Source organism: Passer montanus, unplaced genomic scaffold, assembly GCF_014805655.1.
Source record: "Passer montanus isolate IOZ18808 unplaced genomic scaffold, ASM1480565v1 scaffold12, whole genome shotgun sequence".
Lineage (NCBI taxonomy): Eukaryota > Metazoa > Chordata > Aves > Passeriformes > Passeridae > Passer > Passer montanus.
This window is the reverse complement of record NW_024358722.1, coordinates 6,301,925-6,444,508: the sequence shown is the minus strand read 5'-3', so window position 1 is coordinate 6,444,508 and position 142,584 is coordinate 6,301,925. Positions and strand designations below refer to the sequence as shown.

Below are 142,584 nucleotides of genomic sequence, written 5' to 3'. Positions count from 1 at the left end.
ACAAGAAGAGCAACATTTTCTTTCTTTTTTTTTTTTTTTAGCTACATGGAACTGGGAGTGTTTCAGGCAATGACTTTATACAACAAATGATACACAGTCATCACTGAAGGAACTTTCTATCTCCCTGTGAATTACCAGATCAAGTAGTTTTTTCTAATCCTTGTTCTAGCCTTTAAAGTCAGGACACTTTAATTTTATTTTTTTTTTAATTCTCTGCCAAAATCTATTTTTGAAGCTGTTATTGCAGTAGTTGCCAGATACAAGAAGGCAAGTGCCTGCCCCCATTTGTCTAAGAGAATAAGTGAGTGGGATCACACAGGAATAGACTGAATCTCCCAGATGAGACTCCTGAAGTACTGTGCAATCATTAGTGAGTTAAACCTCACAAATCCTGGCTGAGTTAGTGCTAAGTCCCTTTCAGTGGTGGAAGGCAGAGAAAGACAGGTGTGGCAAGGGGCAAAAGACATCTGCAAAGAGGATTTTCCTCCTTGAAGAACAAAGGGTGAAGTGAAGGTGTGTCTTGTAGATAGTGCTTTACTGAGGTTGATGTTGTCACTAGGAATTTTTCCATTGATCTCCTCAGTCATTGCAAACATCATAATTAGAGCCTGCTGAATAACATTGACAAAATGATGTATCTGTCTGTTCAGCAGCTTACCTTCTTTGAGGTCTCTTCCAACCTATATCATGCAATGAGCCTACACACAATTCTGCTGTCAGTTTTGAGTAACTTGCTCGTTGGTTTAGAGATTGCAAAGTAGGAAGGGGCCAGTGGTATCATTAGTCTGAGCTCCTGCATACATAAGCTGTAGTATCATACTGAATTGCTTTTTCCTGGAAATACAGAGTAACTTTCAGGGTAATTGTTGGGGGGTTTTTTGTTTGGTTTTATTTTTTTTTTAATATTGCTAATGAATTGAGAAATCTACCAGAAGTTTTCTGTAAACTGATTAATTACTCTCACTTCTAAAATATCAGGGTTTTTCTCTAGTCAGAATTCATTCTGTTTCAATTATCAAACCTCGTTTTATGTCAGCATTGAGAGATTGTGATCAAGTCAACCCTTCACATGATCTCTGTTTGAGCACACTGAGCTCCTGGAGATTTTCATGCTAAGGCATGCTTTTTAGTTTCTTAATCAGCCCAGTATCACTTCTCTGTACTTTTTCCAATGTGTTATCATCCTTCTGGAATTATTCACAAATAACCTTTTCATTAGTCAAGCTGCTCTTCAGATGGTTGAATAATATTTGCCTGATGAATTTACATTAACCTTCCTATTGGTTGGTTGTATTATTTGTGAGTTGTTAACGTGGACAGCTGCAGAGGTCTCTTTTCCTACAGCTCCAGTGGCCATGGAAGGCATTTTCATGTGTTGTTAGTCATTGTTCTGGACAAGTCCCTGTCCATCTGCCATTGATCCCAGCTGTGCCACAGGGAGACACCAGCACTCTAACCTGTAAAATGTTCCCATCTCGGGATGGAAAGTGACATAAAAAACAGCTCTGCTCAGGTTAGCTCAGCTCTTTTACCTTTTTCCAGCACATTGCCAGAATCTTTTCATATGCAAGAAATTCTGAGGCATTATTATACATCAACTGTACCCCTGAACTGTGGACCTCTTGAAAGGAGGGGATGTGTAACATCCCCAGTTCAAATATCTGCTTCAACTGATGCTAGTTATTGTATCTAGTGCTTTCTAACCTCTCAGTCCCAGAGATTTGTCCTAATTACCAGGCTCTGTGGTTAATGAGTGACATGCTAGCATATTTGTGAACAAGCAGAAGGCTGGTGTGACTTCTGGGCAAAAGTTTCAACACTGCAGAAGGATGTCCTCTCTTCTGAGTATCCTCAGTAATTCTCATCCACATTTGAAAAAGGTAGATGCCCACAAGAAAACTGTATCTGTGTAACAAACACACAAATTTTAGCTCGGCAGAGTATCAAGTTCCTCTTGATTTCAAATTGTCTGGTTCCCTTCCCCTTGGCTTGCCATCATTTGCTGCAATGATGCAAATCTCCCCTTTAGCTTTTCATTAGAAAGCCACTTGTCCAATTTCATGTTCTAGGCTTCAGCTGAACTCTCCATTCTTGCCAGCTCATACTTCCACTGAACACACAGCTGGTGAAGAAATAGCCCCTTCCCTATCCTGCAGCCTGCTTCAAACAGATAGGCAATTGTGGCTGTGTTTGCTCTCAGTCTCCCTGAAGCCATTGAGGACTGCAGCTTCAACTCTCTTCCCTGCTACATGATACTCAACTACCACTAATCTTGTCCCCTCCAAATGAAAATCAGGCAATGGGAAAGCCCACATCCTTGTGTCTCTCTTCCTGAGGTTTTGGGCTTTTGCAAGCAGCTCTCAGTGCCATCAGTATTGCAAGAAAAAAAGCCTCTGCTACTTTCAGCTAGAAGATCAGAAAGCCACAGCGACCTTCAGGCTTTGATCTTTAGCCAAAGCCACCCTCCTTTGCACCCCAGACCTTTTAGTTTTGATTTGATAGACATAAGTGCTCTTCTGTGTTCTTTCCTTCTCTCTGTTCCCTGTTTTCACCCTCCTCACACTCCCCAGGCCTTGGCTGGAACCTTTTCATCCCTATAGGAAAAGGTGTGTATGAACTTCTGCTTCCCAGGTCACCAAGACAAGGCTGGACCAAGGGAGATTGTCCCCAGATATTAAGACAATAGGCTTTCCTGTCAATGTTTTCCACTACAGGAGGTGATGCACACTGTCCTGGTGACTGAAATGCCCAAGAGGGAAAGGGAAGGGCCATAGCAGATGTCTGCAGCCAAAGCAGAAGCAATTTGTTAACCAAGTATAGCTACAAATGAAGCTTGGAACGAGGGAATGGCAAATAGCAAACCATTTCCAGATTATCAAAGTCCATTCCAACATGCCACCTACTGGACCTGAGCTTGGAGCCTTGGGACAGATGGGGCAGATACACTGAAGAAACAGGGAAGATGAGCTTCCATGCTTCACAAGGATTTGCTGTAAAAAATGGTCCCTCCCTCACCTCTTCTTGTGTCTGGACTTTATGATCAGTGTCCTCAACTCTGCTCTGCCAAAATCCAAAGAGACCAAATAGAGGCCCTGCAGAATTTCTCGTGAAGCTCTGTGAGAACAGACTTTCTTGTTTTGCTTTGTAGAAGGAAAATACATCAAAGCAGCAAAAGTACAGGCTTTTTAATGTGGAAATCTTGAGTCTGTCCTCCTCTACCAGAGTCTCCTTCATGTGATGCTGAGCAAGTAGGGCACATGCTTAGATGTGCCCCCTAGTATCGGATGCTCCAGCTTCAAATGTAGTGGCCTGTGGTTAAGAAGTGCTGAGCAACCTTCAGAGTTTCAAAATATTGGATGGTCAGCACTTCTGTAGTTCTTCATGTGTCAGTTTCTTGACCTCTGGGGAAACCTTGAGAGTGATGACAGAGAGGATGGTGAGCCGTTTGCCCTGGGTAGGGAGGTGGAGAGGTCCATGACTCATGACCTTACTGTACATCTCAAGGTAGCACAAGTCACTGCTAGTGATCTGCCAGTGAGCTGTAAGCCTGAGGAACTTTATGTCCTCCAGATCTGATGGAACTGAAGAAGGTAGAATTGAGGGGCACATCTGATGTACTGCCATAAATCTCTCTGTGTCTCAGAGCTTTTTCAGTCTGCTCACTTTAAAAATAGGTAATTGAAACTAAAGGAAAAGAGAAACCTACACAATACCACAGCAGGTAAATGTTCTTTCATACTTCTTAAGCGCCACGGAGGGCAAAGTTTTATCATTGCAAAAACAGCTGCTATTTGTCTAATCCTTCCCTAACATTTATGGTAGATAACATTTACATTCCGGTTCTTCCCTAAAGCTTTGTCACAGGGATTTAGGCAGGAGTTCAAGTACCTGGCAGCTGGAACTATGCCTCTACTAAGCCACCTAAAGACTGACATTCCAGGCCTCCCCTCACGGAGAAGAGCCTTGCTCCCCTAACTGAGCTTCAGCATCCTGAGTACAAAGCCTGTCAGATTCCATTGTTAACGAGTGAAGAAATAAATTGGCTCTAATTATTCTATGAAGAGCTTAGATGGAATTTTACAGGAAAGAAGCTTTGTTTAGAGCTTATAAGAGGAGACTCTGAGCCAGGATTCCCAGGTTTTATTTCTGGTTCTGCCCCTCATTCACTGAGTAGCCCTGAATGAATATCTTGTTTTCTCCCCATCTGTAAAAAGGGGTGGTGATATCAAACTTCCTGGCATAAGTGTTTGTAGGCTTAATTAATTAACAGCAGTGAAGCAATCTGAGTTTTCTGTTGGAAGATGCCATAGTAATAATCTAAGAAATATTTCTAGCTGCTTTGATATTTGGCATTCTCATTCTTTTTCATATATAGAAGACAGCCTTCAAAGAGAAAACAGAGTTTTCAATCTCCTAGCTGGTTACTGGGCATTGAGGAAAGCTGGTGTTTAACTGGGTCATAAATTCACTGAAATTGCATTCCTTCTCCAGTTGTGAAGAACAGACAGACAGACTTTTGCTCAACTACTTGTTGGTCTAAAATTTTCAGTCAATTGTTTTATGCAAACAAAGCTTTTTGCAAATTCTATGACTTTTGTTTAAGTAGTTTGCAAATTAACTGTGGCTTTTGTTTGAATAGTTTCTGCTTGCAGACTGATTGGCCAAACAGCTCATATAGTATTGTGTCTGCTCCTTAAGTGATAATGCTCAGGCTCCCAAATACCTTACAAAACCTTACAAATACTCAGGTTCCTCTGGTTGGAAGGGACTTTGGGAGGTCTTCAGATTAACCTCTGGTTCAAAGAAGGAGAAGATCAAATAAAGGATGAGGAGAGGTTGCTCAGGGCTTTTGACAGTTGTCTTCAAGGGTGGTGGCTGCACAACCTCTTTGGGCAATATTTGGCTATTCTCATGGTGAAAATGCCTTTTCTTAAAGACAGACTAAACATCTTCCATTTTAGTTAGGGTCCATTGTCTCTCATCCCCCCACCACACCCTATGGTGAAAAGCCTAGCTCCATCTTCTTGATAATTCCCTTGGAGAAGCTGTCAGGCTCTGGTTGTCTCCTATGAAGCCATCTCTTCTGAGGCCAAACAGGCCAGTTCCCTCAGCCTCTCCTCAAAGGGCTCTTGCTCTCAAACCTCTTGGTGGTGTCTGCTGAACTGGCTCCAGTGTGTCCACGTTTTTCTTGCATTGGGGATCCAAAACTGGGTCTGGTACGCCAGTGCCATCCGAGTACCTAGGGAAGCTGGATAAACACATCTGTCACCCTGCTGACTGCTCAGCCTTTGGCTTCTTTTGCTGCCAAGGCACACTCCTGGCTCACACCCAGCCTGCTCTCTGCCTGGATACCCAGATCCTTTTCTGCAGAGCTGCTCCTCTCCCCATCAGTCCTAGCCTGTACTGCTGCAGGGGCTCTTCCTTCCCAGTGCAGGATTTTGCATTTATCCTTGTTGAATTTCGTAATGTCCCTCTCAGCCCATTCCTCCAGCCTGTCCAGGGCCCTCTGAATAGCAGCTCTGCACTCAAGCATATAAACTGCCCTCTAACATTTGATGTTGTCTCAAGCTTGATGAGCAAGCACTCCATGGTCTCATGTAGACAACTGCTAAAGATATTTAAACAGGGCAGGCCCCATGAGAGACCTACAGTACCCAGCTTGTTACCTGCCTCCAAGTGGGGCATGACATTTGCTCCTCTCCAAGTCTGACCATCTAAACCATTTTCTACTGTCTGTTAGTCCACCCACCCAGACCATAACATCCAAACTTGAATACAAGAATGTTGTGGTAGACAGCCTAAAGCCTTGCTAAATTCATGGTAAGATGCCTGCCAAGAAATCATGTATGAATAAGAGCTGCATCTATTATATTTACCTGTATGTGTGGCATGTGCTGTCCCTTTTTGAAAACAGGCTTGTGAACACTGTGTAGTCATAGTTTAAGAGTTAGTCAGCATGGTAGTGAATTGAATTTGTGTCTTAGAATTCAACTTCTTAAACATGTGCTCTGTTGTTTTCCACTTTATGGTTTTCTGTTTTATCTTTCACTGGGAATTTTTAAAGTAACCAACCTTGTCCTTACATCCAACTCCAGCTATGAGTCAAATGGGTCTCTGCATTTGAATGATGAGCTACTTCTAACCGTAAGTCATTCTCTAAAGTTTGTCCTTCCTGTAACTCCAAAAGGAGTTCCAATATTTTAACCTCTGCATTCCCCAGTAATGTCAAACACATGGTCTGCAGAAGATCTGGACCACCAATAAAACCATGGGAGGCTCATGGACTGAGAGAATGGATGTGAGTGAGACACTCTGTGTACTCCAAGTGTGTAGGCTTGTCAACCTAAGCAGCCTGGATCTCAGGCACTGTCCACTTTGTGTGTATCTAGGCTTTAAACCCAATCTTCAGCTTCAATCATCACATCCTTACTACTGATGTTCAGCTCTGTCCTGTGTTCATCATTTCATCTCCTGTTGTTTGGAGTTGTAGCACGGGGAATTTTCCCCCACAGCTGAGAAATGGAAGCTTTGTGTCCTCATCAACATCTCTTCTTCCTAGAAATATGCTTTTCTTAATGAAGTTAAGAATATGCTCTGAGAGTTTCTGGGTGCAAAGTGAGGCCATGCATTGAGGGAGATGTGGCCACTTTTTAACTGGGTTGGAGAGTTCAGTCCCTGTGAAAACCGTGAGCTGCTGAAAGAGGATGTTGCCTAAATGAGCTGCTCAGATGCAAAATTGGAGCCATCCTCTGCAGTCCCTCAGTGGGTGCTGCTGAACTCGAGTGCAGCCACACTCAAGACTCTTGTTCATAATGGACAGTGCAATGTTACTTATGCCACGTACTGACCTATCCCTAGCTGGAAAGGAGACTTTCTGAACCTCTGGTTCCTCTGTTGGAGATCTCCTATCCAGGTACTGAGTGGCAAAAAGGTTATACACAAAGGCTGGTGGCAGAGCAGCCAGGACTGGTGCCAAAAGGCCTCACCTCTCTGTGCAGTAGACAAATTTCCAAAATCCCATGTTTGGGCAATACTTCTAGCCTCCCCTCCCTGGACAATGCTAGGTATATAATGGTACCTTAGCCCAGGTAACTTACAGGGAATTGTTTTTCAGACCAGCCTGTCAGCTCATGCCATGTTGGACAGTATGGTGGAGATGCACAGGTCCACGAGTCACACAGCACTAGAGCAATTAAATAAAGCAGGGGAAAATTAGCATATGTGAAAAATGCAGGGGCTGCTGTTTGTGTCTGACACAGCCAGTGCAGCCTGGGTGAGCGTATGGCTGGATGTTTTTTCTGGATAATCTCCCACCCAAAGTGCACTGATGACCTTTGTTTGGGAGCTGCCTCCTTTCAACAATACTCATGTGCATCTTGTGGTAATCATTATTTCCATTTGCCAAGAGGTGCAATAACTAGCCAAGTAGCCTAACTGTGGTAAAGCCCAATCCAGTGACTCCTAGTCCCCTGAATTTTCGGTGCAATTCCTTTATCAGCTCTACAACACAGCATTGGAAACAATCAGGCAATTGTCAGAGTGGTGTAATGATCCCTCTAAAGCCCTGGATAGAATGGCTGAATTTACTGTTACACTTTTGCACCTTGTTTTCTAGCACACAGAAAATCCGTTCTCTTGTGATGATCATAGCTGTGGATGTAGGTGTAGTCCTGGTTTTTTATGCCAGGGTTATTTACCAAAATGGAGTCCTGTTGGAGTAGGAAGGGAGGCAATCTCTTTGTGCAGCCTTCCTACTCATGCAAGAATGTACTTGTGTGATGTAATCACTGTCTTGAACCAGCTAAACTTCCTTCCCTTCTAGGATGGCATCTGCACCTCTAGGTCAGAGACATTGTTTTGCCAACAGCTGAGGATGTTCCCTGCGTGTAGGGAAAGGTCCTGCTCTTTACATGGTGGGGCCTGCAAATGCTGCCCTTGCAACTGCTGTGAAGTACCTCTTGGACCTGGAGTAGTGACAGCCTGGAACTCCTGAGAAGCCACAGAGCCTTTGACATGCTGTAGACACCAGCATGCTTGGCCCAAGATGTGTCCCACACCAGGAGTGAGAAGAGCCCCTTTTCCCCTGGCTGTCAGCAGAGTGTCTGCAACACACTGCCCACCCAGGACCCGTGAATTCTGATCACTTCAATTAAAATAATTTGGTACAATCAGAGGGGAATGGAGGTGTGCAGCTACCACACCCACCTGCAACCATCTTTGTGCCTGGTTTGTGCCATGGTTTCAGTGAGTGAGCAGACAAGCCTGCTTGTAAGACACAGTGGCGTGTCAGCCAGCGGGGATGGCTACAAATGTGGCTTTCTCCAGCTCTGCTCAGCAAGACCTCCTCCTGCTGCTTGGAACAATATGTGGTTACCACAACATGACATCTAGTTAAGAAAACAAAGCCAAGCACAATCCACCCAAACTTCAAAACTTCCCCCTTTCCTTCAACAACAGATTTTTCTTGTCAGGTTCAAATTATTTGCCAATAAGTGCTGGAAAAAGCCGTTGCTCTGGTTTGGCCTGTATTTATTTGCTGCACCGAACCAACAGAAGGTGTTTCTGGGAAATGAACATAAGAGGGTGAAAGAAAATGACACTGGCCTGGCTTAATTTAGTAACTAAGGCTAGCTTCTTCAAGTGTTGGGCCACAGTGATGGGTATTTTGTACTACTCCATTGCATTCCTCTTCCTGAGTTGATGTGTTCAGCCTGCATGCTATGGTTTCTGGTTTTGGTGAATGGAGAGCAAAATCCCCAAAACCCACAGGCAGCATCACCCAGCCTTGGTGGGCAGCTGGCTGGGTCACCCCTCCACATACCAGCCCACAGGTGAGGTACACTGGGAGAGCAGAGAGACAGACACTTGGTGCTCGTGCTTGCTCTTACTGCTGTTTTTGAGGAAGTCTGCTACACGTTTGCAATGGAGCCAGGTAGTAGAGGGATGTTGTACAGAACTTCAGTCTCCCAGTCTGTCAAGCCTGAAAGTTTTTCCAGCTTTCAATTTTGTCTAGAGTTTCCTTCTTAAGACTCCCCCCTTCTTCAAACAGAGCCTCAACTCTGGCTGGGTCCCAGAGATAGATACCAAATGGTGCTTTTTTCCCTTTCTTTTGCTCTTTCTTCCTTCTCATGAAGCTGGCAGACTCTCCAAACACACATCCAACCAACGCACAGTGCATTCGAAAACAGGCCATCTGGCTGAGCACTCCTTGAGAATGAGAAGACAAGAAAAACAACCCTCTTGGAGCTGGCAGCCGAAAGGCAGGCAGCCCGTACGTGGACTTGATCTCGTGGTGCAATCCAAGAGCTGTCCAATCCAAGGGCATTGCAAAAAAGCTCTTTCCTAATGAGCAGAATACGGCTGTCTCCAGAAGCGGCTCCAAGTCAACAATTTGAGTGGGATGCTGTAACTCTCCTCGCTGCACATGTGCTCATTAATTAAAGCCACTTTGGAAGATGCCCCGGACACCCCCGCTAGGGCTGCCAGCCTACCCTCCCTGAAATCCTGCTTGCTGCTTTGCAGCCCCCTGCTGGGCCCGGAACTGCAGAGCCCCAGGAGAAGGACGGGGCCATCAGCATCCAGCTCTGAACCGCAAAGGGGACCTGTTGCGTCACCGGTGAGCAGCTGCGGGGGAGCACAGCCCGGCAGGAAGTTGCACTCCATTTGCTTTGCCATCATTTTTCTCCCCTGAGTTTGGTAATAGCCAGAGTGCTCCAGGCACAAAACCACTCTGTGCAGGTCAGCAAGTGTCAGGGGCTGAAGTGAGCTGAGCAACCAGTATTGCAATGCTTCCCCATTTTCTCTGGTGGCTAAGGACTGGATTCACTAAATCAAGGTGGCTGAGATGAACGCAGCCATTAACAGCCAAATCCATCAACAGCAGAACAAGGAGCACTCAATGAAACTAGTAGGTGATGAGTTTAGAACAATTTAAAGAAATTACATCATGTTAAAGGTAGAGAACTTGTGAAGGCTGCAGAAGCAGAGAGTATCAGTGGGCTCAAAATGGGATTAGACAAATTTGCAGGCAACAGGTCTATAAAATGCCACTAAAAGGAACAGGCAACGTGTAATGGAATATCCCAATCCAACAAAGGTGAATGCTGAGAAAACAGAAGGGAGAGGGAAATGTCCAGGTGTGTGTGCTCCCTGGACCTTGCCCTAGTTGAGAGAAGAGTGCTGGGTGGGGAGGACCACTGCTCTGCCCCAAAAGGCTATTCTTCAGTTTTTATTGTAGGATTCAGTCACTGTACCAGCCCGATCTGAAGGTCATATGAACAGATTGTTGCCTCTTTAAATTACCAGAAGGAAGCTAGAATCCAATTTTTCTCTGAAAGCAGAATTTGTGGAACATGTTTCTGTGAATGTTAACAGTCATGAGCCCTGGCTTAATCTGTCTGCTCTCCCAGTCATTGCATTTCACACAGTGACAGGGTGAATCATTTGACTCTTTATCTTCTTACTTGGGATCTCCTTGTTTCTGCATCTGCCCCTGCAGTACTGATGGGAGCAAGGACAGCTCATAGCTACAGCTCAGCTATGTGTGTATGGCTTTCCAAAGGCTAGTTACAGCTCTGCAGCTCCAGATGGCACTTCCTCAGGATTCTGCCATGGCTTCTTGCATGCAGTTGTGTTTCCAAGGCCAGGGGTTAAAACTCTTGATCTTTTGACTTTATTAATTCAAGAGTAAGGTTCTTTAAGTGAAAAGTTACCTACTTATCTTGAAAAATTATGACAAAGCATGTGCAGCACCAGTGCAGGTTCTCTGTATTTCTTGCCACTAAGTTATCAGAGACATTCAGTACTGGTTCCTTTTATCAACATGCAATTCAGTTGTCCCCAACCAACAAAGGCGAGGTCTGAAACAGATTTTGCATCATTATCTTTCTAAACCCACCACTTTATGAGCTTCAATAATTACAATGACATGTTCCTAAACTGAAAATAATAAAAACAGGGATTTGATGAAGTCAAATATGCCCCTTGTTTGGTGCTGACTGAATTCAAACACAGGTGGTTAGTTCAGAAAAACGTGGGAGTGACAGGGGACAGGGAGCTGTATTAAATCAGAACGAAGTTCAGCAGCGCAATTGCTAAATCATACCAGAGAGAATGTAAATAGTAACTGAAAAGCTTCATCATGGAAAATAATGGGGTAAGAGGCATGACAAATTAAAAGGATTGTCTGAGCGATTGAATATATTCCTTTGCTGTCATGATATCCCACAACTGATAAAAATCTCTCTTCAAACAGTTGAGCATTTTATTCCTATTGCTTTTCTTTGGAGGTTATCCTGAACTTCACTCTGCTGTTGTTTTGAGAGTTTCTGCAAGTCTGCAGCCTCAATTTATTTATGACCAGTGTGTGCCCATTTTAAGATCTTTCCTTTTATAAACTCTAACCTGCTATTAGCCACATTTAGTGAAGGTTGTAGGGCATAATTCATCTCCTACAAATATGTGTGTTCTGTTATGCTAACATTGTCCTTTTTATTTTTAACTTACAGGAAAGCAGAATAATATGCAAAACCAAGATGAAACATGTTTCAGGTCTACATTACAATTCAAGCAGAAATGTAAGTCAGCTGAAGACATCAGAACAAAACGCTTTGTAAGTGTTCTGTGCTATCAGTTACTCAAGGGATAGTTACAGGTAACACGCCTTTCAGTGCATGTTGCTTCCTTTGCAGCCTTTGATGTGACCTTGTGAAAGGTAGGTTCCCTTCAGGAATGTGCTCTGAGGTCTGAGGCAAGTCAGCTGAAACTCTGGGAGCGTGGGGTTTACAGAGACCAGGTTCCAAACTTGCTTGAGATGTTTGTGTGAACAGCACTCTTCAAAAAGAAAGAATATCAGGGTATAGTCTCATGATACTGAGAATACAAATTCTCAGTATCAATTGTGCTGTGGGAGTGTCATTTGTGCCTTATATTCCAATAAAATGAATTAAATTTTCTTCAGGTCCTTTCCAAAATTAGATGTAGAGAGTGTCCAAACCATCACCAGTGAAAATGATGCCAGATGGAACACTTCAAGTGAAAAATTTGGTTTTAAGAGAACAGATATTTTCATAAAAAGTGTTCACTGACCTCCAAATATGCCTCCCTTGCATAAACCCAAAAGCCTTAAAAGCAGAAGAGATTTGATTGTTGGCAGTTTGGGGATTATTCCTCTCCCTTTCCCCCAGCGTTTTCCAATGGAAAATATTCAGGGTTTGGGTTTTCAGCCCTTTGCTGAAATGTCAACATTTTCCAAAGGGTGAAGGAGGGGAAGAGAGAAGAAAAGAAAAACATGTTCTGACCAGCTCCAATCAGAGCCAAATGGCTCAGTCCTGGATTTGGTCAGGGAAGTATGCTGGAGGGGAGAAAACGGGAGTGTCTTGGTTCCACACACAGCCTGCCTGGGCTGAGGGCAGCGTATCAGATCCATTCCTGTGAGTCATTACGGTCTCCATTTCCCCAGGACAGTGTGTGGGATAGCTTTTAAGCGCTCCAGGTCAATATGTCACTGGCAAGCAGTGCCCTGTTGCTTGCCACAGCCACTTGGGCTCTCTGTGTGTGTGTGGGATGCACACAGGTACACTCTGCTCAAGTTCTCCAATATTTCCATGACGTCTTTAACTCCCCGAGATAGCAATAACACCTGGCACCTATCCAAACCTGAGAATTCAGCTCTCCTCCATTCATGAAAGAGGAGAGAGGAGAAAAATGGCATGTGCCTGTAACCATACATGATTGTCTTTGTCCTCTGCCCAGGTGACACCGTCTTGTGCTGTGCAATGCCTGGAATTAGCCTTTGAAAGCCCAGGCCATTTATGCACCAACTGGCTCTAGGTAGGGAGAAATGCTGGAAGAGCCAACATGAAGGCTGCTGACCTACTCATGCATGTGTGGGATGACCTACCATGTGGGATGACCTACCATGTTTGCTGACCTACTCATTCATGTGCCATCATGCTTCTGGGGGAAAAGGAGTGGCTTCATTTCCACAAAGCATTGCTCGTCACCCCCTGCATGCCCAGCCTCTACAAAACTGTTCCTGTGACTGGGTACCTTCAAACCTGAGAAGGACCAGGGCCATTTCTGCAGCTGTCTCTCCAAGGTGTCTCCCACAGATGCAGCTGGGGGAAGTGGTAGATGGATGCATACCCTGGCTAGGTCTTTGTCCCCCTCTAGTGACTCAATTGCAATTCCGAGTCCTACTCCCTCTGAGCCAGATGGTAATTTAGGCCAGGATGTTTCCTTTCTGAAGGCCAGTAGGACATCTAAGCACCACTGGCAGGTCATATATTTATACACACTCAGACATTATCCATTGCAAGTGTAAACAGTAATTTAGGAGCCTGACTTTCTGTTCTAATAGGCCACGTGTGCCTGCTTTCCTCCCTTGGAAGATGGCAGTCACAGGCTTCACACGACAGCCCATGCCTGATCCTCCCAGGAGGAGATCCAGCTAGGACCACTGTTACCAGTGCAAAAGCACATGCTCCCAGTCTCTTGTAACCAAACACTTGCTGAGTCACAGCCTAGTCACCCGTACACTTAGCAAGTCGCGTCAGCCATCTGTCACCAGCACATCCTCCTCACCGTGCTGTGACTCCATGGGGAAAACAACAGGAGGCAGATTACGTTTGACTAAGGAGCCAGGCTCTCGTGCATTTTGGCTCTGAGTAACCCCTGGATTGCCTTTTAACCAGTGGTGAGGGCTTTGGCTCCTCTTAATTTGGCCCTTTGTCAGGGAGGAAAGTGACATTCAGTTGGAGCACTGGAAGCTTTGCCTGACTAATAGTGACTCCAAGCAAAGCTGACTCAGACAGGACATGGATGGCATTGTACAAAATGTCCCTCCTACGGACAGATCATCTTCATGGGTTTCCACACTGGTGTTCTCCTCCAACCAGTGTTTAAAAAACAGCGCTGAAATAGAGGGTGCCCTGTTTCCTAAGGCCTTGTCCCACCCACTGTCAGCTAAAGGCTGCAAGAGCCTTTATGTCCCTTGTCCTAATGAACACCTATGCTTCCCTGCATTCAGCCATGTGCCAGAGGTGCAGCCCTGCCGAGCACAGCCCAAAAAAGCGGGATCACTTCCTGTCATGTGCCTGCGTTACCCACCAGATGAGGCACTGCCCGGGTGTGGGAGCCAGACTGGGGCTGTGTAAGCAGTTCTGAGTAGGGATTCACAGGGCATTTCACAAAGCCAGGTCCCTGCACTGCTTGCCACAAGCTCCCCAGGCAGAGCTCCCCAGCCTCCTCGCTCGTGCCTGAAAGTCTCATGCCCATCAGCTCCATGAGGGACAAATCACCCACACTAGCAATCTGACCATCCTACTTTTTCCTGAGGCAATGAAAGAGTACAGAGTAGATGTGGCCTTTTTGTTGTGGAGGAAAAAAAAGTGAACTCAATGCCAGGCACAGATCCCAGGCTGTGGAGTTCAAATCACGCTCCGAGCACATAATTCCCGTTTGTGTTTGTGTGCACGCAGGGCAAGGGTGGGAGCTGGCGGGGGTGTGTGTGTGTGAATATAAGAATGTAATTGTCATAATTTAATCCAAAACTACTTCTTGGAAGGAAAAAAAAAATCAGGCTGACACAAAACAGCATGTTCAGTTATAAACACCACATGAAAGAGCCGTATTATGTTCTGCTTGGTAACTGACATAGAGCGCTAACATTCTCAGCTGCCCACTACTGGGCAAAGGCCTTTCCAACTCTCCCCCTCACCCCAAAACAACCCCCCCCGGCCAAACTGCAGAGCAGATACCAATTTCTGAGGCCGCAGAGAAATTCCACATAGAAAGTTCATTATGGGCAGAGCAGGCTGGCTGGCAGGCAGAGTGGTGTGGAGCACAGAGATGGCCATCTGGGACTCGGGGCGCTCCCAGCTGTGCACGCACATCTGCAAGGCCACGGAGAAGTTGGCACACACACTGTGGGAGCTTCAGAGGGGCTCTTCCCCCCAGATTTCCCGTAACAGGACCGTGTATTCCTGGAGCAACATGCCTTGCTGGCATCGAGGCTGCTCCTCCCCAGCCAGCTCAGGGGTCTGCAGGCTCAAAGCAGTAGCAGCCATCAGCAATGGTCTCAGGGCTCCCTGTGCCCTTCCCTTCTCCTCCCAGGCCTGAGCTGGAGTGACTCATTCCATGTAAGGAAAGCACAGTCATTCCAGGGGTGCTTACCTACTTAACTCCGGATGGCACTGCGCCCCTCAAAAAGCAACCAGGAACACCGGAGATCTGATAATTCACTCAGTATTCTGCAATTCACCAGGCAGAATCGCCCTTCCTGCTTGTGGGGCCAGGAGATAATGTGAAATTGCCCTTCCAATCCTCGCTGTCCCCTGCGGTGGGGGTGGCTGGGGTCTTGTCCTAACTAGAGGCTCCACAAATCATCAACTGGAGAGTTGTTGCGACAGGATATCACAAAATAAATGCCTTCTGCTTGAAGAATATGTTTTTTAGCTTGACGCTAACCTTTATTTTTCATGGGGCTGGGTGACATTATTAGCACCCGTGCTTACTGCTGAAGTGAAGCATCTTTGTTGCAGCGTGGGTGGGAGATGGGTTATCGTCAATATGGAGCAGATCTAGAGAATGACTTCTGTTATTTACTTCTTTTCTGTTCTTGTAGGACATGTGACACACTTTAACAAAGATCTGCTTAACAGAAAAATCCAATTAAAACCTGAATTGTCCTTCGGCTGTGCCTGGCACGCTGCCACTTCAGCAGTCCGGTGCCGTAGGAATAAAGTGGAAAAATGGTAACGGAAACGTAGGAATAAAGCGGAAGAATGGTAAAGGAAACGTGCTGCTAGTGCGGTGACACTTGGGGACAGCACGGCGAGCGCCGCCTTTTACCCCTGAGCCGGTCGGGCTTGGCAGTGCCAAGGGGACAAAACGGATCAGCCGGGCAGGACCGGCCCCGCCCGAAAGGTGGAATTGAACCACTCTGTCGCTAGACAGCTACAGGTTTGAAGCCTGCACCCCAGACCACTGAGGGTCATCCGGGCAATTACAGAGCGCCATGTGACACCCTATATGAAGGCCCCCATCTCTTTCTCCCCTAGGTAACGGCGAGCGCTGTTTTCCCACAGCACGGTCCCCCCGCCTTTTCCCAAAGGGAGCGCGGCCCGCACGGAGCACGGGGCGCGCCGGGGCCCACAGGGGCCCCAGGAGCGGCCCCCGCCGCTCTCCCAGCGGCCCCCGGGCGCCGATGCAAATCGGCGGGCGGTGATTGGCTGTCCCCGCGGGGGCGGGGCCGGCGCGCGGGTGAGTCACGGCGCTTCCCAGAAGGAGCGGGCCCGGCCCGCGCCCTTCCCGGACCTCCGGGGACCCTTACAACATCGGACAGGGCGGCTTGTGCAACCGCGGGGGCGGCCCGGGCCCCGAGGTGTGCTGCGGGGAGACCAGGACACAGGCTCCGTTCTTTGGGTTTTTTTTTTTTCTTCTTCCCTTTCCTTTTCTTTTTTCTTTCCTTTCCTTTCCTTTCCTTTTTTTTTTTTATTTTTATTTATTTTTTATTTTTTTTTCTTGCAGTGGCTAATGCCAGATACTCTGGAGGATGTGAATCTCCCATGAGATACATCTCAGAACAATAATATCCTCTGGGAGGAAATTCCTCCCTGGCCCCCAGCTGAGGATCAACTTATGCCCCGAAGTATGAGGATTGAAAACACTTGTAATTTTATCCCAGCGAGTGTAACTATACAGGCTATTTTCATAAACCCTTGAAGAATTACTCACTTATTTGCCTCGAGAGATTTCTCTGAAGCAGAGCCATTTCTGCAAATGCATGTGGTTTCCAATGATTTTTAATTAGATAATTCTTTTTGGTGTAAGCAACAAAAAACCCCGTAGGCCCATTCCCCCTCTTGCTCGCCCTGGGGAAGCTTAGACTCAAAACTGGGACAGCAGCATCCCAGTAAAGGTGGTACAGAGCAGAACCAGAGCCACGGCCCGAAGCTGGGAGCAGTTTTGTCAATGTCAGCAAGAGAAAGCAGAAAGTGTATGGCGGTGCAGCGCCATTCCCACTCACACGCAGGAATGCTGCTGGGCACAGCTTTGCTTCCAGTGCGTGGCTCCAAGTCACGGCTCACCCTCCTGGAGCTGAACCCGCTCAGGTATGCCCTGGCCTGCTGACTCCCCAGACAGACACGAGCATATGTGAGGCCTTACTGTTTGTAGTGAGCAACTTCTTCAGCAAATTAAATGTGTTTTTCTAAGAGCACCCTAACTCAGAAGCGAGACTCTTATCAGGAGATGGTTTGAGAGCTGCTTCTGTGCCTGCCAGTGCAGGGCGGAATTGTTTCTTTGTTTCCTTGGTTTGTAGGAATCACGTTCCCCAGTACATTCCTATCTCTTTACCTGGTACTCATTCCAGTAGCAGGTGGCGCAATTTAACAAGTGCCTTTTGTGCATAGAAATGCACGGGGCGAGGATCTGGGGGTGTGCATGGGAGGAGGTGGAGGGGAATTAGTCATGGGGAGGAAGAGAGGAAGAGGTTAGCACGGGGGCTGAGGAAATCAGGTGTCCGCAGCTATCCCTCAGGCTTCCAGCCAAGCCCATCCTGACGTGTGCGGAAGAGGCACGTCAGCTCAGAGACATGCTCCTGTCAGCCCATCGGCATGTGGCCCTGCTGACCCCTCCGGCCGAACGGGAATGGCTGCCAGGGGTCGGAGCAGACATTCCCAGCTTCGAGCCGCGGCTTTGACACCACTTTCACTTTCTCTTTGTTTTCCTCTCCAGCATCAACCTTTTCTGGGTCTCTTTCCAGCAGCACTTCATGGGAGGGCTTCTTAGTGTGAGAATGCTGCTCTCGTCTTCTCTCTCTTGCAGCCTCCGGCATTTTTAAGCAGGGATGTCTTTCTCACATGTCTTATGAACAGTCTCCTTGTACTTTCCAGAAAAAGAGTATGCCAATCGCTTAAGTCCAAATTAAAAGTAATAGCCAGACAAAATAACTCCAACCCAATAAACAAAGGATCCATCAGAAATGCCAGTTCCTAATACTTCCCTTATTCTGCAGTGAAGGGAGATGCAGAGATAATGAAGACAGCAGTTGCTAAAGATCAAGGAGGAGAGGAAGGTGCCTGAGAGGGTCAGCAGCCACACAGGAAATGATGCTGGACCCCAGAGCTGATGGGGAAGCAGTAACAAAGCAGTTGTGGGGATTTTCTCCTTGACCGGATGTTGGTCTGTCTGGGTTCAGCTCTGCTCCTGGAGCGGAAGCTGCGCTAGCCACTGACTTCCCCAGCAGGGCTTGAAAACAGCATCTCAGGACCTCTGTGTGCCTGGTTTTGAGAGGCCTTTGTCACCCCTGCCCAGAAGGGACTGTGCATGACTTGCTGTGCCTGGCAGAGGTGCCATTCTCCTTCTGTGAGGAATGGGGGGCAGGTGCCTGTAGGCAATAATCGGTGCAGGTACTGCAGCTGCTGCTCACCGTGCCTGCGAGGGCCCAGGTCTGGCCAGCAACCGGTGAACAGACCTGGCTGCTGGCTGCAGGTAATGGGCATCTCAAAACTTCTGATTCAATTTATAAACCTACAAGAAAGGCCAGTTGGTAGCTCCTAGGACTTCTGAAAGTGTATAAATAAGTGTAGAGAGCTGTTGATTTGAAAGGCTTCTCGGCATCTGATTTGCCTTAAAACATTTTTTGGAAATCTGTAAGCATTCAGCTTTGTCTTTAGACCAAGTGTCTTTGAAAATTTGACCCTTTGCTATTAAAAGTAGAGAACAAATTCAGTTTATCAGCTTAATGATGGAAAAGCTTGCTCTCCTCAATAATGCTCCTAATTAAAGCATTTCTGAGTGTCTTTGGACCTGATTCTCTACCTTATGCAGAGAGCTGCACTGTGCCAAATGGGTGCAGAGCACTGCCAATTTAGGTTTGATTCAATGCCCATTCAAGTTAATAGAAATCCTCCCACAGAAATCGATGGGATTTGGTTCAGGCCCCAAAGTCAATGGGAAATTCTGATTTGGCAGTACTTTATGCTCGCACTGCACCAGTATAAGCAAATATTCAAGGTACAAAGCATTGGGAGAGCATTGTAAAGGAGAATTTGGAAGGAGCATGGTAAAGGATTTCTGGGGCTGACTGTAGTCTAGGCTATTTAAGCAATCCACAATGCCTAGGACTGTCTGACAAAGGAGCTTTAAAACAGATCACTCTGAACTTTTCCTGTTCATTTTTATAGCACTCCTACAACTTAGCAATACACTTTTTATTTTTGTGTTAGTTTTTTTTTCCTGTCCTAGGCTGACAGAACATAAAAGCATCTGCAATGCTTTGCTCTTACTACGTCTTTTAACCACCAGAACCTGATTTGTGTCAGAAAAGATAAGCCTAGATCCCTACAGTATTAAAATAATTATTTGGTGTAAGGTGGAGGATGAAGAGGGCTGTTATTCTTAGCAGCAGCAGTGAAATTTCAGCAGCTGATGACGTCAGTGCTAAAATGTCAGTGTGAAACAGGCTGGAACAAATTAAGAGTGTGGTGTCGTCACTGTGAGAGCCACGCTGCCCTCCAGAGGGATTGTTGTTGGATGCTGCAGATGCAGTTCAGGGGATGGGGGGACAGAGGCTTGTGGGAGCTTCTCAGAAACTTAGAAAAAAAAGCAACAACAAGCATCTCAGTACCAGAAAGGTCAAAGAAGATGCTATTTGAACATTTCTGCCCACCTCAAAGCGTGAGCTCACAGCAAAGGAAGGGCCACTTCTACAAACCAGATTCCAGGAACTAGAACAGAAAAAAAAAGACCAAAGCCAAAATAAAATTGTCCATCTTCTGCTCACTTACACTGAGCTAACTCCATCTCTGATGACACTCCTGTGACTCAAACTGAAGAGAAATTCGGCCTGAGATGACTTTTGCCATGATATACTGCTTAAAAGAGGGCAGCGTGCTTGGAGTAGAGGTGATTCTGAGGCATTTTATTGCTTAACTGTGCTATTGCTTTTGAAGAATGCCTTCAGGCGATCCAAAAATGCTGAACTCAAGGTGCAGAGAGCTTTAATCAAAACGGGGTAAAATTCCAAATGCATTCATGCTTGTCCTTAAAGAGCTCAGTCTTGCACATTTCTTGGCTAGTCTCAGGTGGTGGTGTTAGACCCGACCCTGTCAGCTCAGGGCATGGATCCTCATTTAGAGATGGTATCTCAGGAGGCCTGGTAACTTGGGGTCTTGAGGCCTGCATCTTCTTGGTCCAGCACTTGAACTGCCTTGTCTGCAGGCGTTGTTGGGCTGTGGGATGTCCTGCTTTGGGGGACTGATGGGGAGGTGTTGGCACCATCCTGGCCCCCTTCATGGAGACCTACAGTATTTTGTAGGAAATATGGGAAAAGTCAGTATTCCCTGGATTAGTGTCTATAGAAAACTAGTCCTGGTAACAAAACTGTTGTGTTTTGTTTCACTCGTTTTGAGAACTGCCTGTCTCGTAGTCGCAGGGATGGATGTGGTTAGAGCAGGCAGAGCCATCAAGACATGTGCTTATCTATCAATGGTACCAGCTGTTTCTGGCATGCAGCAACTGACTGACCACAGTAAGGAAACGAGGATGTAATCAGTTAGCAGAGCTCTCCTTTCTCAGCAAGGACGATAAGGATTGTTGGCAAACCCACAGAGAGTTACGGGAATAGAGGAATTGGTGTGCTGAAGTCACTTCCTATCACTTGGGAGTCCCTGTGCTCAGAGCATTGTGTTTGCTTTCCTAGTATGGGTCTCGTTGGTTGTCTGTCTGCATTCGTTCAGACATATAAGTGCACTCAGCCTGTCCCAGCACACAGAAGCCCACCTGGGGAGATTGCCAACACAGTCTTTTATGTACTTTTGTGGGAAGGATTCAGACTGGCTGTGAGCAAACAGAGCGATTCTTTACATATCTTTACACATCTTTACACCAGTAAAACACCTTGCTGCAGAGATTTTTGCAAAAACAGGCATGACTTAATCAATTCTGGGAAGAGGCATATGCCAACAGAAACACTCTTTTGCCAACACAAACTGTGCTGCCACTAGAGGAGTGTCGGCAATCCCACTCTTGTCAGTGTGGGGACTCCGCTTCACTGATTAGGTGCTGGACGGGTGGATAGCGCAGGAGGTTCCCAGCCGGTGAGGTCAGCGCTGAGGTGAGCCCCTGCTCCCTCATCTCAAGAGGAAGTGGTGGCCATTTCAGCTGCACCTGTGTCAACAGAGAATTTATAGAAACTGGAGGTGAGCTCTGGAATGTGCAGGTGGTTGGTGTTGCCGTCTGTAGATGAGAAAGTTGTCCCTGTGCCGTATGTGATCAACACAGATCTGATGATACCTTGGGGGTTTCTGGTGTCTTCTCTGAGGTCATGACAGCCAGCTCAGAGAGGGCTCACACTGCAGCCCTGTGTGCAACTAGTGCCTATCGCTAAGGTTAAGAGAATGCCATTAGATCAAAGCTCCCTTTCCAGGGATGCTGGAGAGCCTGGACAGGCAGATACAATGCCAAAAAGCATTGTGTCACCACAGTGCCAGAATTTCAGGTCTAAAAATGTGACTGGCAAAAGTAGGGGAAACAAAAGGTTGAGTGCTACCTGTACGGCATCCTGTTTAGCCCAGATTTGCTATAGCTTTGGGGATATAGGGATTAAATGTCCACAGAAGGAAAAAAAGACTTATACTTTTCCTAGATTTATTGGGTGGGATGTGTATGTGAAATTGAGCTTTACTACAAATCCCCTGTAGACAGTATTTGAGACAGGATGACTTTGTTCTGGATGTGTTTGTAAATATCTGTCTATATTTTTAAGACTTACCACTGTAAGAGACCCAAGATGATCTGTGATTTCTGCAATCTCATCAGAGAGCAAGTGAGTGATTCCATGCGGTGGAGACATACAGCCCCATGACTCACAGCCCTGAGTCACAGCATTGGGACACTTCAGCATTCAGAAACACTAGTAGTGACAGAAATCAGGATGATGAGCAAGCAGCTGTTACTCATTCTCAGCTGGACACTATAAGCATGTTTGTACCAGTCACTGTGGCTCTGGCTCTTCTTTGCTTCCTCCTGCAGACCTGCAGTCATCTGGATAGCAGAGTGACATGGCTCACTTAACATTTGCCTCTGGGCAAGGGATGATCAAGTGTAGTCTCTGGCTCCCAAAGTGTCCTGCTTGACTCTATTAGGCTCAGCACAGAGTTATCATGGCAATTTTCACTTTAGATTACTTCTTTCATCTCTGGAGATCAGCTCACGTTACAAACACAAACACATTGACCATCACACAGAGTTAAAAAGTCTATCCCTATTTTCAGCTAGGGGGGGCTGAGGCACTAAGCAGGTAGTCAACTTGCTCTTAGTGACAAAGGTGGTTTGTAGCAGAACCTGGACAAAACCGCAAGAGCCTTAAACTACCTCCTAATCTCTAACAACTGAACCATATGCTCCATTGCATTCATCACTTCCTCATGAGGTGGCAGTTTGGATGAGAACAAGTACCCAGGAAGTCACCCTGTTTATTCTCTCTCGGCCTCTTAATGCCTGTGGAACTTTTTTATTGAATTCTTTTAATGGCCATCAGCTTTGGTGTGGGAAATGATTCCAAGAGACAAAGACTCGGTTGTGTGTGCGCACGTGCGTGTGTGGCTGGGAGAGGGGAAGAATAAAAAATCCATTTCCAGATGGTTGAAAGGATGCATAGCACTTTGCTATTGGCAAAAACAACCCCTTTCATTTTCAGGATGTGCAAGTCACAGAATTGCAGCTGGAAAAAAATTAGTAGAGAGGGAGGCAGTGGGGTAAAAATAAGAATGCTTAATGAAAAGTAACCTAGCCCATATTTGAAAATCTTGAAAATCCAAGTGCTTCATTTTTATATAATTGGGTACGGGGTGGGGTGGGGGGGGAAGTGCGCTTGCTTAGGAGGATCTGTGTAGAGCAGGTCCAAATATGTATCATCTCATTTTCTTCTTAGCTTCTTTGCTTTGCATTCCCCACTGTAGCCTCACAGGAAATTCAGTCCCTGGCAAGCTTCAGCTCCAGACAGGAAACGTTCTGAGGAATTTCTTCCATGCAGGTACTATATTTGCTTGGAGGGATAACATGGTGGAGATATTTACCATGGCTGGATTTAACTAGCAGGATATTATTCATGTTGATGGAGTTGCTGGGAGTGATCTCTGTCTGCAGCCACCAGCATGCCATGTTTAAACAAATCGTGCTGCTGTGCTTGCCTGTGGGAAGATTTGCATTAGATCTGGGCCAGATTCTCCTTCCTCCAACAGCAGCAGGGCTCAGCTTATGTCAAAGATATTTGCTGATGTCAGGGAATATCAGGATCAGGCCCATGCAGCAGGTTTTTATCACACTACAAAGTTGTTCTTAAGCTATTTGCATGTTCAGATACTTGCAAGCGGGCATTTTGATAGAGGCGACTGGAGCGGTGGGAGGCTCGTGTGTGTGTGTGTGTGTGGAGATGAAGGAAGGCCTTTGCTCTTGCCTTTGCTCTCTGAGAGGACCAGACACTGAGAAAAGGAATTCTGGCAGCACGTGGCCTTTCAGATGAGTGGGAGGTGCTGAATGTGGCCAGCTGAGACACAAGCCTCCTGCACCCCTTGGGATGCTTTCTTACTTTTCACTGCAAATTCCATGCAGGCCTCTGCATTGCTTATTAGTCCAGAGGAGTCTAAAAAACAAGTGTGATACATCCGGCAGCCACTCATCACTGAACAGCGATGTGGTGGGTTGAACAGTTCTTGAGGCACCCGAGAACAACATCCCTTTCTTATCAAAATACATGAGTGCTTTCAAATCTTTAATGCAGTTCTCAGGATACAAAGCGTGAAGAGAAGAGTGATCAGTCTGAATCACTGTCTCCCAAGAGAAACGTGAGGGTTTTAAGTACGTGGCTGGGAACAATCCTGCGCTGGCAAGGAAATGGACTGCATGACCCATCTCTGAGATCTATGATTCACTGCAAATGCAGAGAACGAGCACGAAAATGTGTAGTAACATGTAGTGGTACCTTGCCTGCTATTACAGTGCAGCCTCCAGCCAGAGACAACCCAAACAAGTTCACAGGTGTTCTCTGGGAACAGGCTTTTTCTGTGGGGAGCCATGAAAGACAGCAGGAATGCCTTCAAAGCCTTAAAGGTCTCTGTGCCACCATGCCAAGCAGTGGAAATGTAACTGTGTGTACAGTGCTGAAGCATGGATGTTTTTAAGATTGTTTTTTTGGTTTCTGAGGCAGGAAGCAAAAGTGCATGTCCTCCCTTTTAATGCTATAGGGAGAAGAAAATATTCAGACTACCCTGCAGTGTTGGTGACAATGCAGCTTTGGCCTTTAGTGCCCTTTGTTACATAAATACAAGTAGAGTAGACATATTAATCACCCTGCCATTGAGGGAGGAACAGAGCAGCAACCTCAAATGCCACCCACTCCCCATTCTAGCTCCCATTTGATGTTGCTATTTTAAGCCACACATTATTTCCTGCTGTGATTTTATTTTTTTTACCCAGCTTCTAATTCTGGCTCTGAGGTAAGCTGTGACATACATACCCCTCCTCTCCCCCTCCCCGCCTTCCTCCTCCCCCTGCACCCACGTCCTCTTTATTGCTGTCTTTCAGAAATTTTCTCTCTCGTAAGCAGCCGGGTCCCAGAGGTTAGTTATTGACTGCCCACGAAAAAATATTATGAGGATGATCTTCTTCCTGCTTTTGGATTTCAGTACAAACAATACTGAGGTCATGATTTACAGGGCAGACTGCTTTTAGAGTGCTATTCCCCTGCTCCCTCCTTCTCGGGGAGTTTAGCATTGTTGAGAGGATACCTGGCTGGGAAGGAAAGCCGCTGCTCAGCAGCTGATGACGGGCCACGGCCAGTGTAGCCATCTAGTGAAGGGTTGTACACCAGTGGCATGTGCTCTGTGGAACAGAGGAGACTCAGACAGAGCTCAACTACTCGACAAGGGTTTGTCTCCTGAGCCTCGTCCTGTGTAAAGGCAGTCAGCAGATTTCTAACCCCTAAGTAGTTTCCCCCACTGACAACCGCCGCATCTTGCCTGTGCCAGAGTGCAACTTCTTTCTGTCTGGATCTCTTGCATCTACGTGTCTGCTGTGGCTTTCAGCTGCCACCACCTCAGTCCTGAGGAAGGCTGTAAGTGTGTCAGTCCCGGGCAGAGCAAGAATGGAGCCTCCAGTCCCAGGAAGGGCTTGGTGCACCAGGCAGCAGTGGCTCTTCCCCTGTGTGTGAGCGTGGCTGAGCAGATAAGAGCTCTGCCAAGGTAAGTTTGAGCCCTAGGAGGAAATCTGAGGCTGCTTCTGTACCGCAGTTGAGGAACATTACAGGTTTATCCTCTTCTATACCCACTCACCCCTTCCCTCCCTGCCATGCACCCCATCCTGAAAATCTTCTCTGACTGGATGTTTGCTGCTGCAGATGAATCCTGCTAGCATAAGAACAGGCTGGGTGGCAGCAGGCTGCTGGCAAAACCCCAGGCCTTGCTTCTACTTCCATGGAGACAGAGGTCTGGGCTGCCCTCAGCCAGTCCTGATGTATACATTTCACACAAACAATCTCACGCCTTTGCCTTCCTGTCAGTTGCTTTTGGAGCTGCTGCACGTGGCTCTTGTCTGCCTGGTGTGAGTAGTAGCTTCAGGAAATCCTAGGCTGGGCATCTACATGTTCTTTGTCCTCCCCTTTCCCAGACAGGGATTCCAGTTATGCCCCTTCTCAGGTTCCAGGAGAGTAGGAAAGGCAGAGAGTGAGAAGTGCTTTGCCAAGTGGTTTAATGTTAGTCATGGCCTCTGAAAGTCTTTGCCGTGCTCTCACCAGAACTGTTATTTTTATTTTCAGTTGTGTTTCCATGTGGGTCCACAGAAAAGGCTGGGGAGTCACATCCCTTCCCAAGAGCAGGCCATATGCTGGCTTTGCACGCTTTGCACACTGGCTTTGCATGCTTTGCTTTGGTTTAAAGCAGTGAGGAGCACTGGGCATCTGTCCTGTCGCAGGCCATACCACAGCCCTCTCATCCTTGCTGCAAAGAGCTTGCAACTGAATTGAGCAAGCTAATTTCCAGTGGATGGGAGGGTGGGAAGGAGGGAAAAAGCCAGGCTGGAGAACTGAAGTGATCACACCAGAATTAAATGACTGTTTTTCCAGCATACTATGTCCCCATGGGCAACTGTTTAAAAAGTTTTGGCAGAGTAACTTCTCCCACAACAGAACTGCTGGACAGTTTCCCCCTGAGAGGGGGAGAAAAAGGACCTCAAAAAGGACCAGAATAAATTTGCTTTACAGAAAATGACCCTGCTCTTGGGTGTGACACCCAGCACTGCTCAGCAGGAGCCAGCCAGCAGCTGACAGGCGTCCGGTGCCCTGTGCTGCATGAGGACAGCTCTCCAAGGACCGATGTCCCCATGGCAGCCAGGGCTGCCATCCTGGCTGGCACAGACTCGCAGCATCTTGTTGGGGGTCTGTGTGGGGCAGGGAAGAGCTGACTGGGCACAGGGCTCACAAAGAGAGAAGAATTCTGTTTATACAGGGTGTCGCCTGCTTGCCGGGCCCATTGGCCAGAGGCCAGTGCTGGTGTAGGCCCTGGTGGTCACTTGAACAATAGGAATACCGGGAAAGAGCTTGTGGTTTACAGATAAAATGGCTATGGGGTAGGGGCAGCTTAGGGACACTGGTGCAATAGGCCCTATGAGTTATGGCGTTCGAGGTATGTGATAAATAACCCATTTCTGAGTTTGGTCAGGCTGAGAATTGCATAAACAACAACAACACCACCACAGAAATCAAAAAACCTGAACAATCCTCAATATCCACAATTTGGCATCTGGGAATAGCACAAGATGGCAGAGATCTCATGCCCTGTGGACTAGCTGTTACCATCCATACAACCCCAAAATCTTCCTTCCTTGCAAAGCTGGTCTTTATGATCAGTGTTGCGCACAAGATGGCAGAGATCTCATGCCCTGTGGACTAGCTGTTACCATCCACACAACCCCAAAATCTTCCTTTCCTTGCAAAGCTTTTATGCTCTTTATGATCAGCGTTGATGTTTGCTTCATGGCATGGTAGCAACCTGAGAGGCCCAGCTCACAGGAGCTGCATCTGGCAGGAGCCCTGACTGCCTGGAGATCCCTCTTACTGCTGTCATTTTTCCCTGTCCTTGCAGCTCAGACAGAGCTGGGTGAAGAACTTTCTTCTAGGTGAAGAAAGGTGGCTCTGGAAGACATTCCGTGCAAGCTCTGATGAGATCTGCCCCTCCCAAGGCCATTCAGCTGGGCTTGCTCCTTTTTCTCATTCCACACACGGTTTAAAAGATTGTTTGTAAACACCAGTCTCTGACTCTGCCTCTGGGGCTCTGGGCAGAAGGCCAGGGAGGGATCTAAGAGACAGCAGACAGTTTTAAGAGGCAGTGGCGTCCGATTGCTGGGGTGGAGAGGATACGCCTTGCAGTTAATAGCCGTGGTGGCAGGAGTCACCTACAGTACCAGCAGGTCTCAACACTCTTTCATGGCTCCCCGAGGCTGAGCTTGGATTTCACTGAAATGACCTCTTCACATGCCAAGGTAAATTCTGCATCTCTCAAGCCAGCTCTGCTAGAATCAGTGGGGAGTTAAGCTCTGTTTCCTCAAGTGTACATACGAGATCAGGGCCCTGTGATGACAAACACCACAGTGGACATGTGTTTGCATTTGACACAGCACAGGTTAAATATTTACTCTGCTCAATCTCTCCTTCCCTTAGATTGCTCCAGAGAGCTTGGCCACATACACGGACTGGGGCACTCCCACCTGATCGGGCAGTCAAGGGCCTGCTGTGGCATAGCACCTGCTCGTGACCTACAGTCTGAGATGCTGGCAGGGGGTCTGCCCAAGCCTCCCTGTCTTCCCTGGCTTTAGTCCTTTTGAAAATTGGTCAACAAGTGCCATTGTTTGTCATTGTGACATCGTGGAGCAGTGACAAAAGCTCTGCTGCTGAAGGGACGCTAGAGCTGGTGAGAGTTAGAGTTGTGCTCGCCTCTTCCCGTCATCTGCAGCACTTGGTGGGCAAGGGAAACAAGGACACGTCTTCAGCCAAGCACAAGTCTGAGCCTGTTTGTATGTCCAGAATTGCTTCTGTCCACACACTTTACCAGCAGGCGTGCTTATGCACAGATTTAGATGGAGCTGCAAAGCTCCCAAAAAGGTGAGAGGCAGTTCTGGGCAGAGTGGGTAGCACTAGGAGCCTGAGCACACACAGATACAGAAAACAGAACTACAGCTGGGAAGCAGCCAGTGGTCCAGACAGGCCCAGCTGACTGCAGGGTTGTTCTGTCTGTACCTGAGCTCACACCTCACTGCACAGATGAAGCCTGTGCCCTGCATCCTGAAGGCCTGGAGCTGGGATGGCTCATTTTCCCCATGCAGGTACCTCTGCACTGGGCTCCCAGGGCTTCACACTGTGTGTGACAGCTTGTACCTAGGTCATGTGTTACACCTGTGCAGAGGACACCTGTGGCAACAATGTGGGAGGTCAGACCTGGATGGTGGGGCTGAGGGAGGAAGAGAAAAGCTGGTGGCTCCTTTAAGGAAGAAGCCAACAGGACTGCAGAGAAGGAGCTCTGGAAGCTGTGTTTTTCTTTCAGCGCCTCAGGGGCTGGTTACTAAATTTGGTTACTGGGCTTAAATAATGCAGCGTGGCAGAGCCCAGTGGGTTTGAACATTGTCATATCCACATAATCCTCTCCTAGGTGGCAGAGATCTCTTGTTCTCTGCTGCTGCTATCTGCACAGGAGCTTGAATGTGATGTGAAACATCATCTTAAATAATTATAACTAGCAGAGAAGAGCCAAAGCTGCAAAGTCCCATCTATTTCCACTGTGCTCTGTCTATCTATGTAATTTCTAAGGTGCCAATCACCAAAGCATCCAAGCACTGTCTAATCTGAATTCCCTTGGTGCTCATGGATGCTTGAATCTTAGCATTTTGTGTGAGCCCATCTCTAGTGAGCACAGGGACAGAGCTGCATACTGTGAGTGAAAAAGCCTCCTATTGTTTCATGATTTACTGACCAGAATCACATTTGGGTTGGAGGAGTCAGGACTTCATGGTCACCCCTGGTGCAGGAAGCGTTAAATCCTCTCTGTGATTTCAGCAGAAGGCAGGGCAGGATTACCAAGGGAGGGCAGGGAGCCGTGGTGTATTGCCTGTCTTCCCTGTCACACAGTGTGGAAGTAGGGGCAGATCTGTGCAGCCTGCACAGTCTGTACACCAAGGTTGCATCCAGCCTAGGGGCAAGAAGCTCCTCTGCCACCCCTCGCTGCAGATCCAAGCCTCCCCATGTAGGGACAAGGGATAAGCCTGAGACAGGAGCCAGTGACCTGCTTTGCAACACGTAGGAGGAGGGGGAAGAAAATGATGCACCCAGTTGCTCTCTCATCTGACCCACTGCCCCACATTTCCTACAGACTTTATGAAATAGATTAAAACCTGCCAGAAGACCACTCATGGCTAACACATGAGTGCTAACAGTGGCAAAGGGACTCACTGTACTGAACATACTCACCTGCAGTGAAATGAGATTAAACCTTTCCTTCATTACCAGGGAAGGGGTAGTTGTTCTTAGTGAGAACCTGTCAAGCTCAAACAATGCCAGTAGCAGTGGGCTACTCTTAGGAAAAAGATCTCTCTCAGTGTCTGCCTATAGTCTCCTTGATTTGACATGACACTTGGCAGCAGGTTTTCATGGCAGAGGATACTTAGCAGTTATTAGGAGAGAGTCTTTCTGCTTGTAAGCGTCACATTTCAGTTTTTACAAACATGCAGGTCCTCTCCACCCTCCCCCATTGATCAGCCCTATCCTCCTTATCCCACATCTGCTGGAGTATTGTTAGTGACATTGAATAAATACATGCTAAATCTTTTTCCATTGGTGACATGTCAGAAATTAAAATGGCATTAGCTGTAATGCCTACAGGAAATCTGCCTTCATCTAGGGCACTCGCACGTGGTTGCCCAAGAGGCCAGGAACAACAGCACCATCTTTGCTTTTCCTTCAATCCATCCATATTCTCTGCACACCCTTTGTACCCTTCTTCCTCTAGAAATACTAATGGCACCTTCTGCTGCTGTTGTACTAACAAACTATCCTCAAGTCTCCCAGACATTATGTGTAGGAGAAGTCTCCAGGTTACAGCATTTCATCCTTTCCAGTCACATTAAACATATCCTCTCCAGACATGTATCTGAGATTTCTCAAGCCCCATTGTAAAAAGCAGATTATTTTCTTTTCCCCTGCTATGGCCACTGTCTAACAACTCCAAAACTGCTTCCATAGCTAGGCCTTGGCTGGCAGGAATCTAAGTGTATCAATAACTTGATTTTCCACAGCCACAGCTGCCTTTGTCCACATGATCTCCACCTTCCGTATATATTGGCTTCTCAGCTAGACTTCACATTTGACTCTAGGCCATGCCCACTCTGCCAGTCATCCCACTCCTTCATTTCAAATCTTGTTTCTTCCTAGACATCCTGCCTTGCTTCTGCTTCCCCTGCCTTGTCTGCCCTTGCCCTTCTCCTGACTACTCATCCTATCCCCTTCCTTCCCTATTTGCTTTTTCAGTCTCCCTGCCTCCCCATCCAATGCATCTTCCTCAGTCAGAGCTGGACATCTCTGCAGTGCCCGGTGGTTCAGGAAAATGGCTTGCATCCTTGCATCTTCCTCAGTCAGAGCTGGACATCTCTGCAGTGCCTGGTGGTTCAGACAAATGGCTTGCATCCTCTGAGTTGCCCAAGGCAGGAACTTGCTCTCCTTTGCTGCTACTCCTTCAGGCATTTTTATGGATCAGCTTGAAATCCAGAGCATGAGGAAAAGTCTACACAGAGCTCACAGCATGTGTAGCTCAACCTCTACCACGAAGGACCTACGAATAATGGTTGACGGGAAACTTGAGTTGAAAGAAACTGAAATGCTACAGCTATCAAACAAGCCAAAATATTTATAGCTGTGATTTGCAGGGTGGCTGATTGTGCAGGGCAGGGAAAAGCCTACCACTGCCTACCATTAAGGAAGAGGGAAATTGCAAAACAAACATCCCCTTTGGATATTTAGTAGCACGCCCAGAAGATTAACATTGATTGTATCTCCCTATTAAGAGGCAAGATACTACCCTGTTTTAATTAACAAGGTGGGTTCTCAATCCTCAATTGCCTCTTTGCAAGTATCAGGTGAAACATCAGGGCTGGTGTTCCCAGTGGCATGAAGCTAGACTCTTCTGGTTAGCAGGCTAATCCTGAGGCCCTGCTCTTCAAAGGTATTTAGGTTTCAGGCCGCTGATGTTATTTAGATGCTTAAATCCTTTAAGGCTCCAGGCCTTAGGAGCTAAGAGGATGGCTACAAACTCCAGATTGCCTGGTTCAAGTCAAGTCTATGTAAGTCCTGATTGATAAATGTTACTGTTAGGTATCTGCATGTCAAATTTCTCCCTGAGGCTGGGTCATTTTGCAGTTGCCTGATGTAGCCTCTGTGTGCCTTTTTTTCTTTTCTGAACAAGGGGGCGATAGCCAGCATCAGTCCTCATAATGGCTTTGACAGACCTGTGTAGAACTCAGGTTGTTCTACAGCTATTAATTCATTCAGACAAGCAAGCCTGCTGCTTGATGGGTGCTTTGTTTCACTCGGGGGGTGGGGGAGAGAGCACAGGGAGAATTGGTGCCTTTCCCAGACTTGCACAATAGCAGGGCTGGAAATGGGCCCTGTGCAAATTCAATTACTCTGAGTTGCCAGCATTAACTGCTGGGCTGCCCACTTTATTGTAGCTAGGGAAGGAGGTGCAGAGAGCAAACTGGCTGCTGTGCTTTGGATGTGATGGAAATGCTGTCAGATTTTAGCAGTTCAGTGACCTTTTCTTAACAGTTCCTGAAGTCACAGCTTTCCCAAGACTTGGCAATAGGTAAGGGTTGTGCACAGGTAAAGACTTTTGTTTCATGGTGCAAGATGTCTATGGAGGCATGAGCAAGAGAGAGAGATTGAAGAGATTGCTTCCTCCACCAGCCTTCTGCTTAATTACCGCCTGAAGAATGACATTGAACTCAGATCCTTACTTCAGGTCAGAGGTTTCCCAGAGGGAACACAGATATCTTAATGATGGAGTATACTCCTTCCCCAGACTTGCAACCAGCCTTTTGTTAATGGTAGGATCCTTCCCTCCCTCCCATTTCAGCACCTTTCATCTCTCTGGAGTCAAACTAAGCTTCTCAGATCTAGGAAAGCAAAGGGACCAGTTTTTCCTAGTGAATCTTTGAGCCAGGAGAAATAACAGCTGTGATACTGGGGATTTTCCCATCATTTTACACCAAAGGCACACTGCCATCAACCCAGTGAGCTTCTGGGAGAAAGCAGGCTGTGTCCTTTCTGCCTCGTGCATCTCATTAAAGAACAGTGGGCTGTTTGGCTGGAGATTCTTCAAGCTGGATGGGGTCAGATCACACTCCTGCTGCCTGGAGGCATCAAAAAGCCTGAACTGCTGTCAGCTTTTCTTGTGTTTTATGGGTTGCTCTGCTTCTCCCAACCACTCAAGTGTGGAGTCTAGGGGCTCCCACTAGTCCAGCTCTCCACAGCTCACAAATACAGTTGAGAAAACTGAAACTACAGAGCCTGTTCTTAAATTGTGAGGTCTCAGACAAAGAGAGCCCAGAGGTTCCAAAAGTGCATGGAAGATGCCACAACTGGAACAGAATTGACTTAGGGGTGATGAGTGGGGCTGTGAGGATGACTTCTTGTGGAAAAGTTTTAGGTGGGGGTACAGGCTTTGAATTCACCTACATTGTGTGTGCTGTGCTACAGGGATGCAGAGGACTCTGAAATGCAGAGAAAGAACTGAATATTTTAAAAGCCATTAAAAAAGCATATCAGGGTATTCCCATGTGCGTATCTTAGCTGTAGTTAGAGACAGAAGTGAGATTTCCTAATTGCCTTTCCAGTTTGCACCACTACAGGTACTGGAGAGCTCTTTTGTGAGGATACAGTGCAGCTGGCCAGCATCACTTAATGATTTTCATGTGTTAGGTCAGGGCGGTAGACTGCCTGAGATGTGACTAAACACAGTGACTTTTGTCCTCAGAATGGCCAAACCCAGACAAATCTTGGTAGGTCTAGTGGGGCAGGCAATGGTGGGGGAAGGTGTGAGTGGTGGATGTTGTCTCTTGCTGCTGTTGTGGGCAGGGAAAAAGCAGCACTTGCCTTGAGGGTTCAGGTAAGGCTGCTGGGGAAAGCCATCCTGGGGGAAGATGCCAGCTCAATAAAGGGAGCTGGCACGAACAGAAATGCCTAAAGCTTTTTTATTATGTACAAAAAAACACCCAATCCCTTGCTCCTTGGGGAAGAGCTCCAAGATAGTTGTCAGTCTGGCTTGCCCCTGCCCTTTAATCTGAACATGCCCAAATGGGCCAGGGGCTTTATTTTTGTATTATTGCATTGTCTTCCTCCCACTCGTTTGTGCTTTCCTCTCAGATGCCTGTGGCTGCTTTTGATACTTCTCTTCCCTGTTTTGGCCTCTCTGTTGGGCAAACTTTGTGGTTTGCCACCTTTGTTGCCCCTTTTTCTACATCTTTGATGGTACAAGAAAGCTTCTGGTTGTTTCTCTGTTTGCATTTCACTCTCCATAGGGTTGTGTCTGATGTGCTGAGACAAAAACATGTGAGTCCTTCTGAGTTCTGTCTAGCAGGGAATGCTCAGCAAGAGACTGAAAAGCACAATTTGAAAAGGTTCTTCATTCCTTATATTTCTCAGCAACATAAAGACAAAAATGTTTCCTACTTGCTTCACGATAAAAGCACTGGCCCTATTTACTTTGTATGTGACATGCTTTATCTGGCAATTTCCAAGAACCTTGATAGTGTTATTTATATAAATAAATAAATCTCACGTTGCTTCTGTGCAATATGCATTTGCTTCCATTTTGCAGTTTGGGGAGCCAAGGCAGTTAAAAACTAATTGGCTTATGCAGAAGTACAGAATAATCTGTCCTTAAAGAGAATAAGAACTTCACAGTCCTGCCTTCCGTGCCTTCATTAATGGAATGTTCTCCACCTCTACTTAATAGGCAGTCTGGTTTTCCTTCAGGTCATGATCATAAAAAGATCCAATTGTCACTTTAAACATGTAATTAAAGTGCCTGCCTTTATAATGACCTTCACCAAATGCACCAGCCACTGTGCAGGTGGGTAAAATGGTGCTATATTGAGAACTATGAGGCTCAGGGAGATTAAGAAAAGCGACCAAGGATTTGGAAAATGAAAACTCTCCCTGTAATACAGAAATTGAGTCCTAGAGAATATTGTCTCCCCAGTTTTTTTGGGTTTTTTTCTTTAATTTGTGGGGAGTTTTTATTTTGGTGTGGTTTTTTTGTTTGTTTGTTTGGGTTTGGGTTTTTTTTTGTTTTGTTTTGGTTTTTTTTGTTGATGCTGTCCCATCCAGTTACGTGCATCCCCCAAATTTCCTAAAGTTTATGGGAAGAAGGACACATTGTCTAGGCAATCTACACACCTGCTGGCTGTCACCATGAAGTGACAGAGTTGGTGACCGGAGTGGATTTTTTATGGACTAGGTTGGTCAGCTTGGCTGTGTCCTAGAGCTTGAAGAACACAGATCCACCAAACTATTTTATTTTATTTTATTTTATTTTATTTTATTTTATTTTATTTTATTTTATTTTATTTTATTTACCACCTTTCTAGTAACTCGTGCTATTGAAATAGGTTACTACCCCTTTCAGGAATGGAAAAGAAGAAATTTCAAATGGCAAAGAAGTCGGGAATGGCTGTGATTGTGTTATGTGCCTTTCCTGGAAAAACCCCTTTATGTGATAGGTGGCCTGAAGACACTGGTACATTGGACTGCAGCTTTTCCAGTAACCCAGCAGGATTTGGTGGGTGGAGGAAGGGGAAGGAACTCGGCAAGCTGCGACAATGGGAAAATCTTGGCAGGGACTGCACACGCAGTCTTGCAATCGGCCTCAATGTCCCAACTGTTACCAGAAGGGATTGCGTCGGGATGAGGAAAGCTCAGAACAGGGTGTGTGAGGGCAGCCACAAACCCGAGCCCTGGATCCGTGCGTGGGGCGGCGGAGGCGGCCGAGGCCACGCTCCCCGCGGGCTCGGTGCCGCCGCCCGGCTGCGGCCGGCGGGGCCCGGCGCGGCCTTCCCTCCTCCCTCCCCTCCTTCCCCTCCCTGAGGGCCGCGGGCGGCTCGGGCCGCGCGGCGCGGCTGCCCCCTGCGGGCTGGGCCCGGCCCGGCCCGGCCCGCAGCGCTTCCTGCACCGACACCTCGCGCTCGCTCATTTCCTCTTGACTCAGCGGCAGCAGTCACGCTGCGCATTGCTCCGGCTCTTGGCTCAGGTCTCCAGCCGGGAGGATGTGCTGTCCCGCTCACACGGGCTGTGGGAGACAAAGCCCCGGGCTTTGCTCCCGCGGGTCCCTCAGAACCACCACCTGCGGCTGGAAGGGTGCTGTTCCCCAGCCTGAATACATCTCCCGCTATACATTCCCATGTGCCTGCTGGTACGGTCATATATCCATCATATATGTGCTGGTTGAAAGGCATTGGTGTGGCTGGTGGGCCTGACAAGTCATCTCCAGGGTCCTGCTGAGCAGGCTCTTTTTTTTATTATCTCCAGGGTCCTGCTGAGCAGGCTTTCCAAGCTCAGACTGCCATGCCAGCATGGCAGATCCACTGCACAGAGCGACAGCCTTCTCTGAGTGTCCCAGCAGTGCACACCATGGGCAGTCGGGTCTCAAGGCTGTGAGTTTTAGCTCATGCTGATTCAGACACCTCTGGCACAGTGAAACATAGCCTATGTCTGGATATTGTCCAAACTCTTCACAGGCTGTGCTCTGCACCTAAGATGTGTACAGTATATTGTTTTATATGAACAAGCACATGATTAAATTTAATGGACAAGTTGACATGAATGGAAGGTTTCCTTTTAAGCAGCATGAGCTTTTGACTATGTAGCTGAAGTTCTTTCCTGTAAAAGTCGAGATGGCTGCTGCTCATGTTGCATTGCTGAAGCAAAATCACTGCATGGACAGAGGATGCCGTCCTATCTACAGATAAGTGGAATGGTTTGAAAGCTAAGCCTGTAAATAAATACCCTATGCCTCCATATGACTTGGCTGGACCAGTTTTAGGGAAAACTAGCTATTAATGCCAGGGGAAATCAAAGTGTACTTTGTAATTTGGGACAGACTGAAGGACCTATATGTGCAACAGGAATAGTCCCACGATTGCTGTGCTAATCCTGTCATCCCTGGGTGTCCCACTTGTCTCTGCAAAAGGACATTGTGTGACTGACACAGGCAGGACAGAGCAAGGGCATTCAGGCTCTGGAGAGCTGCAGGGTTGTTTACCCCGAGGAGCAGGTAGAGCTGGTGGTTCAGGTTCCTGTCTGTCAAGGTGGACATAAGGTGCTCAGTCACAGCAGAGTCCTGGGCTTCAGAATGGGAATTGCCAAGTTATGTACAAGATAGACATGAAACAATGTTAGAGATTCACAGCCTCAGAAGCCTCAAGAAGCAAAGGTAATCTCCAGGCAAACACCTCTAAGCATGGACAAATAGACACTCCAGTTGTGAAAATCAGTATGAAAATTTCCTCCAAAGTTTTCCAATTATTCACAATAAAATTGCAGTGTTTGAGAAGCTAAAAATTCTCATTATCTGGAAGGGACACTTGGAATGGGGACGCTTGGAATGGAGACACTTGAAAGGAAAGACTGCTGATGGCTGGTCAACCATCAACATAAACACCTATCTGTCACACTCTTGACAAGAGGTGCTCCCTATGCAGACCAAACTTGATACCTGTAAATATACTATATGAATGAAAAGTATTCTACATAAATGTATATTATATAGACAGTATATAAATATATATAGATAATACACATGTGCACACAATAGGATTTTAGGGCCATGTCTGTATCAGTAAATCTGGGGCAGTACGACTCCATCATCTAGAAATTAATAGCTGATTCCATTTAATTTATTCTTTCCATGGGTTTGGCCTGTGCCAGTTAACACTTTTCCAGACAATTCCCAGGCACAACTGAGGGAGTTACTGTGGGCCAGGGGCCGTTCCCAACAACCACTTGGATCCAAATGCCTTGCTTGAAGGATAAAAGAGTTTAATGTTATTGGTGCAAGCCATCCTGTGCCAGGGCTCTCGGTGCCAGAGAACAGTCCTGGGCACGTTTAATTTACTGGTATAGACATAGTCTATGAGCCCAGGGGATTAGGCAGGGTTTTAAGGGTTGCATGCCTGGACTTAGGTAGTTGATTTCTCCCAAGATCCATTTTAGGGAGCCTTGGGTTTTTTTGTGGACATGGACCTTGAGCCTTTAAATCTTCTATTACCTTGGTTAAAAAGCCTTGCCTTCTGGTGTTCCTGACCTTTTGGTATTTTCCCTAAATAGCAAAAATCTGCTGGAAGTTAAACTGGGTTGTAATTATGCAGTTTTATTATCGCTGTCTTCATGACAGTGGCATATAACAATAGTGAGCTCTGTTTAATTAACACTTTTTAAATATTTTTAAGGAGAAAGTCACATAAAACCTAGGAGATAAAAATTAAACCATACAAAGCAGTAATATTTCAAAGCTTGGCTAATTTTCATCAGGCTTCATAGAAAATAACTTCCTTTGTCTTCGGGTAAAACGTGGAGATTTTAAGATTACACATATATTGCTGTATGAAATTATAGGGGGACTGATTACATTTTGAAAGGAACACCCCTGCAGGTGTATTCAGTTACTGATCCTTGGGGTACTGCATCTCTTGGGAATGGTGCTATTAAGTTTCTAGTACGTACTTGAGCTTTGAACTTTTCTATGTTCTCTGAAGAACAGCACAGAAAGGCGTCTGACTGACAGCAGCAAACCTGCACTGAAGCACAGGAACAAACCTCTGTTGGTCAGGATGCTAATTGCAGTGCTCCAAGTCACACACTTCTGCTGACCCATGTGTCTGGTCTAATCATAGCTCTTCCTCCTAACTCTTTCTGTCACCTCCTTAGCCTGACTCTTACTGTAACCTGAGTTTAATTTCTGTCAATGCAGGCACCACATTAGTGTCAGGACACACGGCCAGGGCTGAGATCAACTCTGACATAAGGAGTGTCCTTTCTTATCTGTGCAGCTCCAGTCCATCTGGTGGGACTGCTGCTCTCCTATGCAATACATGACCTGGGTATCCAACCATCCCAGCCACAGGCTGTGTTGGGACAGCTCTGATGTTGTGATGATGGTGCACCATGGTGATGTTAGCAGCAAGGAAATGGGCAAAAATATACTGAAATTCCATTTGTCTGTGGGTATGATGAGTGTCTGCCATATATAACCAAATTAATCTGGCTCTTCAGAAGTCACCCCTTGGGTTTACAAGGGAGAACAGAGGATGGCTGGGAACTGATGAGATGAACATCTGATCCTTTAGATGGAGTCTGTCTGTTCTGTTTTTCTTGCCATTTGCCATGCATGCCTCCCAGAGATGGAGTCCCACACACCTGCCACATGCGTGGCTTTGTGGTGCGTGAGCGGGTTTATTCTGGGGATTTGATGCTGTGTATCTGGGCCCATTTCCCATCTAGAGGGCAACCAGAATACATCGAAATAGATCTGGCTGAGAAAGAGGAGAGTTTTTTCAAAAACATGCTCCAGAAAATGACTCATTAATACTTCTAGGAATACTGTCTGTGGTGTGGAAACTAAGATGAAGAGTTTTTCTGTGCATTGTCTCCTCTGAGTGGAGTCAGGTGTGTGACCATACTTTGGCTTGCCTTTGAGGGCTAGGAGCCTGGTGTGGGCTGCAACTTGTGTCGGGCTCTGATGTCTACTTGTCATCCACTCAAGTGAAGAGAGGTCATCCTAGGCTGGGATTTGGAAACAGGCCTGATCCTTTCACTCTGGCCTTCTGTGCCAAGGGGGCTGGCAGAGCCTGGGAGCAGCAACCTGGCTGGCAGTGTGTGCAGACTTGGAGCAGCAACCTGGCCGGCTGCGTGAGGCACCCAGACCTTTGGTTACCGAAGTGCGATTTCCCGCCCGAGCGTGTGCTCACAGCTCGCTGCTGCTGCTGCTGCTACGCGGCAATGCCGCTTGCGCCCTCGGCCCAGCCGGGAGAACGCGCACGCCGGCAGAGCTGGAGAAGCTCTGCATCCCGTGCATCCCCTGCATCCCGTGCATCCCCTGCATCCCGTGCATTCCCTGCATCCCGCGGGTCCCGGCAGAGCGGCTGGGCGGGGACAGCGCCAAGCCGCGGTCTGCTGCGCCCCCTGGGGCCGCCCGGGCGGCACTGCAGGCACTGCAGGAGTCGGGGACGAGACAGGAGGGGCTCTTCCCGAGCGTGGAAACAAAGAGAAATGAGGGACTGATGGATGATAAGATCGCCATGAAAATATCTCACCCCCCACCCTTTATCAGCCCATCTTTTCTTGCCAGCTCCCCCCACTTTTTTGACCATTTGTAGTGTTAGCGTGACTGCATGCAGAGCTCATGGTTTCTGATGCCAAATCTCATTTCCTCCCTCCCAAGGCTGTTTTCATCCTTGTTTACACAGCCTAGAGAGCTGTTTCAAGTGGAATTTCTGGTGAGTTGCTTGCAAATAACTGTCCTTAGCTGTGGGAAAGTGATAAAGGTTTAATCGCTTGGTCTTGGCCTCTAGAAGAGTTGGGGAGGAGGTACAGGTGCAGTGTGCAATCACAGAGTTCAGAAAGCAAGGAGTGTTTTAAATAAGCATGCTTGTGATTTCTTCTCATTACAATATCTTCTAAGGCCCCTCCTTCCTTGGCCAGTCTAGCAATCTGAGCTTTTGAGGCAGAGGCTTGTGAAGACAAGTTATCTTTTTCTGTTCCTCACAGTTTTATTGGATGCTTGGACCCCTTCCGTTTGCTTCTGGCTGGTTTGTGGCCACAAATCCTCAGTCATTACCAGTTCTGCAGTTATTTTAAGGACCATATATTTTACCTGCAAGCCTTTCTGGGAGGATTCTGCTGTGTTGTCACTCCTGCAGAGGCCTCAGGAGGTGCTCCTGCTCCTCTCCCAGCCTTCCCTGCCATGCTGAGCCGCTCAGCAGCATAGGTTCACACACAGTGACTTCAGCAGACCCAAAACGATCTTTCCTACCCTGCAAGGAGCAGATGGGAGTCCTAACAGTTCTGTGAAATATCATCAGAGCTGTCTGGTGTTTGCTGCTCACTGATGGCAGTCTGAGAGGTCTGGCCAGGCTCAAAGTGGGGCGCTGTGGCCAGGAGTTGCCTGGGATGGCCCAGCCAGGGTACAGCATGGGTGTGGCCTGGCTGTTGCTCTCCTCATACGTGCATTGTGCCCGCGTTAAGGCATCAAGTTCAAACTTGCACGTCCTGAAAATTCTTCCTAGAATTTCTCTCCCTGGTGGTACTAACCTTTTTTCACTTCTCTTAGAAGCACTGACGCTGCTCACAAATGCATATCTAGATGGGGTACCCAACTAGAGGAACTGGGAAACCTCTTTGGTTTTGAAAGCTGTGTTTATTTATACTCTTGGGATAAGCCCAGAGGCTGTCTGGGCAGCCAGGAAGTTCCAGAAAGGAATTTCCCCCCATCAGACCAGGAACCACAATAATATTTCCCCCGTTCCTCTTCAGAGACTGTGTGTGCTCATTTCCTAGCATTTTTGCTTTAGAAGTTTCTCATTTTTGCAGGACCCTAGGACCTTTTTCTCTGTTGCTGCCCTTTTAAGCATTATAGTTTGAGGTTTCTTGTCTTTGACCTAAAGACCTCAGACCTGAGGCAGCTGATGAGCAGGTAAGCTCTTTTTGTAGGGGTAGACTGGATATTTCTTTCATCTTTGGACTGACTGCTCCTGACTACATGGCAGGGCTCAGAAGCACTGTGTGATCCCAGCTGAGGACTGCTATTGAGAAGGCATTCGAAAAGGAAGAGATGGGAGTGAGTTGCAGTGACTGCATTTGAGGGAAAGAAGATGAGGTGAGACAATTCCTCTTCTCCAGGGATTAGAAAGAAAGGACTGCTATTGAGAAGGCATTCGAAAAGGAAGAGATGGGAGTGAGTTGCAGTGACTGCATTTGAGGGAAAGATCAGGTGAGACAATTCCTCTTCTCCAGGGACTAGAAAGAGGGTACCCAAAGCAGAAATCATTGCTTCTCTTTGCTTGTGTTTCTGAGAAGCCAGGCTGTCCTGCTACCCTGGAGTTTCTGGCTGGCTGAGCTTAAACGGTGAGTGCTGTCCCAGCAGTCTGTTACCCAGTGGGAGCAGAAATCATTGCTTCTCTTTGCTTGTGTTTCTGAGAAGCCAGGCTGTCCTGCTACCCTGGAGTTTCTGGCTGGCTGAGCTAAACTGTGAGTGCTGTCCCAGCAGCCTGTTACTGAGTGGCTGTCAGGGGGCCCTTCCAGCCCCTCTTGCAGAGGAACACGTCTGCAGTACCATCAGGGGAAGCACAGTGTAAATGCCTGCTCTCTCAGGTTCTCCTTGTATCAGCCACATGCTGACTTTCCAATTGGCCCAAGCAATTTGCAGGGAGAGAATGGGCAGCAAGGGAATTATAACAGAGATGGGGCTGCCCAGCAGTGCTGTTGATAGGATTGTCTCTTCTTATTATGTATGTCATGTGACCTATGCTGGAACAGCCACTGTTTCTCTATCAAATAGCATCTCTTCAATTTCCGTTTTCCTTCTTTTCCTCTTTTATGGCAGTCAAAACCTGCGTATGCCAAAACATGTGTCCTAGGTACCTCATTGCTCAGATGAGGCTAAAGGATACATATGTAAAAGAGAACAAGTAGCTGTTACCCTCAGCCACCTTTAACCAGCCCTTCTTGATTCTCCTTGAATGTCCAAAGTGTTTGCATGACAGCAGCTGGCTCAGTTCTGGGATAGTTTGCAGTCTTTAAGATAATGGTGGGCAGTTCTCACCTTTCATTGCTTGTAGCTTTAGTGAAGGGTTCCTTCGTGTGTGGGGTCTGTTTCCCAAGTGCCTGTCCCATCCTCCTGGTATAAAGACTACACAGTCAGAGCTTGGAGGGCCCTTGTGTGTGCTGCAGCTTCAGCCCTGCAGCTGGGTCATGGGGTGTTAGTGCTTAGTTTGGCCTGTGTTAAGGCAGGCGTTGTGCAGAGGCCGAGCCAGAGGAGCCCACAGGCTCAGCAGCTCATACCAGGAGGAGGAATGCCCTGTGGTTCTTGATAGAAGTGATTGGTGGCTGGCTAGGGACAAGGCTTGGTGCCCTTTGTCTGTTTTGTCAGTCACACTATTCTGGGAACAATTCTCATTATTTTTTTGTGGATTGTCCTTGTCTTCTGCTTCTATCTACATACACTGGACTGTGTTTGAATCTGTTGGTGGATGGCCCTGCTCTGGAGCACCAATCAACATGTGCCTGGATTTGGGTCCCACACCTTGCTCTAAGCAAGCTCCAGGCTCAGCTTTCATTCTGCTCCTGCCCTCCTATTCTTTTTTAGCATTTTCCTTGGCAGATGCTCCTTCCCTGCCTGGCACTGGCAGTACCTCCAGTGTCTGTCTTGGACACCACCCGGTTAGGGTCATAAGCAAGGAGGAACGGATGGGGTATTTCCAGCTCAGCCTTGTCTCCCGGGGTGTAATGCGGGGAGATCCCCAACAGATGGCACTTGAAGCTCTTCCCTGGCTGGCTTTTCCCTGCAGCCCCGCGATGCTCAGACCCGTGTATGCACAGATGCAGCATGAGCCTGTCACGGCACGGTGTGTGGGAAAAGGAGACCAAAAAGCGGTTCACTGTGTAACAAGGGGCGAGCAAATCCGCAGGTGACTTCAAAGGGTGAAAAAAGCATCTCTTTCCTTTTGAGAAGGCTTGGCCAGGCCTGCCTAATGAGGCTTTCTGCACCCACACACATTCCTGTTCTTGCACCTGGCAGTGTAGTGGTACACCTTGGGCAGGATAAACTGCAGAAAGCATTAGCTTGTCCTCTGAGCACAACAGGAAACACAGCCCAGAGGGAATCTGTGCATTAAACTAATCCTCACTGCGTTGTCTTCACCCCTACTGCCTGTCTCCCCATTGCATTGTTTGGTGAGGCTTCCCACAGGGGAATATGTCCAAGGGAAAGTAAGATGAGGCACAGCAGACATCCAGTGGTGTATTCCCCATGGCAACAGTGGGCAGGAAAATGTGGAAGTGAACCAGTACCCTGCCTAAGCTCACAGTCCCCTGCCCTCTCCCTGTCACCTCAATGCCATGTGTTCTTGCAGGGAAAACTTGCCACTTGCCTCCTTTCTGCTCCTGGTCTGTCCATGAGGAACTTAAAGAGCTCTTCAAGAAATGCTGGAGCAGGCATGTGGGTTTACCCTCAATGTTGTGTGATGCATTTTTCATGCTTTTATCATGTGACCAGAGGAAACTTGGACTAGGTTTAAGATATGAGATTTGGTTTGAACCCAGTAGGCAGATCAAAACTCCAGGGGTGAGAAACCCACATGAACCAAAACCAGAGCAGAGTGATCACATGAGATGTTTGGGAACAGAAACCACTGAATTTTGCATAGCTCCAGCAGTGTGATCTAGTAACAGGCTAGATTACAGTCTGGGCACATACAGCTTAGGGGCCAGGAGGTACCACTTCTATTCTTGGATCTTCCACAGCTTTTCTCAGTGACCTTCAGAAAGTCAAGTAACCTTCTCTGACTTAGGTTTTAATTTGGGAGTAATACCATGACTTACCCCTGGAAAATATTCTGCTGTCCTCAGATAGAAGTTACTCGGTAGTGTTCTGCAACCTGTATGTGGAGGAGCAATGTCTCCAGCCCTCTCAGGAAGCTTTCTTTCCGCTATGTGATGCAGCAGTGTGACTTGTCATCTACTGGGAACCCATTCAGCATGTTGAGCCTCATCCTCAGGGCACAGATCACCTAAGACAAGGGTTGCAGCCGTAGGTTGTAGCTCTGCTTTCTGTGAGGGATTCTTTTCCTCTGGGGGGGGGGTCTGCTAAATTGCTTGTCGCTGGTTGCAGCAGTGTGTCACCATGCCTCATTCAGAGGAGATGCCATGGATTGATGATTCTGGTCATACGAAATACAAAGCAAGAAAGAAACAGCTGCTCTGCAGGTATTTGCTGAAACACATAGAGGTAAAGGTTGCAGAAGCAGGATTTGTAGAATTAGTTTCTCTCAAATTGCAAGTGCCCCAAAAAAGCTTCATCAGCACTTGGTTTTGCTGCTTACCCTGAGAAGGCCTGGCCCTGCAGCTGGTTAGGAGGCCTGGCACCAACCCTTCCCAGGCTGGGGTCCCCACTGCTGTCCTGTGCTGTGGTGGGATGGGGTGAGCTCAGGTAGAGCCTGTGGTGTGTTAGAATTGGGATGGCAGGTCCTTCTTTGTTTCAGGGAGCTTTTTCAGCTTCATGTGTTCTGAAACAAACAACTAGGCCCTGGCATGTGCCTGCCCCCAGTGCTTGATCTCTGAATGGGAAAGCAATCATACACAGTAGTTTAAGCTGATTGTGGATTATGGCTTATATCTTACAGACCATTACAAGGACAGTCAGTGTCTCCAGAGCTGAAATAAGGATTGAAGAAAGGCTTGGGGAATTTTGCTTTATATGGAAAAAAAAAAAAAGGAAAAAATTATAAGAGAGTCTCAGTTGTTGAACTTTGGGATATACATTGGTTATTGGTTAGGTCCCAGAAATAATTCTTATCTAACATGAAATATAATATTGCATATTTCTATGGCGGATTTCTGGTTTCAGTCATCATTTTACTCCCTGCTGTTGCATGCAGGATGCCAGACTAGTAATCTGCTCATGTGCACTATTCTCTGGTTTTTTAAATCTATGCAATAAGAGAAGCAGAAGTACCTATAGCAATATGTGGTTGCTTAGAGTCATAAGGTTGGATTGTGATTTCAGTTTGCTGTGAACTAGGGGAAAACTAGGTGAAAAAGTCCATGGTGTGAATGCAGAAGGCACAGAACAAGTATGGTTTAACAGATGGACAGTTTCCTACTGCAGACATCTTCCAAGAAGGCACTGTCTGAAAAGCAAAAAATTTGCTTTCCGGCTCAGACTCTGTGCTTGTTGTACTCCTTCAAGAAAAAATACTTTGCTAAGTGGAGCTGAACCGAGGCCCTTTCCCCTGCAGCAAAGATGTGCTCTCTCTTTTCCACAGTCAGCACTTTAGGAGTGCTCTTATCTTGTTACAGGCCTGCTGGCTGAGAACTGGGAACCCACAGCTAACCAGCCTGCGCTCCTCTGGAATTTGTACACAAGCAGAGACCTCTGCAATGCTTCCTAGCTTGTCCCAGGAGGAAGGTTGGGACAAAAGGCTCTGCTGGCCCTCAGGGACTGGTAATGGGCAAAAGGGACCTTTCACCTAGACACGGGGAGTTCATCGCCGGCACGGAGCTGGCAGTGGGTGAAAGCCCTTTGTTGTTACTGCTGGCAAACGTGTCGGCCGCTTCCTGTGGGCTCAAAGCGGCCGGGAGCCTATCAGTCAGCCCCGGATAACTTTCCTGACTGTTTTGCCAGGGAGGTGCTGGGGGACTGCCCATGGAAATGGGGCACCCTGTGCCCGAGGATGGCCCTGCAGCAGGAGCTGGTGCTGGCCTGGCCCTGCGCTTGCGTTTCTGTGGGGAAAGGCTGTGGCGAGCTTCCCTGCTGCTGCAGGCGCCGTGCAAGTTCCCGGGGTGGCTCAAGGGACTCGAGACAGGAGCCACGAGCCCTCCCTATAGACCTGTGCTCTGAATCGGAGGACAGGACAGACAGGTCACGGCATCCCGTTCTGGGATCCCTGGACTGAGCGGGCTGCGAGCCAGGATGCGGTGGCGCAGAGGCAGCTACCAGTCCCCTACACACCGAGCAAAGCCCGCCCAGCTCGGGGGACTCAAGGACCGCCGGCGGTCGGCAAGGGCCGGTGACCCTTTAAGCGGAGTCCCCGCCTCGTCCCGCCCCGTCCCGCCCCGTCGGGCCAATGTGCGCCGCGGCAGCCGCCGCTTGTTACAAGTTTCCCGTGGCGGCGGTGCCGGAGGGAGCCTGGGGTGGCGGCGGCGGCCCGCGATGCCCGGTGCCCGCCCGGGGCTGAGCGGGCGGGAGCGCTGCCATGAGCGGAGCCCGGCGCCACGGCCAGCGAGCTCCGCCGTCCCGCAGTGAGCGCTCTGCGCCCAGTGTCTCTTGTCCCCTGCAGCACGCTGCCAGCTGGTACCTCCCTCCTTTCTGAAGCGTAACTGAGGAGGGGGTGGACGGCAGAGGAAGTTTGGTGCTCAGTTTTTTTCCCCGCAGGCTTTGGAGAGGGGTTCCCTTTGCGTCCCAGCGCTGCGGGCTGCAGGACGGGGTGCGGAGGGGAAGGGGCCGAGCCGGGAGCGGCCGTGCGGAGGGAGCCGTGCCCCGCCGCCGCGTACCTGGCGTGCTGGATGCGAGCTCCGCGCAGCTCCGCCGGGCGTAGCGGCAGCGGCGCGGCAGATGCAGATGCGTGCGTGTGTGTGTGCTTAACCCTTTCTTGGCTCCTCGGATTTGTACCATGCTGAAGATCCTCACCAAAAAGCTCAGGAACCAGAGTTTGAACGAAATTCAACCTTTCCAGCTAAAGGTAAGAAAAGCCGGTTTTGTCTCGGTTGGTTTTTTTTTGTCCCCTTCAGGTAACTACTAAGAGGGCCTTGAGAAGCTGGAAACTTGCAGTGTTTATTATGCTGGGTCAGTTTCCTCTCAGCCAGTGTGCTCAGGAGGAACTGGCCTAGGCTGTATTCCTGTTACTTAAAGTCCCGTTCCTTTGCACTCGGAATTACCCTGCACAATTCAGATAATACAGAAAGGTGTATGAAGACAGATGCAGCTGGCTGCTCTTTAGAATGTTTTCCTTTTGATGGGATTCACATTATGTAGGTATTTGCCTAGATACCCATGTACGTGGGCAATCTGTAGCCTCTCAGCCCTTTCCAGGCTAGAACCCCACTGTGCTAGGTACTGTACAAACATGATTTACCTAAAATGCCTTTCAGCTCGTTATTTGCATTTCTCTCTCTTCTGGTCCTGAAGGCCAGAATCTGAGCTGAAGTTTGCAAGCTGGATCATTGTTTTGACCCATAGCTTTCCAGATTCTTCTTACATCCGTTTTTAATGTTTAAAATAAAACTGAGGACCACAGATTCAGGATAAGAACTGTCTAAGCCCTTCCTGCCAAATATAAAGAGGAATTTTTGAGCCATATACTGCGGGATAAAAATGGAGCCATGACGAATGAGAAAAAAATACCAGATCCTGATTTGGCAGAATTGTTGTGAACCAAGGGATATCCCTTGAAATCAGCAGAGTTACTCTGGATTTGCACCAGTACTGTGGGAAGTGCAGCACCTGGCCCCAAATGAAAGAAGGGATCTGGGAAAAGTAGCAGCCCTCGTTGCCTGAGTTGGGGGCTGGGGATCCGTATACCAGACTCTAGTGGAGTCTTTTGTATGTGTTACACAGAGGCTCATTGCCGTGTGGCTGCACTTCTGCGCAGTCACTCTGGACAGGCTGATGGCAACTTTGATGAAACATCAGCACTGTTTCTAACAAAGTTTGCTGTACTTTTTCCTCTGGGGATTGCACATTCTGTGGCTCTCAGGGGAGGCTGGGTTAGATTTTATTTTTGGAAGTAAAGTAAGGGCAATGCTTTAGGTTGTAGTGGATTGATTCAGTGCAGAGTATTTGCAGAGGCAGTGAGGGTTTTTTTAACACTGTGTTTCTGGGCCTTGGGCTGCAATCTCCTCCTTTAGCTTTATTGTTTGTCTCTTGGAGCCTCAGGTTGTGAAACCTTGAGACTCTTTGGAAGGAGCTCTCAGAGGCAGACACAGCCTTCAGGATGCTTGGAGGCATGCAGGAAAATGTGCATGAGTGGGCATCTGCAGCCATTTTGTTCATGTTAGTGCCAAGGTTTTGTGCTGCAGACAGGTGGTCTGCATTTTTGCAGGCTCAGTGGAGACAGTCAAGCTTGCACTGTGCCTTGCTTGCAAGGCTTTTGCATAGCCCATCAGAGCTGTCTTTGCAGCCTGCAGTGGGGAGTGCTACAATGACTGGTACACATGTGTATGGGCAGAAAGCCAGACTTGCAAACTCTGGGTTTAAATCTGTTTTGTAGGCCTTTGGGGACCATGTGCAGCTGCCTGGTCTTGGTTGAGCCTTGCAGCAGCATACTAATTGCTTAATGGAGTGGGCAGTGCTGTGTCTTAGGTGTTGGACCAGAGCTCCTTGCAGGTATGGACCCTGGGTAGGTGTCACAGGGGGTGAGCAGTGTGCAAGCTTCTGGTGGCTGTGCTGTGCATGGACCCTGTGTCAAGGCCAAATGTCCTGTACCATTTTGCTCTACTGCCCTCATGATGTGGGCTGCCAGGCACTGACCAGACTCAGCCGTCTTGGCCTTGCTCTGTGTCTGTGCAGGCCTGTACGTATTCTGGCTTGTATGGTCAATGCATTATTTAAAAGGTCCAGTGTGCTGTCACCGAAACCTAGTGAAAAGTTAGGTGAGAGCACAAAACCAGGTCTGTAGCCCTGTGTAGCGGTGAAAGTGGAGAATGAGCATCAAGTTTGGATAGAGTAAGAACTGATCTACATTCACCAAGTGCTTTCTGAGCTTTAACAACAGTGTGCTTAGCTGCTCATCTCCTTCACTGCCCACTTGCTTTAGCACTTTGAGTTTTTTGTGAAGTTCCCAAATTGAAGGAAAAGCAAGCTGCTGTTGTGCTTCTAGGTTACAACTGTACTGAAGTTAGCCAAAGTCCCAGGAGGCTGTCTTTGGGTAAACTGTCAACTCATTTTTACAAGTGTGGAAGATTTGACCAATCTTGGATTGTAATCCAAGCTTTGGAAATCTTTTCAGGATGAAATTTCTGCCCACTGTGAAGGTTTTATTTTTGTAAGAAGTGTCCCGAATTGGTTTAGTGTGGCTGTAATAGGTCCTCCTAGTTTTCCCCTGCTTGGAGAAGCTGAGAGGATGCCATGGCCTTCTGTAAGCGAAACCACAAAATATGCAATCTTTGGGTGTTGATGTAATGGACTTCTCTTTTTCCATTCTAAAGCTGGCCTTTAGGCAGTTGGCAGCTAGGGCTGCTCAGAGGACTTTGACTCAAGATGTGCTGGTGTCTCTCAGAAAGTGTCCTTCCATTTCCCTTTCACCATAAGTCACCATGGTGGAAGGGAAGGACTGACTGACACTTCACCTCATGTTGGGTTAGCCTGATCAGCCAGTAGTTTCTAATAAGGGTGGTTGGGCTGTCAAGTGTGATAGAGTTCAAATTTGAGTGCCTCGCCTTGGAAGACAGCTGACCTTGCTTCACAGAATCCCAGAATGGGTAAGGTTGGAAGGAATCACAGTTCCAGAATCATCTGTTCCAGGTTCCCTGCTCAAACAGGGTCATGGTAGAGCACATGGCACAGGATAGTGTCCAGACAGTTCTTGTATATCCCTGGTGAGGGAGACTCCACAACCTCTCTGGGCTTGGTCACCTATACAGTAAAGAAGTTTTTCCTCGTGTTCAGGTGAAACTTCCCGTGCATCTATTTGTTCCTGCCTGTTGCCCCTTGTCCTATTGCTCAGCACCACTGAGAAGAGCCTGGCTCCATCTTCTTGACACCCCCTTATCAGGTATTTATATACATTGATGAGATTCTTTCTGTTGCCTCTCTTTGAAACTGACCAGGCCCAGCTCCCTCAGCCTTTCCTGGTAAGAGGGATGTTCCAGTCCCTTAATCATTTTTGCTACCCCCTCCCCTAGACACACTCAGGAGCTCCACGTCTCTCTTGTACTGAGGAGCCCAGAACTGGACACAGCACTCCAGGTGTGGCCTCACCAGGGCTGAGTAGAGGGCAGGATCACCTCCTCGACCTGCTGGCAGTGCTCTTCCTGAGGCACCCCAGGACAGCACTGCTTTTCTTGGCAGCAGGACACACCGCTGGCTCATGGATGTCTTGTTGTCCACCAGGACCCCAAGGTCCTTGTCCACAGAGCTGCTTTCCAGCAGGTCAACCACAGCTGTCAGCTGTGTGCTGGTCCATGGGGTTGTTCTTCCTTAGGTGCAGGACTCTGCACTTAGCTTTGTTGAATTTCAGAAGGTTCCTCTGTGCCCATCTCTCCAACCTGTCCTTCTGAAGGGCTGCACAACCCTCTGGGGTATCAGCCACTCCTCCCAAATTTGTGACATCAGTGAACTCAATGAGGAGGCATCTGTCCCTTCATCCAAGTCATTGATGAATGAGTTAAACAACATTGAGCCCGGTCCTGAACTTTGGAGGATACCTCTAATGACAGGCCTTCAGCCAGACCATCTACCACTGATTATGACCATCAGCCTATTCACCTCACTGTCTACTCATCCAGTCCACGCTTCCTGAGTTTGCCTGTGAGGATGTTGTGAGAGCCTTGTGTTGAAAGTCTTGCTGAAGTCCATGTAGACAATATCCACTGCTCTCCCTTTATCCAGCTGTGTAGTTTTTTCCTTTTAGGAAGCAATTGGGTTTGTCAGGCATAGCATTGGTAAATTCATGCTGACAACTCCTTGTCATCCGTGTGGATAGACATGACCTCCAGAATGAGGCATTCCGTCACATTTCTAGGGATTAAGGTGAGGCGGACTGGCTGGTAGTTCTCTAACTCCTAATTCTTGCCTTTTTTGAAGACCGGGATAACATTTGCTTTTTTCCAGTTCTCAGGCACCTCTCCTGATCTCCATGACCTTCCAAAGATGATCATGAATGGCCTAGCCATGGTATTTGCCAGCTTTCTCAACATTTGTGGAAGCATCTCATCAGAGCCTGTGGATTTGTGGATGTCAAGTTTTCTGAGGTGTCTTTCCCTTGGGTACTTGTGCCCCTGGAGCAGGGGCAGCATGTCTGCTCCTGAGCTCATAGCACAGCCTGTTAGCTTAAGAGCTTCAGCTCTTCAACCTTCAGCTTCTGTGGCTCAATCCAAGAAAGGAGAGGGCATTGCCTGGTGCCTCAGTCTTTGGTCTACCACTTGCTTCAATGGTCTGGTGTTATTGGCTAGATATTAGGCCAAATTCAGGAACCTTTTTGGCTGCTTTTGAGCCAGAAGTGGGTCTGACTTTACAGGTTAGGGATCATCTTTGATAATGGCTGGCAGCTGGGTCTGTTTCAGAACAGAAATGCTTCAAAACCAGGAAAGTGAGAGGCACCTGTAACTCAATGCCTGATTTTTTTTTTTGTGTTAGTTGTCCAGTATTACAGTCTAGTGTAGTTTTTTATGATTTTCTTTCCTAGTTTTAGACTTGTAGCCCTGAGAAGCACTTCGTGAACTATTAAGTCAGGCTGATCAAGGAGCTTTTAAAATACCTATCTGAGGCTTGCATGTGGGTTTGTGATGGAGTACTGATATTGAGCCCTTAGAAGTGTTCTCTAACCAACTCCATGAGCTTTCTGCAAATCAAATGTCTTATTCATCCCCGCAATTTGGGCTAGGGGTTTCTCACACAAATGTGCTTCTTCCAAGTTTCTCTATAACTCTTGGGGCCTTGCTATTTATGTAGTGGCTCAAGTGTGGGTGTCTGTTTTCTGAGCTTTGCTTGCAAGCAAGCTCCTTCGGGCAGGGAGCATCTGGCTGGAACAAGTCTGTGCATTGCCAGTCAAACTAAGCCCTTAATTAGTGGCCCTAGGTGTTATCAGAATGAAACAGTTGGATTGTGGTGTGTTAAAAAATTAACTGGCTGGAACATGCAGCTAAAGAAGACTGAGCACTTTAAAGGTGGCAATTTCATTCCAACTTGCTGTTGACACAAACAACTTTGGAGGTGATATAACTGATGTTCTAATCAACAAAAGTTGTTAAATTACTTATGTACTTGGCATATTCACTTTGGTCTTGGGCAGAGGTAATACAGTTTGTCACTTCCTTAATGTTGATAAGTGATACAAAGTCAAATGTGAGTGTTCTGATGATAGGGAACTGTTCTACATAACTTTAATCTTTTACTTCTTTAAAGGGGGTTGTGTGCTAGGTGCTAACAAAGGCACTGTGTCAGTTCTCTTCATGTACTCTTGCAGCTCATATGTGTGCATACACAGCACTGGGGGCCAGAAAGTCATCTCAGTTATTTTCTACTGGCATCTCTACCTGGAATCAGCTATGAGACTCTGGTCTGGCTGGCCAGCCCTGACAGGCAACTGGGAACCATCTTCATCCTCCCTGTAGGAAGGGGATTCAGCTGGCTGTGCAAAGTGAACCTCAAGGCTGCAGGCAGTGACTCCTGCAGCCAGCTTGTTATTCTGTGGAGCTGGGAGCATTATTTTTTTTCTCCTTAGAGCAAAAAAAAAAGGAGTGGAGTAGCATTATTATTGATGCACGGTAGGTATGCTTTCAAAGATCTGCATAAGTGCTCAGGCTTACTGTGAATGAGGACAGACTGATTTCTGCCTTCCTTTGGGCTGATTGCTTGTTGTGTGTCACAGGTCTTCAGCTTGGTGCAGGGAAAATTTAGCTTTGTCTGCTGTGATGTGTGCAGGTTTTCTCTCCTTTGTGGGTTTTTCAGCAGATGCCACAGGTTCATTCCTCTAAAGCTAGAGGACTCTGTTTTACATTGAAACTTTGCTTTTCTTCCTGTTATACCAGCTGGCTACATTAGATGCTTCTGGTTTGTCCTAATTTCAGGAAAGACACAAATGCGTGAATCTAAGTGTGCAAGTACAATTTTGACTTTTGGAGTACCTATGAATATGCCTGAAGTTAGGCTTGTGATAATTTGGACTGGAAATATGTATGTTTGTGGGTTAGAAAGGCTGTGATAGATACTTAGCTAGGGCAAAGAATAGAACAGGCAATCCCAGCCACTTTAAGCCTTAGGTTTTTGAGACTTTTGCCTGAGGCATTGTAAAATAATAGGTTTGCAATTCTTTCTACTTGGCTTTGAAGATCTGAATCTTTGAGGGTTGTCATCTTTTCTGTGCAGACATTCAGCACTGATAATCTCCTGTAATGACTTAATTCTAAGGAGTGATACTTCAGACAAATTGCAGATAACTACATATACAGCATGATGGGGCATTCGTTGACATTGAGGTAGTTTGTTGACACATTCTCTCAGCTGGCCTTTATGACTGATAGGAAACTGTGGACTAGCTTAAAAAAAGTCCACCTCCCAAAGGCACAAATAAATCTCATTACTTTGCCTTGTGTTTCCCAATTCTTGGTTTTTATTTGAATGAAAAACTAAATTCTGAAAAGTCAGTGCTATGTATTTAACTTGGGGATTTCAGTGAAAACAGATTATTTTTCTTTGATGAATAGTGCAGTTCTTCATTTCCTGCTGTCATGCATTGTCTTACAAGTTCCAAATTGTTGAACTGTTTGGGATGCTAAATGTCTTCTTGAGCACGTAAAGAGCTCATATTTGACGTGAAAACAAGGCAAAACCAGGGCATTATTTATTTTAATTATATGGCTTTCACAAAAAAGTAGGTTCACCTTTTATTGTAAAAAGCAAGGCTTGCATCTGCTTAGGAGAGTTCTTAGTGGTGGGTGGGCAGAACACCACTCTGCTGTAGTGTGTCAGCCTGGCCAGCTTCCCTGGCTGTTCCTGGAGCATGCCTGGGGTCACAGCAGTGTTGTTTGGCTTCTTCAGAATGGGAACCAAGGGCTGTATTCCCTTTTCAGTGGGAAATAACACTCCCACACACATTGTAGGCAGCGCCAACCCCTCCCACCCCCGTGCCTTTATCTGTAGCCCCTGTTCTCCTGTTGAGTGGGATTCAGGTTGCCGGGTGATCCAGCTCTTCCTAGCAACCGGCATCCCAGGTATGTGCGTGCAGGGCTGCGCGGGAGCTGCTGTGCGTGGCCGTGTTTGTGCTCCTGCCGCCGGTGACCAGCGGTCAGCCAGCTGAGCTGCTTGTGCAGAGGCACCAGCACCACCCACAAGTACTCAGCGGGAACACCCAGGCAAGGATTTAGAGAAAAGCCAATTAGTTGTGACCTTTATCTGCACTGAAAGCATTCCCTGCGCAGCGAACTCTGCTGTGACCCAGGCCTGACAGTCGATGTGGAGGACATATGGCCCGGTGTGACCTGTGCAGAGCCACTCTGGGCACAGGGCTGCCCAGGCTGCGGGGATGCAGCAAGCAGGTGAAGCACAGCTTTTCTGGTTTGGCATGGCCACTCCTTGGGGGTGGACACCTCAGGGTGTCTAGGTTTTTCTTCCCTCTCTTGGTATGTTCTTGCTTTTTGTGCCCATTATAACTTCCTCTCTGCCATGGGCTGGTCTGTTTGGACACAGACTTGGCAGCCATATGTACCTCAGTCTATATGTCACACTGAATTGTTCAGTTCCTGTAGGACAGGCATTTTTAGGCTGGGGTGTCTTAGGAGCTGGCTGAGGCAGAGGGAGCAGATCTTACATGATGAGTGGTAGGGTTGTTTTTTTGGTTTGTTGTTGTTGTTTTAATCTCCTTTGTAATCATTGCACACCAAGTGCTCAGCCAGGTGAACTTTTGCTGTTGTCCTTTTGAGCAGCTCTAGCAGAACTGGAATGCCACAGCAGAGTACCCTTGTGAAGAACTCACATGGGTAGTTCACTGGACCATCCTTGACGGCTTCATGGAGGGTGAAATACCGTGGATGCTTATGGAAACTTCCTCTTAGACTTGTATGTAAGAAAGTTATCTTGCTTGGTAGATTTGCACCGAAGTGGTTGCATGGCTGCATGTGCAGTAATCTAAATCCTGGTTCTTTTGAGTTATTTTGTGTTAGCACAACAGAATGTCATCTAAAGGTGGCAGGGGCTAGAAGCCCAAAGAAGATTCTGTGAGTGCTTTACAAAGCAGCGGGTGTGGACCAGCCCCTTGTTTCTTTGTTTCCAGCCCTCTCCTCCCGGCACTCTTCTCTCCAGGCAGCTCGTCATCCAGGCTCAGCCTGCTGCAGAGAATCCAGCTTGCCAAGGCCTGAGCTGTGGTCCTGGGAGCAGATCCATGTCTGTGTGTCTGGCATGCACCCTCAGATGAGTGTTGTGAGCCAGGAGATGTGGTGAAACCTGGGGAGGTATCCCTAAGGCATGGTAGCCTGCTAGGCTGTTGGTTGCCTTCCTCAAACGGCATGACTGTGTTGGTTGGTCCTTGTGCCCCGCAAACACCTGAGAAAAGGCCTCTGCAGCTTTGCCTGGATTCACCTCCCCATCCTAGCTCCAGCTATATGAGAAGAACTATGAGTTCAGGGCTTGAAACACTTTCTGAGGAGGAAAAGGAAACCAATTCCTGAGTTTAGGTCTCCAGAGGAGGCTTTTATTAGTCATGTCTCCCGTTTCATGGATAGGTTCACCTGAGGTTTGTTGCCTGACTTCAAGGTAGATGGTCCTTATCTAAATTTAGATTTATGAAAGGATGGCTGGTATTTGTGAGATGTCCAAATACCTCAATGTTCATAAATATTCACAATGAGAATAGGTGGGCCTTGGTTTCTGATATATCTAGGGACCAAACTATTGCTTGGTAGCTGATTAATTGATTTGTCTGGGCTGCAAACCTGGTTTGAGCCAGGATTTCAAGGAGATCACACAATCTGAGTTGCTGATAGCACAAAGATCCTATCCTTTCACACCTATTTTGTTCAGCAATCTGTCTCATCTTACTCCTTCCTAACAGGGTCACATTGTTTCCATGATGCATGCTGGTTTTTATTTAACTGATGTCCTTGCTTCTTGGCATGACACAATCTGCCAAGCTCTATATGGACATAAGATGAGAATAAAATTTCCTTTGGTTGAATGGGGAATTTCCCATCTTAAGGAAAGGTGCCAGACAGGCAGCTAAGTTCTCCAGTTTGCTAAGAGTGTGTCTGGATGTAAGCTGGAAAAATATAAAATAATCCTTCCATATCCTGTCACCCAGTTATTACACACAAAGCCAAGTGGTTATTCCAGACAGTTGTCTGCAGCTAGACTATTCTTGTGTGTGCTTTTTTTTAATATAGTTTTTTCTTTATTCCTATGAGTTGCTTATTCCAAGGGAATAAATTTCTATGGCCAAAGGCTAATTAAGAGGAAAGAACAGAGGTATTTGGTGTGAAGCATATAAACTGAAATAATTTAGAGGCTTGAAAAATCAGCAGCTTCCATGTATAGATTTTTTTGTTCACAGAGAACCCTTTTTGTTCTGGCTTGGACAGGGCCAATCACTTTTGGTAAGCCCCTCAATGGCGTTTTGCAGAGGGCTGCAGTGCAGTGTAGCTTTTCCCATCTTGCCCCTGACCTGATATATGGGGATGCTAATTTATTATGTAGCACTTGGACACTGTCTCAGTAGCATTCTGTGGTGGGTTGGACCTGGCACAACACTCACACTTTGCTGTGTGCATCCCCCTTACAATGTTGTGACATTGCAAGTAATTGCATGGTGCTCTGTTCTGCTTCCATGAATGGGATTTAGGAGCATCCATCCCATGTTAGACCTACAGTTTCCCCCAGTAGCCTATCCTCCTGCATTAGTAACCTAGTAAGTTTCTTCTGCCTTAAACCTGTTCATTTTACACCACCAAATCTGTGTAGGGGTATTTACATCCAGAACATCCCATAGCAGAGTATTTCACACCTCAACTACACACTGCCAAATGATCACCTGTTATTTGTTTAGCACCTACCTCATACTAATTTAATTTTGTGCCTCCTGTCCTGTATATTGGAGAAGAGAGTGAATATTCAAATTCTGTCTTTGTGAATATTCAAATTATGTCTTCTTTTCTAGGTCACCCCTCCATGTGTGGGATGATCTGACAACCCATTTGTCAGATTTTCCCAAATAGGAACCACTAGGAATCACAAAATATTTACCAGGAAAGGATCTGGTGCAGTGAGAGACATTGCAAGTTATGACATGCTCCTGACTCTTACTTTGAAGGTGCCTGACCAGACGGATCAAAGACCTGGTCTGAAAGGATTAACCTACTGGTTTGCCCTCTGATAAAACACGAGAAGTTTGGTGTAAATCCATAGAGATGAAACAGCTCTCATCTGCTTGCACTCAGAGGGGTTAATGTGAGATTTTGAGGGGAGGAGAAGCCTGAAATGTCTCATGTGCTCCAAATGTATTTTCCAGCCTGACTGTAAGGCATTGTTCCTTGTGTTTGCAAATGTGGCTAATGTAGTTCTTTATGGCTGAGCAGAGGTGAGTGTCGAGTGAGGTCTCCCAACACAAGCAGCTTCTCCTTCACTAAGGAAGTATCTCAGGGCAAAGGCAGTTGCCCTCTGAGTCTTTTGAGTAGGAATGGAAAAACTGTTACCAGATGTGTTGTTTATGCCAGCTGCTGTCAGCCGTGCTTCCCTGGTTGAGGGGGCTCGTGGAATGCTGAGGAGCTGCTGGAAAGTGCCTGAGAAGCTGGCCTGTGCAAGGAAACCTTTTCCCATCACAGCAATATAGTAACTGAGCCAGGCCGATGATGGTTGGCAGCGGTGCGAGCAGCCAGCTCCCTCCCATCCTCCCTCCCAAATTAAATGCATTACAGATAAGATCAGCTATTAGAGGTGCCTCTCCAGTTCTAGGTGTCCCTTGTACTGTCTTCCTCTTATGTCTGAGAGGGTTTTAAGCCTCTGATAAATAGTGTTGCTTTTAATCTGACTGTTTGGAGCTGAGGTTTAGCAGCAAATGGGCTGTAAATTACAGATGGAGCTAAGTCGCTGTGTTTTAGTGCAGCGTGGATGAGGCCCTGTAAAGAAGGTCTTTAATCCTTCGGGGTCCTTTTTGTCTTCCTGGATTGCTGTGCTTTGTGGTGTTAACACTGCTGAATAACATTGCTCCTGCCGGGTGTGAGCCAGGATTGCCGGGGCTCCAAGCTGAGAGCTGTCGGGGGAGTGGACCTCCTTTGCAAAGGGATCTCTCTGCATCACAACTGCGTTGCTGCTTCTTTCTCATACGTTGTTTGTTCTCATCTGGGCTATGTTGTCCCCTCACGGGATGAGAAAGCTAACAGGTGAATGCCACCCTCATGAGAATCCTTGAAATTTGTGTAGGAATTAGCCATAGCTCTCTTTATTGCAGCAGCACAGCTATAAGTAGAGTAACAGAGCTGTTGAGAAACTCATAGTGTGGTTCTGTCCCATGCAGGTGACTGCCAGCTGGGGCAGGCTGGGCTGGGTATCTGAGGAGCAGAAGCTGAGTGTAGGAGGTTGGTGGGACACTTGCTGGGCAGAGGCACACCTGTGAGCTTTATGTGCAGGCAGAAGTGGAGTTGGAGGAGTGTATGGTTTCAGTGGTTGTAGCAGAGCTAGAAACCTTAATGAGCCTCTTAAGCTAACAACCTAAGGATAGTTTGAGAATTTTGTAAAAGTTCTTGCTACCAGAAGGAGTGATACGTATCACAGCATGGAGCTGCACCATTCCCCTGGCTCCCATGCTGCAGAAGTGGTCTTGCTTTGGAACACAGCGGTCTGGGAAGTCAAGAAGGAAATTGAAGGATTAAAGACTCTATTTCCCTGGTAACACCTTTGTTACCAGACCCCATCCACCTGCTGATTGAGTGCTGTAGTGACTTTGTTTTATCTCTATTTTTAACAAGTGAAATTAATAACAGTGAAACCATGGCTCCAAACATGACTGCAGCTATGTTTTATCAGAGAGATTCTTGTTCTCATAGTGGCTTTGAGGATAAATAAACTTAATAATGTTCTCTCAGATTTGGAGTATTTTGTATGGTGAGGAACAGAGTCTGGGTGGTTTTTGTCTAGGACACCTTTTAAAGGCTAATTTTTCAATTGATACTGTTCCTTTTGTGTCTTTTGTTGTCACAGAAGTGTGATGCCTGATAGGTGGAGTGAGTGCCTCTATATGGGTACCTATATCATTGGTAGAACTAAGTCTGTTCTAGGCTGTTTGCAAGTAATTATTTCTATTTCAGGTGGAATTTAAAAGCATGATCTTAGTTTTATTCTTGTAACAATATTTGCCCAGAGTTCCTGAGAGCAGACCCAGGGTGGATAGGAGTCTCAATTGCAGGCATCAGCTGTATTCACTTCCCTGGGACTGGGGAACGTGGGCTGTCTAGTTTCTGGTGCCTGTGCACACCAAGTGTTCAAGCACCATAGGCTCACTGGTGTGTAAACATACTTTTCTGGATTAATGATGAAGCATTGGGACTTGCTGGGTTTCTTGGGGTTTTTTTGTTTGGTTGGTTTCTGTTTTGTAAACCCTCTGGTGTTTTTATCTTTAGTTTCCTTCTGCAAAATCATCTCAGCTTAGCCCTGGGAAGAGCAGGGGAAGATTTTGAAAAAGGTTTGCACACTCTGACTGCTGTAAAGAGAACTGATGTGGGGCAGATGAGAGAGTGCAGACAGTCAGCTGTGTTGGCCTGAACTGTGTTTTGACCAGTGAAAAAAACAACCCTCTTCCAGGGCTGAAGCCAGCCCCGCTGCACTTGTCTGCATAGAGTCTTACTCTGCTTGCAGATGAGGATCCCCAGCACGAGGGTAGTGTATCTCTGCTTTAGTTCTAGTCAGATTTGTCCACAGGTGCTAGTTCTTTCCAGAAGCTGTGGACAGTATGGTCAATACACACCTATGTATTTGTGGAAGTGCAGGTGGATGAGGGAGAGGATTTAAAATGGTAAGAGGACCAAACATGTGCCTCCTCACACCCATGCACCACTCATATCCTCACTGTTCTATGTAAGCCTTGTGCCTTCCTTTCAAGATCTAGGTAACCAGTTTAAGCCCGTGCTTCTGGAAATGCAGGTCAGTCATTGCTCCTCAGAACAGAAGCTTGGTTTCCATGCTCTTTGATTAATGACTGCCACCACTTGCATCCTGAGAGTTGCCAGTGACTATGTTTGGCAGTGTATGAGAATGGTAAGCAATGAAAAAAATAACTGTATTGTTAAAGCATTGCAGATTTGTCTACCTGGAGGGACTCTCTGCTTCCCTCACATCAGTGAACCACTGACAATTAATACACTCCAGGCCCATGCAGAAGCTGGCATTCCTACAACAGGAATTTTGCTGTACTTGGCATAGGTAGGGCTTAGAAAACAAGGGCCTCAGGGAGTGCTGTGTCCCACTGGCCTATCCTGACTTTCATTTACCCAACAGCTGCTCTGTCAAGCAGGACCATATTCAAGGGTTATGAGCCCTGGATTTGACTGTAGGAAATGGTGAAGAGAGTTTGAAGGCAGACCTACTGTGAAAATGAAAGAGGAACATAGTAATGTGGAAAAAATATTCTAGAAAAGCTTTTCCAAACCAGGATGGTTCTTGCTGGGAGTTTAGCTGTTGAAGGACCCCAGCTGTAAACCCCAGATGTAGCCTGGGCAGTCACATCTCAGATGTGGGTGTTTGAAGATTGAACTGAACTTTAACTTGGCAACTTTTCTTCGGGAGACAGCCAGCCTGTTGTATTAGCATAAATTCTCCCTGATACTCACTGAATGTCTCTCAAAATTAAAGGAGATCTTGGGAAAGGAGTTACACATTAATTTGAAGGTCTGTTTGACTCATTCCTTCCTTCTTCCTAATGTTCCATGGCTCAAAACTGCCTTTCAGTGTCTCATCATCTAGCTTGTTTTCCAACTCTCTCTAATTCAGAGTCTCTTATAGTTGGCAGGATGGCACCTCCCTCATTCAAGATCAGGCAGTGTCCCGTGGCAACTGTACCAGTTGTTGACCTGGAAAAATAACACTAGGGAAATTCAGTGAAATGTTTTTGCTAAAGCCAAGCAATGGAAATGGAGAAGAGCCAGCAGCAGAGCCCTGTGCTGTAGGTTGCCCATGTCTGTAGCAGCTGCTCTGTAGGCAGTGTGGCGTGGGGGGGTAAGTGAGTACTGGTTTCATTTCTCCAGTCTGAAGTCTGAAGAAATGGAAATCAGTTCCCCATCACAGAGATACCAGTAGTCGTTGTTGAGCTCATCCACTGCTTTCTGGTTCTGTGCCAGGAACCAGGGTGTGAGACCAACTTAGCAGAGTCTCTTTCCAGGGCTTGTGGAAGGGACTTCACTCAGTTGCAGAGATTCCCCTGGAGTGGCTGGCCTGAAGTGAGCAAGCCTGGGTCACAAACAGCCTTGTCTGTGCAGCACAGGCAGTATTGGCCTCTGCCAGGGAAACCACCCCCCTGGAGGTAAACTCCCTCCTTTCCTCCCTCCCTTGCTCCCAGAGGGAGATTGGGAATGATGCCCTCCAGCCTGTGTGCATTCTTCATTCAAGCTGGGAATAAGGGGTTGCCTGTGGTCAGTTGTATCTTTGTATTCTCTCTTCCTCATGAACATACCTATGCTGAACCAAACCATTCTGTTGGTGTTTTAGGTTTTTAGGACAATGCAGCCTTTAAGTGGAGCCTGGTGGGAGAGTTTGTTTGTCTTAGATGTGACATTTCTTATCCTTCGTTAACTCACAGATTTTTAATGTCATTGATTTGATTGTATGATAGCAGGATAATTTCTCTTCTGGAAGCCAAACCAAGAGGAACTCCACTTTAACGTAACGGGACTTCTTAATTGTCTGAGGTATTTCAGAGCTTTAGACTTTGAGGGTGATGTGACCCTTTAGGACCTGGGCAATTTCAGTTTCAGTTTGTTACTCAATTGCCAAGCAGCAGTGTGATCAGAAGGACATATTTTTCTGTCTCTAGTTTATTTCTTGTATCTCCTAATATGTCTTTCATGTTAAAACTCCCTCAGAAGTGTAAGCTTTACTTTTAAGTTTTCCTTAAATACCATCTGGTTATTTTACACCAAGCTGTATTTCCTTACTAGAGATGGATGAGAAATGAAATGCATGGAGAAGTTAGTTTATGTTTCTGTCTGGAGCAGAAGGAGTCCTTATCCTGACTGAAGGTGTGTCAGGTGCCAGAGCTGAAGATCCCAGAGATCCCAGGTGTAACACTGGGTGATCCTCATCAACAGGAGGCCGCTTTCTGATGCATTTAGTGAAGAAAGACTGAAGGGTGGATGGCCACCTATCCTTTGGTTTTTGGCTTCTTTTGTGCCATAGGTTCCTCAGGGAGTGCTGTGTCCCACTGGCCTATCCTGACTTTCATTTACCCAACAGCTGCTCTGTCAAGCAGGACCATATTCAAGGGTTATGAGCCCTGGATTTGACTGTAGGAAATGGTGAAGAGAGTTTGAAGGCAGACCTACTGTGAAAATGAAAGAGGAACATAGTAATGTGGAAAAAATATTCTAGAAAAGCTTTTCCAAACCAGGATGGTTCTTGCTGGGAGTTTAGCTGTTGAAGGACCCCAGCTGTAAACCCCAGATGTAGCCTGGGCAGTCACATCTCAGATGTGGGTGTTTGAAGATTGAACTGAACTTTAACTTGGCAACTTTTCTTCGGGAGACAGCCAGCCTGTTGTATTAGCATAAATTCTCCCTGATACTCACTGAATGTCTCTCAAAATTAAAGGAGATCTTGGGAAAGGAGTTACACATTAATTTGAAGGTCTGTTTGACTCATTCCTTCCTTCTTCCTAATGTTCCATGGCTCAAAACTGCCTTTCAGTGTCTCATCATCTAGCTTGTTTTCCAACTCTCTGTAATTCAGAGTCTCTTATAGTTGGCAGGATGGCACCTCCCTCATTCAAGATCAGGCAGTGTCCCGTGGCAACTGTACCAGTTGTTGACCTGGAAAAATAACACTAGGGAAATTCAGTGAAATGTTTTTGCTAAAGCCAAGCAATGGAAATGGAGAAGAGCCAGCAGCAGAGCCCTGTGCTGTAGGTTGCCCATGTCTGTAGCAGCTGCTCTGTAGGCAGTGTGGCGTGGGGGGGTGAGTGAGTACTGGTTTCATTTCTCCAGTCTGAAGTCTGAAGAAATGGAAATCAGTTCCCCATCACAGAGATACCAGTAGTCGTTGTTGAGCTCATCCACTGCTTTCTGGTTCTGTGCCAGGAACCAGGGTGTGAGACCAACTTAGCAGAGTCTCTTTCCAGGGCTTGTGGAAGGGACTTCACTCAGTTGCAGAGATTCCCCTGGAGTGGCTGGCCTGAAGTGAGCAAGCCTGGGTCACAAACAGCCTTGTCTGTGCAGCACAGGCAGTATTGGCCTCTGCCAGGGAAACCACCCCCCTGGAGGTAAACTCCCTCCTTTCCTCCCTCCCTTGCTCCCAGAGGGAGATTGGGAATGATGCCCTCCAGCCTGTGTGCATTCTTCATTCAAGCTGGGAATAAGGGGTTGCCTGTGGTCAGTTGTATCTTTGTATTATCTCTTCCTCATGAACATACCTATGCTGAACCAAACCATGCTGTTGGTATTTTAGGTTTTTAGGACAATGCAGCCTTTAAGTGGAGCCTGGTGGGAGAGTGAGTTTGTCTTAGATGTGAGATTTCTTATCCTTTGTAAACTCACAGATGATTTTTAATGTCATTGATTTGATTGTATGATAGCAGGATAATTTCTCTTCTGGAAGCCAAACCAAGAGGAACTCCACTTTAACGTAACGGAACTTCTTAATTGTCTGAGGTATTTCAGAGCTTTAGACTTCGAGGGTCTGATGTGACCCTTTAGGACCTGGGCAATTTCAGTTGCAACTTGTTACTCAGTTGACAAGCAGCAGTGTGATCAGAAGGACGTATTTTTCTGTCTCTAGTTTATTTCTTGTATCTCCTAATTTGTCTTTCATGTTAAAACTCCCTCAGAAGTGTAAGCTTTACTTTTAAGTTTTCCTTAAATACCATCTGGTTATTTTACACCAAGCTGTATTTCCTTACTAGAGATGGATGAGAAATGAAATGCATGGAGAAGTTAGTTTGTTTCTGTCTGGAGCAGAAGGAGTCCTTATCCTGACTGAAGGTGTGTCAGGTGCCAGAGCTGAAGATCCCAGAGATCCCAGGTGTAACACTGGGTGATCCTCATCATCGGGAGGCCGCTTTCTGATGCATGTAGTGAAGAAAGACTGAAGGGTGGATGGCCACCTATCCTTTGGTTTTTGGCTTCTTTTGTGCCATAAGTTGTAAACATTTACACATTTATGTGAATTGAAGATTTTTTTTTCCTATTTTCTTCAATTTTGCATGTTAAGGCAGAGAGTGTGCTGGGCACAGTCCTGGCAACTTTTCTAGTTGTTCCAACTTGAGCAGGAGCTTGGACTATTGTGACACCAGGAGGTGTCTTTCAGTCTAAACAGTTCTGCAATTGATGTGCTGTGAATAAAGCCATGATCAGGTGGGACTTTTGACGTGAAGTCACTGCTACAGCAGTGTCACAGTTCTGAACTTCTGAGGAAAATGGGGCTGTGCTGCCTTGGACAAAAGTAAATCTGTGGCTAATATATGGGAGGCTAGAGGCCTGAACACAGTACTGCTGTATTTAGTGAAATGTTTTTGAACGTTTAGGAGAGGGTACTGTTAAAGCCTGGAAGAGTCAATGGAGAAAATATTTATCTCCAGCCAGTCAGAGCATTAGTCTTTGATTCCATAGATCTCTAGTTTTTGGAGAGTCTTGTTATCCAGACTGACACAATTTTTTTTTTTTAATCTTCCATTAATCTTTGCCTGTGTGAGGTATTGTGGCAAGGAGTTTCAGGTAAAAAAATTTCAGCTCTGCAAGATTAATGGTTAGCCTGCTGTGAATGATGGTTCTCTCTTGGGGGACATGAAAGCTAGAGTCTCTTGTTTGAAAGATTTTTCTTTCAGGTGCTCTGAAGAAAGCCTCTAGCAAAGTGTTTAAGGCAACTCACAAGGGTATTGGTCTGGTTGCCTGAGGGACTGGGGAGGGCTCAGTAGAGGAGAGTTACCCATATGAGGCCAAGGGCTGGCAAAATTTCTCTTGTACAGGGAAGAGTGAATATTTTGGAAGCCTGTGACTGGTAGACCCAAAGACCTTCAAACGTCAGTCATTGACTCAAATTGAGCTCCTATCTTAAGCATCTCAAGCCAGTGACATTGTGCAGTAGCTGTTTGACCTGCATGTGCTAGATGTCATTGGCTTTTTTTTGGAAGCAGTGCCATGCCATATATTGACATTCACATTGTACAGAAACTGAAGCTGCTAGGTTTCCCACGCAGAGCTGCTAAACCTCCCTGAAAACCCTGCCGTGTTCAAATGAAAGGTTTTTATGTGGGAATGAGGCACAGACTAAGGTCAGTACCTCTCGAGTTAGAATGGGAGCCTTAGCTTTTATAATGGAGACAGGACCTCTGTCTGTCTGTACAGCAGCTACACAATGGCACCTCAGTGTCAGCTGTCCCCTCTGTGAACTACTATGGTACAAACAAGGTATTATACCTGCTCTGGGGACAACTAGAAGTCTCTGTGTTTGGCAGTGTTCCTCAGTGCCAGCTGCCTTTATTAAATGATGCATGTGTGTGAGCACATACAAGAAAATTGTAGTTGTAGAAGGAAAAACAACGTCCTCCGTTTACTTCAGGAATATCTGCAGTGGGGATAAATCTGAAATCTGACTTGCCTGATTCATCTTTTGACAGTTGAGAACATAGCTTAAAGACTAGCAAGGAAGGAAAATATTTTTTGATTTCTCAACGGGCAATGTAAATACAGAAGGGTGAAAGGTAGCTTTAAAGAAGGAGGGGGGAAAAAGGTGTCAACATGCTTTTGAGGGGAACAAAATGCCACAAACACAGTCCTGGAGGATGGTCACAAAATAGGTGTGTTGATTTAATAGCTGTCAAACTCAGTATCAATGAGAATTTCTCAACTATTACTGTTTCTCTGCATCAGCAGTGTGTCTTTCATAGACACCTAGGGAAGCTGAGCTGCTCTTTTGTGTCTCTGGGTGGCTGAAACACCACAAAGACACCTCCCTAGGCTGGTGGAGGTAAAATGGGTCCAAATCAGTGTAATGGCTGCATGCTTGCCCCCTCTTTGTAAAAGTCAAGCACAGCACATCAAAGGTGTAAAATGGAAATGACATGTAACCTTTTGAAATGTACTGTCATTAGATTTTGTTGTCAGCAAGTATTTTAATGCAGCTAAGAATGATGGCCAATGTTTGTTATTCTGAATAAAAAGGTGTAAGGAATAATGAAGTTCATCTTGCCATGATCATGTTATTCCAGAACTATTTCTTATAAAGGTTTCTTTTAAGTATTGCATCTTCCTTTGACTCACTTGGTTTTGGTTGCTGCCAGAGACACATACTAAGCTGTGTAGCTCAGTGGTTTGATCTAATAACTTCCAGGTAGGCTCTATGCAGCTAAAAAAAAGTCACTTTAGTAATAAGGTAGGTGGGATTTCCTCTGTGTAGGAAACTCGGAAGCAGTGTGATCTATCTGACCTATAAAAGCTTGGTTTCAGATCTCTAAATCCTCTACCAGGGTTGTTCAGTGTTAGACACGTTTTGAGTAAGTGGCTTGAAGTCCATCAGCTGACACAGAGCAGATGTTCCTGAAAAGTCTTGACATTGACAAAATATGTGAATTGTTGTTAATCTTGGAGCATTCAAAGGTGTTCAGTGGTACTGTAAGTTGTATCCTGGAGGGGACAGCGTATTGTCTGTGTTTCTGTGAAATCATGTTTATTTTATTTCTATTAAATACTTCAGGGTTGTCCTGTAGGGAAAGCAAGGTGAGTCTGTTCTGTGGTGGATTGTGTGTGAACTTCAAGGGGGAAGTGTGGGTATGTACACAGGATGGCTAAAGCTAACGTGCCACTTCCATTTGTGGGTGCCTTGCAAGTGCTGTTGACAGGATGTGTCTTTATCTCGGCAGTGGAGATTTTGGAGATTCAGTTATCCACGTGATGTGGATGTGGTAGGCCATGATGGTTGTAAGCTACATATCTGGGAAGTGAAAGGCAGGATATTGTACTTGGGAAAGAGCTGGCAGTGCAGCATGGTGGAAACAGCAGTAGTGCATGTGTTGTGTGTTGCTGAAAGTGAGAGGATATGATGGGAGATTGGGGTTGGGATAGAGGACGTGTACACAGGAAGGTGCTATGGCTGGGTGTGTGCGGTTAGGTGGGGTGGATGCCTCCAGGATATGAGAGGGGGAGGGTGGGGGAAGTGGCTTGGGCAGCAATATTCAGTGTTCATGATGAAGCCTTTTCTTCCTCCTTGTCCCCTAGATCTCCTATCCCCCAAGTGATGAGGACAGCGATGACTCTGAGGGAGAGAACCAGGAACTTGCTCAGATCGACAGAGGTAAAGGGATGAAGATAGAAGGATCCCGGGATACTACGGCTGAAGTCAGTTTTTCTTTTCACTCATGCTCTTGCAAGTGCCTCCTTTTCAGTCCCCAATGTACCACAATCAGATGCATTAAATCAGTCACCTTTGAAATGTTTGGGACCTCACAGGCAGAGGCTGGTGTTATCAGATGCTGCAGTTGCATTTTTACCACCAGAAATAGACATTGTTATCTATGTGTTAAAGTCCCAGTGCTGGAGACATGGGGCAGAGATGGTCCACAATTGTGCCAGCAGGAGAGCTGGGACTAAAAATTTATCTTCTAGTCCGTGCTTTTGCACTCGTGTCATCTTTGTTCTGGGTTTCCTCATCCTTGCTATTTTGAGTTTTAACCTTCAGTTTATTCATTCCCCTGGACTCATTATTTGATCATCTCTCTCCCTTCCTCCTAGACTGTTGGAATTGTGCAGCCTTATTCTTGCATCTAGTGAGGGTCTTTGATAGAGATGATACAGGTGCTCTGCTGTTGTTTTGGACTTGATATGAAGTAGCTTAGAGCTGCAGGTGAAATCGGTAGTAAATGCATCTTTTAAATTATGCTAAGTTTGCCATTAGTGCCTGCCCTGTGCCCAGATTGAGGCAGATTCTTATGCAGAGGACGCAGAAGTTCAATTCTTGAGCCAGAGGACATGTCCTATTAGAATTCAAATCCCTGCTCCATATTCTTAGCATAAAAAGAGCTCAGCAGAAGAGATAAAGCATACTAGCTTGTGACTGAAGAGAGGCTCTCTTGTGTGACCAGTCTTGTAATAGAGGACTTTGATTTCCAGAGACCCAGTCTCATTTATTTGAGCCATAAAGGTGACAGCGTAGTGTAACTTGGCTCTTCTGCCCTGAGAACTGGTAACTAGAAGTTAATGTTTTTGGCTAGAGGCAAGTGCCTAGCAATACATTTGTAAGCTTGTCTCCACCTTGAGGAGGTGAGGTGGGTGACAGATCTGTGTTCTTTCTCTGGAGCTGGACTTCCAGGTGATGGTTTGAAAGGGGATGGCATTTAGCAGTCTGGTCTGGAAACTTGCAAAGGGAAGCATTCAGCTGGGGGCGTGTTTCATCTGGGGAAGAGAAGGTGGGGTGACAGCTCAGAAGTTTACTTGGGAGGACATGAAAACAGCAGGTCAGGAGAAAACACGCCCATTTTATACAGGTTGTGGGACACAGATCTGCTCTGCCACTTCTCAATCTCCTCCTCCCTCTAGAGAGAAGACGGAATTGTACCCTGACTCCTCTGGCCACCAACCAGCTCCAGAACCAGGAGAGCCAATGCTGCAAGGTTCGGGCCCTCTTCCATGCCAGCCTTGACCGCCACAGCTCAGAAGAGGAGCTGGAGCGCATCAACCGAGAGTTTGCCGCGGAGAAGCGGAAGTGGTCCCAGGTCAGCCGGCTCACCTGCTGCAGCGACGGCAACAACACCTCCTCCAGTGACGAAGAAGTGAAGAACTTGTGCGCCATGTCCTTCCGGCCCGTGGCAGAGCAGGGCGATGGCCTCCAGGCCAGCCCGAGCCCCGTGCTGTTCAGTGCCTCCCCCCCCAAGAGACTCCAGCCCCTGGTGCGCAGCCCGGCCTCCGGATCTTTAATCTTCACAAGCGTTGGGGCAGGCCTTGAGCAAGTCATGCCTTGTAAGAGACATCGACAGGGATATGGGGATAAGGTCAGCAGGCCCAGCCTTGACCTGGAAAAAATGCAGCAGGTAAGGCAGAACTTCACGTGAGGAAAGCAGCATTGCTTGAGAAAAAGGCATGGTAAGCAAAGACAGAAAAGGGTTATTGAGGCGAGGATCAGTAAATCCATAGGGCTGCTTCTTGTGGTCTTGCCTTCAGGGGCACACCTTCAGGGTACTTCTGCTGTGTGTCTAGAATAAATTGGGGTAAGTGTAGATAGCCTTCCTGAGAGGTAAAGGTACTGCTTCTTGGGTGGCTCCTGCTACACTTGGGCTGTTCTCTTGCTATCCCAGGAGGAAGGCAGCACTTGTACTGTCCAGTTCATTGCATGGCACAGAAACAAAATCACTGGCATTTTCTTTCATCAAGTTATCACTGCTTCCATGATCTGACCTATGTTACTTACTCCAAAATAAATTAATTGCCTAGTATGTATAAAAAGATCCTTTGAAAGTGGTTGTCAACATACTGATGATAGGAATTTCCACACTTGTTGATCTCCTTGGGCCTAGATCTCTTCATGCCTCCTAGGAGTTCTATAGTAATGTAAAAGAGTGCTTTTTTACCTTCTTAACACTTTGCAAACTGCTTACAGTTTGCTGTAGATGCCGTTGCTCTTGATTTTGCTGGACTTTAATTTGGCCTGGGACTAAGGCATGGAAATGGTAGAAGTTTGCCTTGTTTCTGCAGCCTGGGAAATGGGGCAGGCTGCCCTGTGCAGTTCCCATCTGGCGCCTCTCTTTCAAAAGGCCTTGCTGTAGAGTTAGTATTTCATGTCTCTTCATTATTTTTCTATTTGCACTGGTGTAGTGTCAGTTTAAAAGGATATCTGCAGACATCTGCTGGCCCTGATACATTGCAGTAAGTTAAAAACAATTATTTTCTGTTCTGAATTTCCTCTCATTAGGAAAGAATTTCACTGCCTCTGGTTTGTTGGACGTACTAGTTTTAACCTTGCTTGCAACAATTCCTTTAAGCCTACAAGATGGACCCAGTAAAAGAAAGGAATATGCATTTATTTGCTAAGAACCCTAAAAGTGAGATTTCTATTTCCCTATTACATTGTTGGTTTTTCTCAGTCCTGCTGGCAGCATACATCCCATGAATACATAATGCAGAGACTTGTGCTTTCAGTACGGTTTTCCTCACCCCCTTTTCAACCTTCTAGCCAAGTTTCTGCTCACAGAACATTCAAAAGGCCCAGTCTTGCATTTCACATCACCCAAATCTTCTACTGATACTGACAGACTTTAATTAGTCTCACATCCTTATGAGAGAAGAAGAAAGCTGCTAAGCCTGTGCCCAGCCTCTATTTTTTCAGAGTGCACATAAGTAAATGGGAAAATGTTTCTTTTGGCCCAGGTGATTTCTCTGATTTGGATGCCAGACATAGCATCTGCCTGCTCTCCCTTAAGCATCTTTCAGCACTGTCTTGAGAAGTGTATTGGTAAAGGTTAGGGGCTAATTTAAATGAGCTTTCCAAATTGTTGGTTCTTTTTTTTTTTTCTGGGGAAACCTTGTGAGAATTGTTGGCTTCCTTGTCCATTTGCTCTCTACACTTCTGGATTAATTGTGGCAAAGATTTTTGCAAAAGGAGTTGAAAACCTGGAGTGGAGATGGCAGTGTGTTTTTAAAATAACATTTTTACTGTGATGTCATTAACATTCCATGGTTGTGGAATCCATGTTATAAAGAAAGGATAGTTAGCTGGTGGATTTAATTTTAATTTGACAGAAAGTGTACTGAGGGCACAACATGATGTGGCACACACATGCACAGTGAGATGCAGCCTGAATACTTTATGTGGTCATTTGTATTATTTTTGTAGTTTGAATTGGTTAACGTTTGGCCAGTAACATCTTGAAGCTTTATGATGAGTCTTTGCTTGCTACCTGTACTTATTTCTCCTATGAAAATCATTCAGGGCCCCCCTTTCCCCACTTATAAAATGGGACCAGGGTGTTTGTATTTTAGTCTGTTTTCATTTTCCAACAAAAATGGCTCTTAACTGCCCGGGTGGTGTGTGGCATCATGTGTTTCCTAGTCAGGTAAATGATGCATATGAGGAATGTTAAAGTTAAACAGGTTACTCGAAGGCTTCATCTGGGCTCCAAACATCAAGCTTTTCTTGCTTTGTGATTCTTATCCTTCCTATCATATGCTTGCCTATGAGAACACAGCTGAAAAGTTTATCAGCTAGACTTTTTTTTTTTTTTTGAGCAGCAGATGTGGCTTTCACTCTTATCCCTGAGCCTTACTTCCCATCCCTGCAGCTCTGTGCAGCTGACAGATGACAAAGAGTATCAGGCAGGATGAATTTGTGCCTGAAGCAAATGTGCTGTGAGATAAGAAGACACTTTGGGGGTGTGATGCAGTATGGGTAACTCAAGGGTGGATGAAGAGATGCCAAGTGCTTTGCATCAAATTTTGTTTATGTTGGATGGCAATGGAATGTTGGTCCAGAAGGTTGTGGTGTAGAATGGCTCTGTGTTGGGATGTTTAAGAAGATTCTGCTTCTTCCCATGGGTCAGTGGCAAGTGGTGTCCAAATGCTTCCCTGTATTCCAGTGATTTGGTACCTTTTGATAAAAAAAGGGGAGCAAATTTGGGAGACAAATGGGTTGGGGGCAGTCAGAGTGCTTTAAAGAAGTTAGAGAATTGCTGTCCTTTCTTGGCCTGTGAATAAATGGAAATCTCCATCATCCATGCCTTTCAGTTCAGCCTCCTGCAGCAGGGAAGGCTGTACCAGGAGCAGGTTTGAAAAGCCCTGTTTTGGTTAGATGCCAGACTATGCCTTTCCAGCTTCACAAGGTATGGTAATTCAGCCCTTCTATGTCCCAGACATGAGTTTGGACTGTTGGCAGATGTATTTCCCACCCTGGCTGGTCAGCTGGCCACCCAGTGTCTCCCTGTTGAGGCCAAGTGACAATATTTCAATGCATGCTTTTCTTCACTTGTCCAAAGGAGTAGAAAATTAGCTCAGAAGACTTCTATTCTTTCCCTTAATTGGGCAGAAATGCCCTGGCTTGTGCAGACACTCGCTTTGCTGCAGTGAATGCCCTCTCCCAGCACCCCTTGATCATGGTTCCTGGACAGACACATCATTGCATGCAGGCCCTGCTGCCAACCACTTGCTATTTAATGAAGCCTGCTGCCACCCTGCATGGCTGCTAGCACTTTAGCATATCTGTTTTTTTTGCCAATGCTGAGAGCACAAGGTCAGAGAGAGCAGGCATATCCTTGGGTTCGAGGTAAAGGCACCAGGTTCACCTGAGGCATAAGGAAGTCTAGGGTGTCACAAAGACTTCTTGGAGCTGCTGAGCTCATTCCCAGGGGACTAATTGGTCTTGGCATGTTGTGTAAACAGAGAGGAAGTAAAGGATCCTCCTGTGCTATTCAGTGGGACTGCCAGGAGCACCTTTGAAATCTACTTAAAGAAGCTTGTGAAGTCAGAGTGTAGCATTTGCAGGGCGAGAGATCTCTTGGAGGGAAAACAGCTTTGGGGTAGCACAACAAGCAGTACAAATTCTTTGTGTAGGTAGGTGCCTGATATGGAAAGCATAATTTTGAAGTACAAGGCAAAGAGGATGGGTACATGGGTATATTTACAGGTATGCTGCAAAGTGATTAGATAGGTTTCATGTCTTGCTCAGAGCTTTCTGCTATGGCTTGTCTGCTTGTATAGACAGAATCAGAAATTCATAGAATATCCTGAGTTGGAAACAAACCACAAGTTCAAATCCTGGCCCTGCACAGGACAGCACCAAGAATCACACCATGTGCCTAAGAGTGTTGTCCAAATGCTTTTTGAACCTTGGCAGGGTTGGTGCCATGACCACTAACCTGGGGAGCCTCTTACAGAGCTACCATGTGGGTGAAGAACTTTTTCTTACATCCAACCCAAACCTCCCCTGACACAGTTTCAGGCCATTTCCTTGCATTCTGTCACTTGTCACCATGCAGAAGTGAGCAGTGCCTGCCCCTCTGCTTCCCCTCATCAGGAAGTTCTAGACCTGCAGTGAGGTGTCCTTTCAGTCTCCTCTTCTTCAGGCTGAACAAGCCAAGTGATCTCAGCCGCTCTTTATTTGACTTCCTCTACAGAGTGCTGATACCATTTCCTTCTGGAGTCTTAGTGCATTCTTTGAAATGCAATATGATGCTAGCATGAAAAAGGCTATCTGAGAAGAGAAAAATGCATCCTAGGCTAACATTTGGATTGTTCATTGTAGTGTCTGCACCCCCTTTGGTGGGTGACGAGTTTCAGTGCAAGACATAGGAGTGGATCTTCATCTTGACTTGACACTGGAATGGCCTGGATAAAGTGCCTGATGAGACTCCTAATTTGGGTTTAGCTGTGTAATATCAAGGCCATCTTCGTTCTGCTGTATGTTTCAGTACTGGCATTTTGGTTGGACTGAGCATTGGTGGTGTGATCAGCATGAAAATGCCCTCAGAGTCAATACTGATTGCACTGAGGCTGCAGAACACCACTCGCCACACGTGACCAAAGACCCGGTGTGTGACCCTGGTGCACTGGGGTCTGGGCTTTGGGCTGCTAATGGCTCCAGGGTGACATTTCCATATCCTTAGCACAGCTGGGTTTTGCCCTTGCCTGTCTCTCCAGGTCTTGACAAATAGCTTCCAGATAGCTTCCACGTGTGAGCTTGTGAGTCCTTTTCACCTCTTGGCCTCCCACTGGAATCCAGGCCTTCTCAGAATTGTTACCATCTGTTTGCCCATCTGAGCTTCACTCTGTGGCGAGAGGGTGCCAGAAAATCTACTGCTGGTGCTGGTGGTAGTTTGACCACAGTCTCTGCCCTGGGCCTCACTCTCCAGAACACCTGAGTGGAGTTCAGGGGCCTGTGCTGGGCATAGTGGCTTACACCAATTCTTAAGGGCCCAGTACCAGAATTTGTCTCCCAGGTGTGGGAAGTTGGGCCATAGCAATTCCTTGTCTGTGGGCTGGTTGAAGCAACATAGTAAAGAAAGTGTTGCAGGAACTGGTTGCATCAGTACAGAATTAGAAATTCTGCTTCTGATAACCTCCTGCAATTTTGCTTTAGTTTTTCACCCCCAGAAATATGCTGCAGCAGCTGTTCTTCCAGCACAAAAGTGCTGGTCTCAACCCTGACAGTGTTTGGCACTGAAGTGGCCAGAAAAAAAATGCTCTGTGTGGCTCCTGCAGGGCAGTCCTAGCATGAGGAAATTTGGGGCTGAACATAATCAATTACATGATCTGGTCTGCTTGCCTATGAGGATGAAGTTCCATGATAGAGGAGGCTCTGGGACTCTAGACATGCCATATGAGTGGGAGATGGGCATGGTACAGGTGTCTTGTTCTTTGCATCTTTGGAAGAGCTGGGGAGGTGTTCTCCTGTGGTTTGATCTGTGTTGTAAAGACTGGCTCAGTGCTGGCTAGCTGATGTTCAGTTTGCTGACATCAGACATTGATAGTCTGACAGTGGTGGGGAGAAAAACGTGCTGTCTGGGAGGTGGAGAGAGACTCAATAGCAGGGGAAATCATGAGGAACTCCACCTAGCCCCAAGGAGGTGATTATGACTCTGCCATGCAGCAGACACCTCTGTCTCTGTGTCTCATAAACGTTCCCTGGATGGTTATCTAATTAATGCAAAAACATTAGGAAGTGCCCGTGTGCAGCTGAATGAATCAGAATGTAAGAGAGGAGTAACCCATGTACAACTTGGCCTAGCTGCTTCTTAAAAAGCATAATGATTTCCTCCTGGAAGAGACAAGTAAATTGACTATGTTGTCTTTTCCTGACAGTAGGGTTCATCTTACTGCCAGCTTGTAAATGTCAAAGGCAAGGCAGGCAGGATAACCTAGTCCTATTCCTAAACTCTGGGTATCAACCGGGGTACCAGAGATTAGAGCATTCTCACAGAATGGTTGAGGCTGCAAAGGCCCTCTGGAAGTTACATGGCCTGTATGTCAACAGCTTCTCCATGAGGATCCGTGTTCTCTGTGCATTGTTGAAATACAAAATTAAATTAAGTCCACTCCAGTTCTGCCTTGCCCCATGGCATCTGTTGATACTGTGTTCACCTTTCAGGTGTGCTGCTAGCAGATTTTCATTCTGAGCACACACCTCTCTTTGCACCTCTTCCACTGTTGTATGAGCCCTGGCACAGAATGTGTAGTCCATTCCTAGAGCCAAATGCTTCTGTTCTTCTCCCTTGATGTCTTCCTTCCTTGTTTTGTCTCAGTGCAATTTTGTTCTGTTTTTGTAACATGTGCAAAGGGACAGCAGTTCAAGAGGGAGATGGACAAATGACCTGCTGTCTGGAAGTACTTACCGGTCTCTTTTTCCTGGGGTATGTGGCTGTGTAATTTTGCTGTCTTTTCCTGGAAGCTTGTGTGCTGGTGAATATATCCATCTGGACTACCAAGGGAGGGTGAGCCAATAGCTAGAACACATGCTGAGACATCTGAAATGTGGTTCCTTGAGGTGCTACTGCGAATCATGAAAGAGCAGGAATTAGGTTGGTTGGTTGGTCGGTCAGGGTCATTTGGATAACACCAGAGAGTTTGGTTGAGCAAAAGGAAGATGAGAAAAGGAAATTTGATGTGGCCGAAGTTTGAGAAGCAGCAGAGATCTGTGGAATAGGAAGGCAGAGACAGAGCTAGAGAGATTATTTTTGTTGTATTAAGATTCCCAAAGGGACAATAATAGCACCTGGCACCAGTGGCAGAAAATTATGAGCCTGAAGTTCAAGCCAAGGGCTTATCATTTAGATTGGCAGGCTTGCTGGCTACCTTCCCAACCACCCTGCTGTCTTTCTTTTTTTTCCTCAAAGCTCTAAAGCCTGGTAAGAAGGTATTAGACTAGAGCTGAGTCTTTGGCTGCAGTCCAAAGAAAGGAGATCAAATGGGCATATGGGCACCACTGGCATGTGGCCTTGGGATGTGACTTGGGGAGAAGTCCTGAGTGATGCTGGTGATGCTGTGTAGGCCTTGAATTCCTGGTCTGACTCTGATGGTTAGGTAGGCCTGGGAGGAGCAAACAGGGAAGGAGGTAAAGCATTTCCATTGCAAACATCTGCCAGAAGTTCTGCATGTGAATGGACGAGGCTGGGGTTTTGACCTCTAGCATTTTGCTCTCAAAGCACCACATAGAATAATTCCTACAGAACTAATAGAAGGAAGAGCACAGTCTCCCATATCTGCTGGCTGTGTGTTATGGTGAGCTGCCAGCTGGCCACAGGAAACATCACTCAGCAAAACTGAGAGCTCCTAAGTGCAGCAACAACACAACTGGTTAAAATGTGATTGGATGTGGAGTGAGCAGCAGTCACAGAGTGGGTGCTGGATTGGATCCCCAAGAGTGGCCATCCTGCATATCACTCTTCTGTCTCTTGTGTGTTGACTTTTGGTCCTTTTCAAATAAGGTTTTCTGAAGGATATTTTCTTTCTTGTTTTGACACAGTCCTGTGTAGGAGGATAATATTGGCATGTTGTTTCCCAGTCCCCGAGTTCAGCCCAAGTAATCTCAAGAGCCTGACAGATTAAAAAGTTTTGCTGTGACCTGTGTATATTTTTCAAAAACACCAGCTTGGAGATGCTGCTTGGAAGTGAAGGTCAGGACTTTCTCTGCAGTGGTCTCCTCTTCTGCAGTAGCGCTGCATTGTCCTCACCTCCCCCAGCCTTGCTGTGTCTGGACTGGAGGGGCTGCCTGGGTTGTGTCCCAGTGTGGCTGTTGAGTTGGCCAGATACCTCTCCCTGCCCACTCCTCCCTCAGCATGTGGCTCACTGTGATACAAATATCTCATCCTTGCCTGGGGAGAGGAGGAGTGTGCAGGCGGCTCCACCATATGCTGTCACTGCCCAAGTTGTATTTGGTCTGCGGCTGAATGGATCGCTCTGCAGGAGTAATAAGTTGCATCTTTTGGTTGTGGTAGTGACCTCTGAAAAGGAGAGAGCCTTACAGTTTGGTTCTTTGGAGGGCTAGTGAAGTGCCTTAAGGAAACTGGAGAGGGTGAATGGCTATTTAGAACCAGTCTGGTTATTCCTCATATAGTCCAGAGGGCATCTGATGGTGGTGGCAGTTTTCTGCTTGATTTTCTGACTTTGTTGTATAGGTTAAGAAACTGAAATAAGCAGTAGAGATAGGCTTTTTTTTCTTTGTTCCTATTTTACTTCCGCTAAGTGTTGAATTCCCCTAGAATTCAGCAGTCACAAGATGACAGGGGCTGCTGTTGCTTAGAATTCAGATGGTTATAGAGTTGTTCAAAGCACTATACAGAAGAGATGATGGAAGGAATGGATAACAAGAGCTTGGTTTTCCTTAGTTTTCCCCTGGCATTGCTTAGCTCTGTATCTGTGAGCCAGAACACCTTCCTTGCCCGTCATGGCATGGCACTGGTGTCTGAGAGGTGTCATGGGTGTGCTTTGCACCCAGCAGTCTCCCATGGGGCGCTGCCCATAGGTGAGAAGGAAGGAGGGGGGTGCTAGTATGAGTAGTAACAGCAGGGACAGAGCAGTCATGTAATGGTGCTGATTAACTATTAATATTGGGTGTTTGTGCTCCAGTTTGTCACCACACATGGAGCGCAAGCAGCTTGTCCAGAGCATGTCTGAGTCTGGAAAACGCAGCGGCCATTACTGCTCAATAGGCAGAAGCTGGCTGAGCTTTTAAGGCCCAGCCCGTGACTAGAGTAAACACTCTAGGAAATGCTGTATTTGAGACAAGCTTTGGAGTGGTAGAATAGCCAGCCTGGCTGTCAACAACACAGCTGTCCTTGGCGTGGGCTGGGGTTTAGCTCTGATTTTCTGCCTTAGCTCTGAATAACCTCTCCATTGTTGGCTCACATGAGAACCGCACTGCTGGGCTCTGCTCGCGCTTTCTTTCAGCCTGTTGATGTCAATGGGAGTTTTGGGCATTGGTCCACAGCTCATCTCACAGGGGGAGGCACTCAATAGAGGCATCTACTTCTCATGTAGATGGAGACTGAGTTAAAGCAGAGCAGATTGCCTTGTAAAACTCCCTGCCTTTTTCCAGAGCTGTGAGCCCAGATACACTTCTCGTTGAGCTGCAATTTATTTTGAAGAAATGCTGACCAGTAAGGGAGAGACAAACTCTCTCTCTTTAATAAAAAAAAAAAAAAAAAAATGGAACAAGACTTTTTCTAAATTGAAGATTTCAAAAACATAGGTGTCCTGGGGGCCACAGGTAAATTGAAAATGAAGCACAAATGAAGACACTTAAGAGAAACCCTCTGAAACTTGCTGATTTTCCTCATTGCTAACAACCTTTTTGGTTTCCTGCTGGACTTCAACTGCTTATGCAAAGCAGTTTTCATAGGAATGAATTTGTAAAACTGAGCTTTGTCTAGAGTGTTAGGAACTTAATGTAAATGAAGTCTGTGGTCATGTCTATACTAGGAAAGGCTATGTATGTATTTTTAATTCAAAAACATGCTTGTTTTAAAATCCTGGCATATGCTTGCAAGCTATAATTTCACATTCACATGTTTGATTATGAAAAAATCAGGTTGATCAGCTGTATAAAGGATAAAACCCTAAAATGCTTTGCAAGTTACTTTGCAATCTTATTGTAAGCATGCTCTTTTTGACAGCATAAACAAAATAAAAATTGTCTACCTATGGAGGCTTTAGAAGCTCCCTCTCTTGCCTGTGACTTCAAAGGCTCTGAAACAATCTTACAGGCTCTGCCATGATGGTATGTGGGCATGTTATGGTTAAGAAACAAGAAACAGTTTTTAAAAAAATCATTTTCCAAATTTCAAATCTAGTTGATCTGTGTAATTCCTAATACAGGTAGAAAAATCTTTAAAATAGAGCTAGTCAGATGTCTGATTTTTCTCACTTCTGTAAACCTGTTCCTTATGTTTCAGGTGAAGTGATTTGCAGCTGGGAGAACCACCATAGGCCAGGGAATGCCCTGAGTTTTTTCAGGAAAGTTTGTTACAGCTACTGTTTGCTGTATGTGACAGAAAGACGGACAGACCTCACACAAGAACATGGTGTACCTGACTGGATGATAGGATTGTATATTGATCATTCTTTAAAGGGAGTCTTTAAGTTGCAGTGCTTTGTTCAGAGCTCTGGTGGAAATAGCACAGTGAGTTCATGTTATGTTTGTTTTCATTGTAGTACTGAATTTGATGCGTTATCCAGTCAAGCTCTTAACTAATTTTCAACTTAATATAATTTCTTGTTTTCCTCTGATAACATAACCAACGATATTAGTTTCAAATTATTGTTAGCGGAATGAGTGCAATTATGAAAGTGGTGCTCTTGGAAAATATTTTCTAAGCAGAAAGACTTATAGTACAACTATTCTAGTGTTCTTATCTCTTTTCTTTCATGGTACACCAATGTTCTATTCAAGCCTGACTGCTACAAGAAGTGTGAAAGGCATTTTTGCTGTGCTGGTTTGTCCTGTTTGCATTTTGCAGACTTTTACTGTGGGCAGTTGTGCTAAGCAGTAGGGCTGAATGAATGGTATAACCACAAGAAGCTGAAAAAAGCCAGATTGCTATCTCATGATGGGGCTGCTGGTAGGGTTAGAGGTAGAAAACAGCTGTAACTACTGCTGCAACTGTGAGACTTGTCTGTGTTGCTCAGTCCTCTGTACAAAACTGTACTGACCTGAGGCACTGGTTCATTTGCTTTCCAGATGCAAGCATCCAAATCATTCAAACAACCTCAAAACTATTAATATAATTGGATGTAAACTTTTGCTTTTGTTACTCAACCTTTCTCTCTACAGAGGATCCTCATGAACTTGGCCTTCAGATATTCTGGTCACTTTTGAATGTGTTAATCTGTACTTTTGTCCTTCTGCAGTGTGGTGAGTGAAGGAGCACTCTTGGTCCTGGGGCATGACTGTTTTGTAAGTGTGAGATGGGCTGAAATCCTGAGCTGAAAGAAGGAAAAACTGATATGATTTGTGCATTAAAGCTGATGCATGTGTTATGAATACTGACATGTGTTATGCAGGCTCTGATATGATCTTGCAAGCTATTGAGTTGATGGTTTATTTCTAAATATTTGGAAAGTGGATCTTGATGCAGACAACGGAGTGGCATGCTTGAGGGCAGCAGTTCTCCAACAAATATTCATTCATGCACAGCTCTGAGAGTCGCTGTGCTCTGCTAACACCTGTTTAGAAGGGCAATGATCTGCTTCTGGCTCTGATGGTGCCTCACTACCCTCACATAGGGGAGTTTCAAAAAGTTGCAGGAGTAATGTCACAAGTTGCAGGAGTAATATCCTGTGTTGGTACCCATGGGCAAGTAGAGATGCTGAAGCTCACTCAGCTCACTGGAGTGTCCAGGGAGAAACACCAATTGCTGAATTGATTTTATTGTTTCTTGCACTGGAGATGGTTCCCTGGACCAGCCTTACGCCATCTCAAGCCATGTGCACTGCGAGGATGTGAATGAAAGGATGCAAAATGGTATCAGAATCTCAAGTGCTGATCAGCAGCACTGAAGGGAGACATGTGCCTACTTAAGAGGAAGGACAGTGCACCAGGCGGGAGATACTGGCTCCTCTGGAATATTTGCAAGTTGTTCACATGTGTACAGGCCTAGGCCAGCCCTTTCACAGTTGGCAGGTCAAACCCCATCACAAGTTCTGAGTTTCAACACTCAGGCACCACCTGAGCAAGACCCTGTGTGCTGTGCAGTGTTGTGCTGTGAGGCACGTGTGGGCAGGCCCTGCTGCATGTGGGCATGGGAGAGCAATCTCCAAGTGCAGTCATTAGTTATGTTCTGCATAAATGGATTAGCTCCCTGGAGTAAGAGGCCTTTATCCTATTAGCTGCCTAGCTGCTTCAGCATGTTCCCTTGTCACTAGTGTGTAAGTGAGGTTCAGTAGGGAAGAGGAGCAGGGGGACAAGTAGGTGATTGGGTGGGGAGTGTGGGAACAGTTGGCTTATGTCATCATTTCTCTCTGTGGTGATTAGTGTTGTACTACTCCCACTACTTGGATGTCTTGGCTATCCATGTAGATTTGTAGGCAAAAATGGTATCTCAGGTTTGTTAATCATCTTCTGGTCTCCCAGTTTCTAATTTAGTATTTGTTTATTTTCATGTGCTCGTACAAGCACATAAGATTTCCCAAACAGGCATGGTCATGTGAAAGGAGAATATGCTCAAATATTTTGCAGGTCAGTGCAGACACATGTGTGTGTCTTGCAAAGAGAAGAAGAGGAACTCTGTTGCCCTGTGTTCAGAGGCTGAGCAAGCCCCATAGCTTGGGATGTTTGGTTCTGTGAGACAGGCATGTTTTTGCTTTCCAAAGCTGTTTATGTAGTCAGTCTGCATTTGGCTTTTTCAAAGTTTCCCTGCTGTCCATGAATCCAAGTTCTCATCTGAAGATGTGACCTTATGTGTTTTCTGCTTAAAGTTCCACTTGTGAGTGCTCCCAGCAGCACCAGATGAACCCAAGGCAAGGGTTCCCACAGGGTAATGTCCTTTGCACTCAGCTGGAGAGCGTGGGAGGCAATTCAGAGCCACCTTTTGAGGTTCCTATTGTGAAGATCCAGGCCATTGACAAATCCTTTCTTCATTTAGTGCAATGAGTATATCTTATGTTGCTCTATTTTTGAGAAGCTCCACTAAATCAGTCCTCTGGCTAAAAATATCATGAAAACATACATAGTCCAGGGTCTCCTTACAGGAAACCCACTGATCTCTACTGGATATTTTCTGTGGTGGATTAGGTAGATTTTGTGTGGGTTTTATACCTCCTGAAAAGTTCCTTGTGCTAACTTTAGGGCAGGGTTTTGGACTGACAAAAAAGCATTTAAGTCCACGAATTTCTACTTTTAAACATAAATACTTAATATGAACATGTAAAACGTTCTAGTTGTGTCAAAAACAGGAAGAAATTGGCTTAAAAGTCTAGAATTGAAACCATTCTGAGTTGGTTGTTTTCGCCTGTTTTTTCCTTTCGCCATCCACACACACATCTCTCCTTTCATGTGGCAAACCTGTGTTGAGCATGCAGTTTCTTCTGGAAATCTGGTGTTCTATATGCTTGGCTGTTCACTTTGTGGCTGGTGTGCAAGAGGCCCTGTGGCATGCACAGAGCATTTGGAGTGTCTTGTAGTTTTTTCAGCTACCCAAGGATAGCGTAAAGGCACATACTTTTATCCCTGTGTCCTCTGGGTTTGGAGCAGCTATCTGTGGATTCTCTTCCTCTCCATGTCCCTGTAATGTCACAGCTGACAAGAGTTGGTACCTTTCAGTTATTTTAGTTTTTCTTCTTTCCCAGGGTGTGCAGCTGTGATTTTCAGAGCTCTCTGCATCTCCCTGTTTAAAGGGGAACTGTGTTTACTGTATTGCCTGACTTGTGCTGATGTCTTAACCCCTTCTTGGGGCACTTGGGGACAGCATTTAAACAGCAAAGGGTGGAAGAGTCTGGGGCTGCTTGTTACAAGCCCCCAGCCCTGCCATCTCCCATGTGCTGCAGCAGCAGTGGTGAGGGGAATGGGACAAAGCTGCAGGAGGCAGTGTGCCTTCTGCTTAGCTCTGTCTGAAAAGTCTGTGGGGAGAGAGGGCTGTGGAGTCATGTCTGAGCCAAGGCCTCAGTTAGAAGTGAGATAAACTATAAAGACATCAGATGATATGTTAGACTAGACTGGACATTCCCTGTGGACAACTTTGGAGCCAAGGCCAGGAAGGAAGGGAGGAAACAGTCACGTTGGCCTTACTGAATTAAAAGCTTTGTAAGCTTTTTCTCAGGAGCTGCTACCATGCCTGCCAGCTGTGAAACTAGACCCCCCAGTCCCTTTGCACCCCTCCTCCTTCCACAGACTCTAGTGAGCAGGAGGGGCAAGCCCAACATTTGAACTTTGGTAGCTTTGGCATGTGCAGATGAGTGATAGGGAATTAATGAATCCTCTCCTTTCTTTACGTTTTTGTTACTCCACAGGTGCTGGAGTTTTTGGTCAGGTCTATTTCCTGCACAAATGGAGCTTTGGGTTTTTTCCAGGCCTCAAAGAAAACTCAGTGAGGGATTTGGGGTTGGCATAGAGTGAATAGATGAACCATCTGATGTACCCTGCAGATCAGCAGACTCAAGACTCTGCCAGACCAGCAGGGAAAGCTGCTGCTACGCCAGAGATGCTCCGTGGTGTGTGTTTGCTTCCTCCATCCCCAAATTCCAATCAAAGGGCTAGTGGTAAAAGTGCCAGGGCGAATACAGCCCGTTTTATCTGTTCCTAAAGGGACAGGGTTTCTGTACAGATCCAGAGTATATCTGGAAACTGTGTGCCGCAAAGAAGACAGAGGCAGTAGAAAAGCCCAGAGTCACCTACAGACAGGCAGACAGTCTGTTTGCTTAGACCACAACTGTGTGAGTAGGTAGCTGTGTTTATGTTAGCTGTGGCTCTAGTGTGATATGACAGACAGGCAGACAGTCTGTTTGCTTAGACCACAACTGTGTGAGTAGGTAGCTGTGTTTGTTAGCTGTGGCTCTAGTGTGTTATACAGGGAAAACTTCAAAAACCAGCCTGTAATTTGAATAATTTAATCTGTTCTCTGGGCCTTGGGAATAGGGGGAATTCAGAAGTTCTGCCAGGTGGCAGACCTTGCTGGCCAGACTTCAGCTCACTTCTGTGGCAGGCATTGACCAGGCCAGGAGCCTGGTGCCACTCTGCAGTGGTCACTTGCACATTGCCTTTCTGGAGCTGTGGTGCAACTGGGCTGTGCTTATTTAGAGAGCAGTTACTGGTCAGACTGACTTGCTGTTCTGTCAGTTTGTATTTGCTGTAGGCTCTCACTCATTTCTCTTCAGCAGTGATAGCTGAGCCCTTCCCAGTAGTGCACAAAATGAGGTGATTAATGATAACCCTGTTGGAAAGGATTTTGGTGACCACAGGAATTCATTTGTTTTGGTTTTCATGGTCTACTGTTTGCTGAGTGCAAGTCCTTGCAGTACATATTTTTTTTTTTTTTAAGGCTTTGCCTGGCTTTTTTTAAAATTGGGATTTGTTCTCAATGATCTCCTAATACTCAGCATTTCCTCTGCTGCCTTGTCCAGATACACTAAGTTGTCAGTGTTTTTACTATATGGAGGCTGAGGATTTTTGGCCCTTGCTGGCAGAGGATGCTTCCTGGGTAACTGGGACTCCTGTCTAGGTGGAGATGGGAGCTCTTTATGACAATGTTAAGAGACCAGGTATGTTGATGTTTAGAAAGGGCTTCAGATGGACTGAGGATAAATGTGGCAAAAAAAGCATGAATGACTAATTCAACAGAATATTTAACTAGAAATGACTTTCAGAAGAGTTAAGAGGCTTTTCAGGATGTTCCATACTATCACCACAGCTTAGTGTTTGGATGCTGGCGTTTGTTTTTGTAGGAGGGCACTGTTGGCCAAACCATTTGAGTTGGCCTGTATTTTAAAATGCTGTGAGGCCATTTAACTTCTGATGGAGAAGTCTGGAGACTGTGACTAATGATAATTGTAATTTAAAGCTATGCCTGAACTATAGCCTTGCTGTTGCTGTGCTGCTTCAGGGGCTGGGCAGGGAGCTTGTGTCTGTCTGGCACATGGATGCACTGGATAGTGGCTTTGTACCCCTGGGCCCAGACAGTGGGTGATCCCCTGGCACAGGGCATTCCTGGTGATGCAAATGCAGAGTACCCTCAGGTGCCTGCTAGGAAAGCTTGGCCCTCTGGTTTGTCTGCCAGTTTAAGTCATGTCTGCCTGGGAGCCTGAGCCTGGATGGGGGTTGGTGTCAGCTGGAGTTTCTTCAGCTTAAAAGCAGTAAGGAGGAGCCTGTCACTGTTTTTTCTGTATGGTTTTTGCACTGCAGGGCTAAGAGGTGATGCCCATGTCCTAGCAACACTTCTCAGTGCCAAGGAATTAAAAAACCGAGTCCAAAATCAACCTACAAAGTAGCTTTTTTTTTTTTTTTTGACTGTTATTCTCCTAAACTCATTGGAACAGTAGACCTGGCTTTGTTCCTTGCAGAAAGTGCCAAGGAATTAAAAAACCGAGTCCAAAATCAACCTACAAAGTAGCTTTTTTTTTTTTTTTTGACTGTAGTAGACCTGGCTTTGTTCCTTGCAGAAGACTCATCTCTGTGTTGGCCAAAGGACAGGAGCCATGGCCCTCCTCCCTTGTGCCCTGCCACGCGGACATGAAGCACTGCTCTCCTGGGTGGAGGATTTCTCTAAAGCAGCGGGCTCGGGGCTGTGATGATTAAGCCTGAAGGTGCACGGAGCTGTTGTGTTGGGAAAACACTGAAAGCTTCAGCCTTGCTACTGAACTGGGGCTGTGCTGGGCTTTCACATCTGGCCTGTGTAAGCACTGCCTTTGCGGGCGGCCGGTCCCCCTGCTTTATTTCGGCCTGTGCTCCAGAGAGGGCCTTGCAGGATCGCTGTTCTCCATGGGCAGCAGGAGGGAGGCTGCCGCTGGTTTGCCGGCATGTGCCCTCCGGGAGCAGCCGTGGGCCTGCGGCCCCGGTGCCGTGCCGTGGGACGGAGGTGGGGCCCGGTCAAGCAGAGGCCTACAGCCACATCGTGCTGCACAATGGCCACTTTGTGCAGCGCCCTGACCTCATCTGCCCACTGCAGATGCTGCAGCTGCACCCTGCCCTGCCTTAACCCTCTGCAGCTCTCCCTGCCCAGCAGCGCTGGGATAGAGGACAGGCTTGCAGCAGCAGGGCAAAGCTGTTCCTCCTGGCCCAAACCTGGCGCTGAGGGCTGCTAGGAAAGGAGATGGGGCAGGCTCTTTGCTCTGAAATGCCTTCCCAGGGCAGGAAGGAGGGCCACAGGGCTGTGCTTCCCTGGCTGGCTCACTGGGTGTGATGGGATTGGTGTCGGGCTGGAGCTCACATGTAAGCATTGCCTCTGCACCAGCATCCACTTCACCTCGCTGTCCCGAGACTTTCTTATTGAGGCCCCTTCAGCCCTCTGCCTAATGGGCCATGGAGCTGCCTCCCTGCCTTGCTGTGAAGAGATTTTCTCTGTTGCATCACTGGGCATGGTTTTTCCTTTTTCATCAGCCCTCTGCTGTGGCTTAGAGTGCAATTTCTCCTTGCACTGTACTGTTTCTTCTTTCAATTCTTTTTTTTTTTTTTTACATCATGGGTTTGTTTGTTTCTTTGCTAGACTTTCAAGCTTGGTCTGCCTTCTTGTTCCTGGAAGACTCTGGACAACTGGGAAGCTGGCTGGTAGGATTAGCAGCATAGAAGTAAAACAAGGGTAATGGAGCTGAGGAGGCTTTTTTCTGAAAATTTGAACTGTTTAAACTTTGTATCCTGTCAAAAGCCTTAAGATGTTAACAAGAAACAGGAATGTCCATACCTTTAAAGTGCACTTGTCCTGTGGAGGGTCATTAGCAAAACTAAAGAAAGGCAGACTTCTGGTCTGCTTGATGTTCTTTGGAAAGTCTGATCTTTGAGGAATACAGATTTTTTTTTTTTAAACTTTGAAATCTATTTCATTAAGCAAGTGAAAATCCCTCCAAAATCCCTGTAACAAGCTGATTGTATATCAGTATGTAGCATTTGATGAAGTGTGTCATTAGCTGATGGGTTATGTTGAGAAACTGAGAGTCCCTGTGTTCTTTTGCTTGAAATAGGCTAAACTAGTCTGAGGAAACCAGTAGTAGTTAAACTGCGTCCAACTCTGGACAGGCCCCTAAGTTTAGAACTGTGACCAGATAATAAAAGAAATAATAGCAATTAACACCCCTACCCCCCACAAACTAATGGACAAAAGAGTTGTTCTGTCTTGTGGAGGTAGTGAAAATGAAACTATTCTAAAACCAGAATTGTGTATATAAAAAGCAGATGTAAGATGAAAAGTGTTTATTAATATCTATTATTGTAAAATATTTTCCATTGTATGCTGGTTTAAGAGTTTGTTCAAACTCTTAAACATTTGAAAATTAATTGTGATGCCTGTCTTTAAACTGTGCATTGACAGAGTTTTAAATACTTAGTTTTGAACTGTTGCAGCAGTGTGACATAAATTCATTCTTCCTGGGGATATCAGTATTCCTAGAGTGATCTTGCATTAAGAATGCCTGTATTTTGATTGTTAATATATATTACAGTCATCTGGGTGGTGCAGTTTGTATAGAATAGCTCTGTGGTAGTTTTTGTGCATAAGCAAATGCAGGCATCCACCATTTCCTTCTGGGTTAGTTCAGAACTGCTTAAGTCGGTGTTGGAGGACTTGGAGCACTGCTGCTTAAGCAATTGGAGGTATTTCCTGAAGCAAGGCTGGACTGGAGAGCTCTTCTCCAAGAGAAGCAGGGCTAGTGGCTCATCTCTGCTCTAATGGGTGTATTTTGATGTGGCAGTGATGTGCAGCAGAGCCACACATGTGGCAGATCAGGGGTTTGTGACATTTTATTTGGTGAATATGTGATTCTGTTTTTCCAGTCCCTGCAACTCTCTTTTGAGTCTAGGTTCAGGACTGACAGAGTCTCTGGGTTATGAGCAGGAGGTGAGATTGGTGGGCGGGTTCTTGAGCTGAACTGATTCTGCTGCTTTCTGGAGGATTAACCCTGAAGTGTTTCAATTTAGCTTTGCTTTGAGAGTGAGGCATAACTCTTGTGTCCTCAAAAAGGCTTTAACATTTCCTTAGTCATGCCATTTCCTCCTTTTAGTAGAAGTCACAGTAGATAGCAAAATAAACTTCCCTTTATGCAAATAATAGTGTTTCCAAGCTGTATTTTTTCAGCTCTGATGCTAGCAGTTCTGTCAGGGACCAGCAGGAAGGACTTTTTAATTGAAATAGGGACACTGCCTCTTTTTCTTCCATTTCATTTTCTGCAGGTGGAATAAAGTTTTGGAAACCATCTCCTATGGTTTTATTCTCAGCTCTGCTACTAATATCCTCCATGACCTTTGACAAATCTCTGGTCTGCTCATTGTCATAACTCCCAGACAATAGCTTGAGGAAATAAAACTGCACTTTCACATTGGTGTAGTAGTTAGGAATGATCCCAGGGTTACTAAATTGAATATGTCACCTTTCTTATAGGCCGTTTCCCCTGCTTTAGGCTACTGCAAGCCAAATAAATGTTATTTCAGCTCTGCCTTGTGTCTGTGTAAATAGGAGTTAATGAGTTGCTGCATCTCGTGGTTGGCTTGTGACGTGGAGGTCTCCAGAGGGAGGATGAGGAGAGGCTGCCGTGGAAAGTCCCTGGCTGTTGCTAGGCAGCACTGCATTTTAGCTTCCCTGTCCGAAAGTCTGCGCTCAGGTTTGGCAAGAAAAGGGAAGACTGAGGGATGGAAAACCATTCAAAGAGGGCTTGACTTACTTTTTCTAAAGCGTGGCTCTACTGTGCTGGGTGCAGAAAGAGTGTGACTGCAAGTGATGTGGAAGCAATTTGATTAAATAGAATAACATTTGATAACTTGCCTTCCATGTATTCATTCTCAGCTGCAGGATAATGTGGCTGGCTTGCTCTCTCTCTCCAGCTCTCTGTTTCAGATTTTATTATGATGTGGGATCTGGAAGCTGTGAGAGGGCAGCAGAAGTGGTCTTGCTCTGCATTCAAAGTGGAAATAAGAGAGCTCCAGGGAGCTTCATATGCTGAGTTTTATGCTCCAGTTTCACAGTCTGTGGATGCAGGGATGTCATGTTTTTATTTTTCTACTTTGTTCCTGGCGTTCCTCTTGATGAACTAAGAGGAAACACAAGAGGACCAAATATTGTGTAGGGTGTCTTGCTCTTGCTGCACAATGAGACCTTTTGCAAACGTAGCAGTAGCATAGCTAGAGGTAAGATTCTCGTACAATTAAAGCTTATCACAACAGCATCACTAAAAGAGCACTTCTGTTTCCTACCAGAAGAGTAGGACTTGGAATACAGCTGAGCACTTGAATTTCTCTTGGAAGAGTCTGTCTGGTTGTCCCATCTACCTACAGGTTAGCTCAAACCTTTCATTCACTCTTTAGTGTCATCTTGTAATTTCTGTCTCTGTTGGTCCTCCCTATATGTTTTAATGTAAGGCCAGGATGGATAAATATCTTGCTGCCTCTGCTGATTTTACTTGGGAAATAATGTCTTTTGTTGCACCATTATGAAGTCCTTGGGGGACCTCTGGGTGTGACCATGCTAGGCATTTCATCCCACTGGACTGTACTGGAAGGTGTTTTACTTGCTCCTTGGCCAGCAGAGCTCTGTTTTTCCCCTTTCAGCAGAGGTGCTGCTCCTGAGGCAATGTAGAAATTTGTGTCACAGCTCACTTCATCCTGGGTGTTCAGCCAAGTACCACTGTAAAGTAGTACTTTACAGTAGCCTCGGGAAGCTGAGGGTCTCACTCGAAGTCAGAAAGCTTGTAGTCAATATGGGATGCAGCAGGGTTGTGTTCTGCTCCAAAAGCATTCTTCCCCTAAAGGACGGGGCTCAAAATCATGAGTCCTTATTCTAATTTTCATTGCTCAACCTGACTTTGTCTTGCACATTTTATCTCACCTGTGGGCTTGAACTATCTAGCCTACCCTTCCTCATCCCACCAGCCAACATTTCACAGCACCTGGAAGAAAAACTTAAGGGGAGACCAAAACTTTGCAAGACCTCACAGCTCCTCGCTTTGCCCTTCCTTGCACCCTGGGTTTTGTCAGTCCTACCAAGATCGCCTTTCTTCTCAAAAGGAAGGGTGCCTTAAGAAAGGCAGTGACCTCACAATAAATACCAACCTTACCCTAGTGCCTTGCAGCCTGGCTGGGAGCTGAGTCCTGCAATATTTTATATGAATTCCCAGGGTTACTTTTTTAGTTGGACAGCTGTGGTCTGGGCCGGTTCAGTTCAGCAGTTCCCTTTGTCTCCTGACTGGTTTGTGCAAAAAACTGTTGGTTCCTTTTGGGTTAGAAACCTTGGAGCTGTGCTGCCAGGTCAAACCTGGGATCAGAGCAGTCAGGCATGGCTACTCTTGAATAATGGAGACAGCAATAGGATTCACCTGCTAAAGGATTAACAGAAAAAGTTCAAAATCCTTGCAGCACCTCCCTTCTTCCCCCATGCATGCTTGGATGGTAAAATACACTATCCTTGAGCCCCAAACTATTCATGTGAAAGTTTCAAAGTGGGACGAGTGTGTGCCAAGTTCTGGATTTTAGATCAAAGAGGTTGATGTGCTTAGAAATGCTGGGTGGATCTCTAACTCCCTCTCCAAGTTTTGGGCAGTAATGTGGATTGGGACTGCAAAGACGTGCTTATGGGATGTACAGTGACAGAGTGGTGGAGGAATGGGACTACTTCCCACCTCCCAGCAGTACTTTCTACTGGAAAAATAATAAATACTTTCATTTAAGCACTGACTTCAGTTTTGGGTGGTGTTTTTTCTTCTGAATTTTTTTGGATGTTGTTTGTATATTTTGGATTTTTTTAGCTTTTTTAGTTTCCAAGCTTCCCTGTACTGTGTTGCTTTTTATCTTGCTTTGTGCTAGAGAAAGCAGAAGGATAACAAACAAAAAGAAAATAGAAAGGTCTCACTATTTACCACTCATATTGGTAAAATGGTGGGATGTGTTTCTACAGCCTTTAAGAGCTTCATCTGAAAAACACTTCAGTTGCTTTGTAAAAGCATGTGATTGTGGGGAGTGTTTTCCCATACTTCACACAGCTTTCCAACTGGAGAAGTGTTGAAAACAAAAGTGAGGAAAATCTTTTATTTCTTTCAAAAGCTGGTGGAGAAGATTCTTCCTGATGTGCCTCCCTCACCAGGTTTTTCAGTATGAAAAATGCAGTTAAAGTATTTTTTAATGAAAGAACTCTTCTCTTGAAGATTTGTTTTTCCACTTGGGAGTTGTTTTGTGACAATTTTTTGAGGGGAAAGAATGATTTTATTTACTTGCCAGCTTTCAAAACACTGCCTCAGAACTGGGATAGAACTTCATCTCACCTGTTTATTTCTGTATTTCCCCAGAATAATTGTTGGTTCAAGTATATCCTCTTTGCTAAGTTGTGTGGTTCATGTTATGACAACTTTAATGACCCTTGTAATGTATGGCAAAGAGATTTGGAACTGCAGGCAGGTGCTTTTGCCTTGTTTTTTTTTTTATTCTAAATAAATAAGCATAATGAAAATATCTGTTTAATAATGGGAACATACACATTTACATGAAATAGATCTTTTTTTCCTTTGTAAAGGAAGATAAATTCACTTGCTTCGGGGCAAAGTTTAACCACTAATTGATGGAAATTAAGAAGATATTTCCTTTCAGGCAGTTGTTCTGTCTTTTTCCTTGTGAAATTTCTTGTATGTTCTTTCAAAACCTAGGCCAGAGGACTCTGTGGAGGCTGTGAGACAGTCTCAGATTAGGTTGATTTACTTGCTGGCCACCTTTGGTAATTCTTAATCTTTCATATCCCACTTAAACATCCATCCATCCTGTTCTAATGAAGTGTTGATTAAAAGGGACTCCTTACAATATCCCTCTTTCTGTTCATTCATGCTATTTCTACTAATCTCTGGATTCTACTTCTCTTTCAGAAGATGCTGCTCAAGAAGAATTGTGGAGCGAAGACTAGAGTAATTAAAATTCGTGTAAGTTGCCCTTTTCTGGTGCAGTTCCTTCTTCTTTCCACATATACCTAATGTGGTGATTCTCACTGAGCATCTGTGTCCAGAAAATGATTTCTGGAGATTTCTTGTGGCTTCATCAGCTGCATAACAAAAGTTGCTAGTGTGGAGTATAGAAGGTAGTTGCAATTTAGGTTAGGTGCTGACAAGGCTAATAATACATTGTCTTTTCCATTTTGGAGACCATGGTTTCAAAGCTTCCTTGCTGTCAAAGTCTACATCCCATGCTGTGAGCTCATACAGCATAGCTGTCTGGTGGGGTGTCATTTGGATCCCTCACCAAGTGGTGCTTGGTAGGGGTGAGAGGTCTGGTAGGTAGCTGGGGAAAAGGGACTGTACCTGCATTGTGTGCTGGTGTTTGCAGAGCCAGATGGGATATGGGACTGGGTGATGACAGGTAGGAGCTACATTGCTTGGGTGGCTTTTTAGCTGGGATGAAGCTGCAGTGTCCTGAGTCTCTCCATGCTTGGCAGCCTGTATCCCTATCAGATATGCTCAAGTCTCGTCCTTGTAGATTTTCTTACCTGCACCTCTGAGAGTTTTCTTTAGCAGCACATTCCTGGACTCATCAGCCACCCCTGCTTCCTCTGTGGGTACCTTGTATTTCGTTTGGTCAGTGCTGTATGGTCGTGTGGGAGATGTATCCTGGGCTGAATCAAAGAGAAGTGGGACAAGAAGGTTGAGGGAGGTGATTCTCCCCTTCTGCTCTGGTGAGACCCCACCTGGCGTGCTACATCCAGCTCTGGAGTCCCTGAACTAAGAGAGACCTGTAACTGTGGGAGCAAGTCCAGAGGAGGGCTATGAAATTGTTAAGAGGACTGCCGCACCTTCCCTACAAAGACAGGCTGACACAGCAGGGGTGCTCTGCCTGGAGAAAATAAGGCTCCTAGGAGATCTTGTACCACCTTCCAGTAGCTAAAGGGGGCTGTGAGTGAGCTGGAGAGGGACTTTTCACAGGAGTGTGTAGCAACAGAACAAGGGGGAATGGCTTTAAGCTGAAGGACAGTAGATTTAGATTAAATTTTGTGAGGAAATTCTTTACAGTGAAGGTGATGGATGAACTGGAACAGGTTGCCCAGAGAAGTTGTGGCTGCCACATCCCTGGAAGAAGAATTGTGGTCAGGTTGGATGGGGTTCTGAGCAACTTGGTCTAGTAGAAGGTGTCCTTGTCATGGCAGGGGCGTTAGAACTAGATGATCTTGAAGGTCCCCTACAACCAAAAACATTCTAAGATTCTGTTTATTTGTGACCTTGCATATTGTCACCAAAGCGGGTGTACCTCAGTCCACATGATCCTCTGTGTTTGTGATACACAGGCAAAAATAGATTAGGGGGAAGAAAACAAATATCCTTCATGATGAAGCTGCTCTTTTCACTGCAGCATCTTTTGTAGCCTTGCAAGAGGGATAAATGACAGACCAGGAGCCTTTCAAGGTTTTTACCTTGCCCAGCAGGCAATAGGAATGCTGCCTTTGTGTACCCAGCAGTGCTGCAGTTGATAAGCATGCTGTTGGATGTCCTTGCCCATCACTGCTCTGGAAATGAATTTGGTATCTGAGAGGAGGAGGAGCAGGTAGAGCTGGCTAGAGCCTGGTGCACAGCTGGGGGTGGTATTTTTCTGACTTCTCAAACACCTTCTGTCAGGGCTCTTCAGTCCTGTCTTCCAGCAGCCCCACAGTGACCCAGTACTTCTGATTGCACAATTAGTCTTGATCTCTTATGTGCTTTCATGTGCTTCTGCCTGGATTGTTTTCAATATAGCCGTGTCCTTCTGTGCCCCACAAGCTCTCCTCAGGCTGTGCCTGTCCTTCAGACCTGCCAGCTGTCTAATCCTTCTGCAATGTTTTAGCACATCTTGTTTATCACCTTCCTTTATGCTGCCCCGTGCTCTTTCACTGGGTTTTTTCTGGGTGTCTGTCCCTGGACACCAGCTATTTCCAGCAGTGCTTGGTGATGGTTCTCTAGTCCCTTGGGTTTCAGTGATGCTTCAGTGAGGTGGTTTCCTGACACCTTAAGCTCATTATTGTGGCTTACTATTGTGCTCTGGAGAATCTGAAAGGAGAACGATCCCTTTGCTCCTTGAGCCCACGTCAGCTTGCAGCAAAAGAAATAGCAGAAACTGAGAGCACACTTTTCTGACAGATGGCACAAAATCCACTCTTCTCTGGCCAGCCTTGCCAAGCTGGGACAGTGCCTCTCCACCTGAGGCACTTGTGGCTTCCATGATAATAGCATGTGATACTTCACAGCCTCTTGCTGGTCTGTTGTGGTGGCAGAGCTGTTAAGTAAAGGTGCATTTTTGCCTCTATTTTTCAAGGGATTGTGAATGCCCACTTTTGTGTACCCAGCTGAGAAAGGAAGCAGCAGGTCCCTGGCAGAACTCTTTGCTGAAGTGCCTCAGCTCTGGAAACAGCTGAGAGAGATCAATACTTCTGAAAAACAGTGCTGTGCTCTCATCACATAAAGGGAAACCTCAATCCAGCCAGCAGGACATACTTGGCATGGTATTCCTTCTCAGTGTTGCCCAGCAGCCAAAGAAGAGGTAATGGGCACAAGTAGAAATGTAAGATATTCAGGTTGCCCAGAGAAATAATAGAATCTCTGTCCATGGAAAGAGCCACTCTGTGCCAGGATGCAGTCCTGGGCAACAGGCTCCTGCTGACCCTGCTCAGAGGAGGCGGTTTGAACTCAGCTATCTCGAGAGCAACCTCAACCCTTCTGTGATTTCTGGGTCTTGTCCAGCATTCAGTAGTGGAGTCAGAGCACACTAGGTACCTAAGTTCTATTGGAAGGGCTATTCTAAGGCCCTGCTGAATGTGGCATTTTGCCAAGAGTGATAGCAGGAGGCAAGGTGAGAGGCTTGACTATTGCTGAGGGTCTGGTGGCACAGATTCATTGTTGGAAATTGCCCATTGTGGTGAGGGTAGAAGAAATGAAGACAGATCTCATAGTGATGGGTTGATGAGCTGTCACAGGAGGAACCAGGCAGCTGTCTGTGTGTCTGAACAGGAAACATCACCATGTGAACCACTTTGCTTGTGGCACTGAGGCACAAGTGTTCCTGTTTCAGCTCAGGTAAAGTCTCTTTCTGAACTGAGATGGTCACAGATACCCAGACAGTGTACAGCTGGATGAACAGGCAGTGAGTGAACTGATCTGAAGAGCAGGCAGGATCTCTAGTGGCTTGTGCCAGGGATTTGAAGCAAGGATCCCTGCAGTCTCCCTTCAGTTTTCCTGCTGAATAACTTGTAGGAGAAAGGATTGTGCTTATTCCATCTTGTGTGAGGGCAATGATGACAGTGACTTTGTAATGTCATCAGTGAAGCATTTTCATCCTGTGCTTGCTGAGATCAGTGTCTCATGTGGTTGTGATATGATGCCTGCTTTTAAAAATCCCTCCTCCTGGCTGATACTGCAGTTGCTTTGACATCTTGGTGCTTTGTTGTGTGACAGGGTGCAAGGTGTTGTTTTCTCACGCATCATTATGGCTGTTCCTTCCTCTGTCTTCTGCTGGAAGAGTCTCCCATGGGAAGGTGAGATGGAAGGGCAATATCTTTGCCCTCTGGCATGGAAACACAGCTACAGCCTTAGGAAATGTTTGTGGTCCTTGGTAGTCTTTCCTAAGCAGGTGACCTGCTGCTGTTAAGCAGGTTTTGCTGCTGCTTTAACACTAAGGTGTCACCTTGTTTCCTGTGCTTAAGTTTCCCAAGGGCCAGCTCAGGTGTGATCAGCTACAGCCTTTCCACTCACTCAGTGGTTCTTAAGTTGGATGATGGGATAGTGATGTGACTACTCTAAGAACCTAATGGTTATGGAAGAGAGATTGATAGTCTTTTCTAATGTGCAGCAGCTCAGTTTGAAATGTTTTCAGGAATAGCAGCTGTGAGAGGTGGCAGCCTACAGTGAAGAGCAAATAATATTAGAAAGAAAGAAATCTTGCTTCTGTTCCCACCCAGTAAAGGATAATGGAACAGAAGAATCATCCCCTGAGGGCGAGTGAGCAGAGATAGATTAGAGGTGACAGCACGTACATGAACTATGGATTTGTACATAAAAGGTAAATGTAGCAAAGCGCATGCCACTGCAGGGTTGAGGCAGATATTGCCCTGTGTGCATGTGGCACGTGAGCTGGGCAGTGTGAGTGTACAGATCTGTCCCTGGTGCCCCACAGTGTCAGCCAGTGTCATGTCTGCAAGGTGCTGGAAGTGGGAGAGGGGCACACACATGTTGTGGGTGTTTTGGTGTCAGAGTGCATTTGTGTAGTGAGGTGTGTTTTGCAATGGAGACAATTCCTCAGTGCTGGAAGGAGGATGACTGGGTGACTGTGTGCTCATGGTGGGTAACTCTGCCCTAGACCAGGCTTGGCCAGCTCTGAATGCAGAGACCTGTCTTCCAGTGTATCTGTAATATCTACAGTCTTCAATTCTCCAGGCCATCTTGGGATGAGGGTTAAGTCTGTCATTCATTCCTGGTTTTGTTCTTCCTTGACAAACTTCTACATGCAGTCTCTGAATGGGATTAGTGGAGCTGAGCTTGACTTAACAGCAGTAGGTGCGTAAAAGACACCCAGGGGCTTACCAGTTATGTCTCAAGGATCTTGTTGGGGCTAGCAGAAAGGAAGGAAGAATTTCAAGGCCAATCTGATAACCTGGTTGATCAGAGAGATGTTTTCTGCTATGTAAAAATAAGAATTTTAAATCAGAACATAAACCTCTTGTGCTCTTGCCTTGATCTTATCAATGTTGAGAACGCCCTCTGCTTGGACAGGGGCCACATCCCTGGAATGACTTCCCTGTCTCTTATCTCTTACTCTGCATCCTAAAAGGCCACATGCTGGCTTTTCTTCTAAAACAAGGGACCTTTTCAGTTTGGAGCTGAACAGGAGTTATGCTGGCCAGAGCCTTCTGAGCAGATGCCTGAGCTGTTCACAAGTGCAAGGCATACCAGGTGACAGAGCAGTATTGGTGCAAACCTCTTGTTCTGGCTGTGCAGCACTAAATAAAGATTTCTAAAAAATCAGAAGGTTCAGTGTGTGTATACATACACACACACACGTGTATATATATATGTATGTGTGTGTGTATATGTAGATATAAAACCACTGATGCTGCTTCTTCCATCACAGGCTCCCAAGGAGCTGTGCAAGCATTTAGCATTGGATGCGTATAAATATGCAGATAAATACCATGATTGCAATTTCAGAGTGAGTTACACTGAGAAACCAGCAGAAGGTGTAACTCCTCTGAAGAGAGATAGGGTGACGGGAACTTCAGGCCATGTGTCCTTATTCATACCACATAATGAATGTAAACACCTAGGGTATCTCAGGCAGCAGAAATCCCAAACTGCAGCTTACAAACAGTTTCTCAAACTTTCCAGGTTGTTTCTGGTGTGTGACTGACTGTCTAAACCTGACCCTGAACTTAGAAGCAACAACAGAGGCTTGCCTCCCTGGCCAGTCATAGCCTTGGATTACTTTATGGTGAGAAGCCCCTCATGGAGACTTTGGTGTTCCATTTTCCCCTGTGGTGTCTTGGCTCCAGTTGATGAGCAAGCCTCTGCTGAGCAAAATGGAGAAGGCCTTCTGCTAAGTGGGAGCATGAATATCACTTTGGGTATCCTACACTCCTCCCAGCCCAGCCACTGAACTGCCTGCTGAAGATGATGGTCCGGGAGAGCACCAGCCTTTGTTCTGAATAATTCCTGACAAAAGTCTTTGTCTAGAGTTTCCTCAGTGTGGGGAAGGGTCCTGTCTTGCCAAGGGGGGAATGCCTCTGTCTGTTAAAAACTACTCCAAATACCTGACTTTTACTGGATTTCATGACAAAGGCTAACCAGCCCTTAGCCTGCCCATAGTAGGTAGAATTGGGACTGTCATGTCTCTCTTCTGTTTCTGTAAGGATGAGAACTTTTATTGCTTCTTGCTTTTGATAAATGTCTCCCATGTATGCCTTCGCACCTGTTGAATCATGTAAGTGCCCACAGAACAGACCTTGTGGAATAACCAAGAGCTCTGTAATCCACACAGCACCATGAAAGTAGCAAGTGGCTGGTGAGTGAAGTGGCTGACTTCCTATTTTCAGCACTGTTCCTGCTTTGTGGTCTGATGTGGGTTGTGGGTCTCTTTTAAGAGCATGGGGAGGTGGGGAGTGGTAGAAATAAGGTGCAGCCCAGCTGCTTCTGGGACAGCCTTGTGTGTCCGTGGTGGCTATGGCTAGTGGCACTGTGGTTCATGGGTTCATTTTCCATTCAAGGGAATGGAAAACGGCAAGGCATGTTTCACAGAGAGAGGGTGAGATTTAATGACTTCTGGGTCATATCTGGGTGATGGAGCAGAGAGAGAGAGAGATGTAGGGGATGGCACAGGGCCACTGTTCTATCAGAGCTTCACGTCCAAGATGGCTGATCAGGCACGTCTGCTCACTGTATCCAGGCCCACTGCAGCTGTTCCTGCTCCCTTTTGGTTCGCATGGCTGTGGGAACCTGGTGCCCGTTGCCTCTCCCAGTCCCTAGAGCTGTGATCCTCTTTTCCCACACACCTCTCCCATAATACACCCACTTCCTGCGCTTGGCTTCCACAGCTGGGGTGGTTTGTCCAGAGGCAAGTGCACTATGTCAGCATGTGTTTGCAGCCTGCTCATGCCAGGCTAATTAATCCTCACTTTGCAGGTTTAATTTGTGTACCCTTCAAGTTGAAAGCAGCGTGCTGCTCTGTGCCAGCCTGCCTGGCCAGAGGGAATCTGCTTGCCCTGGCCTCATGCAAACTGGAAGCTGCACACGCCCAAGTACGCACCACGTGCCGGCTCTGTGGGAAGCACGGTACCTGCGCTTCCTGGCCCCGAGGGAGGAGGACTCTGAGGCAGCTGGTGGGATCCCTCTGACAGGAGGGTGTTCCTGCTGCACAGCAAGGGCTGGAACAGGAGGGTGGAGAGGAAGGAGAGGGTAAGGTAGTGTCACTTGGGTACAGACCAAAACTAAGGACTCAAATGCACTTGGAGATTTAGGGCCAGATTGTGGCTTGCCTGTGTCTGTGTTGGTTTGGAGCTACTCCTGCCCCTTCTGCTCAGGCACACACAGGCCCTGTAGTATTTGCAGGAACTGCTGCAGGTGTGTAGGAAGCACAGGCATCTTCTTATCAGAAGGAAAAACGGGGGTGCAAGACATAGCTCACTAGTAGGGAAATACAGGTTCATTCACTTTTTCCTAAGATATTTGTTTTGTCTTCACAGCGTGATCTTTACTGGGACTCTAGAGTGGTGGGTTCCCCAGCTTGGCCAGGGAGCAACAACAGACTGCCCCTCTGAATGACCCATCTGTCCCTTTTAATTGTGCAGCCTCTTTCCTTCAGGTTGTCAGGCAGGCAAAATCAAAGCTTGCAGTCAGCTTTGTCAAAGACGTATCTAAAGATGTGTGAGAGAGGAGAAGAAAGGCTTATCATGCCGGTGCCAGCAAGGACCCAGAGCTGAAACTGGCTATTTCTGCTTTTGGGCAAGTGACCAACAAGCATCTGCTAGGCCCTTTGAAGTACCTTCCAAAAAGGTTCAGTGTTGTCTGTTTAGTGGCACCTCTGTAAGTCTGGTAGTTGCCACCTGACAACTCTGCACACACATTTGCAGATCTTTGATTTTTAAATTTTTTTTTTAAATCTTTCTAAGAGGAACAGTGATGTGTTTGTAAACCGTTGAACTGCTCTTTGCAATGTGGTGGTGTGGAAAAAAAATAGGTGTTAGGCAGCCTTATGTTGGTGATGGCAGACAGGCTTTTCTGTCTTTTAGGGGAGGGCAATGAAAATCATAAGAAAACAATGCCCACTGCGACATCTTAGGTTCCTTGTCAGAACAACATTTGGAGATTACCTTTTTTTTTCTTGGAAGAGAAGGGAAATGAGTAGTCATAAAGTGAAATGCTGGCATGGTCTATTTTTAAGCTATTCCTTGAAATAAAATCCTGTATGAATCTGGGAGTGGAGGACAGACTTTCAGGAGAAAAGGAGTTTGCCTGTGAAAATTTCCTCCTTGAGCTGCTCCGGGTCTGTGACTGGAATAAATTGTTAGAGGCCCTATCGGAGTTAATGAATAAGCGGTTAAATGTGAATTGTTGCTCCACTGGAGGAGCTGGTCCTGCTTGCCAGCGACTATTTCTTGAAAACTGCCTGAAGCAAGATTGTAATTGAAAAGAAATCGCCTCTCATCAGAAGGTTGAAACACCTAGAAGTTAATTAATTCATCCTGGCTGTAGTGTACTGTTGTGGCTTAACCCCATGATGAAGTCGCTAGCTTGCTACCCCGGTGGGTTGGGGGAGAGAATTGGGAGGGTGAATGTGAGATGTCTTGGGGTGAGATAAAGATGATTTAATAGACAAAGCAAAAACTGTGCATGCAGGCAAAGCAAAACAAGGAATTCATTCACTGCTTCCTGTAGGCAGGCAAGTGTTCAGACATCTTCAGGAAAGCAGGACTGCATCATGGCTACTTGGGAAGGCAAACACCAGCTTATGCCATCATGTGATATGGAGAAGTCCTTTTTCCAGTTTGGATCAGATGTCCTGGCAGTTTGCTTCCCAGCTTCTCATGCCCTTCCAAACCTTCTCATGAGAAGCTGAGAAGTCCTTAACTTAGTATAAACACTGCTTAACAGACTGATATTTTTAGTTATTGCTGTCACCATTATTCTCATCCTAAATCTAAGCCAAAGGATACACCAGCTACTAGGCAGAAAATTAATTTTATCCCAGCAGAAACCAGGACGTGTATGCATTAAAGAAACTGAGGCAGAGATGTTGGGAAGTGGCCTGGGCAGAACCATGTTTGGAATTACAGATGTAACTCAGAGCAGGCCTGTGGGTCCCCTTTCCTTGCTGATGGTTTCACACATTGAAGTTGAGAAGTGAACAAGTTTATTTTCTAGCACTTAGCAGGGGTGAGAGGAAGGAGGGCAAGGTGGATTTAAATCAGTGTACCTGTAAATGTTACTCTGACAGTTTGACAGCCTTTGCTCTTTCTATGCCCTGCCTGAATGTTGGTGCTACCTCTGACTTTGCCCATTCCTGGGCAAGGCAGCTGTCTCACAGAAAGGCAGCATCCCAGGCAGGCATCTGTCCTTGCCAAAGCTGTTCTGGGGATTTATTCCTTTCCACACAGGGTGGTGGTGGAAATCGGATGCGCCTTTACAACTTGCAATTACATGGTGCCTTTCATCCCAAAGGACTTCTAACAAGTGAGTCTACAGACTGCAAAGGGATCATTCACCCACCACTGGAAGGCAGCATCCTTTAAATGGAGCTCAGCAGCACTTCCCAACCACTGGGGCCCAAGAGTAGAAAAGAAGGGACTCCTGTACTGGATTGCCCTTGAGTAGGGACAGGTTGGCAGAGTGTACAGGCAGATCTGGTTTTGAATCCCACCTGGATACTAGAGCTCTAAAGAAAGAGGACCAAAGAGTCCTCTTAGTGTTCCATCTCCCCCAGCACATCACTCCCTTCGAAGACATTGTTGAGTTGGGTAGCTGCATTTCCCCACTCCTGTGGGGATTGTCATTCCTATAGCTGAAAGCTCCCTTGGACCTGTGCTCACTTTGGCTTTGTCCAGAGAGGAGAACCGTAATTGTATGGAATCATAAGACTAAAATCACGTTATTGACTGCATTTTCCCTGACTACATATAAGTAAGTGACCTGTTTCTAGCAGGAATATGGCTTCATATTAATAGATTTAGCTTTACATGTTTGTCTTCTTCCTGTATACTCTTTCCTTGCCAAAATGTACAATTATGTTACAGATGGGTTTATGGAACAGTTGTGCATTTGTCTGTTTTGTGAGAGCTGCTAATATGATTGAAATCAGCATTTCTTCTGTGATGTTTGATCTTACTGGCCTTCTAGAGTGCACAGGCTGATCTGGTTTTGAATCCCACCTGGATACTAGAGCTCTAAAGAAAGAGGACCAAAGAGTCCTCTTAGTGTTCCATCTCCCCCAGCACATCACTCCCTTCGAAGACATTGTTGTGTTGGGTAGCTGTGTTTCTCCACTCCTGTGGGGATTGTCATTCCTATAGCTGAAAGCTCCCTTGGACCTGTGCTCACTTTGGCTTTGTCCAGAGAGGAGAACCGTAATTGTATGGAATCATAAGACTAAAATCACGTTACTGACTGCATTTGAGATATTTTCCCTGACTACGTATAAGTAAGTGACCTGTTTCTAGCAGGAATATGGCTTCATATTAATAGATTTAGCTTTACATGTTTGTCTTCTTCCTGTATACTCTTTCCTTGCCAAAATGTACAATTATGTTACAGATGGGTTTATGGAACAGTTGTGCAGATCTGGTTTTGAATCCCACCTGGATACTAGAGCTCTAAAGAAAGAGGACCAAAGAGTCCTCTTAGTGTTCCATCTCCCCCAGCACATCACTCCCTTCGAAGACATTGTTGAGTTGGGTAGCTGCATTTCCCCACTCCTGTGGGGATTGTCATTCCTATAGCTGAAAGCTCCCTTGGACCTGTGCTCACTTTGGCTTTGTCCAGAGAGGAGAACCGTAATTGTATGGAATCATAAGACTAAAATCACGTTATTGACTGCATTTTCCCTGACTACATATAAGTAAGTGACCTGTTTCTAGCAGGAATATGGCTTCATATTAATAGATTTAGCTTTACATGTTTGTCTTCTTCCTGTATACTCTTTCCTTGCCAAAATGTACAATTATGTTACAGATGGGTTTATGGAACAGTTGTGCATTTGTCTGTTTTGTGAGAGCTGCTAATATGATTGAAATCAGCATTTCTTCTGTGATGTTTGATCTTACTGGCCTTCTTTGAGGCATCTCCCTCCACTCACTATATATAGGTGTGCTTCTTTGTTAATACACTTCAGATATGTTTCAAACCTTGTTGCTTATTTGCCCCCCCTCTCTAAAGGTGATAATGCTATTAGTGAGAGCAGTCCGTGTTGGCAGGAGTGTCCATGTAGGCTCATGTACACGGGTGAAGAGGCATCCTTGACCAAGGTGGTTTGTGCATAGTGGCTTGAAATGTGTACCTCCCTTAGGAGCTCATCTAACCCAAATCAGGTGTGTAGCGGGGCAGTGTGGGTATTTTCAGGTGCTGGAATTACCTTGTGTTCTGAGCAGCTGTACAAGCCAGTGGTGCCTTAGACCATCCCCTGGATACTGTAAAGTTCTGGCTCTGCATGGCTTGAATTACTTTACAGGCAGGCAAGATTTGAGTGGAACAGCCCTCCTTGTGATTTCTGAGTCAGGAGTCTGTGTATGCACAGAGGGATGTGCACAAGTGACCAGGGAAACGCCTGTGTACTGGGGAGACTCTGAGGCAGGTGAGTATGTGCAAGTGAGCACGTGTGTTTGACAGAGTATGTCTGAGCCTGTGTGCTCTCCTGTGGCAGCCGTGTGAGTCTGACTCGGGCCATTCTCCAGCTGTGTAAATACATTGCTTAGCAAATTGAGGGCTCTGGTTAATGATTTCCATTAGCACAGGGCCCATATTAGGCTCCGTTCTGTGAGCGGTACCCAGCTGTCCGAATGCCATTAGAGTGAACACATGAGCCTTTAATGTCAAGTGAGTATTGTTTGTGCTCTGAGGAGCCTCTGCAGGAGCTGGCCTGGGGTTGCTCACCAGGGGCTGTCAGGCAGGTTTATGGCAAGCTCCCTGGGGACCTGCTGCAGTGGCAACAACTCTTTACACCCTTCCCTTGTCAAAGCAAAGTCCCAGGCATGGTGTGCCCAAGGAGAAGGGCAGGCTGGCGAGGATGCTTGCCCAGACTACAGGGAGGCAGCTGGCCCAAGCAATAGGGTGGCAGGAACATGTTCCCCTCTCTGGCAGCTGGCTCTATCCGTTTTTGTTCTGGAAATACAGAATCCACAGAGCTTTGCCTTGTGCTACTCATCAAGACCAGACCACCACATGCTGTGATCCCAAATGGTGTCTTGGACTAAGCCAGATCAGGCCTGGTCATCCTTAGAGCTGCATATGAACTCCAATCTAAAAATGCTTTTCTGCAAGAAGAGAGTTGAAGGATTTTGAGGTTTCTTACCTCCAGCAAGGTCAGTACCAGAGGTGCTGTCCTGTCAGTCAAGGAGCAGGTGCACGAGGATCCTGTATAGCTCAGGGTTATACAGGAGTGCAGATTGGTCAGGGTGTTGGAGGATCCTGTATAGCTCAGGGTTATAAAGGAGTGCAGATTGGTCAGGGTGTTGCTATGGATGAGGGCAGTCCAGTTACTGCCTCTCCTGTAACTGCCTGCAGTTGGGCACAGGCCCATTCTCTTTCTGCCCTTGTCTGTGGTTGTTGGAAGCCAGTGGTCCTCTTGTGGCTGCTTGAGAGGTGCCACGATGAAGAGGCAGGATTGAGTGCATTTTGAGCCTCACTTGCAGCTGCATGACTACCCGTCAATCTCAGCATCCTCTTGTGTCTCCTCACATCCCTGACATTCAGCCTCACCTGTTCTGTGTCCATCGTCCTGGCAGTGCCCTGGGAAGGCTCTCCCCCACACATTGGCCCCAGAAAAAGACCCAGAGAGGAGCCGTAGCACAGCTTTCCACCCAAAGCCTGGTGAGTTTTGTAGATGACTTTTGTCTGTCCTTTGGGCCCGTCTTTCCCCAGCCTCTTCATCTGCCGTCTGCCGAAAATGAACAGATTCAGCTGCCTTCCCTAATCCTGTCTGGCCTTTCAAAATGGAGGGGACTGCCAGGTTCTTTGTTCCCATTCCCTCTTGGCACTGGCAGGGGACCTTCTCTGCTCTGGAGAAGGACAAATGTGCTGATTTATTCTGCCCCTTAGCTTTGAATAGGGGTTGCTATGTTACCTCCCAGCTCTGAGGCCTGCCAGAGCATACACCATATATAACCCCACAGCAGGTGGCTATTGAGTAAAGGCCCTTAAATCTGCCTCTCTTGTTTCTTATGCTGCTGGCCAAGGTGTCAGGGGGATGTAGCAGGGCATGATTTGCTGGCTGAAACTCCAGGCACAGCTGATGCCAAGCACCATGTTGGCATTTTCCATTCTCGAGTGCCCGTCTTAATTTGCAGAAGAGATACCAACTAGGCAGGAACATGCTGCCCACACTTTTAGAGGTCTTTCCTGACATAAAGGCTGCTGCCCAGTGGGGCTGAGCTGTGACCAAGAGCCTTGGAGACAAGAGGCTTCCAGATCCTGCTGCAGTTATTGCAGCACTCAGGGCCTGGCTTGGACACTTCCTTAGCTCACTCTGATTTGCTGTGTGTGTTTGGGTGAGACAAACCATCTGAACAGCTTTTAGGGGATATTTGTGTGTTGCTGTCTTGTGATGACAAGTTAAAACTCAGGCATCTCCAGAGGAGAGGTGGAGGCATCAAAACATCACACTTCCTTAGCTCACTCTGATTTGCTGTGTGTGTTTGGGTGAGACAAACCATCTGAACAGCTTTTAGGGGATATTTGTGTGTTGCTGTCTTGTGATGACAAGTTAAAACTCAGGCAGAGGAGAGGTGGAGGCATCAAAACATTGCCTTGCCATGCTGTTAGGTGTGTGATAGACCTGGATCTGAAGTGCTCAAATGAACCTCTGTCTTCTGTAAGACAGTAGAGTTGGTAATTGTTCCTAAAAAGCCTAATTCTTTGAGGAACAGTCCCACAGTGCAGGTTAAGCAAAGGAGACCACAGTTCTAGTTCGGAAAGGTCTAGAAAAAGAACAGAGAGTCACATAACAGAGCCCAGTTGAATCACATGGAATGTTAAGAGTTGGAAGTGACCTTAAAGATCATCTAGCTCTAATTCCACCTGCCATGGGTAGGGACACCTGCCATCAGACCAGGCTGCTCAAGGCCTTATTGAGCCTCACCTTGAGTACTGCCAGGGTTGGGGCATTCACAACCTCCCTGGGCAACCTGTTCCAGTGTCTCATCACCCTCACAGGAAAGAATGTCTTCCTATTGTCTAGACTAAAATTTGACCTCTTCCAATTTGTACCCATAACTCTTTATCTTGTCACTACAATTCTTGAGGAAGAGTCTCTCTCTGGCTTCCTTGCAGACCCTTTCCAGATACTGGAAGGTTCCTGTGAGGTGTCCATGCTACCTTTTTCCCTCCTGGCTGAACAGCTCCAACTTTCTCGGCCTGTCTTCACTGGGGAGGTGCTCTAGTCCTCTTAACAACTTCATGTCTTCCTCTGGACTTGCTCCAGCAATCTCATGTCCTTCTTGGAGACTCCACAGCTGAATACAGAGTCCAGGTGGAGCCTCACTAAGAGCAGAATAGAGGGAGAGAATCTCTTCCTTTGACCTGCTGGCTGTTCTGCTTTTGATGCAGCCCAGGATTCCACTGGCTTTCTGAGCTGTAAACACACAGTGCTGGCTCACCTTGAGCTTTTCATCAACCACCACCCCCAAGTCCTTTCCTGCAGGGCTGCTCTCAATCACTTCTCTGCCCACCCTGTAGGTTTTTGGGTTTTTTTCTAACCTGTTTGTCATTGGGTTTTTTCCTGACCTCTGTGAAAATAGTGGTAAAGCCCTTCCTAAGAGTGTTGGAAGTGCAGTGAGGGTAGGGGACGTTTGCATGAGTTTCTGAGCTGCTGAACTTCCCATGTATTTCTTGGGAATGAACTCTACAGAATCATGATTAAACACTCTCCTGGGCCCTAGAGCAGTGATTTTGACTGCCTCTCCTGGCCAGAAAATATCAGTGAAATAGCTCTTCACATTTAACAGAGTGGAATTACTTCTTTGTTACCATATTCCTCTGGGATCTACGATATCCTAGCACAGCCTAGTGGAAAACAGCATTTTTGTCCTGTCACACAGTGCAGGGAGTACATGGCTATTTCTGGCCTCCTTACTGTGGACCTGCTCTGAACACTGGGAGCCAAAGGGGAGGGAATGGTCTTTAGTGGCCATGGTAAAACCAGTCTGTAAGGCCTTGGGGGTGGGATCTTTTCCTCCAAGCAATTCTTAGCCTTTCCTCATCAAACTTTAGAGTGTGGAACCAAAACCCTGGAGAGCTTCAGCATGCCTGGGACTTTAAGAAAGAGTGGTTTGTAAATCCTTATTGGAGAGCTGTTGAAAAATGGGGCTGAAGAATGCATTTCCAGAGATAACTTGCTTTGTCTCCATGCTCTAAAAAGTGTACCAGATCTCACTTCAAGGCCAAGTGAATTTAGCTTTTCGATGTGATACCTTTTGGTAGTGATGCTTTTCTGACTCTGGCGCTCTAAATGCGTCATGTATATCCTGTAAAACTTAGTGGGTACAGGTGCCATGGGCCCTAGGTGGATCCTAGGGACCTCAGTCCTGGAGGAAGGGAGGTGTGCCTGCTTTTTGTCTTGAGGGGTAAGAGCAAGGATGCGAGCAAAGCGCTGGCACTGCTTATGTTAGTGCCATTTGCTCCAAGTGCAGGCATGAGCACCCATTCAAGGAGGTGTAACTGTGTCAGAGGGCGGCATGACAAAGCACTCAAGGCAGGAACTTCACCGTTTGCAGCTGAGATGAGCACTGACTTCATGCCTGTTTTTATTCCCCTGCAGAGCATCAACGGAGGCCGCCCGCCGCCCCACTTCATGTACGATCCCTCCACTTTTGCCTTCCGTTCCCTCAGCACCTTGAAGCCGCTGAGCCCGATAGCTCCAGTGGAAGAACCGTCATGTGCCTACTGAAGGAGTTTCTCCAAAAAACCTCAGGAACTATCAACCAGTGTCCTGCCTGGCAGGGAGAAGGGGAGCTGGTGATACCCAAGGGGAGGGGTGGGAGAAGAAGGGGCAATGACATGTCTTTGCAATGCAGCTGCTCTGGCAGGAGGAAGCCAATGGCCTGGCAGCAGTGCCTGTTCTCATACCACTGATGGATCCCAGCAGTGGCAGAGAGAGTGAGTTTTGTCTTTCAGGGCAAACCAAACCTGTCAGGTCCACAAACTGCAAGAACTGCCACCAAGGCAGTGTCAAACATGAGGATGGTGGCAACTGAAGATATCCAGGAGATGTTCAGGGGTTAGTATGACCTGCATGGCAGCAGGCATGAGTGATCAAGCTGTGAAACCAAATTCAATTTCCCAAGGATACCTGGGTCTACAGTGCTTTGCTCTAGACCTGACACTTCTCCCACTCAGAAGTGAGCTCAGGACTGGAGAAAGGGGCTATACACAGCTGCTTGCAAAACAAGAAGGTCCTTCTCTGAGAATTGTTGTAATTGCATTCACATCAAGCTCTCTCAAGTGGAAAACCCTAGGACAGGGAAGTGTAGGGAGGAGTAACCGGCACATTTAGCTGTGCATTCCAGATGATCTGCTGGCAGTTCGGTGATACTGTCTAAAAAGAGATTGAAATGGAGAGTGAGACATCCATATGTAGATCTGGGGTTAGAATAAAATTCTAGAATTGGAAGGTCTGTGTTGAGCTATCCAGGAAAATGCAGCAGCCACCTTCAGTCCTCTCAGCATCGTCAAAGAGAAGAACTTGGGCACGACTATGCACTCATGGGTTTCCTCTGCTGAGGCAGTGTGTGTTCTGGGGTATGTAACACTTCTCCATAGTATTGTCCCACTACATGATGGTGGAGATGAGTGGTACCACCAAACTCAAAGCAATTTCATGTCTCCAGCAAGCTTTCCACCCTCCTTGTTTATGCTAGCTGTTAAATTCAGGTACTCTCTTCTGGTATCAGTGGGACAATATTCCCAGATGAAGCAAGGAGTGGGAAAAAGTAGATTTTGTGACTGTTGGTGGAAGAAACAGGAGGGGAATTTTAGTGAAGGTGGGGGATGTTTCTCCACAGACAGTTCTGAGGCTGTTGGGACTATGCTAGGCCTTGCTACCACTGGTGTTGGGCTGAGATCTGTCCTTGAGGCATTTGTGTGTCTTGTGCCAAAGGCAGGAGTTAACAGAACAAGCTCTCACCTCTCCTGCTCAGGCAGGGGAACAAGGCCTTTCCTCTTGGTGCACCTAGTGGAGAGAGAAACCTCTTGCTGTAGGCATTGCCCACTATGAGCCTGTACCCGAGTGCAAGGGGGAGCAAGTAGTTTGTCCAGATCAGGAGGAGCAACCGTGAGTAATGCAAAATAATTTTTGGTTTTTTTAAAAATTTGCCTCAGTTTAGAGTCTTTGCTGCTGCTCTTTGGTTGAGACCAGTGGTCAGTCCAGCTGCCAGTAGGAGGTTATCCAGTGAGCTGGTCTGGGCCCTTCACTGAGACCCCTGGGGAAAGTCCAAAGGCTGTAGGCTTGGGGACCTGAATCCCCCACTCCCCTCTTCTCCCGAACTCCTGTCATTCAGGCAGGCAGAGCAGCTGGGCAAGGTGGTGAGGGGATGTCTGTCCTGATGCTGTCCCAGCTCTGCCTGCTGTTTGGCTCTGGACTGTGACAGCTGGGCCACCCCCTGCACCAGCACCACCTCCAAGAGGTCACTTGTGTTTACTGGTGAGGGACCTCTGGCAAACCATCATGGTTCCCTGCAAGTCCCTGTTTCCAAGAGAGCGCAGTTCCTCTGCTGATTCCTCCTGCCCCTGTAGAATTCTGCTTATCTTGTTTTGATGGCGCACCTCAGCTTTATAAATGCTGCCAGATCAATCAAGCTGCCCAGTGCAGGACAGGAAGCATTGCTCCTTTGGACCAAATCCCTGTGCTCAGGAGATGGGACAGCCATAGCCTGGTACCCATCTGGAGGCACATTCCTTGTGCAAATGGCTGGGGTGGCAGCCTTCTGTATGGCCCTGCAGCCTCAGCCTTTGCTCAGCAAGAGCTGCCAAGGTGCTGGGGCCCAGAGCTGTGGTCCTGCCAGCCAGCAGGTGGGGCAGGCTGCCTTGCCCCAGGTGGGAGCAGGGAACAGGGATGTCCTGCCAATATTGTTGCCTTTTACTACTTTTGTAGCTTTTCTGTCTTTTCTTTTTCAATCATAAGGAAAAATAAAAAATTAAAAACCTCACAGTGAAAGAAAGTGTAAGAGCTGCTATATTCACACTTCTGGTGGGTCTGGTGCATTTGCCATCTTCTGGGTATTTGTGGGTGGGGGTATGGAGGGGGTGGAGTAGAGTGAGCTATGACACAGTCCAGCCAGTCCCAAGCACTCCACAGTGCAAGGAGGCCACCTCTGCAGGTGAATGAGTTTGGAAATGAAGAGCGAGTGCCAGTTCTTTGTATGTGTACCTGCTCCATTTGAGGTATGGTGTATTGTCCCTCACTGGTGCTTCCCTCACCAAGATGGTGCTTTGGCTTTTGAGTAACTAATTAAATGGTCTTTGGCTTGTAATTTTGAGTTCAGGAAGTCTTGCATGTCTGTCCTGAGAGTCTCCACAGCCTTTTTGTTTACAGCCAGAGTACTTTTCCTTCTCCATAATTTAGCTGTAGTTCATCCCTTTCTCTGGATTTTGCTCTATATGCTCCATCTTGGGTATTTGTAATGTGCATTCCCCACCCCTTGTTATTTACTTGAGCTAATTCCTGTCTCTCCCCCACTCCTAGCTCTGTATCTTCGCTAGCATCTCACAAGGCTATTACCTATGTCCCCTTTTCCTAGGCCTCCTGAGAGATATTAGCATAAATTCCCTTAGCAGCCCTACTTAGATTCATTCCCAGGAGGCCTTTTCCATTCTTCCCTCCAAGCTCTGATCTTCTCTAGGCTTCTTGCCATCTCTCTTATCTTGAAATCCTCCCCTCTCTGTCAGCTGCAGCTTGTTAATTGGCCTTGGCCAATTTTGCAAGGGTTGTGCAGTGCCTTGCTGGCTCCCCCGAGCCCTTGCTCTTGTCCCTCCCTTACAGAATGCTTTCCTTTGGGATGCTTCTTCCAGCACAGCCTGATCCCTCAGCACGCCCAACTTGGAGCCCCAGATGCTGTTCAAAACTGTGGTGGTGGCTATGACTCCACAAACCCTGATCATCCAAGCTTGTTTTAAGTGTGTTTTGTGTGTTCAGAGAGAGGAATGCACTGCCCACGCCCAACTTGGAGCCCCAGATGCTGTTCAAAACTGTGGTGGTGGCTATGACGCCACAAACCCTGATCATCAAGCTTGTTCTAAGTCTGTTTTCTGTGTTCAGAGAGAGGGATGCACTGTCCTTGTATCTGCTGGGCTGGAGTATGGACACCTAGTGCTCCAAAGCCAGGGGACAGCCACTGAAGAGTGGGAAGCTGGCATACAGCTTGGCATTGCACAGCCAGCCCAGTGCCAGGGTGAGCTGGGGGTACAGCTGCTGCTGCTGCCCCTGGGCTCTCATCTGGGCCCCCTGCATCTGTTTGGAGTTTATTCTATTGTGCCCACCCATCATCTCTCCCTGCAAGCTGCGCCTCTGGGTTAACAACAGAACAGGGCAGATTTTGTGGTAAACTGCAATACGGCAACAACTCTGAAGCTCAAGGAAGGCGGGTTAGGGGTATTCATGAAGATCTTACAGGGTTCTTTTCAGCTGTAGGTACCACTGTTACTGACAAAGGAGAGTGGGGATGTTGGCCTCCTGTGGATGCCGGAGTCTGGCATGAGGGAAGGAAGCTCAAGGAAGGCGGGTTAGGGGTATTCATGAAGATCTTACAGGGTACTTTTCAGCTGTAGGTACCACTGTTACTTGACAAAGGAGAGTGGGGGTGTTGGCCTCCTGTGGATGCCAGACCCTGGCATGAGGGAACAGTTTCCAAAGCCCACTGCAGAAGGTATCAGCAGAAACCAGGGAAATGAGAGCTGAGCTATGGTCTTTGAGCCACAGTCCCTGCTGTAGCCACTGCCCTCTGTTGTGGCTTCTGGCATCCATCCTGCAGGGCTGATCACCTCTGTGGCTTCCAACCAGCTTGTGCAAACACTTCCTCCTCTGCCAGAGTGGGCAGGGATGTCAGCTGAGGTCTGAGCACTGTCAGCACAGTCAGCTTGGTGTGGGTCCCTCAGGACCTCTACTTTGCTGGAGCTCCTGGCTTCCCATCAGGTTTGGGTCCTGGCTCAGCATGGGACCCTGTAACTTCTAAGCTGAGTCCTTTTTCTGCTCTGAGCCATCTTGCTTGGAGATGTGCAGGTGTTTCCCTTCAGAGCAGAAAACACCCTCTGAAGAGAGCAGGGCTGTTGTGCCAGAGTGCAGCTGAGCTGTGTTAACCATCTGCAGGAGGGTGAATGGGGACAAGCGGCTGTTTGAAGAGCTTGGCTACAGCTTCTCTACGATTTAAGCAGGACCATTTAAGCTAATACTGTTCTCCAATTAAAGTAAATTAATTAGGTTAATGCTATGGCCTTTTAAAAATAGCAGAGAAGAATGAAGATCACAGCAGTGGCAAACTGGATTGTTACATGTATACTCTGAGCCTCTGTGAGTCCCTTTGCAGCCAGCACACAGGATCATCTCTTTGCATTATCCAAACATTTTCTGACAGATACATATGTACATGCATGCACACATGTACTATGTATATTCTGTCTCACTGTTTCATGTGAGTCCCTTTGCAGCCAGCACACAGGATCATCTCTTCTTTGCATTATCCAAACATTTTCTGACATATATATATGTACATGCATGCACACATGTACTATATATATTTGTCTCACTGGTTTCATTTGTGCAGAAATCTCTGTCCTCTGACAGTCACCCATGAGCAGGGTGCCCTGTGCTCACCTGCCTGGCTCAGTCTTTGACAGGGCTCCATGTGCAGCCCATCTGTGGCACACTCACCAACTCTGTGCTGCAAGGCACAGTGCTGCTTGGAAAACCCACCCTGTTTGCAGCTGCATGCTGAGTGTTCACCCATCTGCCCACCTATGGGATTGACTAGAAAAATGGGCAAAACTGACAGTGCTGCTGGGGCCGGGGTTTTCACCCCAGGCTTGATGGACGCCACTGAAACATGACACAGGAAAAACTGAGAAGCAGAATTTCCATTTCCGGAAGCTGCATAGCATGTTGAGGCAAGGTGTGGGGTGGAAGAATGCATTGAAGGGTGTGTATCAAGTTAGGACTGAATGGGGTATGTGCTGATAAAGCATGGATATATAGACACAGTGCATTTACGGTGGCATTTATGTGCCTGTAGTGTTTGTATTTATGGCATATCAGTTATATTTTAATCAGAAGGACGTATTGAAGGAGTAAAGATAAAGGAGCATGCATACGTGCAAGTGTGGTTCTGGAAGGATGGATGCTGATGGATGTGCAGCTGGAGCATGGGCAGAAGAGCCTGTGCAGGGGAGGGGCATGAATGAGGCTGTGTGTTCCCAGGTGTCTGCAGGCAGTGATGCATGGAAGACATGTGGATGGGTTATGTATGCCAAGGCAAGGGTGCCATTTCTTTCCTGTTTCTGCAGTCTCATCCATCATGGTAATACCTGGCAGACTTTTGCAGTGCATCAAGTGAAGAAAAATTTACACATGCCTGATCTGTGCCCTTGAGGCACTTGGGAGCTTTCACCATTGAATTAGAAAGAGAAGCAGGCACCTGGACACCAGTGACTCAAGACTAGGTGATCTCAATACAAATTAGAGTGTGATTGTATGCTGTTGCTTCTCAGACAAGAACTTCAGGGGCATCAAATAAAAGTAGCAGGTGGCAGGTTCAAAGCACACACCCAGAGGCAGAGCTGCACAGAGTGTGTGGTTGCACTGGGGAACCCTATGCCACAGGATGCTGTGGCTGCTTGGTTTTTACATTGCTACAGACTTGAAAAGAAAGAAGAAAAAGAAAAATACTACCTGGGAACCTGCATGCACAAATGCCACCTCTGGTCGAGGAGGGTGGTGACATAGGGGTATTTTCTGGGGTAGGTTACTGTGTGCCAGTCCCATCTCTGCCCCCTCCTCAGTGGCAGGGTCTGCTCCCAACAGGCACATGCACCAGCAACTGACCCTGCCGTGCCAGCACTGCCTTGTATGCATGTTCCTTGCCTTTGGACTTCCCAGAATTTCTCCCTGGGGAGGCCTCAGTTGTGACTAGCCCTCATGTGTTTGATGGTGAGGCTGGGGGTGACCCCATTCACCTCCTGCACTGTTCCTCAGGGAGTGCTTGAAACCTGAGCCACTCACTGACCTACCTGCATGGCTGCAAATGGGCATCCTACAGATACTCTCAGTGTGGGGGTGCTGGGGCCTGCTAGGAGAACCGTGGCTCATCAGGACTGTCTGGCATCCATCATGTCCCTTGGCACAGCCAGGCTGAGCCTGAATCATTCTGTGGTCACTGTGCAGAGGTTGGTCACAAAGGCATAGCTCAGGCTCAGGTTTCTGAAGCGTGTGAGGTCTGTCCACGGTGGCAGGCCAGTGTTCCTGTGCCATAGGAACGAAGTGAGTTTGGTTTGAGCACTGCTGAAAGCTTATGGTGGGTATGTTATGCATGGAATTATCTTTTGAAATTTAGGAACATGTTAGGAAAGCAGGGACAAGCATCCTCCAGTGGTGGGTAACCCTCATGTGGTAAACCTCAACCCAGCAAGCCAAAGAGGATGCAGCTGAAGCAGGAAGACTCTGAACATCAGTGATGATGAGAACATGTAAGCATGTCGGTATCGCACCATTTCCTGAGCTAGATTTCAGTGGGCTTATTCAAGCAAGGGGGTGAGGAAACAGAAGTTGTAGATGCTTTGAGAGCTCACTCTGGCTGTAGCTGCATGCCAGCCTGGCAGGAACTGACCACATTTTCAGTTAACCTGGGGCAGGATGTGCAGGCAGCTCCAGACACATGAGGAGCCTAAAGATGTGTTTGCTTTTGTGGCTGCTCTCATCAGTGCCTGCTGTAGCAACAGCTGGGTTTGTTGGTAGGTTGGCCAGAACTGATTGCATGTTCCTCTCTGAGATGCTCACAGCAGAGCAGCTCTGAGCCTGGATGAGTGGAGGAACTGAAAGTGCTGTGGGAGCTGGATGCCAAGTAAGGAGGTGAATGGGGACAACCAAGCGCCTTTGAAAGGAACATGGTTGCCATCTGCAGTCGGAGAAAAGTTGCTTTCTACCAAAGGGTCCCCTAGGAGCAGCGCCTGTCTTGCCCTGGCATGTCCTGCAGACACTCCAAGGCAGGCTGGTCAGCATCTGGCCTTGTTCTAGTGGCCTGGGAGTGTGTGTGACACAGGCCTTTGCTCCCCACTGAGGGATGGGCAGTACTTCTGGTGTGACACCTGTCCTGGTGTGCCTACAGCTCTCCTATTTGTGTGCTCCTGCAAGTGTTTGAAGCATTTTTGCTAAGTTTTTCCAAAATGGGTTGCCAAAGTGTTCTACCCTGGGTGGTTCTTTGCCAGTGGGTGACATTTGGCAATGTGTTGGTCAGGGTCTTGTCCAAGAGCAGGCTGCTCAGCAAACCTGGCCTTGGCAGTGCTACCAAGCCAAACAGATCACGGCCAAACCTCAATCATATATAGCTCTTGTGAAGCCTGAATGCCTTTTTCAGATCTTTGCCACAGAGCCTCCACAGGCCCTGTTTTGAACAGAGATGTTTTGTCCTTTCTAGGCTTTAAACAGTTCCCCAAAATAAACCCTCTGCTATTTACCAGCATTGTTTTCTTTCTGGTGTTGAATGCTGATAAATAATCAGACCCATTATATTGTATTCGTATCTGCCCTGGTAGCAAATAATTACTACAATTACTACCAAATCAAAATGCTTCTGTTTCTCCTGTTGTCATTAGCATGTCCCAAACATTTTGTTCTTGTGGTTGAAGGTGCAGTAATAACATAGTCCAAGTGCAACACCCGGTTGAGCGGAGCTTCCCAGCACAGCAAGCTTCCCAGCCATGATTGCCTCTGAGATGCTGCTAATTTTCAATCACAGTGTCAGATCCTCTTCTACCGCAGGGAGAGCAACTGCTTAGCCTGTGATTTACCCAATTTATTCCGGTAATAACCGGGTTGGCTGCGTAGCCATCTGTCTGCTTTGCGTGCTCCTCCTGCCCCCGCCCTCCTCCAGCACACAGACCGAGCCGTGCCTCTGCCCTTGCGGAGCCAAGGGAAGGCACTGCTTTGCCCAGGCCATGGAGCAGGTCTGTGTCCACCGAGAAGGGAACAAATGTTCCTCCCTGTCTCTGCTGACCTCTAGATGCCAGGGCTGCCAGCAGTGGGGTCTGCTGCAGTTATTTCCACCAAGCAGGGCAGGAAAGATCCCTTTGCAGATAGGGCAGGGTGGGTTATCGAGATTTGGTGGCACTTTGGCCCAAGTGAGGGGAGTTATGGCCCAAGTTTGTGAGGGGGAAACCGAGGTAGGGAGCAGCTGAGGCAAGGACTGAACACAAACATGGGAGAAAAGATATACATCAGCCTGAAACGAAGTCCACGTATATGAAAACCATCGTGGTCACATGGCTCTGTCTGTGAAGAAAAACACTGTATTGACTGGATCATTATAAAGCTTCTAATTGAAGAGCAGAGTCCTCTCTGCCCTGTGTAATGTTACTGAAACAGACCTGCACACAACTCCTTCAAAGCAGATGTCAGTCAGGGTGCAGCCCTAGATCAACAGTCACTCAGGATCAGTATTGCTTGAAACCACTGGGTAAAATCAAATATAAATAGACCAGAGAGCATTTGAAGCAATTAGGGTCTCGGGGGAGATTCAGTCCCCGTAACAAAGCCAAGGAAAGGGGAGATGATGCATCATGTCTGTAATGCAGCGAGGACATGCAGAAGCTGGATTACTCAGAAAACTTGGAGCAGCACATATGGTTCCTATTAAATCACCTGACCTTTCCATCTCCACCAGTATTTCTGGGGCTTTCATTACTGTAGTGCTCTACAAACTGTAGCCTTATGATTGCCCCTGGGAGACAGCACAATATTTGAGGTAAATAGGCTTTTACTTGTGCACATCAAAATACCAAATTTTCTGGCATTTTTGAACCCCACTGGTACTGCACAGAGGAAGGATCCTCCCTTTGGAGCTGAAATGCAAAACAGAGTAAGCAAAGAGTTTAGGTCCTTAGGGAAATCACTGGTTGCATGAAGACTTTCAGCTGTGGCTGAATGGAAAGGGAAGCAGGTGGCAGAAGTGTTGGCACTAACTGGGGTGCTTGATGTAGGTACTGCTGGGTGGTTCACCACCACAACTGATCCAAGTGAGTGGGATCGTCTGAAGCACCAGTTAAAAGAAGAACATGTTCTATAATTTGTGGCCATGGGAATCCAATCTCTTTGTGCCTTAGGCAGTGTTGTCTAAACACCATGAACAAGGTATTCACAGGGGCTTCACACTTCCCATTGCTCCTTCAGTGAGCTTTGTCCACTTGCCAAAGGATGTTGCAGCTATCTGAAGCACCAGTTAAAAGAAGAACATGTTCTATAATTTGTGGCCATGGGAATCCAATCTCTTTGTGCAGTGTTGTCTAAACACCATGAACAAGAAATTCAGAGGGGCTTCACACTTCACATTGCTCCTTCAGTGAGCTTTGTTCACTTGCCAAAGGATGTTGCAGCTCTTCTTCAGGTGAGTGGGGAGCTGGGGCAGCTGAGTGGCTTTGCCCAGTGCTGGGTTGGGCTATGGGAACCAGGCCTACACCCTTGTCCAGGGCGTGCAGGATGAGAGCTGTGAGTGCCTCTCCAGCCCCACTCATGAGGGAACGCTGCTCCATCAAGCTCCTCTGTTCTGGACCCAGCACTTCAGGGTAGCTCACCAAAGGTACCTCCTGGTGCTGAGCTGGGGATGCTGCCAAGGGCTTCCTGCACGAGCAGGCCTTTGCTCTGTGAGTGGTGCTGCTGCTCTGTGGAGCTGAGGCTGGCCAAGGCTCATTGCAGTGTCTGGAGATGCTCTGGACATGAACCAGAGACTTTGGGCTTCTCAGCTGGGGTCATTTGCTGTATGGTTGCTTGCCACTGTAAGAGGGTGGGTACCATGGACTGGGTAACTCCTCATCTCACCTTCCCATGGCATCTTGCAGCTGCCTGGCAAAGTTTTAGCCCTTTCCTTACAGCAGCCACTCAGAAATTAATCTTCTAAGACCTGTACAGGTTGTAAACCCCCATCAGGCTTTGGAGATGCCAGCATTGCCTCTGTCTGATGGCTGAGCTCAAAGGTGGCCTGGCCTTGACAATCCTACATCAACCAGGAGAACAGCACATTGTCCTGGTGCTGGCACTACCAAACAATTCGCTTACTCCAAAGGAAGAGTATTTATCTTCCCTCTGAGAAATGAAAAGTTTCTTGATCTCTGAAACACTCTGTTGCTTCCCTTTGTATCAGTAAATAATTTGGGCTTCCTGGGCTTGTGACAGAATGAGCAGAGATGGAAATAAACAGGGTGTAGCTCAAGCCATCCTTTCATGTCACGATCTTGGCTGGGCCAGGCTGTTGGGGATGTGCAGCTTTGGTGGGAACTCCCTTCATGGTGAGGACAGAGCAAAGGTTCCCTTTCTCTTTGATGCCATGTCCAGGTGTCCCACCACTGCTGCCAGCACAGACTTGCCCCTGGATTTCTGAACAGAAGAAAGACCCTGAGACCAGTGTTAGGCAGATGGGGATGTGCCTGAGCTGATGTGGCCTGGAGCAAAAGAAGATGGTGGAACATGTGGAGCTGCCTTCCAGTCAGCAGATCCCCATGGGGCCTGCAGGCAACATGAGCCTCCTGCTTCTCAGGGACTTAACCTGGGGCAGCCACGTTGCTGATTCTGGGGCAAAATAGGGGTGGGCAGGAGGGTGGCACTGGCCATGCTGACAAACTGCTATTCCCAATCACTTCCTGAAGAGGAAAAGCAAACAGCAAAATATCTGCTTGATTTCTCTTTTTTGAGAACGAGTGGCAGCAGAGACCCATTTGCAGCTCAGGAGTGTGCAACAAAGAAGTGCCTGCAGCCAAAAAAGCAGGACTGGTAGTGCCTGAGAGGAAGAAGAGGTTCTTCTCCCTCTGCGTTTATAAAGTCTTGGCTCACAAAACAGGAGGACAAAGTGCATTGCCAAAACGGCATCATGCTTAATGTCTGGGTCAGAGAAGCTCCAGCTGAGCCCAGGCAGCCCCTTCCACTTCCCCACCCCTTGAGAGCCGGCCAGCAGCCGGGGCCAGGCCGGCACCTCACCCCGGCTCTGACAGGAACGTGAAGGAGCCGTGGGAAAGCCCAGCTCTGGTGGCTGCTGTCAGCCTGGCAGCAGCTGCAGGATGGAGAATATTCCTGGGTCCGCCCCACCCTGCCATGGTCTGCCTCAGCTCTGTGAGAGCAGCAGCAAAGGCTGTCCCAGGGGAGCAGGGAGTGATGGATGACCCAGCCAGCCCAAGTGCCTGACTGCTGCACAGCAGGACCAGCTTCAGAGCAAGTGCTGGGCATTGCAGCTGGGTCATCTCATACTGTGCTAACCCCATGGAGCAGGAGCAGGTCCCCATTGCCTGTCCTTGTTGCACGGGCACTCAGAGCACAGCCCTGCCCCATCCTCTGCCAAGGCAGTGCCTGGCACTGCTGGGGCTGTCCCCAGGGGTGGTCATGCAAAGCCAGCCCTCACCTTCTCCCTTGTCCAGGGCACCTTGCACTCTGCCATAAAAGCAGCCTTTCCCCATGTGCCCCTGTGCCTTGCCATTTACTACACTGCACGGGGAAAAGGTGGCTCTGGCACTTTCTGGGATTTTGGGACGTGATGCTGCATAGTCAGTGGGGTGGGCTCAGAGAACACCAGCACCAGGGAGACTGCAAATCTTCCATGGTACAGTGCCCTATGTGTAACAAAAACCTAGCAGTCCATTTTAGTCAAAGCAAAGAGAGCCCTTTGGAAAAGCCTGCCTTAAGAGGACATGCTGTTCCCAGAGCATCCTACAGCCCCTGATGATGCTGCAGTTGGTGTCAGTGCACACAGTAAACTGCTACAGTATTAGCAGCTCCAGAGATGACAAAATCTCAAAGAAAGCCTCAAATCTCGCAGCACAGGCTTTAAAAATAGATTTAAAACTCTGCAGTTTGAACTCTGGCTACTCTGGGTTTTGAAAACTTTTGGATTTAGCTGGTCTGCATTTATTGTGCCTCCTTTGCATTGCAATGGCAAGGCCACAATAATTACAGTGGAGAGAGGAGTTTATTTCTTGAAGGATGTTGAGATTATCATAGATTTATATTTAGAGGGAGGGGGCTTTAACAGTTCTCTAGGCTCTGAATCTGTTAAAAATTGCAACAGCCCCTGACCAGATAATAGATTAACCTCAGACCAATTTATCTGTGTGGTTACTGATCACCTGCTCCAAATGAGCAAGTAGTGGACTTGCCTTTTCAAGGAAATCTACATCTTTGCAGATGTGCTGACAGAGCATAATTTCCACTGGAAATATTGGCAAGGAGGAGGGAGAAAGTGAAGTGAATCTCAATGCCCAGGAAAGCATAAAGGCAGGCTGATAAATAATCAGGTGGTGAAACACTACTTGGCAGTAAGTGGCAATAACTGGTGAGGCAATTGCAGTGCAGTAAAGCCCAATAAGAAAATATGATGTCATGCATGGCCCTGCTTGGCCAAAGTGTGCCACTCCCTGCAGAAAATAGCAAAGAACTGTAAAAACAAAATATTTTTGTGTTTCAACTGGAAACTGAGGCAATAATCACTATGGTGAAGTAGCAACCAAGCTCTTGGTGAGACATTTAATTTTTTCTCCCAAGGAAGACTCTGCCACACATTGCTGGGGAGGCTGGAAGCTGGGACACAAAGTGAACACTGGCTGCCTCTTTAGTGCTCCAGCATCTGGGGCTGGAGCAAACACAGAGGGAGGCCCTGAGGGTGTGTTCCAGAGGACCCACAGCCTTGTGTGTCATGGTCCTTTCTCCTCTCCCAGCTCCTCCATATCAAACTGGAGAGTGAGCCATCAGGAGATGCAAAAATATAAATATACAGGGTTTAGAGCCCCATGTAATGGCTGTGTGTGGGGAGGAACAGTGCATCTGAAGATGGGGAAATCTTCCCAAAATTTTTGCAGGGAGATACATCAGAAGGCCAGACTCATCATGAAAGTGAAAACCAGGGAGTGAAGTTTGCAAATCTCTGGTACCATGGTTTTTGCTCCTGATTTTGCAGGTACCTATTGCTGTGCAGCAATCCCTGTGCCAACAGTGTTTCTTGCTGGGCATCCTCAAAAGCAAGGCCCCAACAATTGCCAGCCTCTAGCAGTGCTTCCACTTGTCCCAAATTTCTGCTGAGAGACCCATGGAAGCTGCCAAGGCTCCACCCCAGAGACAGCCACCCTTCACAGGGAAGATGGGGTCAGGTTCCATCAATACTTGTGGAAGAGTTTGGGGTGAATTACAGAAATATAATGATTCCTTTGATTCTGGGGAAGATTTCCCAAAGCTCCTCACTGATCCAGTCCAACTTCAACTCCACTTCTGTCTGTCAATCAGCACCAGGCTGCTGCTGACAGTGGGGTGACAGGATTTGTTTCCCCAACTTCACCACTCAGCTTTAAAAAGAAAATCAGACCCTTTAAAAAGAAAAAGATCCAAAGAAGAAGACAAACAAAGCACCCAGCAGCCTATGTTGGAGATGTTGTGAATTGCTTTTGAAGATGCTTGTTTGCCTGCATAAGGACAGAAGTGCCTTACTCTAACAATGCTGCAGAAAAAAACCACCGTCCCCCAAGTTTGGGGTGCTCTGGAGGGCAGCCATGCTGGAATTGTGATTAAGTGTTTTGGGCCATGCCTTTCACTGCAGCCTGCCAGATAAATATTTACAGCTGACCACGGAGAAGCAGGGGGGGAAGGAGAGGAGAGAAGACATCTGTAAATTCTTTGGAGTCTTGCTGCGTTTTAATTTTAATTTCATTCTTTTTTTTTTGTTTTTTCCCTCCACACATCATTGTCTCTTCCTCTCAACCCACAGACAGCTAAAGAAAAGAGTTTTGAGAGAAAGAGGTTATTCCCAAAACCTCAGGGGACAGATCCTGCTTGCAGTGACCGTGGCATAAAATCTGGAGCTGTGATAAACCAGTGCTGCAGAGAGCAGACCACAACCTTTGGTTTACTAACTGGCGTAAATCTAATGTAGCATTATTGATCTCTGTGGATTTACTCTCAGCCTCACTGCCTCCTCCCTTGTTTTCTTCACAGCTCGCTTTATCCATGCGAAGTCACTGCCTCTGTGGCTGCAATATGCCAGTAAATTGCAGTGTTACACCCACTTCTCAATGGTGTAAATGATTCCCTCCGTTTGGCCTCTGTTCTCAGAAGAAAGCAATTCTCCATGCCCAGTGGGAAAGCATCAGCCACAGCCTCGGCCAGAGCATCTCCTCCCACTGCCCCCAGCCTGCCAAGGTGTCCACAGCTGAGCCCTGCAAAGAGGGGGCAACCTGGAATGGCTTATGTGAGTGAGGGCCCTCAGCCCTGGGGGCTCTGTGCATCTTGATCTATGAGCATATATGTCCTGCTCAGAAACACATGCAGGAATCTGTAGCTGTAAAAGCCACTGCACCACCCTGTAATCCAGCCCAGATGTGCCTCTCCTTTCATGGCACACTCAAGGGACCCCTCCAGGCTGAGGCAGGCAGGGATGGAAAGCACTGCTCATGTTCCTTCACCCCAGGGAAAAGTGACCCTTGCAGATGTCCAGAACAAGAAGGCTGGTGGGAATGATTGACTTTGGGATGGGGATTGGAGCAGGAGTCAAGTAATGTTGGTCCTGGTGCACAAGCTGGGAGGCTGGTGAGCTTGGGACTCCTCTGAGAGTCAAACATGAGCGTGTGCAATGCAAATGCTGCTCTCACCTGAGCTCCCAAAGCTTGGTGCAGAGATCATGCAGGCAGCTGAGCCTGCAGTGATAATGTGGTGGGGCTGCTCACCTCCTTAAAGGCTTCAGACTTGAGAAACAGAGGCCAGGTAATGGGAGTCTGGGGAATGGAATTTACTGCTGATACATTTGGAAGAACAGGGGAAAGAGTTTATGTTTTGTTGTAGGTCATGTTTGCAAGTGAGCTACCAGGATCTCCTCATCCACATGTGGTAGCAGCTTGGGCTTGAGGCTTATCCCTGCTCTTATCAGTGACCTTCTGAGTAGCCAAAAAAGTAGCATTTCAAAAAAACTTCTGTGATGGCTGCAAAGTCATCTGGGAAGTTACTCTTTCTGTTAGTGTCATAAAGCTGCATGGCCCTAAATAGAAAGTGTGGAGGCAAAGGTCTTGCCCCCAGGGCTTTGCAGTCTCAGCACAAAGAGTGCGGTTATAAAGCAAGTCATGGAGTCCAGGAAGGAAATTTATGGCTCTGGAGATGGATAAATAATACGCCAAGATCAACAGCAGTGGTAATGTTGAATCGTACCGAGTGGAGTTGCTCTGCTATTACGGGGCTGTAACAGGCTTGGAGCCTTGCACTGCAGTGAGCCAGCTGCTGGAGAGCTGCTGCAGCAGTGAGGCCCTGCCATGGGCACCACCAGCTCCTGACAGCCTGAAGAGGCTGTTTGGATGGGGCAGAGCAGTGCCACGCACCGGGGATGTGTGCTCCCAGCACGGCCCTGCTCCTGGGGTCAGCGCTGGCTCGTGATGAAGACGGGGTTTTACAGCCACGGTCTCACACATCACCTCCCAGCGGTGATGTGACCTCATGGGGTGCTGACATGGCTCTCGACCATCTGGAAGCCTTTTGGGCCCCCAAATGTGGTGAGAGGAGGATTAGGGTTTGTGTAGCTCTTGGAGGGTGGAAGGAGACAAAATTTCAAATTTGGCAGTTTTTTGTGGATCTTCTCAGCTTTCCCATCCACCTCCTTACTTCTGTTTGACTTTCTTCTCTTCTCTCATGCTGGAAAGTAAAGTCACTCCAGTGTTTACTTTCTCTGTTCCCTGCCCAAGTTGTTAAACATGTCCTAGGTCACCCCTACTAATGGATAAAAGAGTGGTGGAAATCCATTTGTCGATGTGTCTCGAAGGAGAGGTTGGAAAAACATGTCAGAAGCACTGCAGGGATAGCTGATGTACTCTTGGGATTGGTGATGGATTAAATAACCTCCCATAGTGTTTTCCAGCCTTAATTTTTGAGCTCCTCCAACCCCGAAGTTCTATGCTGTACAGAACATGTAGCCAGTGTTTAGTCCCATACTTATTCTCCATGTGCACTGTCTGAAAGCAGAATGAATTGTTTGGGGGAACATCCCAGCTGCCCCCAGCTGCTCCCAGGCACTGTACAACCATCCCCTGTGCATGACCTGAGACACCAGAGACAAACTTAACCCCTCTCCTCGGGGTTTGCCCTTTGAATACTCCTGAAGCTCCAGCTCCTGGAGTGCTGTGCTGACACATGGCTCTCATCTCCCACATCCTCAAAGCAAGGACAACAGGGCTCCTGAGGGGAGAGGAAAGCTTGTGTGTAGCTTTCACAGCAAGAAAGCAAACCGAAGACCTCAATCCTTTAAAAAGAAATCTTACATTTTAAGAAGGATCTTCTGATTTTGGTAGGGACAATTGCCTGAAGCTTGGCTTATACAATCCTCATGGTTAGAAGACCTAGTGTGAGAGCGATCTGAGAAGCAGCTGGTGAACAAGACCTTCTTAAGACCCTTCCAGGCTAAAAGGAGCCTGGAAAATTATTATGGAAGGATCCATAGTGGGCAGTGGAGGATCAGCATTTTGCTCAGCCCTTCTGCCTATGACACAGACCTGCATCTGTCCAAACACGGGTGCTCCCCTCCGCTGGCCGACTCCATCTGAGGAGGGGCAGCGCGGTTCGCGTCCGTCTCCCGCAGGGATGGAGATCTCCCCGCTTCCCTGCATGTCAGGCTGGCTGGCTGCAGCTTGCCCCAGCTCAGGTTTCAGGCTCTGGGCCCTGCGTGTGTGCACTCGCATGTGCTTTTAACTCACTCTGAAGTCTTCACAGGAAATTAATTTGTGTCAAACGACTGGGGTTTGTCCTCCCTTTGGTTTCATGAGGGCAGGGGCTGGAGGATGCTGTTGATTCAAAATGCTGCAGCTACTGCCCCGCTCTTCTGGCCCCACAGCTGCGTGTGCCTGGTGCAGCTTTTCTCCAGAATCAGCTAAGTAAGGGGAAACCTTCTGGTGACAGCTCAACCATTGTGGGCATAGTTATCAGGAATGAGCCCAAAAAAGTAGTAGAAGTTGTTATTCTGGAGTTTGAACTGATGTTTGCACAATAGCAGGGTAGCAAGTGGCTGGATTATCCAGAAAATGAGTAAGAATGACAGGCAGCAACCTTCTGTCTGTTCCTCAGGATGTAACATCTCCATCACACAGCAAGTGCTGCAGCTGATCTGTTTGCAGTATAGGGGACGTGCCCGTGGATCTCCTCACTCCTACTGTGATCCTGTCAGTTCATGGAAACCAAAGAGGTTTGATCCAGGTTGGCTCTTGGCTGAGAGTCCTAGGAGAAGAGGCCAGGGTGTCTCCAGACGTGACCACTTCTTTTCTGGCTCAGTAGGATTATCTCTGTAGCCTGCTGTGACAGAGCTCTGTGAGTACTGGCTCCTGGAGCCTGAGCTGATGAAACAGGGCCTTCACATTTCTGTGACCAGGAAATATGAGCCTGGGCCACACATGCCTCTCACAGCCAGATTTCACTCTATTTCTTTGAGCCGTGGATTCTATTTTTATTTCTTGTCCCAAATTGCTGTGCTTAGAGATCCCATTTACTTGCTAATCTACAGCCATTCTACTGGCCCAGGGGAGCTGTATTTGGGAATTAAGTGAGTGATGCACTGGTGATTAACGTGCAGTTCATAAATGCTCTGCATCCCTTCAGCTCAGTGGCTGTGGGAGGCCATAGTGGATCAGCTATACAGCCACTAGAGTGGTGAAGTGATCACATCATTATTTTTCCACTGTCAACAGCTGTCTGTGAACCCCACAGGCAAAGTGTCCAGAGCAGGCTTACACAAAGGATGACAAATAGCTATTGCCCTCACTCACTCTGCCAGTTCAGGGCTGAAGGCTGCATAGTAGAACTCATGGACGTGACCCTGCTGAGGTTCCTGTGGGTACAAGGAAGATATGCAATAAAGTTTCTTTCCTCTTTTCTCACTGTGCTTTAAAAAAACCCAAACCCTATTGCTTATAACCACTTCCTGCCCCTATCATTGAACAATTAATTCTGCCACTGTGACCTTAAATTATGCTGTTTACCAATGTTGTAGTGGTCACATCTCTGACGATGTCCTTTTACCAAAAGAGCTTTGCTCACATGTGCATCCCTGAGTGGGTGCACGTCGCGTGTTACAGCCATCCATGACCTCCCTCATGCCCATCACCAGTGGTGGAGAACAACCTCCCATGGCATGGTGGGTTCAGCAGGACGTGCATCAGGGTGGTACCACTCTGCAGTGGGGGTACCACTCTGCAGATCAAAGGGAAAATGAATCTCTAAAATGTTTCATTTACAAAGTGTATTGCTGTTGCACTGCTGACCTTGGGCCCCAGATTTATTGTCTCAGCACAGTTCAGAGATATTTGTTGTAGATTAAAAATGGAAGAAATAGGAAGGGGGCCAGGTATGTAGATTACTGAGTAAAAATAGAAGGTCTCTCATTTGTTTGTTGATGAATTTAGGTTTTGTTGCTTTCTTCCCCTGCTAATTCTTTTGTCCCCTCCCCCTTTCATTTGTTCCTGAGAGCCAAGGGGTCACGTCTGTGTTTTCTTGTGTGGCCTCATGCAGTATGTCCTGACAGCTCTATCTCTTAGGTAGACACTGAGATTATCCAGGCATGGCTTTTGGAAAGGAAAGCTCACTACAGGCAAATCTGCTTCGCTTTTTGTACTGGAGGTACCGTTTAATCTCAGCCCCTGACTGTTTCTCTTCCCAGCTCCTCTGCTTGGAGGAAAGTCATCAACTCAACACATGACAAACAAATTAACTCTTTTTTTTGTGGCCACAGATTTTAACAAGAAGAGCAGTTCTTTGGATCCTGCTCAGCTGGTTGTGTAACGCAGCCCAGAGAGCCTGGGCCGTGGTGTCCAGCTTACTGGCATGGCGAGGTTGGCATGTCCCTGGCAGGATCTGACCAGGCACTGGCTGTGATGGTGCTGTGGGCAGGCACAGAATGCACCTACACTGCCTGGGCCCATGCAGGGGCTTGTGAAGAGCTTCTGCCCTCACTTACTGCTTATATACTGACCTTCCCTCCAGTCACTCCTTTCTGTAGGGCAGCTGGGATGATGGTGGGATTCAGCAGGGAAGAGCATGTGCTGTGAGGTGGAGAGATGAGAAGCACAAAACCACAACTTTTTTTCATCTTTATTTGCCTGCATCAAGCTTTTTCTCTGAGTTCCAGTGAGCTGATAGAGGTTTGTTCACACCATCATGATCTGACTTTGCCATGGAATGGGGCAGGGTTGTCCACATTCGCAACTGAGAGAAAATACAAGATCTCAAATACTTCTCCTCACTACCTCTTACTGATTATCTCCTGGGCTAAATGTGCTGGATATGTCCTCCCTGGGGCACTGGCTATGTCTTGTAAGGAAAAATCTCTGGGTATCAAGCATTCAGTACCAACAGAGCACTTTTCTACAAAAGCTTACACTGCAGGTTGAGAAGACAGCCACAAGGAAGGAGATGCAGATCCAGAGATGGAAAGTGCTGAAGGCTTTTGAGCCAGAGATGGTATCAAATACCTTGTGTTTGATTTATGGTTCTGGTTCTATAGAAAGCTTTACTCCAAATGGTAAATTCCTCTTGCAACTCTGAGCCCTTCCTAGCAGGCCTGGGCAAATTTAAAGGGCTAAGATTTGGGATCCTACATCCTATCACTTGAGGGGAGCTAAGTGTGAGCCCTAGCTGTGTGAATCTTAAAGCCACAACTATAAGCAGCCACAACTACAATACTTCATCCATCTTGTGACCCTCTTATGAGACAGGGTCCCACATAAGTCCCCTGCTAATGCCTGTCTCTCAGGGATTCCAGATAGCCATCCAGTAGCTTTCAGCTGAAGAGCTGGAAGCTGTGGCCATCTTGCTGGATGCCAGGAACCCCACTCAGCTGTGTTTGTGGTGTTGGGTAATCTTATGAGTGCTCACCCCACATCTATCTTGTCACCTTTTACCTCTGCATCATGCTGTCCATTGCAAAGGCTGCCATACATTAAAAACTCTCTGTCTCCAGTGAGGTTTAGGTATGGATTTTAATTTCATAATTACAGCATGTAAACAAAATACCACTCGATTATTGAAACCATATTCAGTGAAGCTTAGCTCCCATGCAAGAGATACATATGAATTTAATTGCTGTTAAACCTCTGCAAATGTACTTTCAGGGAGGCACTGGTATTATTTAACACACAGATCAAAACAACTACTGAAATCTAGAGCCGATGCTGGAGATTAATCGGCGGGCTTTGGCCATTTCACTGTACAACCCGTTATTTGTGGGACGCTTCCTGCATTTTGGCAGCTGGTACAGCAGTGTCACGCCCATGACATCCAGCTGCAGCCACTGCTCCGACCCATCCAGGCCTTTCCTTGAGCTGTCCCCCTCGTGGGAGAGCAGCTGGGACAGAGCTGCTCTTAACAGCAGCAGCCAGGCTGTCTTTCATACTGGCAGGATCAGCACTGGGAATGGGCTCGTGAATGCCAGTGGAGCTGGGCGCTGCTGTGGGGACAGGAGGGCAATGCCACCTTTGCCGGGACGTCCTCTGGCTGGGCAGTGTGTCCATCACATCCCCCTCCTGTGGCTGCTGTTGTCTGCAGCGTGGCTGCTCCCTTCTGCTGCTGACATCTGGAGCAACAACGTATACAAAGTCTTTACAGAGCAAAAACATACACAGAAGAAGGAGATTAGGTTCTTTTGAGCCTCTTCCAGGCCCAGCCTCCCCCAGAGCTCTTTGCTATGTTTTGCTTTGCACACTGGGAGGAGAAGAGCTTGGGTAGAGAAGAAAGGACATTTTGCAGGTCAATGAAGCCTAGATTTGATGCAGGTGCTGCTTCCTGGGTCTTTCAAACCCTGGTGACAATTGAAGATGTTTTGCAGAGCCCAGAGGGTGGTGGGGAAGCTTGGGACAGCTTACAGACATGTGCTTTCCCTGGTCTTTCCAGCCTGAGAGCCCAGTGATGGCTGTCTTTGGCTGACTGCACCAGGACCTCTGCAAAAACAGTGAGCTCCCTGGGGCAGAGCCCCCAGCCTGAGAGCCCAGCGATGGCTGTCTTTGGCTGACTGCACCAGGACCTCTGCAAAAACAGTGAGCTCCCCAGGGCAGAGCCCTGTGGCCTGTGGGCACTGCCAGGAGGGCTCTGGTGGCAGCGGTGGTGGCACAGAGCCTCCAGAGCGAGCCCTGGCTGGGCAGTGCCCAGTGGAGACAGCAGGGCCCCTCTCTGATGCCGTGCTGCCCACCTCACCAGGAAGAGCTTTGTCACCTCACAAATACCTTCCTTACAATTTGAGGTGCTGTTATTCTCATTTTACATACAGATCCTCAGAAATGTTTAGCTATCCAATTTCCTGCTAAACTGAGAACTCAGTACCTAAATGCCTACTTGTACCTAGGTGATTGGCTGATAACATGCTGTAAATGAAATTTTGACCTTCCAAACTGTTTGCTGGTGCCCTTACCCCGAAGCATCTGTTTCTGACAGAGTATAGGCTGCTGCTCCCACACGAGGCAGCCAAAGAGCTTGTGGCTCCTCAGTGGGGCTCACCTCTGCCTCCAGCCCTGCTGCTGCTCCCTGTGGCACCGGGAGGTCCTGAGATGCTGTGGGGATGGGCTTGTGCTCAGAGGAGATAGGACATCAAAGTCCTGGCCACACACAGCAGGAGATATTCTACAGCTTCTCCCCCTTCTCCTCTGCCCCCTCCTCCCCCAGCAAGGGGGTGCCACCCTGTTGTTTTTGGCAGTTCCCAGTGGGAATAATTACATTGTGCATGCCTTAAATTCCCTCTTTTGCAATGACAACTGGATGCAATTTCCTTCGGAGTCTCACAAATGAAGCTCTCACATTGTTGGAAGCCATTCAGTGAGTGCTGCAATATGTTCAGAGGTGGCTGCTGCTCAGCAGGACCCCAAGTGATTTCTAGAAACCTTTCCATAGGCTGTTGTGCACCTTGGGACCCACTCAGCAGGTGATACAGGGGAGCGGGGTCTTTCAGCTAAATGCAAGCCTGTTATTGCCACGCTGCAGAACACCAAGATAGCCTGGTTGGAGGCACACACTCACATGAGAGAGAGGGTGAAATGCAGACCTGAAGGTTTAAAGATTTCATATGTTGTTGGGATTTTGCTCAGGAAATGCCAAACCAGAACTGAAACCTGTGCTTGATGTTTGATTCTCATTCATGCTTAACATAAATATTGCTCTTGCTAACCAAACATTCCCCGGAACAGCTCTACGGAGCTGAGTCTCTGCAGAGGACTTTATGGACAAGTTTTGGCCTTTGCCTGTGACAGCAAGGGACTAGATACAGCCCAGGTCTCTTCCGTTCTCATTGTCCCATGATGAAAGAGGGAGACTCGCCAGGGCAGGCTGCTCAGGGAAGTGACTTTTGAGGCCACATGTACGTGCATTGAGATGGTCTGTTTGGTAGGAGGGGAAATAGTCCTTTTGATCTGGAGACGCTGAGATAATGAAAAATATTTCCTCCAGCAAAAGGCTGAAGGACATGGAGGAAAATGCTCTTCTGATAATGAGAAGTACCACATCCCTCCTTGCTACACACTGGGCTGTGCTGAAGATGGCCAGCATCGGGCCACCAGGTCAGCACCAAGCCAGGCTCTGAGCGACCTGAGCTACCTGGACATGTCCCTGCCCACTGCAGGGAGGGCACAGGTGATCTTTAAGGGTCCCTCCTATCACAACCTTCTACGGTTTGGTGCTACTTTCAGACTTCTCCTGTTGACTTGCAAAGGTTTTCATGCCCACACCCCACCAAAGTGCTTGACCACTGAAGGATGGCCTACAATGCCCTTCCAGAACGTTCTCCAGGCAGCTCCTGAAAAAGCACAATAACTCTAGAGACCTGATGAAACCCAGCTCCTGCCTGTGTGGGCAAATGGTCTGTGCAGTGTACATGAGGAGAGGAGAGGAGAGGAGAGGAGAGGAGAGGAGAGGAGAGGAGAATGCCTCTAGGACTTGCAAAAACAATGTCCAAGGGAGGTAAATCACAGACAAAGGAGGAGCAATATGTATTGTGGTTGGAGGGAAGGGGTAAAAGAAAGAGCATGCTTCTCTCATTTGTAATTTGGGAGGAAGGTCTTGCACAGATAGTTTATTCCAAGTTCCTGATCTTTGCCCTATCTGGGGAACATAGGAATTAACTCAGATATTAAGCAAATGCTTTGGTCTCACTGGAAAGCAGCTTGCACTTATGTGGAGCAAGTGAGGCCTTGGGCAAAAGTCCATGTCAAACAGCACCTTGGGGAAACTGTGCACATGGTTCTGGATAAAGAAATGCCATCTCAGTCCTTGAGCATGGTGCTAAAGAAGCTGCCTTAATGCCTGAGTATGGAGGAAACCAGTGTGGTCCAGTAGAGCAGTGGGGATATTTTGGGAGCTCTGCTGGGCTATGATCACCTGAGAGGGTCAGCTGTCCCACAGTGCTTGATGAGCAGAGCTGCCCTCCCAACAGCAGTGCTGGGCAGGCAGTGCTGTGTTTGTGTCACTGTTTTTTCCCATTCCCTTACAGCCATAGCACCTCAGGTGTCCTTAAGGCACTGCAGCCATCCCTCTGTGCTCTGACACAGCACAGTCCTTGCCAGCCTGGAGTCCCTGCAGTTCTCAGGGACCCAACAGTGCTCAGCAAATGTACAAAGTGCAATACAAACCATAACACTCCTGCATTCGCAGTCCAGTGTGTGCAATCAAACCTGGGGAATGTAGAGGAATAAACAGGCACTTAGAGCTGAGGTTCATTTTTACCTGGGCCTAAGTACAAATCACTTGGTGACTGTGCCATGGGATGCCTCCAGTTTATTCAGGAAAGACTTAGTGGACCTTTGAATAAAGCACATAGAAGATGCTAGTCTAATATTTTCAAGGCAGAAGCTTGGAGAGCAAGATGGGAGCATGGTAAGCACATGGTCCTGAGGTGTTCCAGGTGCTCAAAGTCAAACTCTGCCATTCAAGACTCTGTGGGACCTAAGCACTGCTGCTGTCCTTTGAGGAGTTCATCAAGGTTGTGCTCCTTTCTGTGGGCACTACAGGATTGTGTTCTGCACAACATTGCAGGCTGATGCTCTGGGACACTGCTGAGTAAAGGCTTATGGAGCACTGGGAACAAGAGAAAAATGTCTCAACTTCAATAGCTTCAGTAGAAAAAAAGTACCTTTCTGCATAAAGGGTGGAATGTGATGGTGCTGGCCACACTCAAGCCTAAGAGCAGCTACAGGTTACAATGGCTTTCCAATACCTGCTCTAATTTTTTTTCTGGTTTCACAGCTTACTTGGTGTGGGAAGAGGAAATTTGCCCCAAAAGGAGGGAACCAGGGCATTTGCTTTATTTATAATTCATTTCCCTCAGTGATTGTTTGTTCTTGGGGAACATCACTACCCATCCAGTCATCAAAGCATCAGGTTCTCATAGTCAATGTCCTGTCCTTGGACTGTAACCACAAAAAAAGGAAGAGTTCACTTTGCTCTTTGCTGTGGACCTTTTGGGTGTTGGCAATATTTGGAGACACAGTCCCATGATGGTGGTGCCTGTGTGGTCTAATTAGCCTTTATTGCTACTCTCGCCTGTCCTTACTTCCACGTTAATTTATGTGTCCCAAGATGAGCCTGCGCATCTGTTCCTTATTTCCTGGGTATGCATCTATTTTCTTGCTGAGTACTGAAAGGGAAGGAGATGAAATGCATTGAAGATCTTGATTTACAGCTTCAGCATTTCCCTAAATCTGTTAAGAACTGTGTTTTCATGTCCCTCTCCTCTCTACCCTCTGTGATGGCAGTGAGACACCCAGGCTGGCATGCTGGAACACCAAAGCAGAGACAGACCCCTGTCACTTCCCTGACCACAGCCAATAATGGGCACTGTCTGCCCTGCACCCAGTCCTGAGTGCACTTTTTGGGATGTTTTGACCCTCCAGTGCAGCATTGTGCACTTGTCATTTGGCTCTTCCAGCAACTCTCCTGTGTCATTTTGAAGTTGGTGATGTAACTGGAGGTGGTGATGCACAGGGACTACTTTGGGATGCAGCTTGTCTAGGACAAGGAGGAAAAGATGGGAGCAGGCCAGAGCAACTTCATCTCAAGCAGCCACCACGCTGCCTGACCCCATGGCTGCCCAGCTGCCTCTTCCTTGTGATGCTTTGCTACAAGGAAGAAACTTCTGTCAGTGGAACAGACCTAACCTGACTCCACAATGAATTCCATCACATTTTTCTCCTTCACTTGTGCTTTGGCCAGTGATGCCTCAGACGTGCACATGTCAGAGCAAACCTGTGCCACCAGAAGAGAGGGGACAACTCACGGGCAAAGCTCAGGACAGGATGATTCCCTGAACAGAGTGACAGCCAGACTGCTCCAGGATGTCACAGCTTGGACTGGACTGTCCTGTCCACTTAGGCCTTCCTGTTTGGTTTACTCTATCCAGTCAGGATCACAGGGAAAAGCAGCTGCTGGTTGATCCAAAATGTTGGTGTCAGTGGTTGATTGGGAAAAATCTGTCAGGGTGCACCTGCCTCTCAATCCCTTGGAAAGGGACTTCTTTTGGTGGTGGGTCCTTCCTGGTTCCCCAACAGCACATACTTGCACACACTTGGCAGTCCATGCTGCTGTGATGAGAGGGCTTTGAGTCAGCTGGGATAGCACATCCAGGAGAGGTCACTGAGATATGTCATCCCTTCCTGCTGCTTCTGAGGTCCTGTGTGACTACTAGCAAGCTTTCCCAAGCAGGAATTATGCCTCTCTGGAGTTTACTGAACCATTTCTCTTGTGCTTCCCCAGGTCTTTCCTCTCAATTACATTAAAACTGCCAAAGTCATGGGAAGAGCTTCTCAGCTTCTGGAAAAGCCTTTATTTAGGTGTATGAAGCAGCTTGTTTGAACAAGTTGTGTCCAGTCATTCTCCTCACTTCACCCTTGCCTGGGCATGTACGAGGAAAGGAAAAACAGAGACCAGTTTGTGTTCTTGGCTGTTTTGGGGAATCCTGCCTCTGCATGGGTCAAACCCATGTGCTTGGACCTCTGGGGATCAGCAGAGGGAGAAGAGGTCTTGAGGTCTTCTGGAAGACTTCTGGAGGAGGCAGCAGGACTTGCACTCCTGACCAGGATATTTTTTTTTGGGAGACTGAAGAGCAAACATCTATTAGCTTTAATTTTGCTGGCAAAGGAAGGTGGCGGGCACCTGGGAGAAGCTCCCCCCTCACCTGTGGCACATGAAAGTTCCCTACCAGGCTGGCAGCCACACTTGGGTTGGAGGAGGGACCCCATACATCCCGGGTGGACTCCCTGGCAAAGCTGGCATGAGCCATTCATGATGGAACACGAGCTGAGGACCCTGCAGGGCACCCCAGTGTCATCCCCCTGCCGTGGCTGCCCTGAGGAGTCTGTGTCAGCTGAATCCAGCCTGCTGCTTGGAAAACCCCTGGCTGTGCCATGGGACTAAGTGAAATATCATTTCCCAGCCTAATGGACAGATTGTTAAATATACAATGATTTACCAGCTCTTTCACTGCAATAACTGTTCACACATTGTCTCTTTGCCTCTTTCACTGTTTTTATGATTCACGCTATTTGGTTGCCCAATTAACATTTCCAAAATGAGGTTTCTAAGCCCCAGCCTTTCCTTCCTCATCTCTCCCCTTTGACAGTTTATAGGCCTGAGAGAAGTTTTTCCAATCACGATAATATCTTTGTGTTTTGTTGACAAAAGGTCAACCTAGGAATAAGCCAAACTGGTTTTAGGAAAAATATTTGCTTATTTAGTAAGGGGATGTGTGTAGGAGATCAAATTTATGAGGGTGAAATTGAATCTGGTTATTTGAAGGATTCTGAAATAAAAGCTTCCCGCCCACTCACAAGAGGAAGAACAAGACTAATAAATTGCTTTAGGCTGAAGCAGAATGTAGAAATAAACTAAGTTTCTGTGCAAAAGGTAATAGGATCCAAAGGAAGAACTAAAACCAGAGCTTAAGAGACAACAGCCCCTTCACTCCCTCATGCACTGTGTTCATTTCACACTATCATTCCTTGCAGAAGAAAGGTCATCATCAGGTTCCCCAGTATCTCACCTCCAGTTCCACAGCATCCATCCTTAGCTGTTGGTCAAACACTTGCTCAGTCTCAGAAAATAAAGATCCAGTAGCTAGACTGGTCACCTAGCCAGGGAGTCTCTCCTGTAGCATGATTTCTCTGGTTTGACTTTAAATTATAGTTCTAAAACAGGCCTCTCACACCTTTTCATGAGAATGGCCCATGCCAGGAACCCTACTCAGTTCAGGAGTAATTTGCACGAATAGCACTGCTGAACATGGGTGTTTGGAGGGTCCTGTCCCAAAGATCTCCTCTCTCTTTTCTGAAAAGACTAGCCAACAGTGTAACAGGTTAAGTCACACTTTTCCATACAGAATATGAAGAGGGAATGTGCCACATACATGCATATGTGTATCTTCATATATTTAAAAACTCTATGTGTGAATGTGTGTGTGTATGTATATACATGTATGTGAATTAGAATAATTCAGGCTGGAAAACCCCTCTGGAGGTGATCATGTTTAATCCCTGGAAAGACAGCCCAACCTGATTGTTCAGGCCCTTGTCCAGTTATGCTGAGCCCTTCCAGGTGTGAAGAAATTCTTCTGACATCTGATTGGAATTTTCTTTCCTGCACCTTGTGACTGCTGCCTCTGTCCTGCCACCATGCACCTCTGAGGGCAGTCTGACATACACATGAGTATATCTGGGCACACACACACACACAGATACAAACACACACACAAGGTTTCTTTTGTCCTTCCTCTGTGCATCTGAGAGATAACAAGAAAGTGGACTTTGCTCTGGCCCAGTGCAACTATTCCTATTTCTAGTAAACTTGAGTGACTGTGGAGAGGATCTGGCATTTTCTTCCTTCTCCTGCTGTTGCACAGCTCCAGTTCCTTTGTGTTATTTAGACACATGCCCCCCTCATGGCTTGGGACATGACATTTCTTTCCTTTTTAAGCACGATTATTACAAAACAAGAATTGGAGCAAGAACTACAGTAAAAAAAAGCCCACTTTAATGAAGTCCCATTGACACTGGATGCTTGTTAAAAAGCTTAACAAAACATTAAGCAGGTCTTTGCAACTATTAGAAACAAAGATGAGCCATTATTGAAAGTGTTCAACTGGTTTGGGTTAACCCTACTGTCATGCATGACACATTTTGGCAATTCTAGATAAAGAAGAGGTAGGAATAAAAAATGAAATCAGATTTGCTGGAGATGTTATATGATTTTTAAACAAGATAACAATATTGTTTTTAGGTTCTTTTTATTATTTGTAGATATTCTGCCTCTCTTTCTGTATGTAGCCACCACAGATCATGACTGTAGGACTGGAGATGAGCTATTATCAAATCCTGCTGGACACAGGACTCACTTGGGCACAGCTGCATATGTCTTGGGCTTAGAGCCATAAGAAGAATGAGGCCAAACTATCTCCCAGCATAGAGGCAAAAATGATGAAGCTGCTTGATTGTGAAACAATCTTCTTGCTGGGAAAGCTGCTTGGGATTTCATAGTTGTTTTGTCCTCAAACACACCACAGCTGGTGTGACCTGGCCTGTGAAAGGATGATTAGAGAGAAATACATGGCCAGTGTTCACAGGCACGGAATCTATTTCTGATAGAGGTAAATGGAGATTAATCTATCTGTACCTGTGGACCTCCCAGCCAATTTTCTCCCTAATGGATGGTAGAGGTTTTTTCATTCATGCTTTTCTCACTTTGTAACATGAAAGCAATCACACAGTGAGAGCTGTAACCTCTCACCATTACTCTAAGAGCACATCTTCATTTGTCTTTGGGGAACAATCAGGCCTATTCCAAGAGGATTTTAGTTACTCCAGTGCCACAATAGCTAACCAGCATAATTTTTTTGGCATAATAAAATTGTATCTCCTGCCCATTTGCTCTCAGTGGCCCATCAAAGTATATAGCAAGCTTTTTTATAGTTTTTTCAAACATACCTCAAATACTGCCCTTTTCTACACAAGAGAGCTCCTGTCATGCTCCCCTCTCTCCCTCCCACTCCAAACACCAACCCCATCTCCAGGGGGAGGAGACACTTGGTTGCACCTGGCTAACAAAGCTCTTCACAACGGCCCTACATGTACTGCCAGTGTTTCTCAGAGGGATCACACTCACCAAGTACAGCTGCATTTCTGTAAAATTAGCCACACTTCACTGCTGGATGTGTTGGGCAGCAAGAGGTAAACACCATAGAGAAGTCAGAAGTTGGGAGTAGGTCAGGGTGCAATCTCAGTAGCTGATTCTGCTTGGGCCAGAGCCTAAACTGTTTCATACTTGTCTGTGTGTTTTGAGCAGTCGAGGAGAATGTGCATCAGAGCATCAGTGCTTCACAACGTGTCTCCTTGTCTGACTGCTTTGCAAGAGCAGATGACAGTTCTCAGGCAAATCTGCTAATTTGGAGGGAGAAAATGGTTTCATCTGTCTTGCGGCGAGACACCTGAGAAGCCAAGGGAGCTGTTTCAGGAGAAAGCACAGAGAAGGTCTGTGTACTTACAGCTGTGCTTTCAACACAGGAAAATAAATCATCTTTCCACCACAGAACCCATTATAGTTACCCTCACATGTAAGAGCAATTAGGATGTTACTGCCTTGCTGTCACGGAGCAGCCTGAAGAGGTGTAATGGGAGTAGGGTTATTATTTGTGGTTGGGGAATAAGGGTATGAATGAGTGAATTATGAGATTTCAGATAAATAATCCTCTTTGCTTTTTGCAAAGAAGTGTTGTCCCACCCCATCACAAGCTGACAACTCTGCTATTTCCTGCCCAAAGAAATTCATAAGAGCAAATCTCAACTCTTTTCTGACTCCTCTCTGATGAGGGAGAAAAAGAAGGGAGAAATTTGGCAGTGGCAGTTTGGTGTTGTGCCACTTCATCCTGCTGGCTCAGAAGCCAGCAGCCTGCTCAGCTCTGCCCAAATGCAAACACACCTCCTGCCCAGGACAGCTAACACAGCAGGAGCCAGCCCTTCCTGGCAGAGGTAAGGGCACAGCATGGAGCTAAACCTGCTTTAGCCACAGATACTGCCCACTTCCTTCTGTGCTGGATGGACCCCCCTAAAAAGAAAGATGTGACAGATCCAAAGAAAAGGAGCAGCTAGGAGACAGCTGTGTGTCCCCTCCAGTCTACTTTCTCAAAAGAAAACAAACCCCAAAAATTGGTTCAGGTTCCACTGGGATTGGAGGCTCCTCTCAAATCTTTGAATACAAATTCAGATTCAGTTTCTGCTTCATGGATGGGGAAAAATCATGGTTCATGCTGGTTTCTGGTTAAGTTCAACTCCCAGCAGAACCCCTCCTGTAACTCAGAAGCAGGACAAAAGTATGATGGGGGTGTTTTGCCATATGGGTAAGGAGAGTTGGGCTTGAAAATGAAGATGAATAAAGGAAGAGACTGAGCACAATGATGTCCTGTCCCATGGGAAACAATGAAGCTTGAACTGACTTCAATATACAGGAAAAGCAGTAGTGGAACAGAGAAACAGCAGCAGCAGCAGCCAAACAGTCTAAGATCAAATTAAATCAGGAAAGCCATTGTCAAGGAGTGGCTTCAAGAGGTGTCTGTAAGTCCCTGGCTTCTGCATGAAAAGAAAATGGTCACTTGCCAAACAGAAGAAACTCAGAGAAGCAACTGGATAAATCTTTCCCTTCAGGAATTGCCTTTTTGGAGCAAACTCTGCTCTGCTTGTATTACACATGCCAGCTCTTAAAACCTTCTGTATATATGAAGATTTTTGATTCACACAAGCATCAATTTTTGCCAGAGTCCACGTGCTGCATTTAAACCAAAGCACTGCACAGCAAGAATGCATTTGTGTACAGGGGAGTGAACATGATCCATACAGCAAGAGAAGCTCTTTGCCTTGGGTCTGGGGCAGCTGGTGAGCCTTCTCATGTGCATCCAAGCACCCTCATTGCTGGGGCCAGCACAGATGGGTTTTGATCTGCTGTTCCATGAGCCTAATCGCCATTAGACTTCCCTTGAGCAGTCACCTGCAGGTGGATTCATATCATATGCTATTCTTAGCTCACATATCTCATTTCTGGGTGTTACAAGAAACTGTATTAGAAACAGGTACTCAGCATGAACAAGTGAGCTGCTTGAAATGTCCAAAGACTGCAGTTTCAGCAGCCTGCATCCAGCAGAAGAATAAACCAGAGTTTCAAGTGGTTTAACAGGTCAAAGCAGAGGAACACAGTAATATATTCATGGTTGAAAGAGCACATCTACACCTGCATATACATCCACACAGCTGCACAACAACCAACAAAACACTTCCACAATTTAAAAGCATAATTAAGCAAATAAGGCTGATATATAGATCTTTTTTTGACTTAAAGAACATTTTTAACGTCTTACATCACATTGACTTCACTGAAAATGAAAGCGAGAGCTCATAAGACAGCATTTCATTTTCAGAATGTAAAAAAGTAAACCTAAAAATGTTCCCCCTCGTCAAATCTACAGCTACACTGAGTGTACTTTGTTCCTCAGAACAGCAGAATGTGATGCTACACAGGTATCAAAAATATATATTCTTTATGCATGGAACTGCAGCCAGCTGCCCAAACATTAGGTGCTCAAGGGCCTTAGGGCATTGATGCCTCATAAATTTAAGAGTATATATTAGGTGACTACAGAACTGGAAGTTTTGTAGCAGTGGAAAGTAAGTATGATAATGAGGTAAACACATGTTCCAAAGAAAATACGAGCCAATCATGCCCTCTGTACAGGAGACAGCAGCTTTAAACAATCACCTGGGGAATGCTGGAGCAAGGCCTGCAAGCTGCTATAGGATGGGCTCCTTGTTAATGACAGCTCCCTGTATGCTGTAGCTTTTTAATCCTGCAAACACAGTTTGACAAGTAGGTGACCATATAGGTGTTCTGCTCTTTGAGTGCTTTGAAGAACCTTTTGAATGCTCCTTTCTGTTCCAAAAAGTGGTGTGTTACATGCAGCCTGTTTTCCTTAGACAAGTAAGAGGAAGCATCCTTCAGGGACCATAACCACAGGTAAAGCTGGGATTCCTCCCTGGGTCGCAGGACACCTCAGGTGTGGTGAGGTCTGTGCATCGTGGGCTCCATCTGGAGGTTGTTTGCTCTAATCTGTGCTTTCGGAAAAAATGGAGAGAAAATGCAGCAGTACTGGGTCAAAGTCACCAAGTCATCTGGAAAAAAAATGGTCTTGCAAGCTGATGTGCTGATGTGGAGGTGTCACACAGAGATTGGTGGGTGGTGGATGAGCTTTACTTGCCCTTGGTAAGGGGAGCCTTCCTGCCATGCCTGAGATGAAGCCTTTGCTCTAAGTTTCCTTATCCATTGGTCAATGCAAGCACAGCCAAGACTGTCCTGTCAGACTACTTATGGTGGAAGCAGCTGCCCACACAAATCCCCAGGGTATGTATTTGAAAGTCTGTCTCTAACCTCACCTTCAAATGTAAAGAGGATGGTAAAGGAGACATTGGCCTGATCTGTGGTTTTCACAGAGGAAACAAGCAGTGGGAATGGTCACTCCAGTGGCTCAGGGTGAGGTAGCATGTGAAAAATGAGAGGTTTGGTAATTTGAATGAGGTTCTGATGCATGAAGCTCACAAAGCACTTGTTTGAGATGGGACAGAGTAAGTTCCTGATGACTTATTCCAAATGTCTGCTCCTGGTGGTGTTGCTCAGATCTTTCCCACAGCTTCCACTGCAGTCTTCTGCTGTTATCTTAAGCAATAGGAATTCTGAAAAAAGTTTCAGACTGAGTCATTATGCTTGTGCAAATTCAAAGAGAACTGAGGTGTGACCAGGCTTTCCTCCCACTACTCTGGCAGTAAAAGCTGTTGGGAGTGGGGTACACAGGTCCCCACAGCCTATCTCTGTTCCAATGTTAGACAAAACTCAGTGCTGCATGGTTAAAACCCACCAGTGATGGTTCTTTCCATTTTGCCAGAGGTCTCAAGAGTGCTTTAGCAGTGAGGGGTTGGAGTGGTGCACAACTGTTGAGCAGAGCAAGAGAGCTCATGAAAAACCAGAGTGTTCTGTGCATAGGAAGGTCATGCTCAGTGGGATCTTTGTCTGAGGACCTGCTGCCTATTAATGTACTCATCATCCTCTTACCTGAATGGAAAAAAATACCGGGGGGTTCTTAAGCCAAGGAACCAATCTAGATATCCCAGGGGCCCTTTCCTCTTCTGACACAGTGAACATCATTGTGGGATTAGAGGTTAGGAAAAGCCTTTGGGGTGAGAAATGTCCGTGACGTCTGCTATACACCCTATAATCACAGCCATAGCTGTAAAAATTATTGCCAGTTCTGCTTGCTGCGTGACCATGCACTTAACACTGCTAGGAGAAGGAGATGCCCCAGCTGCAGACTGCTGCATGGGCCTGGGGAACCCAGACTGTTTGGCTGTGATTTTATGTGGAAAAGCAGCTCAAAGGTAGAGGCTGGAAGGGCAGTGTTCTGTTTAACCTGTTCTGTGCCATGAACAGGCCGGTAACACAAGCCAGCAGCAGAGCTCCATGGCTGGGATCAAAACCCCATGAGCAGGGCAGGGCTCTCCTCTTGAGATGGAATGTGCAGGAAACCATGGCTGGCCCAAATTACCATGGAGTCAGTGCCAGATGCCCCATGGGATGAAGGAGTGCCATGGAAAACTGAAGGAGAATAGGAGCTTTAAGACACACGTGGACTTTAGTCAGCTGCTTAATGACAAGTTTCAGGGCTACACTTCTCTAATGCCAGAGGCTATGATGGCTGCTCCATTGTCAGGCAGCTTCTGAAAGAAAAAACATGTCTGCAATTAATTACCCAGGGTGTTAAACTGATGTGCAAGCAGGGGTTTCATTTTCATAGACTCTTTTACATTTTTACATTTTTTAGTCATGAAACTAAGCAGTCTTCCGTAAGTTTGGGGTATCAAGGGCTGCAAAAGTTATTTCCTCAATTTTTCAACAAAAAATCAGTTACATAGGCCCACTTCCACAAGAGGAGTATTATAGGCTGCACAGGGTGGTGCTTAAGGAAAAAGAAAAACAACAAATTTTGACATGTACACAGACCATCAGGAGATCTCTGACTTGCAGGAAGAGCTGAGTTACTATTGCCAGCAGGATGTAAAAATTTGGAGGGAAGCCCACAGATCATACAGAGATAAGATTATGGTGATGGCCTATCACACAGTGGATGAGAAAGAATTTGATGAAAAGATGAAGCTTTATTGCTGTGTAGATCCCCTTCTGTGTAATATGGTGACCTCTACTCCCATGTCCATGTACTGGTTTATAGCTCTTATTGGAGGAAAAAGGTATCTGATGAATGATATGCATACCTGGCCCAAAGGAGAGCATTCAAACCTGTCGTGCATTACACAGCTGTGGAGTATCAAGTGAGAAAGTGCTTCTGGGGTGCCAAAGTGATAACTGATGGGAGGATAACAACTTTCACATACAATGGCTGCTTTTTCCAGAGCTTTATCAAATGCCATCATGAAAATGACTAGAACCATCCAGTGGGGGTGACCTTTGGCTGTTCATGTTACACAATGAAGCAAAAGATGGATGGTCTAAAGAAAGCAGGGTTTACCATCAGATTCAGATGGGAGCACAAATGAGCTGCTAAGAAAAGAAACAGATGGGGAAGCTCATGGTCTTAGCCAGGAGCAAACTATCCAGGCCCTCATCCCCAGAGAGGTTTTCTGGCAGCAGGTCAGTGCTATTTGTCTGTACTACCAAGCAGCCCCTGATGAAAAGATACACTGACCACCTACTTCAGGATGGTAACAATAAAGGTGCACTTCCTTGGGCTCTTTGCCCTAGTGCTCTTCATGAGCATAAAAGGCAAATTATTATTTTCCCTGTCTGAAACCTGCCAGGCCTACTGCTGACAAATGGAACTCCCTTGCAGTTTCCTGGTACACCCTGGAACTGAAAAACACTCTGGGGAAGTGCTACAGCTGTGAAACCTATGAGGTCTGGCATTTGGAATAGAGAAGCAACAGCCTTTCCTTGGATTACATAAAAATATACCTCTGCCAGAAGCAGGAAGCTTTAGGCTGCCCAGCCTGGTGTGCAGATGCAGACAAAACCCTGCTACATATGCCGAAGATTACAGGCAGAAAGATGCTGTTTTGTAGCTTGAGCCTCTTAAGTAAGGAGTTGTGTGGTTATCCCTTCACCCCAGCTTCTGATATGCCCTCCTGTGATTCGCCCACGAGGATGCAGCCACTGGCTGCTGGAAGCACCCCAAAGGATGTGTGCCCCTGGTTTGCAAGACTGTCATTTCTGCAGTTTTCTTTGCCCCTGTATGGTTCTGACTACAGCTATTTTAACCCTCACACATCCTGCCTTTACCACAGCACAGGCTCTGGGACAATCCTGAGTCACACAGGGGATTTCTCCAGACAAA

The 142,584-nt window shown here is 46.9% G+C and overlaps 1 protein-coding gene and 1 non-coding gene across 6 annotated transcripts; one reads left to right on the top strand and one right to left on the bottom strand.

Annotated features, from left to right (window-relative positions):
• Positions 1-15,917: 15,917 nt before the first annotated feature.
• TRNASTOP-UCA lies at positions 15,918-16,004 on the bottom strand. Its single transcript has one exon. It is a non-coding gene; the product is annotated as a tRNA-Sec (tRNA).
• Positions 16,005-45,953: 29,949 nt separating this feature from the next.
• On the top strand, positions 45,954-109,183 carry LOC120497017. 5 transcript variants are annotated; one of them, XR_005626410.1, is made up of 6 exons: positions 45,954-46,551; positions 66,926-67,001; positions 68,243-68,733; positions 91,160-91,213; positions 96,629-96,731; positions 106,758-106,788. XR_005626410.1 is itself a non-coding variant. In XM_039698025.1 (5 exons), exons 1-5 carry the CDS (start codon positions 46,483-46,485, stop codon positions 106,884-106,886), a joined length of 816 nt encoding a protein of 271 aa, XP_039553959.1. In that variant the 5' UTR covers positions 45,954-46,482; the 3' UTR covers positions 106,887-109,183. The 5 variants fall into 5 exon arrangements, 4 of the variants coding, with proteins under 4 accessions (XP_039553959.1, XP_039553958.1, XP_039553960.1 ...); XM_039698025.1 differs by lacking the exon at positions 96,629-96,731 and having other exon boundaries at positions 91,163-91,213; positions 106,758-109,183; XM_039698024.1 differs by lacking the exon at positions 96,629-96,731 and having other exon boundaries at positions 106,758-109,182.
• The last annotated feature ends 33,401 nt before the right edge of the window (positions 109,184-142,584 follow it).

Excerpts from the sequence above, each read along its gene's own strand:
- LOC120497017 (XM_039698024.1), top strand. The coding sequence starts at position 46,483 with ATGCTGAAGATCCTCACCAAAAAGCTCAGGAACCAGAGTTTGAACGAA. Across the intron at positions 67,002-68,242 it reads ACTTGCTCAGATCGACAGAG|AGAGAAGACGGAATTGTACC; the intron begins GTAAAGGGATGA and ends TCCTCCCTCTAG. Across the intron at positions 91,214-106,757 it reads CTAGAGTAATTAAAATTCGT|AGCATCAACGGAGGCCGCCC; the intron begins GTAAGTTGCCCT and ends ATTCCCCTGCAG.